Source organism: Calypte anna, chromosome 2 (assembly GCF_003957555.1).
Source record: "Calypte anna isolate BGI_N300 chromosome 2, bCalAnn1_v1.p, whole genome shotgun sequence".
Classification (NCBI taxonomy): domain Eukaryota; kingdom Metazoa; phylum Chordata; class Aves; order Apodiformes; family Trochilidae; genus Calypte; species Calypte anna.
In genome coordinates, this window is record NC_044245.1 from 39,710,492 (window position 1) to 39,854,670 (window position 144,179).

General features: G+C 40.8%; 1 protein-coding gene across 1 annotated transcript; it reads left to right on the forward strand.

Annotated features, from left to right (window-relative positions):
- Positions 1-41,445: 41,445 nt before the first annotated feature.
- Positions 41,446-87,393, forward strand: LRRC3B (leucine rich repeat containing 3B). Its single transcript, XM_030445474.1, has 2 exons — positions 41,446-41,509; positions 86,108-87,393. Exon 2 carries the CDS (start codon positions 86,271-86,273, stop codon positions 87,048-87,050), a length of 780 nt encoding a protein of 259 aa, XP_030301334.1. The 5' UTR covers positions 41,446-41,509; positions 86,108-86,270; the 3' UTR covers positions 87,051-87,393.
- The last annotated feature ends 56,786 nt before the right edge of the window (positions 87,394-144,179 follow it).

Here is a 144,179-nt window from a genome sequence, read left to right on the forward strand (position 1 = left end):
TGGGACAAATTGTGTGAAACCAGACAATCCAATAAACTCTTCTTGCAAAACTGGACAAACTGAATAAAGCAAATTTGCCATGACTAAGGGAGTAGCCAACGTTTATATTACTCCTTCAAGTGTGGTTTAATTTTCAACAGAGACTGTAGGTTTTTTGTTGATAAGCACAAAGGGGACTGAATGTGCTCTCTCTGCTGCAATGCAGCTATTACCTGTGTCAGAAGGACAGACTGCAAGGAATGGCTCTGTCCTGCCATCTTGCAAGTGCCTTTTATGACTTCATCCCATTCAGCACCATGGATTCACCATTGGTAGGCACATGTCATGGTCTGTAGAGCAGGATGAGAGAGTAAAAAATATTCACAAGAAGATCATGACTGCTCTCTCGTGCTGTAGCTATATCTTCTCATGCCATTTGCTGCCTGCTAGAGCTCTGATAACCCATTTGAGGGAGAAGCAGAGGAGTTTTGTGTGTTAGCAATGTGTCTGTGAAGCTGAAAAGTTGCACTGACAGTATGTTGGTAGGGCTGGATTATAAATGATGGGAGAACTGCAGCACAGCTTCCCAGGGCTCTGGGCAAGCTGCAGGGTCAAGTCTGTGTCCTCTTCAGTGGTCAGGGCCAGAGGCATTTGGCAACTGCCCCTGGTGTGAGCTGGTCCCTGCCAGTTGTCCTGCAAGGAGAGCTGAGGGCACCCTCCCTGCAGGGGAAACCTCAGCTAATGGTTTCCTGGAAGTAAGGGGTCAAACCATGACTAAAACATCAGTAGTACTGTGCAACTATTTAAGAAGACAGGAGTGACTTAGGAAATTAAATGTAGGACTTTAAGAACTGTTGCAATGACTGGTGTTGGAGTTTTACCTTTAAAAATATGTCATAGGCTCCAAGGCTTAAAAAAATCTGGCCTTAAACCTCAAATCACAAAATTGTTACGGTTGGAAGAGACCTCTAAGGTCACCACATCCAACTGTCAACATCTGCCCCCTAAATCCTCGAAGATCTTTAGACAGCCAGTTCTCAGTGGCATAAATTACTTTTGGAAATGTTATTTTACATGCCTAGGGCACAGAGATATTTTCTAAAAGGCCTTGTAAAAGGCAGCATTGCTGCTGTTGATAATAGAACTCTGAGGGTCTGAATTTCAACAAAATTATCTGGATGGGAAAAAAAAAAGTGTTTAAAAAAAAAAAAGGCCACAATGTTTTGCCTTATTTATATATCTATGACATTTAATTGAAAAATGAGTCTCAGCCCAAGCCTGCAGTATTTTTCTGATTACAAATATAATAGTTGTAGGATGCCTTTCCTGAATTACAGGCTTTGGTCTGCTTACTCTTGAGTAATTGGCTAGCTTACCTGGAAACATTTAATTTGAATTCTGGACCTCTTTCAGGCAGCTGTATGCTATTTCTTCTCTTAGTACCATTCACTAACAGCTAGCTTTGAACTGCAAATTAAAATTTTGCTCTCTGTAACCAAAGTTAACTTTAGAAGGGTTTTCCTCTTTTTGACAAATCTCCTCCCCTGAGAGATAAATTGTATTTTATGTTAAAAAGAGGAAACAAGAATCAATTTACAGTAGCTTGCTGACTGTCAAAGTGTGATGTGCTGTGAGAGCTGGCAGCCCTGCAGCTGCTTGGACTTCTTTTGCTAAAGCTGCTGCACAGAAGAAATGGGAGCATCTATCTGCTCATCAGGGCTCAGAAGAGCTGCTGCCTAACCTGAGGGTGCCACCCTGCTGTAGGCTTCTGCTCAGGAGTCCTGCATGATGCTGCTTCCCTGTGGTGTTGTTCACAGCAGCTTGGTCCTTCTGCCATCTCACGGTGCTTCAGTCTTGAGCAAATTCACCCAGGAAACTACAGGCCCGTCAGCCTGACCTCAGTGCCTGGCAGGGTCATGGAACAGATCATCCTCAGTGCAATCACACAGCACCTGCAGGATGGGCAAGGGATCAGACCCAGCCAGCACGGGGTTAGGAAGGGCAGGTCCTGTCTGACCAACCTGATCTCCTTTTATGCTCAGGTGACCCACCTGGTGGATGAGGGGAAGGCTGTGGATGGAGCCTACCTGGACTTCAGCAAGGCCTTTGACACCGTCTCCCACAGCATCCTGAAAAAGCTGTCAGCCCACAGCTTGGACAAGAGCACTCTGTGCTGCGTTAGGAACTGGCTGGAGGGCTGAGCCGAGAGAGTGGTGCTGAATGGGGCTGCATCCAGTTGGCAGCCGGTCACTAGTGGTGTCCCCCAGGGATCAGTGTTGGGCCCAGTTCTGTTTAATATCTTTATATATGATTTAGATGAGGGGATTGAGTCCATCATCAGCAAATTTGCAGACGACACTAAGCTGGGGGGAAGTGTCGATCAACTGGAAGGCAGGAGGGCTCTGCAGAGGGACCTGGACAGACTGGAGAGTTGGGCTGATTCCAATGGGATGAGGTTTAACACGGCCAAGTGCCAGGTCCTGCACTTTGGCCACAACAACCCCATGGGGACCTCCAGGCTGGGGACAGAGTGGCTGGAGAGCAGCCAGGCAGAAAGGGACCTGGGAGTCTGGACTGACAGAAAGCTGAACATGAGCCAGCAGTGTGCCCAGGTGGCCAAGAAGGCCAATGGCATCCTGGCCTGTATCAGGAACAGCGTGGCCAGCAGGTCTAAGGAAGTGATTCCGCCCCTGTACTCAGCCCTGGTGAGGCCACACCTCGAGTACTGTGCCCAGTTCTGGGCCCCCCAGTTCAGGAAGGATATTGAGGTCCTGGAGCAGGTCCAAAGGAGGGCAACCAGGCTGGTGAAGGGACTCAAGCACAGACCCTATGAGGTGAGGCTGAGAGAGCTGGGGCTGTTCAGCCTAAAGAAGAGGCGGCTCAGGAGAGACCTCATCACTCTCTACAACTACCTGAAAGGAGGTTGTAACCGGGTGGACGTTGGTCTCTTTTGCCAGATGACTTTCAACAAGACAAGAGGACATGGTCTTAAGTTGTGCCAGGGGAGGTTTAGGTTAGATATTAGAAAGAATTTCTTTACGGAGAGAGTGATCAGGCATTGGAATGGGCTGCCCAGGGAAGTAGTGGATTCTCCATCCCTGGAGATATTTAAAAAGAGACTGGATGTGGCACTCAGTGCCATGGTCTAGCAACCGCAACGGTGGTTCAAGGGTTGGACTCGATGATCTCTGAGGTCCCTTCCAACCCAGCCAATTCTATGATTCTATGATTCTATGAAATTGTTGTTTAGCAAATATTTTGCTTGTTGCCTATGCAGTCTAACACAAGACGTTGTTGAGAAACACTGCTGACATGCTAATTCCCCTTGCTAAGGTAGCTGGGAGAGCAGAAAGCCATACACTGATGGGTTTGCTGGTGTGGATGAAGCCTTGTTTCCCTACTAGATCAAGCTGACTTGTAAACTCTGGGAAGCTCATGAGGCATTATGGACACTGCTTGTACAGTCATTCTTTGATTCATGGTCTCTAAACCAGAAGTTCAGTTTGGTGTCCTAGAGTCTTGATCCCAGCTGCTGTATCTAGCATGAATTAATGCTATTTCACTGATATGACCTTTCATGCTGTTAGGTAGCGGAGCTGGCAGGAGTCATTCCAGTGTACTGACTTTCATCCTTTCTACCTATGTAGTACTAGAGTTCATGGAGAAAAAAAATAAGCACTAACATCTGGATTTTTTACTAGTACCAGATACTCAATATTACGTTTGATAGGCAAATATATGCGTCTCACTTCATTAAAAGAGTAATTTGCTCATCTCAGAGCTAACTTTCAAGGGTGGGTTATGGTATTTTTAGCTCCAGCCAGTATGCTTTCTCATTGCCATCTCATACTACAGCCTCATACATCTTAGCTGCAAGTGTCAGATGTGAAGGATTAATTCTGATTGATAATGGACTTGTTTAATGTAACTTCATCTTTGTAATTACTTTACCACCTGAAACAACCCAATGCCTTAAAAAATATGCCACATGCACAAGAGAGTAAACATTTTTTCAAATGGTAGAAACTTTGCTTTATCATATGTCAAAAGATTACATTGGCTCCCTGGATAAAGAGAATCAAAGAACCCCACTTACTTGCTATTTCCCCTCTAGCTAACTTAAATGCATGCTAGAATTTAATACTGCATGGTTCATTTTATTAATTGATGTTGCCATTTTGAGATTTCATTGATAATGATCCTGTTCGGGTCATGCTGGGATTTCACTCCATGCTATAATTGCACTGTTACACAGTTCTCCTAGACTCAGCCAGTGATAATTTCTCTTCTTTTGTCTTCATATAACACCTATAGGTATTGAAATACACTTGAGCTAGAAACCTCTTGAGTATATTTTTTACTTCATTTGTCTATGTCATATTTCAGGATAAAAACAAAATGGAGAACTTTTAAGAGACAATTATTGCCCAATACTTACTGATGAGTATTATCTGGGTTTAAAAAGCATATCAGACCTATTTACATATCTTCCTATCCCACCCTCCAAAAGACTCCATAAGTCCTTCAAAGGCTCCAGTGATGGAGACCCATCATACCTATTCCTATGCTCTATTATCCTTAGTGACAGAATAGTTTCTAATTTTGCCTCCGATTCTTCTTTGTTGCAATTTAGGCCATTACATCTTACCTAAACATTAACAAGTTGGTTCCTTACCCCTTACAATTTCCCATCCCCCTGCATGTGATAAGCACAAATTAGCTCAATCATAATTCACTGGTGATGTTTCTCAGACTCCTGATATTCTAATGTTTTCTTTCATACTCCCCAGCTTCTTTGCATCATTCATAAAGTCTTTTGCTCAAAGCTGGGCATCCTACTTCAGCTGGGTTTTACTAGTAGAGTGTCTTTCAGGGTTGATTCTTCTTTTTATAATCCAGAGTGATGTTTTCCCTTCCTGATAGCATTGACTCATACAAACATTACTATCCATTGTAATTATTAAATGTTCAACAACTTGCCACCCAGTGCAGTGTATACTTATCTGCCTTGCTGACTGTGCAATCTGGGTATAGTATTCACCCCTGCTGAGAACCATCTTGGGTTTTTTTCCAAGCTGCTCCAATTCATCAGGAACATTTTGTATTCAAACCCCATTCAACCTTCAAAAACCTGCCAAATATTTATTCGCCTTACTCAGGCTCACCTTAAAAACTTAAATACCTGTTTAAGAATATCTACATATTAAAAATTGAAGTGGATCTACAAGATTACATTATCAGAGTGCTGATAAGGTGGGTGCATGAAGTAGCATAGTTATATATCCTGCTTCCTTCTGTCTTGGGGGATTTTCTCAGTTTCATTCTCAGAACCATGCGTTGGGAAGGAGAGTCAGATAGCATTTTCTAAAGTCAATCTGCATACTGCCTTAGACTTGAAGGGAGGTTTTACAGCAGCTTCTGCCACCAGCAGAACTGTCCCAATATGCTGGGACACAGAGTGGACATCTCCGGACTGGTTGTGAGTCAGGGTCCACTTGGTAGCAGTGGGAAGAGGGACATGCAGGAGGTGTTGCTAACTTTCCCCAGAAGGCTCTTTCATTCTTCATACCTGAAGTCCTGGCACACTCATGCTTAAAAGAAACAAGAGTCACTCAGCCTGTCACAGGACAGGGATTATGAACTGCATCAGCAACGTTAACAGCAGCACTCCCTTTTCTTTGCCTCTTTGCCATCTTTCTCTCCCTTCTCCCTTGTTTCCTACATACTGATCTCTGTTTTCTTGGTTTTTGACTGGCTTGTTTTGTTCAATTTGTTTTTCTTTTCCTTTTATTTTTCAATAAGTCCTCTCCCAGCTAAACTCTGGCAAGGAAGTGGCTGAATACTGAGAAGCCACAAGCATTTCTGGGTAAGCTCTTAGGCTTGTCTCCCCTTCTCCCACCTGTTCAGCAGGATGTTTAGATTACTGTTCTTCATATCAGTTCTGTCATCTTACTATAGAATAATATGGGTCTACTGACTCAGTAGTTACTATGCTGTCATAAGTAAACCTCAGGTAGGGCTTTACCCATGATGTTCAGAAGCATTCTCTTAAAGATTCCACAGCTCCCTCCTTCCCTCTCTTGGCCCAGAAAAGAGAGTTGAATTTATAAGCCATTCACCCAAACATTTTTCTTTTTTGCATTTGTGGCAGAGAGGAGTCTGGGGACAGTGAATGCTCCCACAGCTACTGTGCAAGTAGTAGCTAATATTCATGCCTGCCAGGATGAGGATATATTTCAGGTTTGAAGATGCTTGATGGGTTGGTTTGTATATTCACATTTTTATATGCATATTTATTGCCTAGAAGCCCACATAGTCACTTTATTGAGGAATCTGGAGGAGAAATGTTAAAATGGCACACTCTCAGCAAGTCCCCATGGCAACCCTTACACGTGATGAATTCAGAGTTAGTGGATTAGACTTGTTTCTCTGATGAAACACCAGATGTGGCAGGCAGGACTTTGACCCAGCCAAGAGGCTCTTCTCTTTATCAATATTGGTCTTATTCGTTGTCCTAGTTAATGCTGTGCAGGTGTTTATTTGTAGAAGCTGTTCAAGGATTTTCAGCCTGAAGGTGTTCTAATTTGCACCCTGATGCAGCAGTTCCTAGGGATTTACAGTAGCAAAAGGCTGCCCTATCTCCAGTCTCTGACAAGTCTTTTGGTCTCGTTTGTCTCTCGTGGAGAGTCTGTGGCTATAAACCCTATGTATGGCTTCTTAATTGCCTGCTTTCTTAATTCCCTGAAGATTCTTTTGTACTGGTAGCTGCAACATAACAGAATGGCAGGGGAATGGTGGAAAGTGCTGCTTCCTACCCAGTAGCAACTGCACTTTTGGTAGCTGAATTTCATCCCTGAAATTCCTCATTAATATAGGACAACTCTCATCTCTCCCCAAAATCTTCTGCCAGCAGCTGGATCAGAACTGATGACCACTAACAACTGCTGAATAGGGAGGTTTCTTGCCAGCATTGTACAAAGTGAATGTGTTGTGTTAGATGCCCTGGCTTTGGAAAGAATAGCAAGAAAGTGTAGGGTTCCATAGGACATGACACTTGGCAACTGCATCCTCCATCTTCTCCTGCTCTCCTTACCATTGCAGCAGCTGTAGCCAGCAGTAGTACCTGTGGTGGAGCAGTTTGAAACATGAAAGACAATGTGGGTGTCTGGTGATGTTTTCTTGCAGGTCTTAAAGAAATTGTCTTTGTCCTAAGGAGATGAGCACAGGGCATAGTTCAAGAGGAGAGCAACACTGGACAGGTTCAAAATGGGGAAAGTGTACAAGGCTGGTTTCACTACTAGGCTGTTTGATCTGATTGGAACTGGCATTTCTGTCAAAGAAGTATCTGAAAGGACAGTTAACAGTACATGGAGTCCTCTCATCAGGTACTTAAAAAGCCTAGTGAAGAAATACATAAATAACAGCTGGACAAAGGAGTACTTTAACATACAAGAGATCTGGCCCAATTAAATCCTTTATATAAATCTAAAGAGAATACCTGGGAAAACAGCACAATAGCCTATCAGAATCAAAGGACAATTGCAACTGCTGGGAGATAAAATAAAAGAAGATGACAAAGTCTCAGAGTACAACGGATACCCTCTGACTCTTTTTCTAGATGTAAACTTAGAACTTTAAAACTCAGCCATTTTCTTCTTTCCTGGAGTTTCCTCTTCTATTCTGAGAGCTTATTGAGGTTGCTGTGAATGAGGTCTTTGGTTATACTTATGTACCTGCTTATAGGGAACAACTGTACCATACCCTGGGGTTTTGTGCTAATCAGTTAACTGGAGCACTTAAGTAGAGTTTAATGCCATTATAAGATGTCCTAGGAAATCACTGCTCCCCAGGCGTTCTGGCAGCAGTGGAACTGCAGGTCTGAGGAGTGTTCCCTGGGGCAGGTAGCAATCGCAAAGTTTTGGGAATTGCTCTCCAGAAAGGTTGTATAAGGAGAAAAACAACAGAAAAGGAAAACTGAATAGCAAGGTTCACCATCCGAGTAAATGGAAGCAGTGGTATTTAGCACAAAGGCCTTTGAGAAGCAAGGCTTAGGAATCTCTGAACATTATGACTGGTTCTGTTTTGCTTCTACTGCTTTCAAGGAAATAGCACCTCCCTGTGCAGTCCTTGTAAATAAAGAGGAGGGCACCAAAGAAAGCACTTGACCAGTATCAGCTGTTTCCCTTTGGCATGGAAACAAGAGACCTATATCCAAAATACTGTCTATGCCCTCAGGCAAAAGGATGACAAAAATACATTGGTAATTATATTCCTCACTTTGGATATTGCAGCTATCAGAGGGCATATAACTGCCTCTTTCTCCACCAAGACCTTTCTGAGATAAAGATAGAGATTATGTATCACCAACACTCATAGTAAATAGCCTTCTCATTGGACAGTTGGCATTTATGAAGCAAATGGAAAGGCTCAACAACAGCAACACTGCTTAAGAATAAAAAGCCATTGTACAAGCGTAAAAGGCTTATTGTTTTCTTAGCAGTTAGTTTTCCTGTAATTTTCCAGTTTAGCTTTTAAAAAAATAACCCTTAGCATTTCCTAGCTCTTTGTGGTGAGTAAGCACTGTACAAACATTATCTAATTCATAGTTATTAAGTAAGTAGCTATTAATATTTTTATTTCTGTGGCAGAATGGACAGAGTAGCAATTTCTTTCTTAATGTCATGGGTTGGGTCATTTGTTTAGCAATATTCAGGCATGGTGGGATAGGGATGGAGGGTTAAGGGCTAGTTTGTGCCATAGACTGAACAATCTGATCTTAGTCTTCCTGAGTAGTACCACAGAGAATATATATTTGTTCTCAGAAGAGGAAGAGCAGGAATTAATCAGACCTGGATACCACTTTCTACCTTGCTCTCAAAAATTTGCATTACCATCTGGACTACTGAGATAACACCCCAGTGATGATATAGAACAGCTAACAAATCCAGTCCCAGGAGGGAGCAGAGGAGGAATTACCCTGTTCCTGGCAAACAGGGCCTTTCAGAGGCTCTTGGTTGGTACTTTTTGGGTTCATTGTATTGGTCCTGAACCCTGCCTGATGCATAAGGCGGTCCCTAAGCAAACTGACTGAAGTCATAGAGCAAGTTCATACCAGTAGGGCTGTAATGGAGCAGATGTGTGGCATCAGAGGCCTCCTAGGTTAGATTCTTAGTGTTAACTCATTAAATGAGTATATTGTCACAGAAATATGTCTCTTTTATTGGTGGATGGTGTAACAAGACCAGACGCCTCCACAGGAAATATTCAGCGTCCTCAGGGAGTGAAGAAGGAGATGCCTGGTCAACCAAAGAGAAACTGCAAGACATCTAAATTAGGGCTTCACATCAAATACATCCATCCTTAAATCCATCCTTTCAGTACTGAGTCTGTACCAGAAAGCAGTCCTTGTCTGACAGAAGGAGAGGAGATAGCCTGCAGGGCTCACCTGGGAAGGAGGGACTTTCCTCATCACTCTCTTCATCACTCTCCTCATCCTGGGTGCTACCTTTTGCTACCTTTCTTTCTTTTTTTTTTTTTTTAATTTTTTGTTTTTAAGTTGTATTTCCCACCAGGCTGAAGGCTAGGCTGAAATTGGAGTTTCTTTCCACTGCTGTGCAGATGGTTTGCCACGATGGAAGGCAAGACTGAGTATTGAGGAAAGTCCCATAGCGGTGCAGGGCCAGGTGAGGAGCAGGCTAGAGAATATCAAGGAGAGTCTCATTATAATGGTAATTTTCTTGACCTACTTTATTCAATCATGGCACTCTGCAAGCTGATCCCTAGCAACAGCAGTGCTGTTCTGAGGCATCATAATGGAGACTTGATGTTTGGTTCTTTTCGGCTTCTGTTTCTCATCCTAAGCAAGATAATTTGCCAGCATCTTAATAAGGACATTGCCAAAGAGCCTGACATCCATGATCTCTTGCTCATTCACGAATTTTGTGCAGAAATGTGGAGGAGAGCAACTGGCTTACTTTATAATGTTACAGTAACAATGTTTGGAATGAAAAATCAAACAAAACTACATGGCCACATAACTAAACTACTGAGGAAAAAAAATGCTGTAGGCTACATATGGTGATGTGAGAGTTGCTCTCTGTTTCTGAGTTCATGGTCCTGTAGTTAGATACAGATAATGAGTCCAAGCTGAATGTTTCCCATAGACTTAGATTTTCTGTAATTCAGCAATTCACTGCTGGGGTGGTTTTAACAAGGTAAGCACACACAGGCACACGACAATGATTAGAGAGCCTTGGGGGAATAGGGGGGGGCCCAGGAGCATTTCATGTACTTAAGAGTCTGTTTTAGTAATGGCATTTGCCTAGAAAAAATTCCATAATTATCACTTGGATTTCTTTCATTCAGATGTTTGCTTTGTAGTTTCATATTATCTTTACAGGAACTCAGAGAGAAAACATACCTGTCACTGAACCTTTTACTTTTAGGCTTCTGCTGGCCATTGCATTATTCATGTAACCAGATGTAATGTCCAGATCATATTGGCTGTATGAAACAACTTAGTTGCTTCAGTCCAGCCTGTAATAGTCTGGAGTAATGTTGAGTTAGAGAACAGACACTCTCACCACCATCATGGTTTAAAAATACCTCAAGACCTTAGTAAGTCAAGGACAAAAAAACCCAGTCATCCTCATCTGATGTCTCCCAGTTCTCCATGGCCTTTCTTTCCTCCTCTGGCCAGAGACCCAGAGGAGGGTTTATACTGCTCATCCATACTTCAGTCTCTAATGGGTCCATTGGAAGCAGCATCTTGCTTGCATCTCAAGACCTGAAGGATGTTAGCTCTTCAGGGAACTGGTCCCAGACATTCCCACCTTTACTAAACTCAAAAAATGACTGTAATTTTTCCTCTGTTGCATTAATCTAACCCCAATTTTCATTTTAATACCATTCTGTATTTCAGTTCAGTTCTGTAAGAGTTAGCAGGTCCAGAGCCAGTCTCAGGTAAAGGAGACTTTCAATGACCCCCTTTTTTTCCTGAAGTATGGATTCAACTTATTACAGCTGTCCAGCATCCTGAAGTACCTATTGCTGCTGCTGGAACTAAACATATTGTGTGTGGAAAAGAAATGCCATTGGTATTAACTGCTATGCACTGCTGTGCTATAATGTACATCTCGTAGCACTCCAACAAACTGAATCCCAAAATATCCCTGTTTTGTGGTCCTCCATAGTATATCTCTGCCCATAATTTTGAATCTAAATGGTGAAGTGAGGCTTTGCAATAAAAGGTACAAATTTGATTGTTAAAACCTCCATTTCCAGAAATAGATAAAATATTTTACATGGTAGAGGTAGGGTTTTTTGAGTAGTCATTCATCATTCATTTTACGTGGATCCAAGTCAGATACCAGGGCCACTGGGCTTGATGCCTTCTGTGTTGTTTCAGACCTGGGGTCACTGAGGACGCAGCTGGGACACAGCATGGAAGCCTGTTGGCTCTTTCTGGGGAACTCTACTGCCTCCCTGGTTAGTATCCAGCTTGATCTGCTGATCCTCTGAGCAGAAGGAAGGGGAGGAACCATTGCCTGAGGACTGCAGGCAGAAGCAGCTGTGGATGTGAGAGGACACAGAGGTGAGGGTGGCAGCCAAGGTGGTGTCAGATGGGAAGAGCAGTGCTGTAGTCACCCCTGAGCTGAGTCTGGAGGCTCAAGGACTGTGTGACACACATGCCTGGTAGCAGCAATTCCAAGCTGAAGGCCAAACAACAGACTGAGGGGATTGCATAATTCTGTTGCTTCTATCTGTGTATATTGTGCTGACTTTGGGAGCTGTTTTAGAAACAGGTGGCATTTGATCCTTGCAGCGATGTAGCAAAGTAATTCATCAGAACTCTGGCTACAGGGAAATTAAGGAATGCAACATCACAAAGAGGAGTTGGGATTTCATCTGCTGCTGCCAGGGTATCAAATTCCTTTCTTGATGCAGCCCTGGGCCATCTCTTCCAGAACGCTGTGGGCGTAATTTTGGGAATCCACCAGATGGACAAAAGATTCTCAACCATCTGTCTGAGTGCCCTGCACCACCCTGGTCTCACCACTCAGCTACTGAGCCCCTTATGTTACAATACAGCCTTAGCAGGGCCTGAAGCCATCCCGCTGAGTACAAGTATTTGTAGAATAACACCCTGTTCAAAACATACTAAGAAGAATATGTATACTGAGTTAGTCCCTCTATATATAATACATATATATACATATACATATATATATGTAACTTCTTTTAGTTTCATATAGAAGCAATAATAATCTTGACCTGTTTAGTGTGGCAGGTCTCAGCTCCCAGTTGGTGAAAAGGATCTGGTCATGTGCTGCTATCACTTCTCTCTGGCTGCTTCAAATGCCCTGAAGATATACAAGGCCATCGATGGTTTTGCTTGTACATAAAGGATACTTTGGATGTCCTTCTAAGCTGGCTTTATTTATTTATTTATGCATCTTGTTAAATAAGAAGAGAGGAACTACACCCTTTTAATTTTTTAACAGAAAAACAGCTTCTTTGAATCTGTGTTGCACTTCCTGAATTTCTTCCAACCCTACCAGTGAAAATACTGTTATAAATCATGCAGCAGTGGGTGTGTTTTAGCTGGGCTGATATAGGTTGTGTTGCTCTATGCTAGAGCTGCTGCTACAGCATAAGCTGTGCTTCCCTAGTTGTGCATTCAGAGCAAGTGGTTTTTTGCATGTCCTGAGATCTCTTACCCTGCCTTTTCAGAAGTCCATGGCAGAACCGTGATTGATTTGAAGGTGCAGAGGATTGCAGGATAATGAGAAATTACCTGAGGTTTGTGCTGAGCTCAAGGATCTATGAGCAATAATGTACTCATCATTATTCATAAACTGTGAGATACTGCATGCTGTTTTTCAAGGTTTTAATTGCAGCTGGCATTACAGACCTATTGCTGGCGGCAGCCATCTCACTGAAATGTGGTGTTTCTGTGGTTACTTGCAGTACCGAAAACTCAAAGAAATAATTGTCAGATAGTTTCCAGCAGGCTAGAAAAAAGCTGTCTGATGTTAGAAGCAAATTTTATCTTTCACTTCTTGAGATGCACCTAAACTAGATTGTTAAATCTGAGCCTACCTTCTGTTAGGACTAACTTCTGTTTCTCTGGTGGCTGCCAATGAGTGGTGTCTTGACACTTGAGCTTGAGTCTAGGCAGGTCCATGTACAAAAATATATGCAAGTCCTAAGACAGTGTGCAGAAGATCTTTATCTCATGTTATCAGGCCTTGAGAACGGATGTTTTCCCAGCATGTTTCACTTCAGCCATTGCTATTTTTCCTTGCCATCTCCTTCATTCCACCCATCTCCTTGTGAACATCAGTTGTTCAACAGTTTACCCAGGGCTGTTTGTTGTCTTGAAAGCATATGCAAAACTAAAAGTTACCTAGGGTCACCTCATTTGAATGTAGATCTCCCTGGTGTTCTTTTGATGACCCTCAGGGGTAGCATAACCAAATGCAAAGTTAGGCATGATTTGTACTCCCTCCACTGCTGGCAGAAATGCTGCATGAACATCGTGATTCAAACTGGCTGGATCAAGCAAGTGTGAGAGGGAAATGCAGAATAGCAATTCCAAATGCAAGGCCCCGTTGGCAGAGGGATGCATTCCCTGGTGAATCTTTTGGGAAGCATGAGTATTTTCAGTAAATAAACAGGACATAGTCTTTAAGAGTAGACAGAGGAGGTAGGGAAGTGCTATCAGCTATAGTCAGATCCAATTAGTGGCTGTAAAAGTGACATTCACTCTGCATAATCTTAGGATCAGTGCAGAGAATATAGCTGGTGTATTCATCTGAAAAGCCACAGAGTTTAACCCACTTTCTCATTATCTTGCCCAGGGGAATAGGTCAGTCTGTTTACTGATATATTTTGCAGCACATTTTTCTACCACTGCTGAAATAAAGGTCATATTTCAGACAGTTAGGCTCATTAGTTATTTTCGTGAGGATATTCCCTGAAAACATGCTGATCACTGCCCAGCATGTTAGCCATAGATGACAGGCAGCTGATTTGTTGGCCACTATGGCATGGCACCTCCTCATACCATAGCTATGTAGTAACACCTGATGATAGAAAGAAGTTTTCCTCTTATTCAGAGGCTTATAACATAGAGATACAGCCAAATAATAAATCTCTTGTCCATTACCATATAAATGGTTAAGATGACCACCTTGTACAGAAGTTTTGAAGTTCTCATCCAGCTGATATTATACATGAGCTATCCTGGAAAAGGCAAGATATTACTGCAGGATTTTTGTGTTTAGCTGAATGAGACCTAAAAATATTGTCTGGGCTGTTTGGAAAAGTGTAGGTGGGATTTCCAGCATGTGGAAAAGGGGACTAGCTGAACTGAGTGGTGATGTGATATGAAGGCAATGGGAGAATGGAAAATTGCTATGTCATGACAATGGTACCAAAAATTATTTTAAGAGAGTGATCACTGCTAATTACCTTGAGCCCTTTGCTTGTGTCTGGTATCCCTTACCACTTTTCCAACGAGATCTTTCCTATTTTGGATTGTGTTCTGTAAGGAGAGATTTGTGTCTTCATGTTATTTGGAAAGCACTATGCCTGTGACTGGGCAGCCAGTAATGAGTGAATAATTTACATGTTTTGGGAGCCTGTAACAGTAGCTCTATGGAAAAGGGCAAGACTGGCTTGCACTGCTGTGTGTGTGTGAGCTGAGAGACTTCTGTACACAGCATGTGGCTCCGTGGATAATGTGGCCATTGGTGACTGTACAGATTGTGCAGTGAACTGTATGAAACCAGAACTGAAGTAGGAAACAAACAAGTATTTAGAACGAAGCAGATCTGAGAGAAATTCCTTCCCCTGCAGTCACTGGAGACTCTCCTCCCACCCTCAGAAACTGGTGTGCTGAGTTTCTCTGCCCCCACTTTTAGAACTTGCTGCAATAGCACATCCTCCTTATGCCAGGCCTCTGGGTATCCTGCTTTTCCCTACTGGGTCAGGACCAGCCGTGTTCCTCCATGACAAAGGTTACAAAAATGCTGTTTGTTCCTCCCTTTCATCATGTCTGGACAGTTGTCTCCCAGTCTCCTCTCAGGGGGTTCCTTTGTGCCCCATTTCCTCTTCCTCCCATTCAGGAGACCTTGACCCACCACTTTTGACCATTAAGATGAATATAAGATCTAATTGGCTGAGCCAAAAATCTCCTGACAATTTACCTAACAGAATGGGCTGTGCCTCCAATCTCCTGCTGCCAAAGTCATAATTTCTTTAAGTTCATCACCATAAGGCTGCTAGAGCTAAATGTATATACTGGGTCACTTTGTAACCATCACCTTTGAAAATTCAAAGGCTTGGGAAGGGAGCGCTTCCAATTCTGACTAAGCACCTGGGGCAGGCAGGAGATATCTTTGTTGTACTGATCTGTAAGATGAATTTTCCCTTAGGTAAAATCTTGCCTTCAAACTTAAAAGGTTTTCCTTTTGTTTTGTTTTGTTTTCATTTTTTCTTTTATTTTTGAATTTAAAAGTAATTTTTGCCAATTGGAGGAATAAAATGGCACACCCCCAAAATTGCATACTGCATTAGTTCAGCATTTATATTAAAAGTTTCCTTTTATACAGGTCTGGAAGGCTAGCAATGGAGTCCTGCAAGGGAAAGACTACATGTGTCATGGCTTGAGGGGCTTCAAATAAGGCTGACTGCCCACTACCAAACACTGGGAAGGACAAGCAAAGAGCAGTCCCTGTCATCAGAGGGATACAGAATGTCTGGTCTGTTGGCTTTTTTCAAATCTCCTGCTTCTTGAACTCCATTAGGCATGTTCGTGTATAATATCCTTTCCTTGGGATATATTTTTTGCTTCAAACATATTACCTAAAATTGTCCTAGTCCTGAAAGCCTTATCCTAGTTTAGTTACTGGAGTTTGAAGACATCTTCTGGTTTCAGGTGGGGACAAGTCCCCGGCTACAAAAGGCACAGTGATGATGACATATTTGCAATTATGATCTGATCACACATAAGTTTAGGTCTTTTCCCCTGGTTTGCTACACAAGTACTGTCTGCTGGGCATTTGCTGTTGAGATTTAGTATTAACGCTGTGGTTCTAGTATGCTTTTCCAGAGCTCAGCTTTGCTAGATTCTGAGCGAAAGGAAGTCAGATCACCTCTTTAGCCCTTTCACTTCTATTGCATCTTCTGTGGATGTCCCTCCTCGACCTTCACCAGAGATCTGAGATTAGAGACATCTGCAGATAAAAACAGTTGTCTTCCAGACAGCTTCGATATGCAGTCATATTTTAGTGTACTAATGCCAGTGCTTGCAGGAGTCTTACTGAAGTTTTAGAAGATCTTCCTGTTCCTTTTGATGTTCTTGATGCTTTATATCAACATACAACTAAAGCACAATCTTTAAATAGAAACCTGCCTGTAGTGTATTTTTTTTGTTTATTGCATGCCAGAAATAAAACTCTTCTGGTGATTCCCAAGAAGTAAACAGTTTGCAGGATGAGACAAAAATTAATTACTGTAAGTAATGCAGACACTGTACAAAGTGATTTTGCATAAAGAAGAAATCACTATCAGGTTAAGGCACTTAGCTCATCTGTAGTTACTGCAGTCAGAGAATTCAATTCAACAGAGACATTTCTCATGCAGCACAACCATACGCTTTCTGAAAGTATAAATCACAACAAATGAACTGGGAAAGGCACGACACTGACACACATGCAATTAAAGAACAAAAGAAATCTCTCCTGGTTTTATTGGTTTGATTAAAAACCTGAAAAGCTAAGATTTCTTTATCTCATTGCACAGGGACACTGCAAGGCTCATCTGTTGGGTGTTTATTCTCAGGGCTGTTTCACATGCATGGTCACTGCACACCAGCCTGTTAGGCACACTGGCATTTCTTGTAAATACTTATTAGGACCTATTGTTGTACTTGGTAAGATTGACACACAATGAATTCAACTGTGAGTGACCTGAAAGGTAAATACCTTGTGGGGCAACCTGGAAAACATCTGTTCCTACCAGGAGCCAACTTAGAGACTTGGAGGGGACCAGCACTGACTGCAGGGCTTGGAGAGGGATATTTCATCTTCTGGGGAAGTTTTGCAGTTTAAATTTTAAAGCTTTGCTTGGTTCAAGTGCCAGTGTTTAGTAGTTCAAAACACGGCTCAAGGCAGCAGTTTCATTTCTCTGGATTTCAGAAGAAGAAAAATGAAATAGTTCACATAGTTGTACTCGGCTTGTAATGAAAAAGGAGTTCGTGGGCTACAAATACATTTCAAATGCCAAGACAAATCAGATGTGTTCTTATAAACAGCCTAGTGAGGTAGGTAATCTATTCTCCTTTAGTTGTATATTACACCCTCCTGGACTCATCACTCACAATTTATGCTTAGGCAGTAGTTTAAGATGTAAACATCCAGAACTTACATAGAAGACATATACAGTCCAACATACCTAATTTTTTCCCCACACTTTATGTGTTCTTTTAACTATTAATATAAAATTATAACTTGCTCTTTCCTCTCTAGTAATCTAAGAGGTAGATTTTAAAGTAATTTCTGTCTGAAAGTCAACAATAAACACTGAAGACTCTTAGGCACCTAATGTTGCATGAAAGTGCCCAATGGGATTCCCAAAACACCAGCTCTGTTTGATGTCTCCTACTCATTACTTCTCAAAGGGCAAAAAAGTCTCAGATCATGCATGGACTTTTTTCAAACGGGTCTTGATGATTTTCTGCATCTTTGAGTGTCTAAATGCCTTTGCAAAGCTGGATTGAAGCTCTTAAATAAAATAAATAAATCTCAGAATTTAGAGAAAAAGTTAAGGAGAGTTTTGGCTAAGAAAGCATTTCAGTCTTCAGCCTTGGAATTAATCAGCTGCAAACCAGAAAAAAAGAATAGGTTCAGATAATCCTTTCAAAAATTAAAATCTAAACATACTCCATGAGTGCTTAGTCCCATCAACCCCAATACAGCAAGGCAAGGCTACACTATTCCTTTCCAGAATCTCAACTGGTTTGCCTTTAAATAAAGGGCAACAGATCAATGTCAGCCTAAGTCAACTGAGAATGTGGTGACAGAATTTGTTTAACTGGACCAGAGTTCCTGGAAAGATCTAAATATAAGCATACTTAAAACAGAAAGCTTTCTACTTTCTTTCTCATGCTTGAGTCTTAAGTTTAATGTAGAAATCTTGTACTGACATTCAATTTGCAAGAAAGCATTTTGGAAAACTTCTTAGGCTTTTCTCTTTTTGAAAACCAACACATCTCCAATGCAAAACAGAAATGTGATCTCAGTTGTCTAAATGAGATAAAAGATCAGAGTTCTTCCTGTTTATCTTGCATCCCTCATAGCATCTGCTTTTCTAGTTGTTATCAGAAAGAAAAGCAAAATAAAAATCAGTTCTAGAGGTAAATGAAAAAAGGAAAGGGAATACTTTAATATGTTAAGACAATAACAACCCCAAACCTGTTTGCCTTTCCAGTTACTGTATTTTCAACATTTACAGAGATTTCAACATATATAAAAGAAAGTGCCACAGGCACACACACATACATCTACAGCCTCTTGCTGATTTGACATAAATAAAGGTCAGATTTTTCTTTTGATTTATAAGTTATGGAACAACTCCCAGACAGGTAGCCTGTATATAATATTTCCATATCAATGACAGAGATACCAGAAATTAGCCATCTTGTTCTTCCTTTAAGAAGCCCACATACTATCTTCTTGTCTGTGACAACTCCTCCACTGTGTCTTTCAAGATTGCTAATAAATACCAGTATCCCATGAACAGAAATAAACAGAGAATAAATTAACAGATTTAATTATGTTTGTGGTGGTGATAACTTCTAGGCAAAACTAACCAATAGCCTCATGTTACCAAGCCTCAAAAGGCCACGGAGAAAAAATAATCATCATCTAAGATGGCAGGACCCTATATGTGCTTGGTTTAGTTTGCATGATCATTGTGGGCCATATGTAGCTGCAATGCTGCACGAGTTATTTTTATATACATTCTTATTTTGTAGCAAAGTGACTTGTGAAACAACTGATTTAACTTTTTACTATTAATCTAGCTAAGGAGTAGTTTGATAGTATACTTAGTGTTTTGAGTGAGTACAACTGAAATGTCATGTAAACCAGCAACTAGCCGCCTGTGTTTATTAAATCACTTACAGACCAGCATTTCTTTCAGATGTACATCCATATATTTCTCCTCACAAATAGATGCTGTTGACAGTCAGCCAAGACCATATAGTCATACATGTCTATGGTCTGGCTTGTTGTATGAATGGCTCTCCTCAATGCACCAAGGAAATCAAATTACAGTCTGGAAAGAACAATAGACCCTTGATAAGGAAATCTGAAAGATAACCAGCTCAGTACATTGGATATGCTGAACTCAGGTAAAGGCAAAAGAATACACACTTCTGTTGAGAGATGTGCTTTCAATATCTCATTAATCACTGCAGGAAAAATTCTGATGCTTTGCTTGGCATTTTTCTTGCAGAAACTATACTCCTGTAGGAACTCACTGAAGTTCAGTAAAAAATTCAGCAAGTTAAATAAAAACCTTAACTATTTACTGGACCAAAGCCAGAGGCATTTAGAGTATATAAGATTAAATCAGAGCAGCCTGGAAACTGATTTGTGAAAAATTTGAGGAAGAAACTAAAAACAAAAGTTAATGAGCAGCTGTCTTATTAAGAGAGGTTGAAGGAGCTGGGACTGTTCAGGGGGCTGGGGGAGTCTCTATAGATACCTTAAAGGAGGCTGTAGTGAGGCGGGTGTTGGCCTTTTCCCCTTTGTGACCAGAGATAGGACAAGAGAAAGCAGGTACAAGTTGTAGCAGGGGCGGTTCAGACTAGATATTAGGAAAAATTTATTCACTAAAAAAGTGGTGAAGCATTGGAATAGGTTGCCCAGGGAAGTGGTGGAGTTGCTGTCCCCATGTGTGTTCAAAAAACAGGTAGACATGGTTTTCAGAAGGTGATTTAGTGGTTAAAGTGATGCAGGACTGATGGTCTGATGGTTGGACTTGGTGATCTTGAAGGTCCTTTCCAGCCTTGATGATTCTATGATTCTAACTGCTTGTCATGATGAGAATTTTGGCCATTGTGTCATCAATTTAATCTGAACTACGTAAGTATTTATAGCAATGATAAAATGTGCTGCTTGAATAGTTGTCTACTAGCGTCATGAAGGACAGTTTTCCATCCCATTGTGGGTCCACATCTTTTTTGCCTGGTTTTTTCTTCTCTCCTTCCAGTTCTCATGAGTCTATTCAATATTTAAACATAAAAATCTTGTTCGTTTCGGCTAGTATTAATGATCTGATTTTTATCTTGCTTACTAAAAAGAGCTTCCTGCATGAGCCACAACAGAGACAATCTTCTTTCTTCTTTGTGAAATGAATAACATTAGTTCTGATAATTTTCTGAATTAGCAGAGCTTTTCACAGCAGCATTATTTTTAAGTGCTGTTACCAGAATCACTCAGGAGTGCTTAGAGGTTTAAATTAGTGATGTTTAAATTAATTAAAGAGAACAGCCTGTGAATTTTCCCTTCTGAGTTAAGATTCAAGATCTTATTTGTGGGGTTTTTGTGTGTATATGTTTCCAGCAACAGCAAATTCGAAGAAAATCTGATTTAAGTGTTGTCTGCTGCATAGGAGATTACATTAACATTTCAATTAAAAATTACACTCTGACAGTTGCTCTTTTATCCTGAGGTCCCATATATCTTAGTCTTGGGTAACTCGACCAGCTGCAATCAGTACTGTTGCAGTAACCTCCATGGGCAGGATCCCAGGGCATGGAAAATTTGGACACTTGCCCTCTTTTCTGAGTAGTACCCTCACTGCATTGTGCCTCTGCGGAATAGAGCAGTGGGAGATGCACTTCGTGGAGCATATGCAGGAGGGATGGATCATTTGGAAGGACAGGAGCTAACTGAGCTTCCACTGACTTCAGCTGGATGGACTAAAAGCAAGAATAAAAAATACTTCCCCTGTTTTGAAATATTAATTTATTTCAGCTTATTTATCTCTCAACTTAATTAAGTTGCCCACTGTGTCAGGGTACAGTAGAGATCAGTGTTGTTGCAGCCTCTTGGTGAAGGACTTCTGCCTTGGTACTGGACAAAGGCTTAGAGTCCCCATTGCAATGTTGCTGGGTAACAAAGACATTGTTAAGAGGAAATTCTGGTTCCAACCAGAAGAGCTGCATATTCCTCACAGAGGCCAGGATTTGAGCCCTGTTACCTCTGCCTTTTCTTTCATTGCAGCTAAATGTAGCCCAGCCTTAGCTTGCAGCAGTCATGCTCTGCTTGCCTCAGGACATTTGCTGTCAGACTGGGCTAAATCTTGCCCTTTCCAGGTTGGGCCATGCTGGCCGTGCAGCAAAGCACATAGAGATTCTTCTTTGCAGATTGCTGGAAGTTGTGCTGAGCTATGTCAGCTGGATGTTGTAGAAGGCAAGACTTCAGCTCAGACACAGACTCCTCTGGATCAGAGCCAGGCTTGCCCAAACCCCTCCCTAGACACCACGGCAGACCATGAATGAACATGTTGGAAAAAACTGTTGAGATTAAAATGCATCTCAGATAAACTGTATTACAAAAGCAGTAACTCATCAAGACTTTGGAGTGAGCCCCATGCCATGCTCTTTCATAGTAGCATTTGTATTGTGGGACAGCACGACATCAAATGGATTTTCAGTCAGGAGCAGGTAAGGAAGAATATGATCACAGATGTAGGATGGATGGTGAGAGATAGAATAAAAAATTTTATGGAAATATTTCCAAATACGAGCCCAGGAAATTAGGTTCTGAAATTTGCAAAGTAGCCTTCTGAAAAGAATCATGCCTGTGATGTAGGTCAAGTCAGCTGGAACTCATGTTTATTTAAATGGCATGAGTGGCTACCCCTTTTCTCTCTTTTTAATTCTTCTTTATATATATATATATATATATATAAACCTTTGGGAGCAATGGGAGGGATTAAAGATTTTACTTCATGGAAACTGTTGGATTGACAAAGCCTATTCACTAAAACTAATTTACTGGCGCTCCCAAAGGCTTTCCTGAGTAAAACCAATTAAAAACTCTTCCTGAGTACAGGTGTTGGACCCTTGGGAGAGTGTAGATATATATATATGAATTGAACATTTTCTTCTATATGTATTGAACATTTTCCACTCATAAGAACCCATTCCTCTGAAGGCATTGTTTTTTGCTTGCTGACTGTGCCATAGTAAATGTTTATTAATGTAGGTGGTGCAAACAGCTAGAAAATAATACAGGAGTGTTGTAGAAGTTTGAATAGGATGATGAACTAGAAAAAAAGTGAACCTGTTTTATGCAGTCTCACTGCTCCTCTACAAGGCAATTAGATTTCTCGTCACAACTGTTTTAATGGTACAATTCTGACAGTTTTCGAGTTAATTTTTTGTGCTCTGTCTCTCAGATAAGAAAACCAGAGCAAAGAGGGTTTGCTTCATATAAAACCTTATCTGTAGAAGCAAGAAAAACCAATAAACAGCCCCAACAGTAACTGATGTACCTTACTCCTTTGAAAGCTTCTTCAGGGGTTTGGCACCTATGATGAATAAGAAAGGCAATTTTAACACTTATTTCCACCTTTAAATCCTCAGAGCATTCATTTTAGCAGCAGTCACTACAATGGGGTTGACACATCTGCAAACCTGAGAGGCATTGTCAGAATCCAGAGGAATGATCATGCAAGATGAAGTCAGAGCATTTGTTCCTTGACAGCTCAAGCGTGGTGGCAGCCACAGAGGGCTGGGGGAAAAAGAAAAAAAAAAGGGAGAAGGCACTGTAGTTCCTCCTCACTGATCTGATGCCTGCAAACAGATATAATTTCAAACATAAATATTATGAGAGACATGGTTTCCTGGGAGGTTGTTGCAGGAGTGAAGCACACCAATGCCTTCTCTAAAGGTCTGTGTTTCACAACCCCATTTTGATGACTGATCACTCTCTGCAAAGAATCTCACTCAGAGAACATATTTATATTACAAATGAGAGGCTTTTGGGGGGTTCAAACTGAAATTTATCTCTTTATTCCTATAGTTTAAAAAAAAAAAAAAAATGCCTGAACTGCCACTCAATTGTTATACACATCAAGCAGGATAAAACCCACTTAATTTTTTACAAGTTATTACTGTATATTACTTCATATCTGTGGGTTTTTTACTGTGTCTGAAAATATGACCAACATTTTACAAAACTGGTGCAGGCTTAGCATCAGCATATAAATTGTGACAGTTCTGAGAGGATAAGTATTGGGGCCTTTTCCCTGTCAGTTATCATTTTCATGACAGATGTAAGGAAAATGAAAAAGCACATGATAATTGGGGCAGCCCTCTAAAATTGAAACTTCAGAGTCATGTACAGTTAAGATAGAACATTGAATTTTAATTCATGGTTTTGAGTATATATTATGAATTATCTGTATTTCAGTATATATTATAAAATGTGTTTTTTAAACAATTTAACATATTTTAAAATTAAATGTTTTATTCTATAATTTACTGAACACACAGAATGATCCTGGTGGCCACCAATGTTAGGGATGAATATATCTTGCTTCTGTACAGCTCAGCCTAGAATACTATCACACTACTTGCCCTGTATCCATGTGAAAAAAACTGACAGTAATGTCATTATTGGAAAACAGTGAATCCTCCAAAACCCTGCCTTTTTTTTTTTTTTTCTTTTTTTTTTTTTTCTTTTTTTCTAGAAATGCAAGGTCAGTGAATTTAAATATTATAAATATGCAAGCTGTAACATGTTTACTCTTTTGTATGCACCTATTGTAATGGTATGCACAGAGAGGGATCCATCCTAAGCTGTTTTCTCAGCAGCATTTCCAGGAAGGCTTGTGTTATAGTATGCCATGATTAGTCCTTGGAAAAGAGAGCCCAGTATTCAGTGACAAAGATTTCAAGACCTTCTTCCTCCTCTGCTATAAACCTAAAATGGTTGTTCAGGACTGCTCTTTATCTGGTGATACTGGTATCCCAGTATCTGTCCTACTTACGGGGCTATACGTAAGTAATAATAGTATCTTGCAGAACCCCATTATCATGGAGAAACGAGTTAGCGAAGGTGCAAAGATGATCCCAGGCCATCTGCATCTGCCTAGCTCAGCCAGAACATGTCTTTGCCTGTGAACAGATATTAACAAATAGGACAGTGACCCAGCCAGAAATGGAGAATTGTGCCTCTGTCAGAAGCACGTGGCATAATGTTGCTGAAGATTGGTTGTTGCTGGAACACATGTTTCTTCTGTTGGTATGGATTTTGGGAATGAGTCTGTTCCAGCTCTGGGCTGAGGCCAATACATGAATTGTTGGTGGAAAGAAGACATCAATTGCCTGGGTACCAGGCACCTAGACACAAAGCTGCCTGTGTATCAGCTAAGGTCTCCAGAGCATGTGTCTCCTGCCAGGTGGCTGAGACCACTGAGGACAGAGACAGAGTCTACTAAAGAGCAGCTCATGTTTGTTCTTTTTGCCTTCTGAAGTACCTTCTCCTAATTATGCATGGTTATGATTTAGATTCAGTTTCAGAATACATCTCTATGTGTCCAGTTCCCAAAATAGGTCAAAGCACCTACTCCAATATCAGTAATAAAAATTCACAGGGTAAGCACAGAAGCAAGCTGCCCATCACACATTCTGCAGCTCACCCTGCCTTAACATTAAGGGGAAAGCTGCGTGCAGAGCAGGATGCCTTGAACATTAACAACACTCATGACTGTAAGTAAGTTCTAAACCTACCACAGAGGATTTCAACCAGTACCTCCCTTTATGAAGAGGGTGCACTGAATCACTGCTGGTCTCCCCAGGGACACTAGAACATAGAAGTGAAGGGTATTTCTCAAGCCCCAAGAGGTTTAAGGAATAATAGGTTAGAGCAGGCCCTGTTAGTCCTGTCAGAAAGCTGATCAGAAACCAACACTGGGTTTGGAGCATTGGTATAATGTATTTTTAATTGCTGCTCTATGCAAGGAAGGGGCTAAGCACTGCTTTGACTACACTGGCAAACTGTGGCCCTGGTGCTGGTGGATGGCACTAATGACTGATGATAAATATCTGTTCTAATTGCTATAAGATTAACAAAAAGAATCTTTTTGAATAACATTTCTATACCCCAGTCTGCTTCTTAATGCTTACTTCTATGATTGGAAGATGATTAGCGAGTATTCCCAGGCATTGTATTTAATATCCATTTACTCCCACACTACTATAACATAATTATAATAAAAATAGACTTATTGTTTTCTTTCTCCTTCTAGACTAATTAGGTAAAGCTCAGAATTTTGTAGGATACTGAGGACACTGAAGCAGACATTGAATAATAATGGCTAATCTCTGTTCAATGTGATATATCCCAGAACAGCCACAAATGATGGTCAAGCTCTGTTATCATCCTGGATAACATGGAATTACAGATAACTTTTATTTCACAGTTAGTCCTCATCTCTCATATGATCAAATCCTTTAGTGAAATGAGGCAACCAGGTGCCACTAATTGCCAGGGAGTGTCATGATCTTGTGTTAATCCCACCTGTGCCTGATTAGAATGGGCCCCAACTGCGCATGAGCAGGATCAGGGGGCCAATAAAAGGTGAGGCTCCAACTCATGGGCTCAGCTCACTCCTGAGCAAGCCAGCAGAGAGGCTACCTGACTCTGGGGCAATAGTACTGAGCCAGGCTAGTTGACCCTGAGGGCAGTAGGCTCAGAGCACTATTTGTGAGTTTCTGCTGGAACACCTGTTTGGACCTTGGACTGCCGTGCCGTAAGAGAGGTTTGTCTTGCAACATCTGGTGGACAATGTGGGCACAGACCTCGATATAGCCCCTGCTCAGACGAATCAGAAGAAAGGGAGCCAGTTCGGCGCAAACTAACATTAGCAGAAAACTCAAGGAGTCGGGTAAGAAGATTCACTACAAAACCCCCGTGAATTTCCAGGGATGCCTAACGTCTATTCCTTATTGCATTCTTACTTAAAGGGGAAGACTGTCTGGGCTATCCCAGCATATATTTTAGCAGGGTCAGAATAAACTGAGATTGACACAGGTAATTCCAGGTGTTTGTTCATGTGTGCTCATTGTACTGAAATGTAGGTTTTGAAAATACAGTATATAAAAAACAATAATTATCCTCCTACAAGCACTTCTGGGGATATTTTAGTTTACAACTATCAAGAAGCTGACCCAGAGCACAACACATTATGTGTCAAATATTGGGAGTCTCCATGCCGGAAGGAGAAGTAGTTAAAGTGCAATAACCCTTGTTAAACTGTGGTGCAGTGTCACACTCTCAGCAGCTTTTCTTGGTGTTTCATATCATGTAAGACGTTCTAGCACAAGGTAATACTTCCTACGTTGTACACTTGTCCCAGGCAAGTGTATCACAGAGCTAATGTTTCTCAAGAATTCCATTTGCTGTATAAGGGGTGTGTTTTTCTTATCCCACCATTTCCTGGTTTCTCATTTCCAAGAAATGGAAATAAAGTTTGATAGACTAAATTTTACTAAAATCTGTGCCTGAAAAAATCTCAAGGATGACACCACCCATCTTACAAGCAGTAAAGTAGTTAGACATGGCAATTCAAGTGGTGTTTTTTAAAGAAAGTGACACATGGTGATCCTGGGTTTTTTGCATTCCACGCTGCTTTTTGAAGTGTGTTAGATAACTCTAAAAATAGCTATGAGTGTAATTGCCCAGCATTTGTAAAGGAGACTGTGAATGCCAAAAAGATGTGAAGGTAGATACATTTTGAAAAAGTTGAGCTGGAGTAGTTTCTTTCCTTCATCCCACATGTCTGAGGGGATGCGAGAGCAGAGCGTGCATCCACGCATAGTGCAATACAGCCCTGCCAGCAATCTGCAGCAAGAGGGATTGTAAGGCACACAGCCAGCAGGAATGGTGGTGGTTCATAAAACATATGCCACCTCTTTCAATACAGATTTTTTTTGTCTAAAACTATTTTGTCTATAAATGCAGTGGTTTTGTTTAACACGCATGAAAACTACCAGCTGCAGATACTGCTGTAGACTCCCCCGGCTTTCCCCGAAGTCAGTGGAACGAAGAGAATTTTATAGCTCTCTATTTGTGCTGAAGAAGAGGAAGAAAATGTGCAGTCTTGCTATCTTCTTTTGCTCCAACATTATCCAGATTTTGACAAATCACCATCATGTTCCAGAAGAAAAACCTAAACACTTCCCTTTGTCTTAATGTAAGGGCACCAAGCTGGGCACATTGGGGCCTGGGCGTTAGTGAGAGCTGAGAGTTGTTTGCAGTGGCTGCACCTCACCCAGACAGAGCTCTTTTCAAGGAGCTAGCTTGGGTTCTGCTGATGGCATGGGAATCAGAAGAACTCCAGTGCAAAATCTACCAGAGAATATCATAGAATAATGGAATCGACTGGGTTGGAAGGGACTTCAGAGATCATCAAGTCCCAACCCTTGATCCACTACTGCTGCAGTTACCAGCCCATGGCACTGAGTGCCACATCCAGTCTCTTTTTAAATATCTTCAGGGACGGAGAATCCACTACTTCCTGGGGCAGCCCATTCCAATGTCTGATCACCCTCTCGGTAAAGAAATTCTTTCTAATATCCGACCTAAACCTCCCCCGGCACAACTTAAGACCGTGCCCTAGTGTCTTGCTGAGATTTGCCTGGGAAAAGAGACCAACCCCCACCTGGCTACACCCTCCTTTCAGGTAGTTGTAGAGAGTGATGAGGTCTCCTCGGAGCCTCCTCTTCTCCAGGCTGAACAGCCCCAGCTCCCTCAGCCTCTCCTCATAGGATCTGTGCTTAAGTCGTTAGCATTAGCATACTTTGTAGCAGCCACAAATAATGTACTTTGAAGGACTGCATGAATGAGCAATCCTAAACATGGGTTATGGGAGGGTTAACTTGTGCTCTTCACTGCTCTGCTTTTGTTGATACTGGAAAAAATTCTTCTGCAATAGCCCCAGGCTGTGACTGCTCATTTGCAACATGGATAAGTGGCCACCCAAGAGAGTGATTCCTCTGCAAGGTCTGTTTGGTCACTTGAAACCCAGACCACATAAGCAGTGTTGTGTTTAAGGGTTATATAACCTATCAGCAGCTTCCCAAATCATCATTTAATTCAAAGCCTCTCAATTAAAATTTTCAGTTGCAAGGCTTCCAGCATCCATCCACCTATCCTAATACACTCATTCTCTGTTCTGAAAATGTAGGGAATAACTGCTACCAAAAAAGAAAAAATAAAACAGAAGAGAAAATAGATTTCCAGTCAAATGTATGCACCATATGATGTTTCTTACATACATATTGCAGCAGTTTTCAAACTCCTCTTTCTTGAAATAATTTTGAACTTAATTAGTACTTTGGAAGATCTGTTCTTTGAAGATCTGTAATGACTAAGAAATGTTTAGTTTGTTACTGAATTACTTCTTAATCAATAACAATTACATTTACTTAGGTATGAAGCATGCCTTTCTTTGATGTATCTTGAAACACCTTACAAAGGAGCACAGTGTGAGATTCATCAGCATCCCCTGCCACGTCAGATGACTCACACTGTTGTTATTCAATCATCAACAGATATTTTAAACCAAATTCTATGGAATTTCAATTTTTTTACTTCACTATCTCTGAATACTATTTTTACCCACTAGTATGTCAGCCAATATTAATACATTTTTCACCTCATTTGTCAAGGTAATTACCACAAATTAGGAATTCTCTTCTTTTTTGTGTAGTTAGTTTTTAAAGGCAAAGATGACTTGTATGATGTGAATGTGGTTTGTAATATCTGAAAATGTCCACATGGATTTTCACTTGTCTTTGAGCCTGGCAAGAGTTGAGGCACTGAGTTTCATTGAACTCTCCAAATAAAACATTACCCTTGTACTGGCGTTGTTGTGTGCCAAGTAGTAGCCTGAAGCAGAGCTGCTTCGCTCTGTTAAACCCCTGAACTAATGGGTTCATAATGAAAGAAACAATTCAGAGCAAATAGTACAAAGCATAGAAGGTCCTAGGCATCTCTCATAAAAATGAGTATGCTGTATCATAACTGTTCTGTGGTAACAGGGGTTACATTTTCACTTTCCTTAGAAGCTGTGCACAATATTTGCTCACGCAGCCTCTCCATGAGGAGATTCCTCAGCACCTTTAGGAAGCGCAGCCCAACCACTTCTTGCACATGAATATAAAGGATGGGAAGAAAGTGGTGGGATGAAAATCACTACTTAACATTAGGATGAAGAAAACATTAAGATCTTACTGCAGTTCTGGCTTGAAGGCTCAAGTGGAAAAAAAAAATGCAGGCCTGTGCCAATCCCCTGCATCAGGGTGGATGCCATTGCAAAACGCAGCCCGCTTTGGATGCCCGACAGGGAAGGGTGAAACACTGCTTTAAAAAGTCTGCTTCTTTGTAGGTCAGGTATTGATACATGTCTTGCCTCAGTGATGAGAAATAAGAACTGCAAATTCAGTTACTTTTTTTTTTTTCCCCCCTTCTCCAGTATAGAGTTCCAGATGAATTAAAGGAATTCTTTCCAGACTGTTTTTTCTATACTGAATCATATTATTTCTAAGATCGTGATCTTATGAGCTCAACATACTAAAAGATGTTACCATGAAAATGTTTTTTGCTACTCAATTCCCTCAAATTCATTTTTACACACATTTCCAAGCTGTTTCTGTGTGAGCTGAAGAACGTTTGTCCTAAAGTGGAAAATAGGTACAGCTGAATCTCCCCTTACCTGCTTTCTTTGACTTTTGAAATTGATCTCTCCTTAGTTTTAGACAAATAATGTTATTTCACAAATGTCTCACTAGTATAAACTCTGACATAATTGATGCTTTTCTCTTGACACTGTAGCATCCATATATAAGAACTGTTGTTGCTGTGCTCATTTCTGTAAGCACAAAAAACACATCATCCCTGGGCAATAATTTTGCCAGATGAAGGCTGTGACTTCGCCCTCTGAGGGTTGTCTGTAAGCAGATAATACTGTTGAACTAGACAGAGGGATTTACAATGAACCTCTCTTTAATTATCATGCATAGCTCTAGGGAGGTTTTTAAAATGGTCCCTCTGAGTAATTTTAATATGTTTCTAAAAGATTTAAAATGATACAGATTCAGAGACAGAATAATATGGATAGCTATTTTTAAATGCTAGTGTAAAATCCCAGCTGCACAGATTTATCTGTATTCATATTTTATTAACCAGCCCATTTTAATGTCCTCACTTTTCCCTCTTCCTCATTTTCTTCCTCTAAGTCCCTGCCCAGCTGCTTCCCAGAGACTATTTTAAAATTAATTCAAATTATTTTGGGCACTTTTAATATGACCATCACCACAAGACTGTTCTCCTAGTTGTTAGCTGGCAGCAGTGTTACTTGTAGACCTTGTCTCATTGTTTCCCTTAAGCTGACCATAGTCAGGCCAAATCCTTAGTCTAATACTGTTTACTTATTTAAAATTTAAATTAATTTAAATTAATCTGCCACAGAATAATTGGCTCCCTTAAAATATAATAACAAAATAAAGATGCTCTCAGCTCAAGCTGCTGTTTCAGAAAGGGAGACAACTTAAACAAACCCTATGTCCAGGCTCATTCCCTGCAACCAGAAAAACCCTGAAACGATGAATTTCCTTAGGCTTATTGTGCATCTCGGGCAATTACTCCTTTCCAGTTAATGATCAGTTTTGACTAACAGTTTCAGACACTTCACTGAGCCTGAAAGAGTTCTTGGTAGACCACTGATTTTAAGTGGGGTCTAACGTTTATTCAAGTTAAACACTGTCTGGAGAGCAGCAAGGCAGAAAGGGACCTGGAGTTTGGATTGACAGGAAGCTGAACATGAGCCAGCAGTGTGCCCAGGTGGCCAAGAAGGCCAATGGCATCCTGGCCTGTATCAGGAACAGTGTGGCCAGCAGGTCCAAGGAAGTGATTCTGCCCCTGCACTCAGCGCTGGTGAGGCTACAGCTTGAGTCCTGTGTCCAGTTCTGGGCCCCTCAGTTCAGGAAGGAGACTGAGGTGCTGGAGCAGGTCCAGAGAAGAGCAAGGAGGCTGTGAGGGGATCCAGCACAAGTCCTGTGAGGAAGGGCTGAGGGAGCTGGGGGTGTTCAGTCTGGAGAAGAGGAGGCTCAGGGGAGACCTCATCACTCTCTGCAACTCCCTGAAAGGAGGTTGTAGCCAGGGGGGTGTTGGGCTCTTCTCCCAAGTAGCTCCCAGTAGGACAAGAGGGCATGGACTTAAGCTCTGCCAGGGGAGGTTTAGGTTGGATATTAGGAAAAAATTCTTTACAGAGAGGGTGATCAGACATTGGAATGGGCTGCGCAGGGAGGTGGTGGATTCTCCATCCCTGGAGGTTTTTGAGAAGAGATTGATGTGGCACTCAGTGCCATGATCTGGTAGTGGACCAAGGGTTGGACTTGATGATCTCAGAGGTTCTTTCCAACCCAGATGATTCTGTGATCTTAGATGACAACCTTTGATGCTTTCCAGCCCAAGAGTTCACAAGAATTGTAGTCAGAATTTGTACACTTAACCTATTAAACAAGAACAAAAAGTTCTGATTTTATTGGAAACCAGAAGAAATGAGGCAATTATGCTTCAGATATTTCTGCTTACTTGATCTTTTTTTTCCTTTTGTTCCAGGTTTGTTCTTGTGGATCACTATCTATCAAGAGTCAGCAACTTCAGCTTTGGCAATTTGCCTAAGATTAGTGTCTTGTAAGAAAAAATCCCTTAGTGGGCTTCTTTGTAGACAGTCATACTTTCCTAAAAAATAAGACAGGCAGTGTTCATGCTTCTCATCTTCCCAGGACCTCTGGTTCATTCATGGTGCTTCTCTATCCAGGTTGCACTGATAAACTTTACTTTGGTGGAGGGTTCACACTGGACTATCTTCTGTGAAAGAAGACTGATGAAGAATAATTATGACAACCACAGGCTATATTAAATCTCTGTGAGCTTGTCTTCACTTTAGTTTATGAAGACAGAAAAATGCATAAGAACTGCAAATTCAGTTATCTTTTTTTTTCCCCTTCCCCAGTATAGAGTTCCAGATGAATTAAAGGAATTCTTTCCAGACTGTTTTTTACAGTTTTAATCTTGGTCCTCCCTGATGTCCTACAAGAACAGTGATCCTGTTGCTTTCCCTGTAAGACATGGTATTACACCATAACATATTTGTCCATGACATATCTGTTTCATACACCATGATTGTCTTGCAAGGCAATTCAATTGAAAGAATTTTTTTTTCCCTACAGACTGGCTGCAAGAAGAAAAAAACAAAAAAAATTTATACCATGGTAATACAGCTTTTTTATACTAATTTCCATCTTGTGAGCAAGATTTACTTTGAAAGTAAATTGCACATACCTTCCCATTTTATCTATGATGAAGCTAATTAACTAAGCATGAGGGATTATTTGTTTTATTTTCCTGGTGTGGCCATAGGTACCCCTAGAAGTGTAACTCAGCAAAAGACTTAGGCACACAGTTAACTTTCAATCCTTTAAAACACCCAGATGAAGTCAAAGGCAGTACTCCTGGTGCATAATATTGAGCAGATGTGTAAATACCTGCAGGATAAGGATTTTAGGTTGCCAGCTTCTCTGAGGCACATCATGCTTCTCTTTCTATTAATATAAAATACCATGTAAGTTTATGCAAAAATATGCATGTTCAGTAAATATGCATAATGTCCCAATGAATTTTGCTAACAGTTTTTTACATAAAATAACAGATATAATTTAAAAAATCCACCCTAAAACTCAGCCAAATTGAATATTTTGAAACGCTCAAGTTAAGAGATCCTGAGTGACATGAGAGTTCTTCCAGAGCAATCAAGTTTTTGAAAGTCCTCATGATATTGTACATAAAGTAGAAAATATCTTCCATATCCTCTGAACAGTGTCTCATATGCCCAAGTCTCAGATGCCTGGAGTTATACCTGCTATATTATTGATAGTTGTTGCTCCATTACTTTTTAAAAATTTCTATATCTTCTGTTTCAGAAAGATAATAAATCCACCAAAGTTTCTCATTTTCTGCCCAGACCCCCTGCAAACTGCTTCTGGGACACTGCCAGCTGTTTCTTATATGTCTTACCATAAACAATGACTCTTTATGCAAACCCTTCATTCCCATTTAGCTATTAAAAATGATAGCAGGAATTACACAATAAGGTATTTGTTTGGAAAAACTCATTTGCAGTCTGTATATTCACTCAGTGAGACAAGCCCATTTATTAAATAAAACTGTAGCTTAAGAGAAACCTGTGATGAATCTAAACTGAGAAAAATACCTTGATGAGCTGAGGCTATTATGTGTCCTTTCCTCCTACTCTGCAGCACAGAAAGTATCCCCAGTTCTGTGCTGATAAGCATTATATATACAAGAGGATGACCATGAGCCAGCAATGTGCCCTTGTGGCCAAGAAGGCCAATGGCATCCTGGGGTGCATTAGAAAGGGTGTGGTTAGTAGGTCAAGAGAGGTTCTCCTCCCCCTCTATTCTGAATTGGTGAGGCCGCACCTGGAGTATTGTGTCCAGTTCTGGGCCCCTCAGTTCAAGAAGGACAGGGAAGTGCTTGAAAGAGTCCAGCGCAGAGCTACTAAGATGATTAAGGGAGTGGAACATCTCCCTTATGAGGAAAGGCTGAGGGAGCTGGGTCTCTTTAGTTTGGAGAAAAGGAGACTGAGGGGTGACCTCATCAATGTTTTCAAATATGTAAGGGGTGAGTGTCAAGGAGATGGAGTTAGGCTCTTCTCAGTGGTGACCAGTGATAGGACAAGGGGTAATGGATGTAAATTGGAGCATAGGAGGTTCAAGTTGAATATTCGAAAAAATTTTTTTACTGTAAGGGTGACAGAGCCCTGGAACAGGCTGCCCAGGGGGGTCGTGGAGTCTCCTTCACTGGAGACATTCAAAACCCGCTTGGACACGTTCCTGCACGATGTACTCTAGGTGGCCCTGCTCTGGCAGGGGGGGTTGGACTAGATGATCTTTCGAGGTCCCTTCTAACCCCTATGATTCTATGATTCTATGATTCTATGATTCTATGATTCTATATGAAGCTATGCCTCTCGTGGGCTGGCAGGTGCAAACATTTTGGGGATCTCTAATACCATGGGGTGGTTTATTAATTTTGTGTATGAATAATTTGCAGTGTCACCCTATTCATTACAGTTATTTTTAGTGGCTAATGCAACGTGCATAAGTATATTATTCAGAGGTAGTAAGTTTTGGAGATGTGCATTTATACTGGTATGATACAATAGCATCTGTTTTCTGGGTTTTTTTTTCACCAGTCTGAGTTGGTTTTCTTTCATTCCTTTCCATGAATCCCCGGGTAAGAGGTTAAAACCAAGTTATCACTATATTAGTCAACGTAGAGGAATAGCTAATTTATGTTTATTCAGCTGGGGTTCCGTGGATGGAGCCACTTGCACTTTGCAACCACACCAAAACACCACAGTCCCTTTATGAATGCTTTGCCAGAGAGGGTGTTAAATATGAGAGCTCTCACAGAGGTACAACATCTCACAGCTTAGGGCTGAAAACCTTCAGAATTCTGCTTTGGACAGGGCTTTTCCATGACCAAGCTGACTGTCTCTCCTGCAGTCCTGTCCTATCGGTGTAGGCAGGAAGGGACTAGGGATGGTAGAAACTCTGAGGCCAGGTTTCTTCTGCTGTAGGCATTTAGCTCTGAGAAGTTCTTCCCATTCATGCAGGACCAAGACCTGCAAGAAAATGTCAATAATCTGCTCTGCCTTATTTTTTAATTTTGGCAGGAGTTGTTTTGGTTTTGAATTCTCCAGTACTGGAGACTGTTTGGCTCTTGAGCCTCATAGTGTAACTAGGAATATTTTTCTTGGTAGCCCCAGAAAAGGAGGGGCTGTTATTATGTTATGTATAAGCTTTAAATTCCCTCACAATTTAGGAGAGATCATCAGATTGTGCAGTCTGATGTCCTATGTATCAGAGGCTATTAAACATTGTCCATGTACCTCAAGCATGAGACTACCACTTTCACTGGCCCATGGTATTTTAGTCCTTGAGCAACCAAACTGCTATGTGTCAAAAGCAGTACCTGAAATCCCTGCAATACCTGAGAACTGATTAAGTGTGACATGCCCAGACAATCACTGAAATAATCCATGCAAAAAACCCACCACCTTTGCCAATCTGGACTAGAAAAACCTCTACTGCTCCTAGACTTGGCTTCATTCAGACCCACGCACCAGATGTCTAAGGTAATTTTCTGCATTGGTTTACTTTCTTTCTGACTACAGCAGAATAAATATTACATGCTTCAAGGGAAGGCAAAAACTTCGAGTGCAGAATATATGAGGCCAAATATCCTTTGGGAGGACTGGAGAAGGGATTCTTCCTCACTGCTGCAGGCAGCCAACTGGAGCTCTCAAGTATAGGATTTGATTATTTTCATTACCTTAGTGCCAACCTACAAACGTCGGTGTAATTCAAGCCACCTTGTTTCAGCCACGGTGGAAGAAGTTCCACCTATGCATCATTCTAATGGATATAGGGCTAGAGGGATGACCAAAGGATCTAGCCTGACATGACCCTCCATCCCTCCCTCTTTGAGGCTGCTTTGTCTGTTAGAAGTTCTGCTGGAAGGTGAAGTCAAGCCTATATTTAAGGAAGACAAGACAATTTTCAGGACAAGATCTAGCAATGGTGAGTGCACCATCTCCCTTCAAAAGCTCTTACAGAGTTTAATTACCTTTACTGCTAGGAAATTGAATCTGATTTCAAGGCTGATTACATTTAACCTTAAACTTCCAGTCACTGGATTTAGTTGTGCTTTTGTCAGCAAGAGTGAAAAAGCTACCACTATCTGTTATCTTTTCCCTCTATCCTCTCTACCTTTTTTTTTTTTTGAGTAAGTGGAATAGGTTCACCCTTTTAAGCCTCCCATCTCAAGACTTGTTCTCAACTCAAAAAATATTTGAATTTTCTCCAGTATTTTCTCATCTTCTTTAAAATGCAGGCACTGGAACTGTGACTGATATTTTGGAAACACACAAAGAGCGTGTGCTGAGTCCTTTCCATGACACTGAACTGAGATCTTATGTTTGGGGTGATTATCTAGAGTAATTGCTTTTTATCATTCCCTGAGCTGCTGCTCTCTGAGAGAGTGGCCATTCCTACAATATTTTGGTTCCCAGAAGTATTGATTTGCATTTGTCTTTAATAGAAAGAATTTAGTGGGCTGCTTGTTGGACAGTGACCATTTAGCCAAATCAAACTGCTGCAGAAGTAATACATCTTCTCTATTTGTTTTGCTAAAATACATTGTGTCATATGCATGCCTTTAAAACAGAGATTTTTATCTCATGACCTGGACTGCTTAAAAAAAATATTAAATAGCAGTAGGTGAAGATTGATTCTGATTCTGCTATGAGAGCTCCCCAAATTGAATGAAATGTCCTCGTTAAAAGGCTAGGTTTTAAAATTTGTCGGTGAGACACTTCTTAATCCTCATAATGTGTGACCTGTTAATTCCATGTAATGCAAGACTTGTAATCAAAATGTCATGAGGTATTAAGTTAACTGCCTTGCAGAAATCCAAGTATGTCCTATCAATAGAGCTGCTTTTCTCATGCAGACCTGTAATCTTTTATATAAATCTTTTAAATAACAAGAAAAGTTCCACACACAGTTTCTGACAAGACCTAAATTCCACTAACCTGTTTTGACTAGCATAAATTCTCCAGGTTTTTTCCTAATATTTAAGTATCCCAGAAACACATGCTATTTTGTGTGCAGCCCAAAAGGCAGATTTCAAGTAATGGATGGCACATAGCAGAAAAATATACTTCCCTACTTACATTTTTCTCTAAATCAGAGCTAGGAGGAGTATGAGCTGAACTAGTTGAGTTTATTTACAACTGCTGTTCCTCTTTCAGATCTAATGAATTACCGACAGTCTAAGGATATTCCATTATTTAAAACAGAAACTCTCTTCTATAATCCACTGCAACTCTTTTTTCCATGTAGAAAAGGGACTGGACTATGTGCAAAACTAGAGAGACCTTTGAAAACGATAGAACCTGCCAAATACAGGAAAACAGAAGCTATTGGCACTTCTTGAAGTGAGTGTTCAAAGCCAAGGCCTCAAACCTTTGTGAGAGGAGCAGTGCTTAGAAATCAATGTGGTCTGCACATTGCTACCACAGGGTTTAAGAGAGATTAAGAGGCACAAAGGGTTGGTACTGGCCCTCTAAAAAGCTGGCTCTGCTCCATTACTTCTTGGGGAAGATTATCAGCTCCATTACTTCTTGGGGAAGATTATCACCCTCATTGCCTGTACATGCAGAAGCAGAACCTATGGGCTTAGAGGAGCATTCCGAATGTTGGCACCATCAAGCCTAGGGAGACAGAAGAAACAAGCATCTGATTTAGGAACACAGCTACAGAGTGAATACTGTAATTTGTGTTGCTTTTAGTGTTCTCAGGATGCAAAATTTCATGCTTTTTGCTGCTCCTGTGGCTAAATGTAGACTCCTGCTCCAGGCCCCGTGTGTTCCCTCCATTTGCAGATGGAGTAATCCCAAGGAGAATGTTCTGCTGACATCTCTTTGTGCTGTCCTCTACAGAAAAATCACATTCTTGCCCATGAGCAGCAGAAATATTCCCTCCCAACTCCTAAGCATATGCTGCTAGAGGTAAGAGCATTGCAAGTTTTAGTTCTTCAATGTTCCTACATCTAGAATATAAATTTCATATGATTGTTGGCTGTGAATGGATCCTCTGGTAAAAGGAATACCAGTGAATGGGTAAGAAGGTTAATCAGTTTATCTCAGCACAGAAAAAAGAGGATTCTTTGCTGATTTTTGTACATTTTCATTAATATCTTGGAATTTTAAAGGAATAGGTGGTACCAGATGATCCTTTAATTTAGCCACTGATTTATTTTGTTAGTCTTTATAAATTTTTAAGCATCTAATTCTGTAAAGTCTTATTTGCATGAATAACCCTTACTCACAAATAGTCTCGCTGAAATACATAGGGGGTTTTGTGTTGGAAAAAATAATTTGTGCAAAGGTTGGTGATAAATATTGGCCCTTAAATATTTATAAATACTTATCAAAATTATTTTATGAGGTAAACTTAAGAAACATCTGGTATCACCTACTAATTCATTCTCCCTAATTTTCATAACTATGCATGGAAGTCAGCAAGTATTAGCAGTTCATTTCGTATCTGAGGGCAGCCAAATGACCTTCTCCTTATCCTTTAAACTTATACCCATTCCTAACAGAAGACTAATCCCTTCATTTCTACTTATTATGTAAAATGGACATGCCGTGCCAATAAGCCAATGAGGAAATTTGCTTATGGGTTTGTTCAAGGAGCTAGGAAAACAGTATTAGTAGTAATAGTAGTAGTATTAATTATAATAATAATAAAAACAGCAATAATACTTTCTACTGCACAGTCAGCCAGCTGAGGGGGGTGGGGGGGAGGGTGTCAGTTGTATTTCAGTTCTTAAAAATCTGTGGCATCTTTAATAGCAAGTAGCTGTGCATCCCCTCACAGCAATTCACCCTAGAAAAAAAAATACTACTTCTCCTTTTCAAAGATATACTGAAAATCCATTAATTTCAACTGATATTATAGATGCTTAGCTGCTCTCAGGAGTGAGTCATTGAATACAAACCCGTAAAGCAGCTACTCATGTGCAGCTGGTTAAAAAAAACTTTTTATAAGCTGCAATTTCAATGATAAAAATTAGTATTTCTATATTTTGTGAGCTTTTTTCCTTAACACAAGTAATCACACCTAAATCAATAGGATGAATAACATTGCGGCTAATGCAGTAATTTGAGTTATGCAATCTAAGATCATTCTTCCCTTATATTGTTATGATATTTAACTATACAAATGGCTCATTCCACAAAGTACAATCAAAGGTCCAATTCTGAAGGGAAATTCATGGAAGATATCCATTTTTATTTAATCAAATAAACTTTTTTTTCTTACTGTTGAGCTGAATGAAGAGCAGATCTACTAATCTTTTTTCATTAAAAAATAATTATCATCATCAGCAAGTCACTCTAAGGAAGCTTGCAATGCTTGTTATAAATATTAGTATTGTGGGTATGAGCAACCAAGTGCATCCATCCTGGCTGCTATACCCAGTTGTCAGATGCCTAAACACTGAAATGTAAAGAGAAGGTGAATTTGAAGAAACGGCTCCTGCATATTAGATTTTGAGTTCTCAACAGTGGTCAATATTTTTCTACCACCTTAAAATGAATCCGAGTCAGTTTCAGTTAAAGGAATAAAACTCACAAAGCCTGAAAGTCATTTTCCATTGCAAATAACACATGGCTGGCAGTCATGGCTTCTTATGCTCACTGCCTTTGTGACACAATCCAAGGCATTGTAAACAGGAATGCCTGCTCATGTACTATGTTTTTTATTTTTTAACTGTCTTCAAAGCTGGGTTGAGTCAGTAAGTGTGAGGAATGTGTAAGGAACTGACGAAAGTGATTTTTATCAAGTTTCTTCATATTTGTTATTTCTTTTTATACTCGTAAGAATGTAAAATGATATGCATACATAAAAGTGTCTATGAACCAATTTGCAAATATTCTTAGGAGGAAAAAAGCAGGTTTGGTATGATACAAAGGCACAAAGGCCTGGATCTACAGTGTCTTGCTAATATGATTCAGACAGATTACTTAGGGAAGTATGTATTTGCTTGGGTTGATACTCCCAGGACTGAGGTTTATGGATGGAAAATGGCATTTAGCAATGTATTACTTGGTGTTTTCCTTCTTTCCCCCCAATAAACACCCCCAACCTGTGGTCATAGCATAGCAGTGGTCCTTCTGACCCAGTAGTTTCTTTCTAACAAGAGGCTGCGTGGAGATAAAACAGTTTTGTATAGACAGAGCCAAAATAATCCTGAGGAAATCCAAGCCAATTAATTTTCTGTTCCATGTAGCATTTTAGGTGTCTTCCACCTTAAAGCAAACCAGCTACCAAGCAAAGATGATGCATCTTTCTGTCTCCTCTTCAGTTTTTCTCAACTGCAGACAGGCCATAAAATCCTTTGCTGCATGAGGTAAATAGAAACTATACTTTGCAAACCCAAAGTAGCCAACTGCACAACAGAGGATGCATAATTGAGTGGGAGAAGCAACCAACTGGTCATGTCCCTTCAAACCTATATTTTGACAATCCAATACACTGCTGCAGCACAGCATATTTCACAGCAGAACCTCCCACAAAAGAAAGTCACCCTGGCAAGAGTCATGGCAAATCCGAAGCAGTGTCTGCATAACCACTTCTATGCAAGACCAGTTCAAAGGGTTGCTAAGTCTGGCTGCAGAGTTAAGTTCACCTTTGTAGCTAAAGCTGTGCTGTATCAAGTTTTCCAAACCAAGTATTATCCTCTGGCAAGAAGTGTTTCTTATTCAGATTGGCAAAACAATTAACTTTTTTTTTAACAGAAAGGCCGGAGAGGAACTTTTTACGAGGGCGTGTAATGATAGGATGAGGGGGAATGATTTAAAGCTGAAAGAGGGTAGATTTCAATTAGGTTATCTCTACAGTGAGGTTGTCCAGAGAACCTGTGGATGCCCCATCCCTGGAAGTATTCAAGTACAGGTTGGACGGGGCCTGGAGCCAGCTGCTCTAGAGGGAGGTGTCCCTGCCCATGGCAGGGGGGTTGGAACTAGATGGTCTTTAAGGTCCCTTACAACCCAAACCCTTTTGTGATTCTATGATGTTTTCCTGGGGAACCTGGAAGGCACTGGGGAGAGACGAAGCTCCCACTGACCGTCCGCCGTGGGACGGCGGCGCTCGGACAGTCAAGGCTCCCTCTCGTCCGCCGGCGCGGGGTCTGCGCACACCGCGGGAGAGGGGCAGATAGCGATCCGCTCCCCGAGCACCAGCCTCCGCCGGGGCGGCCCCCTACTCTGCCTCTGGAGCTAGGCGGTGAACGCCAAAATCAGACCCAGGGGGAGGACTGCGGACGGACAGCAACACCTCTCCCGGAGGGGAACCTCCCCGCCGTGCTGTGGGAGCCAGAGGGGAGTCTCCTCCTTCCCTCCCTCCCTCCCTCCCTCCCCCGGGCTCTCTCTTCCCTCCCTCCCTCCTTCCCTGCCTGCTTGTGTCTTCCTGCCTGCCTGCAGCCGCAGCACAGGGGCAGGAGGGAGCGGCGGCGCGGCAGCCAGAGCCCAGCGGAGGCAGGAAGGCGGGCGGGTCGGCGGGCGGCGGCTGCGCCCGGGCCCCGGGGCCACCCCGGCGGCGCCGCCGGGAGGCTCCGCCCGTCGCTCCCATGGCGCGGCGGCTCCGCGCCAGGTGAGGCTGCGCTGCCTGTTGCGCCGCTGGGGCGCGGGCCGTGCCCAGTCGAACCGCGCTGATCTCCGCCACTGCCGCCGCCTCGGGCGACACGCTGCGAAGTTTTGCGGAGAGGCGCCGCTCCGCGATGTGAGTTGCGGGGACCCACGGCTTCGCTGAGGGGGTGGGGGGGAAACTCGACGGGGAAGGAAGGAGGGAGGCGAGCAGCGCTGCTGCTGCTGCCCAGGGGCTACCGCCGTGCTGTGCTTTCTTGCTTAGCGCTGATCAGTGAGGGCCAGCGGAGATGCTCCCTCTCCCGTCCTCCGACTCCCCTCGAGTGCACTGGGGTGACGGGGTTGGAGCTCCGCCGAGACAGTGGGGCTGTGGCGAGGGAATCAAGGGCGGGGGCTGCGAGAAGGAGGCTGTGACCGCCTCACTTGCTCGCAGGCGAGGGATTTGAGACCCGCGCCCCTTGATCCTGTAGCGGAGCAGCATCAGAAAAAGGGAATGGGGAAAAAGAAAACAAAACAAAAAAACGCACACTGATCTATCTCTGTTGCCGAAGCCGCTTCGCTCCCCGGTCATGTGCGGCGCGGGCGGGCCGAGGTCCCGCTGGTCACCATGCAGGCGGCGGCCGGAACGCGGAGCGGGATGCGGGGATAGCAGGAAAGGTGGAGGCGGGGAGCGGTGGGCAGACGCCGTTTGAGTGTGTGAGTGAGTGAGTGTGTGTGTGTGGCCGTGGGTTTTTTCCACTTTGAGATATACCCAGGACCAGTTGCTACGAGAGCAGGCGGCGGTGGCTCTGGTGGGAAGGAGAGGGCAGCTCCCTCTGGACGCCAGCAACAAATGGCAGCAGCGGTGTTTGCTGCTCCCAGGTGAGCTGCACCGCCCCGTCCTCACTCCGTCCTCGCCCGGTGAGAAGCCGTGCGGGACCGAAACGGGGCTCCCCAGGTGGGAGGTGCAGCCCCCTCCTTCTGGGAGCAAGCTGGGCGGGCGCAGCCTGAGCGCCCCCCGGCCCGGCGGGGGTGTCCGGGGTGGCTCCAAGCCCCGAGCAGGGCACAGCCGCGACCTCACAGCCCCCACAGAAATGTCGTGATCGCTTGCAGCTACTCGTGTGTGTGTGTGTGTATGTGGTATGCCTGGAAACTGCAGGGTCTTCTTTCGCCTTTCTGGCGATCTACGCGTCCAGAATATCCCCTTCTCCAAACATTTGGGAAATGTCTGGGATGTGCCAGCGGGATTTTTTTCTTTCCTTCTTGGCTTCTGGCTTGAAAAATTTGAAGATTTTAGAGTATCTGTTGGAAAATCGCAAAGTGATTTTGGCAGAGGTTTATCCCCCAGTCTTTCTGAATGTCCCTAGACAGCAAACGGTGTGATTACAGAATAAAACCATCCAAATAACTTATGTAAAGCATGAATAACTAACTACCTAAAAAGTCAGAATGAGAGCCAGACAAACAACAGTTAGTGCTCCTTTCAGAGAAATGAGCCCAGAGGTATTTACATGAATATGAAAATGAAAAAGTAAGCTAGTGCTTTTGAGATTATTGCAATTATTTTAAAAAAATAATAGCAATGAAAGAATGTTACAGATTTGACAGGGAAAGGAAAATGAGTATTTTTGGAGCTGAAAACTGATGAGGAGAGACTTTCCTAAACGCTGAAAAATAACTGGCAACAATTTCTTCTAGTGGTAATCTGTCTAGTAATTTGTACATTTAAATTACAAGGTGTGCGTCACACCCCGCTGAAAGTGGTAGCTTGAAGGTTTTGATATAGAGCATAACAGTGTTCATATGGCTTACCCGTTGATATTGTTCTTAGTAATTTAATTAAAAAGGACAGGCACACAATGGGCATGTAGTTTGATTTAGAGGGAGAGAAAATAAGCTGTAGAATGAACTTATTTGCAAAACCTTTGCTGTGCTCAGAGCCTAATTTAATTTGAGTTTCCAAATAGAAATCTTGCTTGGAATTAATGATAGCAGTGCTATGGCTTAAGCTAATTCTGCAGCCCTTACATATGCAGGTTGTCGTGGGTTTCTATGGGATCACTCCTACAGGTAATATTCTGATGACTCAAGATAGTAGGGTTGGGCCCATTTTCAGGCAGTTCTAGCATAAGCACTATGTGGGGATGTGCCCGTCAGCATTAATGAGACCTTTGATTTTGGTAGGAGAAGAACCTGGGGTTAAGTCCAGATCTCTTACATTTTTTTCAGCTATTGCTGGTTTGGTCACTGACCCTGAGCTTGCCTTCCCAGAGGTCTGCTGAAAAAATTTGCACAGACTTACAGTCTAAGATAAGCTCCTCAGGGTGGTTGTAGCTTTCTATTGCCTTGGAGACCAGAGCCTCAGCAAATGAGAAGAAGGACTCTATCTGCAACTATCAAGAATCAATGTGTTTTTCCTCAGATGAGAGATTAATCAAAAAAAAAGGAATATCATTTAATAGTCATGTGTGTTTGTATTCTGGATCCAGCCCCAAGAGAGCTTTGCCAGAGATAAGCAGAACAGCAAGACTTTTAAGGATACGTTTGTGATTTGCCTCTTCTGCATGCTTTATGGGGTCCGTATTTTAAATCTTTTGGGAGGTAAGAATCTTTTCCAGCTCACACTGAAGCTGCGTTAGAATAACTTCAGAGCAAGCACATCACCCATCAGCTCAAGAAATTACCTCCCAGCAGCAGAACTAAAATTTATAAAATGCAGCCTTACTCAGAAGTGCAACCCTGGGTGTCTAAACCAAGAGAAAATATATTGCTTTATTACAAAATCACCTTTAGATGTTCAGTTAAATAATAAGACAATTCTTAATTTTGCTTTTAAGCGTATTTCCTGTCACTACACTGCGAGTCTTTATGAGAGTAACACATAGGGTATGTGGATCACTGACAAGGTATTTGTTGTTACCATTTCAGTTAATGAGAAGATGGGATAGGAAGGTAGTTTTTCTCAGCATAGGATCTATGATCACTTACATAGATCTAATTTCTTTATTGTCATCTGCATGCTTGGCTTTTGGATCAACCCTAATTTGAGAATGCAGATTAAATCAGTGTTCAGTGGCTAGCAAAATAATTTTTAGAGTTTTCCTTCATCCCATAAAACTTACTAGTAAATTTAGAGAAGCTCTTGTGGAGCTATGAAATATAGAAACTTGTAAAGATGCTAAACAGAACCTTTTTTTAAAAATTATGGTATTCTGAGCCAAGAATAAATTATTTGAGTTCAAGGAATAAGTAGCATTTACCTTGGCTTGTTTGGCCAACTCTTTTTAAATTTTATTTTATTTACCTCCAGAAAGTGTGGATTTGGGAGAACACCTCAGTGCTGGTATGAATCAAAGGTCAATATGCCTGCAGAATCTATAAGCAATAAGAAAATAGGAATTTCTCAGCACATTCAATAACTGTTTTTAAATGCATTACAGCCCGTAAATACATGCATGAACGACGTGTGCTTTCTGCTCTTAAATCCAACGTGCTACAGGGTGAAGTAGTATTGAATTTAGAGTGGTTCTCTTTCAGTGAATTTAAATCTCTGCTTCAAGTTTTAAACCAGCACTTCTCATAAAGTAGTTTCTGTGTTTCCATCATTCTGGAGCAGTTTGTTAGCCTGGCTGTACAGTGAACATCTGGGAGAAGAAGCAGTGTGATGAGGTACCAGTTTTACTCGCTACTTTATCTGAGCTCATGGCTTGGATAAACACTTTCCAGACCCACTGTGGTGGAAGATCTCATTATTTCCTGATTAAAGACCTATACTCCTGCTTCCTGAAGATTTCTGTGGGTAATTGGTGTCTGTGTCCACACTTGCCATTGATGACTTGAATTGCCTACCCCTATAGACTAAGCATTTGTAGCCAGCGCTGGCATGCTTTATGCTGAGACTTAGTTTGAACTTTGAAGAACAAACATAATGCTTACTGCTACTGCACAGGAACATAACCTTTATTCCTCTCCCCATGGATATTTAAGTGCTCTATTGTGTACCTTCAGCATGCAGATTTAAAAAAAAAAAAAAAAAAATTAACATCTTTTTGTACTGACTCCCAATGCTGGACATGGGAGGAGGCTTTCGCCGTAAGGATTGGCATGGCTCCCATGTCCTGCTTTCCGTCGGCAAGGAGAAGGGAATGGTAGCTGAATTAAAATGGATTTCTTTTTTTCTCTGTAAAGTGTGAAATTTTATAGGGATGGGAAAAAAAAAAAGAGAGAAGGAGAGACATGGGTGCAGATACAGGAGGTCAGATGCCCTCGAAACAGGTGAAAAGTAAGACAATGAGGAAGGAAGGCAGTGGCTGAACTGGGTCATTTGACTTCCCAAAGAATGAAGGAAGTTGATGGGATTGCATTAAATCCCTCCACTTCAGGCCACGGGCTTGTCATGGCACATTGGAAAAGATGTTTTGGTTTATTTCATTGTGACTAGAAGCCTTGTTGAAGGTTGGATTTGGCTTTTTCTGTCTCGGCTCCATAGATAGAAAGGAGATTAAAAAAACCCCTCCCTCTTGAGTAAATGGGGCTGGTAAAAGGCCTTTTCAGAGAGACATTGAACTGAATAGTTGGTATTTTACTTAAGCAGAGATGAAAATTAGCACTGCAGGTCTTCATGTACTTGATAAAAGTTTACCTCTTCTTTTCAGGGCCAGTTCAACTAGCCAGTGTGTGTTTTAAATTAATTTTGCCTTATGTTAACAACAGTTTCATAAAACTCCTAACTTACCCTTTGAGAAAAGAAAAAGGTGTATCTCTGCCTGCCAAAGCACTATAAATGTATGATAACAAGAAAAAATGAAATGTCATAGAAGTGTGTTGTAGCACATAAATGGGATGCTACTCTGGCATGGAAGCAGGAAAGCAAATGGTGATTATTAAATTATTTAAGGAACAATAAATGAGAAGTCTGGTTATAAAGTGACAGTAAAAGGAGAGTCAATAAGAAAGAAAGTTGGGAAAGGCGAACAATTCATGAAGAAAGGAGAAGGTGTACAGGAAGGAAATAAAGGGGCAGGGAATGGATTTGAAATTTCTGTGGAGTTTTCAATTGGAAAATATCTACATGAACCCATAGATTACAATGTGTACATAACAATGGGTATTTTACTCAAATTGTGGAAGTCTGACACAGCATGTTCTCCTGTGGAGTCACTTCCAATTCCTGCTTCATTCGTTGGATGCACAGCCTCAGTTAATAGGGTATATGGTTTTTAAAGGTGGTATGCCTTAAAGATAGGCTCTTTTAAGAGATATACTTTGTGGATGCTGTTAGTTTTAATGACTTTATTATTTTTCTTTTCTGTCAAAATTGCAGTGAAAGTTACCTCTTCCTCTAGAAAAATAATAGCATTGGTTTTAAAGGGAGTATTTTTTTGGAGTTTACCAAAACTGGGTTACATACATCTGCAACTACTAAATAAAGATACTGTGTATGTAAAGGTAGTGAGTATTACGCATTTCATTAGTGTGTTTGAATGACTGAGTATTCAATATGCTTTATCTGGGAGTTTGTGGAGCTTATGAGGGTTGTTTTCTTTATCTAGATGGCAAATACATATAACTTTGGCAGAATTTGCTTAATACAAAGTATTTTTGTCGTACTTAGAAAATATACTTTTTTATGTGCATGTGAGTAATTTGCAGCCAAATGGTGAAGCCTTTGGACATTCAAATTAATCTATAATATTTGCTATTGTAAAGGCACTATGATTAAAAAGAAACCAAAGCAGTGGGTGTGCATGCAGTTGCTTGCTAGGTCATACTGCATCTTGGTGATGAAACTTCAGCTTACCAACATTGACACAAAAATAAATTTAAGATGGCTATGTTTTAATTCTTGACTTTTTTAGCCATTCTTATTTTGTGTTGAATAATGAAACTTGGCACAATCTACTCAGGCTTCCATTTAAATTGTTTTACTTTTATTTTTTCATGAAACAGTGTTTTTGTATTGTTTTAAGTATACTCTTACATTAAAAGAAAAAAACAAGCAAACAAACCAAAAAACCCCCAAAACAACCAACCAACAACAACAACAACAAAAAAATGGTAATGCTTTTTCTTAGTCTTTATTTGGAATCTGTGATGTTCTGTTATATTCTACCTCATCTAGGTAAAACCAGTATTTGCTAAGAGCAAAAATCTTGACTCAGTACATGCAAATGTAGGAATTAGAGAGGGAAAATAATCAGAAGAATGAGTCTGGTCACAGTGGGAATCAGTAAATCCAGGGTTTAGTCTGGCCATGGTTTGGGGTTGTTTGTGTTTTTTTTCTAGATGTACTGTAAATGACCTTTAAAATGTATCTCAATTCCTCTGTATTATTAAACATAATTTATTGTTATTAGTGTTAAAAGAGACAAGGGCCCCTCGTTCTTTTCTCCTGAAATGAAGCTAATGGTATACAAATGCTATTGCAACCTTCAAGTAGTCTGGCAGTGTTTCTAAACAACCTTTTTGCCCTTATTTTGAACTTTGTTGACACCAAGTCATTGAGATGAGAATTGGTGGCTTTCAAACAGTTTATTTTTGACTGTTATACAGTATTACTGCTTGTGAATATGTGTCAGTCCCAAATCTGCACAAGCACTAAAGGGGAAGGCATGTATCAGAGGGGAACTGCTTGTAAGTACTCATTTTGGGATTTTGCTGGTCTCTGACTCTGCCAGGTCCTGTTCTGTAGATAGGGCTATTGACCTTTTCTCTGCTGCTGCAAGGATATCTCCCTTTCTTAAAGCTAAGATTGCTTCAAAGAAAGTGGTCCACATTACATGATAAAATGGGATACTAATAGGAAAGTATATTTTTCTAGGATCTTCAGACTTCGAATGAAACAACTCCCAAAACATCACCTCACAGTATTTCTCAGAACTTCGGTTGTCACTTCATGCACACTGCAAGTAACTGAGGCACACCAGTTTAAGCAGAACAAGAACATCTCAGCTTTGACTTAAAAGTAGCACGCGGATGACAGCATGCAGTAAATAGGCAATCCTTTCCCTGTAAGTATATATTGGGGCTGCAAAGATGAGATGTCATGTCCTTAAAGATGAGTTTTCTGATCCCATCCTGCTTCTAATTGTTACTGAAGGGTTAATAATTTCTCTTAAGAAAATGTGTTGATCTCTCTTTGTTTCCAGAATCTTTCCGTTTTTGCCCTTTGACAGGAGACCGTGTAGGTATTCTGCTCATCTTTTTCATCAATTACATGGTATGCTTATTGGCAGCTCTCATGCATAAATACTTATTTTGCTAGAGTAGCAGATGACAGGATTTAGACATGTAAGAAACCTAGATCTTTGGCTCAGAAAAAGTTCCTGATGGGTACAAATGGTATTTCAGTAACTTTTGATCCAGAAACTTTTCTTGCAAAGCGACATGACTGTTCTTGCCAGTCACGGCAGGTGCTCCATCTGTACAAATACTGCCTAATTTGAGCCAGTCAAGCTTAACATTGTTGTTGTTTTTTTTTCCTTCCCACTATCTGCCACATTTTCAACAAATTTTCTCAGTTCTTTAAACAAGTGTGAGGCAACAGCGTGGAACAGAACGAACAGAGGCCAAGCGATTCCTTAATTATAGCAGATTTTTTTTTTAACACATTGAACAACAGCAGTCAACTGTGCAGTGTCAGTAGCATTGAAATGTCCCTCAACTGGGAGCAAGAAAAATAGTATGTGCATGAATCTGTTAAAAATTGAACACATAGAACAACAGTGCTGTTGTGTTGTCTAATATCATCTCATCAGCCCTCCTCATTGTCATGCTGCATGAGCAACTAGGAGCGTGTCAGCTGCATGCTGTTCTTTTGATCTGGTGTGTGCAGCAATAATTGATGTACCCTCTTTCACTCAGTATTTGTTATGTGAGGATGATTCCCTCTCACAAGTTTGCCATAGGGATATTGCCATCACACCTTTGCAGCTGATCTCAGTTCACGAACGTGTATTTATTTTGTTAATACAAAAAAACTGTTGTGCCAAGTATCTTTCTTGATGTGAAAGCAAACTGCGGATCTGATCCACTTTAAATACATCTTGTGTTAATTTCGGGATGAATTTGTATAAAAATACCATTCAAATTTGGACTTTATTTATAGCTGTATCACTGCACCACAATCATATTTCTACAGTCTCTGCCTCTAAGAAGAACTTAGCATTCCTTCAGAGAAACTCTCCATGCAGTGTCAGCTCCATGCACTGTCATCTTAGTATTTCTTTCAATGTGACATGCATGCCTGGGCAAGCTATGCTTTGATGATAAGTAAATTGCTTTAAAAGGTTTATGGATTTGAGTTAGCTGGGGAATCATTAGAAAAACATGAGTTGAATGAGGACGCTGCACGTTGCACAGGTCCCTTACTTTCCTCTTTATTTCCTTTACTTAGTGGGTAAGATGGGGTTTCCTGTGGACTCCCCAAAAGGAGTTTGGCTGACTGGAGTTACTGTGGCTTGGTTGATTGTTGTTTCAATGAAGCAATTTTAACCAAATGGCCTAAATCTGCTAGTTTTAAATTCTGGCTCTAGAAGCTGTGGATTGCAGCTTTGAATGCTAAGTAATCACTTGGGCTTCTGCAAAGGGAGAATAAAATTGTCAGACCTGCAGAGAACTGCTTCACTTATTCAAAGCAATGGGGAATGAGGGGCTGATTCTGTGACCACAAGTTCTCCCATTCACTTGGCTTCTCAAAGTTCTCCGTTACCTATGCATCCATAACTTCCTCAGTTTTATTTGCCTTTAAAAAAGAGTATTATTATGACCTGTATTCTAAAAATATTTAAGTGAAGGGGCTAAAAAGGCTGTTGAATGTAATAAATAACTGTTTAGTAGCAAAAACAATATTTTTGTGAGTGAAGATGGAATGTTTGTATTCAGGAGCTAATGGAGCTCTGAAAGCGTTTGGTCTCAGCCCTTCTGATATTCCTTCATTTTGAAGCAGTCAGTTACAGGTAAAGGGCATTGACAAGCTAACTTTTTAGTGACTTAAATACCACAGCTGACAGAGAAGGATTTACTTTTTAAGAATCAGCTATCAGGGAAGTGCACTTCATTTACTGTTGCCATCTAATTTAAAAAAAGCATATTTGTGTTTAATTACTGATACCAAGCTTGCTGTGAGCAGCATTTGATGTGAGCAGACAGAGGCTCTCTGCGGAGGTGGAAAGTTCATGATAGTGAAAATTGGAGATTGGTGAGATGTGGCCTTCTTGCTAGCATGAACACTGTAGTCAGGTTGACTTGTTTTCATCCATATACTTGACTGTTCTTGGAATTACCCAGTGGCATCTTGTTCCTGGAACAAGCTCCTTTTCTGTCTGAGAAATTAACTGTTAACTGTGTCCCTTCTCCATTATAACTTACATGAGATGCTTTTGTTTGACAACTTAATAATTGTACCTAGGCTGCTTTTGAAAATATTTTGCACTTGGATTTTATTAGTCCTGAATATATTACTTTTTCAAAAGAATTTTCCTACCTCTTACTAAATAAAGAATGAACCTGGAAGAAGGAAATGAAAAGCAAGTGTGCACTGTGTCTTCACTTCCAAAATTAATTAAATATATAAAAAAAAGGTGTAACTATATTACCTTTTATTGTTTTCACACCAGAATGGGGGAAAAGAGCCCATCTATGTAAACCTTTTGAAACCTGCTTCCTGTTCCATAGCCTTTACTTTTTCATATTAAAGAGGAACACTGCATCCCTTGGATGCGATTAGGAGAATATTGCTATTCAATGACTGCAGAAACAAGCAAAGAAAACACTGGGCTGAAGTCCAGATGCCCTGTTGCCCTGCAGCAGTGGTGGTGCTGGCATCTCGATGTCAAGTGTCTTCTACAAGAAGGGAACAGGTGTTTGCAGGTCCCTCTGAGACTTGTCACCCTGAGGGGCAGGGTGCACCTATGACATGTCAGACCATGGCTTTGGGGAACACCTCTTTACTTCAGGGGCTCTATGAGACATTGTGAAGTTCACCTTGCATGCTCACCTGGTGTTGTAGTTACCCTTGCAGGTGGAATCCTTTGATTTTTCGTTAGGGGTTTTATTTGAAAGGGGAACTTGGTTTGCTTGCCTGTCCAGAAAACAAACCCACCAGTACCAAAACCCGAAATGGGTGAAACAATAATTCATCAGATGTGATGTTGTTGGTGTTCCTTGGTTTGAACTTATGTTTGTTGGGTTTGGGAGCAACATGAGATGGAGTGCTGTCTCTGAAGAGCTGTCAGGGGTTGAAAAATAAAATACCTGTAAAAAGAAGCTCATTTGGAGAGATGAAGCGCGGAAGGATCAGGATGTGCTGAAACATTTCCTGTAAGATTTGTACCTCTGATGAGAGCTAAAAAGATAAAACATCCTGGTAACTCTAAAACATATTCTTGCTAAGTCTACAATTACTTTCTTGGCAGCCCTGATGGAGGCATTTTCCTTGGCACAGAGAAAATGGGCGGGTTTGGGGATGCACAGGACAGGGGGATTTGTCGGAGCTGAGACATAGATACTGGTACAAAAGGGCAAGTCATGGAGCATCCAGGGAAGCATCTCTGAGAGAAGCTCTGTCTCTGGCCACCTGTGGAAGGGCTCACAGCTATCAGCAGTAATGGGCTTCCCTCAGAAGTCATCATCTTAAAGTCATCTTACAAAGAACTGTGCTCTTCTACAAAAGAGGACTTTCTTTATAGGATGGGTGTCTTATTCAGGGTGTGAGATGAATGGCAAGTTTTCAGTACTGCTTCTGGCAGACTGCATTATGCTTACTGTGCTCTAAAATATTGCCATTTGAGATTTTAAAATGAATGTTGTTGTGTGTGTTGAGGATGTTTTTAATTGCTGTGGTTTGCTTACAGTCTCTTCACGACTTCAGAAGGTATTCTCCAAGTCCTTACTGAGAAAAATCATTCAATTACTTTCCTAGTGAGTGCCATGGTTTAGGGGACGGTGAGTAGTTGAGATTTCAGTGTTTTCAGCAATGGGGAAGACCCATGTGACATTTTGCAATGTGGGTTTAAAATCTCTAACTTGCCAGCTGTTTACTTTTTTTTTTTTCCTTCCCCAGAACTTTTAAAACCCTTTTCTAATTTTTCTCTGAACCAAAGTGATGTTTAAAGAACGAAGTCCATTAAAGGTGTTGGCACAACAAAGAAAAAGAATTTGAAAGATGTGAGTCAGCTTGGGAGGTCCGAAATGGGAGGTAGATAGGGCTTTCCTTTCTCAGGGGAAGGTGGTCATTCTGAGTAAGAAGGTAAGGTGTTCTCAAGTGATAGGTAGGAAAATTCTTCTAAAGGCTTAAAAAAGTACAGCACCTCTGCATTTCTCAGTCAAGGGTGGAGAAATGGTTTATTACAGCATAGCAGTATAGCTAGTTAATAAACTTTGTGTAATTTTCCTTGCTATATTTGGATACTAATGAGAATGTTTACAGTCCTTGAATTCTTAACTGTTTTATTTCCATCTTACAGTTTCTCTTCCCTTTTCTTTGCTGCTGCTTTTTGAAGATTATGTTTTCAACTCCTTTAGAGGTTTCAGCTACAGAGGAGTCTTCCCATGCACCAACCGAATGCCTTGTGGGGGCTAGGGGCTGAGAGTTACATGGAGCAGGGGAGCAAAAACCTCTCAGTGCCAGTGTCAGCCAGAGCTGGTCCTCCCATGCCCCTGCCAGACCTGCCAGATGGGTCTGCTGGGGATGGAGCAGGGATTCTTAGGAGCAGAAGAAGCCATGGAAATGTGTGTGGGTTCAGATCTGAGATCAGGGTTGTACTGAGGTATGGCCATTTGTGAGTAGTTTGCTATTTGTTTTTGAAATACCAGTGTTGTAGGTTGTTGTTCTTTGGGTTTTTTTTTTGCCTGAGGTTCACTCACATGCAGTAAACCTGCTTAAATCTGAGCTTACTGTAGTTACTTTGATTAAGGTGGGTGTAAGCGATAGTAGATTTTGTCCATAATGCACATGCTGTCTCACTTTGTAATAGACTTAGCAAATCATAATGAAAACACCTTAAGAATGGATGCTGTTGATGCAGGTTTGAACACAGCATATGTCCATATGGGATGTGAGGTGTTTCTAACTGGTGATACAAAAATAATTGAAGTAAATATTTCTGGGACTTCCATTTTATCTATTGAATTGATTGAATCATATCAACCCTTGTCATCGGACAGGCTGCTAAAACAAGATTCTGCTCAAAATGATAGAAGTGTACAATGCATTTCATTCCTGCTGAGCTCTGTTGTGTAGCTAGGCTGAGGAGATTGGGATCTTGCTTCAGTTGTTCAAGGACAGTCCTTTGGAAAGGATTTGCAGAATTTGTATTTGTGCCCATAGATTCCCCGCTCCCCCCCTACAAGTATGGTAAGATTTCTGTTGCAACCCTGATGCTCTGTGTTGGGAAAAGTTGATTTCTGTCTTTATTTTTGGGCTTATTCCCTCTTTTTTCAGACCCCAGTGGCTGCGTCGTGCTTGTGGTGAATTCCCTCTGCTGCTGCCACAGACTGTACATCCCCTCCTCTGCAGCCTGTTCTGTAGGATTGCTTCTCTGCTCTGCCAGCATCTGACCCATTGCAGCTGGCAGGGAATAGAAGAAATCATATGTATATTGAGACCCAAACTCTGCTGCACTTGTGAAAACCTGTGGCATTTTACAGTTAGCTCGGAAAGATTGAAGAAATCTTTTTAAGATTTAAGGGATCTGCTCCGCTGAAAGTCGTTCTGTAAATGTTAGACAAGGCTGTTGTTTTTTCACTCGTACATTTGATTTTAAAGCTGTACCTGCCTGCAGCTGATGAGACTGTTTTGTAACGTTGAAATAGAGGGACAGGTTCAGAGTATGAGATGCTCTGTGCTGTCGGTGGAGTCTGATACTTAAACTGCCTCAGCCAGGTGCACTAACAGTGTCTGTGCTGTGGGACAGGCGTGCTCGTTGGGCTTCTGTTTTTTGGCAACATTCAAACCAGTGTTGACCATCCTCCTCCAAGGCCTGGTCTCTTTTGGGAAGGGACCAGTCCCATCTGCTAGCAGGGCTGGGCTGCAGAGGTGCCCATCGTGATGCCCTGTAGCACAGTGAGTCCCAAGCAGCAAAAGAGAGGCTGTTCTTCCCAGGCCAAGAAAACTGGGTTTGAGTTTGACACGTCTTTCGCACCATCCAGTATGGAGCAGTCACAAGGCTGAGAAATGTTAAGGGATTGTGCTCGCACCCCTTGGTCTCCAGAAGTGGGGTGAAGCTCTGGGATCTGGCCAGTGATGAGAGCTGACAGCCCTGCTGTTTGTGACTGTCAAAGCCAGCTTACGTAGGGATGTGTGTTGCTCTTAAGGGCAGGCCCATATGACCTTGTTTCATATTTAATGCAGAGCCATAAAAAATAATGTTCAGCCTATAGACAGGATACTGTGCTGACCCACTGCAGCCATGCTCATTTGAGTAGGTAGCATCTTTGACTCATACCCATCTCTGCAAGTGTGGAGGGTACTTCATATAGCCACCCCGCAAATACCTGAAGAACTTGAATAGCTGTATAATTCTTCTTTAAAAAGTTGCGGTGATAGACCTGAGCAGATGGAAGTTGCATTCAAAGAGCTCTGCCTTGAGCCATTTACTTTTCTTCCTGTTTTTTGTGTGTTGAGATCCTACTGAGATGAGAAATTATAAATGAGTAAGTGAAGCAGAAGATATGATGAGATGTATTACACACACCTCTGGTATGCCATTAGGCATTTTTACCTGCTTCTGTATTTTGAATTTTTCAGAAAGAAGACTTTTGTGTATTTTTTTTTCCAGAATGAATGGTTTGCAGTACATTAATTTTTGCCATTTCTGAATGTAGAAGACGAGTTGGAAATATCTACATTCCATGGGAATAATTTATATTCCCAATTTGCTGTTTTGAACAAGGATGTTAAAACTGTTAATTACTGTGAATTTTATGTTATTGACAACAGTTGTAGCCGCAAGCCACGTAGACTCCAGAGGATAATATTGTTCTGTGCAGTCTGAGGAAACTTCTGGAAGGAAGGAAGGAATGTGCCAAAACTCTAACTTCAGAGCACTGGTGTTACATCTAGATATTTTTTCGTGTTATTGGAGAGGAGTGGTGTTTTCTCTTCAGGGCCAAAGGATGAACAGCTTTATTTACATTTCTTTTGGTACATCCTGAACAGAAAAAAAGGATAGCTCAAAGGCTATGATGCTGTAGTACAGCATCTTCATATTTTTAATTCTCTGCTTCCTATATGCAAGGGATTTCCTACCAGGAATAGAGACATCTGCAATAACAACTCCTATTTATGTTAATCTTTTGCAATCAGTATGCAGTCTGAAATAATTACAATGGATGCACCCGCTGCTCCAAACACTCACAACTTGCATTTATTTCAGGCTTCTTTGCCTCAGAAGTCTGAGAACATAATCCCTCATCCTGCTCTGCTTCATCTGCTTTGCATGAATTTATCCAACAGTACCTTTTGTAAGCTTCATTAACAATAGTTGTGCCATAATAAATTACATAAATTGAGAATTTTTAAATTAAATACGTTAGCAAAAATTATAAGTCAAAGCATAATAAATTTAATTAGGTAACATTTTCCTGTAATAAATTTGCACATGATGTGTCTAATGAAGTAGGCTGGCATAAATTTTTTATCTTAAGTTTTTTAGCCTTCATAGCTTTACTAATTTAATCTGCAAAAAGATTTTTTTTTAAATAGATTTTTAAAAATCATGTGTCAAACATACCTTGTTATGCAGAGGATTATGCAAATTTAGCAGAAAAACAGTAGTTACTGGCAAAGACATGACTGTGATTATTTTGGGCCTTACAAAGACAAATCTTCCAGTCTTTCCTCCTGATTCTTTTAGAGCTGCTTGCCCAAGTCAGGGACATTTCTTCCATCTTGTCAGTAGGTCTCCAGCTCCATTTATTTCTTTGGCCTTGGGAAGAACTGGGAGAAATTTTTGGTTGAATTGGCCAATGATTATGGTATGAAGAGCACATTCAGAGCTGAGTCTTCCTGCTAGTGCTGTGTGCATTTAGCTGGGCTTCTTGCCCAGGCATATGGGAACAAAAAGGAAGATCCAGCCTTGTCCCACTTGCATGATGCCACGGAGCAAGTCCACAGGTGTCCTTAGGAGGCACCTATACCTGCCTTTGCTTTTCTCTTTTCTAAACTTGCATTCAGAAATACTAACGGGATTGCTAATCAGTCCCCTTTCTCATGGCCTCTTAGATGGCTCAGCCAGGATGCTTTCACTTGTGCAATGTTGCCATCTAAGCAGTTTGGTCCAAAAAGGGGAACTTTGGTTTTCCTTTGTTTCCGGGCTATCGACACCTTCATGACAGTAAATGGTACTCTAATTATGAGACCATGGAGGGATTGAACAAAAAGCAGTGGAAAAGGATGCAGAAAGGGAATCCTTAAAAATATTGTTATTTGTGTTTTTCCCAGACATCTCTGTGGAGTCACAGAGATGGGTGCAAAGGGAGTATGCTGGTAGATTACATTCACTGTTTTGCTTTGGTGATGCACAGAGTCAGAATAATGTTTTGTAATTGTCTTTCACAAGTGCAAATGGCTGTGTATTGAAGACTATGAAAAATAATTACCAGTGCTTACTGTCTTTGCAAAGCACCCTTTTCTTTTGATATTTTAATTGAGGACTGATTTAAGGAGGGAAGATTGATGTCAGCAACATCAGTTTACAGTTTGGGGTAAGTTTCTGGGTTTTGAGGTTTGCTCCTATTATTTGGTGCACTATCAAATTCTGAAACCAGGAAATAAGATTTCTGGATATTCTGTGAAAAAACATAGCAGCAGGTAATTTGATTTGTGTGTACATACAGTTGGGGTTGGGGGATGAGAAAAAGATATTTGATGAGGGAGGCAAAGGAAAGACGGTGGTGCTGGATTAAGTTTTGACAATACTGCCTCTGGTGGCATTGACAGTGTTGGGGCTCCATTCCCTTCTAGTCAGTTGTCTTAGGTCATTGCAGGGGTAGCTCAGTATTACAATGAAACAAAAAAATAGGGCTTGTTGCATCTTAATACTGGCTCTGCCAATAATTCTCATGCTTTCTTCAAGTTATATGTAATATTTAACCAAATGAGGTCTTTCGAGAAGATGAACTGCCAACTTCTCTGAGGTGTTGTGTAACCCCTAAAATTCACCAGAAAGGTCACAGGCATTGCACACACCACCTGTGTGAGGAGGTGGATTTCTTGCTATTCTCTGACTCACTGACTAAAGTTAATTGTCCAGCAGAAGGCACCATAAAGCATTTAAATATATCTAGATACGCTATCTCTCTCTGTCCCTACCTTGTTACACTGAAAGAGAAGGAGCTGTCATTCTAGAGAAGGCCATAAAGTTTATATGGCAAAAGCACATCTGTATTACAGAAAATGCCCCACTTTAATTTTTAGGGTTCTACCTGAAAAACTGCCCGACAGCACTGCTATACTTGTAGAGAATTACACAGAAATCATTGATGTAGTCCTTAACAAAATTCAAGGTAACTTGGAGCATGCATGGTAGCCTGGTGGTAAAGAGAGACACACAGGTCTAGAGGGCAAAATCAAGGTAAAAAGGAAGAGTTAATGGGGACACAAGAGTAGGTGGGAAAGCAATCAAGAAAAAGTAGGAATTAGAAGGAGCTTGCTAGTAGTCACTTGCTAGGATGAGAACATAGTACATTTAAGAAGAGCCTCAAACAGACCTTCCACAGAGGTTTGGGATTCTCTCATGTGAAGGACCTTGGAATGAGTGGGAAGAAACTTTCCCTCTTACAGTGATTCAAATTAGATGGCTGAGGCAGAGAAATTTGTTAATTTTATCTGGAAAAGAAGATATTAGAAATTAAGGTCTTGATGACAGGAGTGTGTCAAATTAATGCATTATGTATTTTTGGAATTATTAAATGTGTCATAAGCCAATTTTGTTCCAGGGGAAATGTGACATCTCCCTTTTGAGTGAGGTTTCCAAAGGGCTGAAAAACAAGGAAAATGCAAAGCAAAAAGAAAAGTTGTCAAATGGAGAAGAAAGACATTTGCTGTGCTATTTAAACTATGGAAGCTGGTGTGGTGTATCCTACCTCTGAATCCGATAGCTCTGTGTTTAGGCAGCTAGATGTGTTTTCCATTTTCAGTCCATTTCAGAGCAATAGATTTTACCTTGACCTGTAAAGCTGGTCATATCCTTTTACAGGGCAGTGACTTCCCAGAGAGCAGAAACATAAATCTACACAGTTAGCCATGAGGTACATGCTGTGCCTCTGTTTTTTAAGTAGTTAGAATGTGTGGAAGAGGATTTTTCCTCAGCTGCTGAAAGTATTTGAGCTGCAGTCTTAGGTTCTGAATTCTTGTTTCTTCTGCTTCCAGGATCTCAATAGTTTTGAATGGAAATGTAGAGTTAATATCTACAACCTGAAATGGTCTTTCTTTTCAGAAAAATACTTGTTTGGGCATTTCTGTTGGAGAAGAGGAGCTATCCCTTTCAAGACATTTGGTATAGGTATGGAAATGTTCAAAGAGCAGATGATTAATTGTTATTATTCACTGCTGCTGCTTTGCTTCTAGTACAGTGAACATATTTTTAGAGTAGAATAAAATCCAAGTCTCTCCAGGGGCTGTTGGTATTTTACTAATGCTAAATTAAAGCGTGCCATGTGCTGTGCACTCGGGGTGGTCAGTAGTGGCTTGACAGAATTTAATTGTGTGTGTGGCAGGGGTGCTTTGGGTCACTGCGTGGTAGGTGTGATAGAGCCTCAATCTGGTGTGCAAGCAATCTTTCACAGACCCTCGTGCTTCCATCAGCAGGAAGGAGACATCCCCAAGCTGCTTTCCATCCTGCCTGTAGGTGAGGCAGTCCAGCTCCTGGAGTGGGTATCCTGCACAGCCAGTTTTTGTTCCTTCTGCTTATCACCAGTCTATTTCCTTTTTTTTCTTCCCAAGCTGTAAGTACATAAAAGGAGAAATAAGTTAACCAAAAGCCATGAAACAGAGATGGAAATTGAGTTACTCTTGTGAAACCGTGTTTTTAGTCAGTGTTAAACTGTGACGGTGAAGAAACAGGTCCAGATTGGAGGAGAAAGGAAGTAGTCTTTACAGCCCTCAAAGTTATCTTCTTGTTAAGCTGTTGAAGCATAGGTTTGAGGGTAGCAATACAAAAGTTTAGTTGTATTCCCTGTTTGGGAAATGCTGGGAGTCCGTAAATGCCGTATCATCCTGTACTGTTTTGAGCACTCATCCACTTAATATATCTTTGCTATTATTTTTCTTTATGAGGTTCTTACCTGCAGGGTAGCCTGGTGGGGTAGTTTCCTGAAGAGCTGAGCTGAAGGCCCTTGTCCCACCTTCTCCTTCTTCCCGCTCTCTTTCCCCTCTCTCACTGAGGGCCAAGCTAGTTCAGGCAACTGTGCACTGGCTGTGGATAGGGTTCCCAGCAGAGAGGGAACCATCATCTCTAGTGTGCAGTAACTAAAGGGGTAATTCACAGGATGCAGTGCTCAGTGAGGTATAGGTGCAAGTGTAGGTTTGGGGGTGACATCCCCCTGGTGTGGACTGCACCAGCAGTGGTCCTCAGTGAAGGGCTTGCTGCTGCAGGGCAGGGAAGGAGCAGGAGCTGTGGTCACGGCTGGGCGCAGGTGCTGCAGCTGGTTGGGTGGTGGCAAGGCAGAAGAGACTGGAAGGAGAGTGAAACATCAAAAAAGACACCAGGCTAGTGTGATGTTAGGGAGTTACTATGTGGAATGGTGGCATTTTGTTAATTTATTTAGTAATTTGTGGTGGCAGTAGCTGAATATCGAACAGTTTAAATCTCATCAACTGGCATGTCATGCTTTGGTGAAGAGAGAGTGGGTGAGTGAAATAGCAGGGGTAAATTGTGAATAGGAGTGAAACCAATCTGTGCTGCTTTCTCTGAACCTGCCCACCACTTTTTTGGTGTAATATTAAGCAGCTGGGGCTGTGCTATGTCAGCTTATCATTACTAATCAGGCTGTAGATCTTCAGGGACATGTTTTGCTTTCAGTTGCTTTGGTAGAAATCTAAACTGATTACCTAGATTATTTGCATTTAGACTGGCAAAGATGCAAACAGAATTTGAGCCGTTTTTGTCAGTGTGGTTGGTGGGCAGTTCTCTCATTTTATGGGAGACTTTTATCTTTGTTTAGTCAAAGGAGGAACTGCTTGAATGCAAAATGAGAGACCCTTTGCACAATTGTCTTTTCTTACCTGCTATGAGAAAGACTGTATTCTCAGTAGGAGTAAAACTAATTGAGTTCACTATAAATTAATTTAAATTGCATCTACACTAGGTAATTTTAAAATTACATCTTCCTAATACATAATATTTATGCCAAAACTATAAAAGAATAGGACAAAAGAGTCGACCAAGTTAGTTACATTGGTGTATGTTGCTGTAATTTAATTCGTTCAGTTGTTTCCAGCATTTTCAGGGAGATTTTCCTACCTTGAAATCCATGGACTTTTTTGCCTAGGTGGCCAACTGGATTATTAGCTAGGTTAGGTAGGTACGTTTATGAGTTTCTGTCCTAGACTGCATTCTCCAGAGGTGTAATTTAGAAATTGGTGTTTCATTCAATAATGTGTTCACCTTGGTCTGAATCTGTGATTCTGCCTGTTGCTCAGCCTGCAGACTGATGACTCATTCCTTTGCTTCGCAGGTTAGCTGCATGTGATCATATCCCATTCTTAAATGAGTTTTGGGAGTAAGCTAACAAGAAATGTTTACAGCATTCAGTATAAATTGTGTAAATTGCAATTCTCCAGTGAAATATATTTTAGGAAAAAAAAAAAAAGAAGGTTACTGTAACAGAACTGGGTTTTTTTTACCCATTTATCTGACACTGTATTCAAAGAATGCAAGAAGGTGCTCTCTTCCCCTTCCTAGCATTTATGAGAAAAGTCAAGATGTGCAGAAACCAATTCCCATGAAGGAACAGGGTGAACTGAAACTACCAGAGACGTTCATCTCACATCCTGGAGAAATCCATGTAAAAAAAAGAAATTCTAATGGGAGTGTCCACTGTATTAACAAGAGTTTTTTGTAGAAGAGCAGTTTCCTGCATGCTGTGTCCCCACATGACTTAGCAGCATCACATAGGTGTGAGCGCCTGTCTTTGCGGAGCAAGATAGAAGATAAGATGGATATGATAAGATGGGTGGTGGAGGGAGACAGGATGACCAACTCTTTATTCTTGGAAGTGCAACCTCAGCATGGAAGACAGCATAAAGTATGTCCCTCATAGTATCCTTACATTGCATCATTACTGAGGATTAAGCCATTTTCCCTCTAAATCCTGCACTCGTCAGGAAGCTCTGCAGGAAAGGGTAGTGGGTGCCTCCAGATTTAAACATACACAGAAATCAGCACTTAAAATTAATAGAATTAACATGAGTTACTTCTTTACTACCCACCAGTTTCTTCTGTGACAAGGGTTTCAGATACTACACGTTGACTTTTCTCCTTGTGCCATGTGGTCCTAACACATGGTGGAGGAAGGACATTCAGACTTGAATTATTTCATTTCCCAGAATCTGTCAGTTTTCCAATGTCTATTTTTTTTTCTGGTATCTCTCCTGATATTTTTATTTAATCTTTAAAAAATACAACATTGATTGTAGATTGTTACCTTAAAATTGTTTGTTCCTGTTCACTACTAAAATATATATTAGTAAACTGCAACTGGAAGGTTCACCAAGATGTAAATTTGCCTTTTTTGGGGGGAGGGGTGTGATAGGCAATTTGCTTATATTAATCTTCCTGCTTTGCTAGCTCTGTGAAGATCACAAGGTTTAATTTCTCTAGGTAATTTTAACTTGTTCATTTCTCAAGTAAGGGAAAAATTGCATTAAAGACTTGTGGAATTTGAACACTACCCTTATGCTCAGGGTAAATAAAAAATCTCTTGCCTTTTCTGGAATTTTGAACTAACTTGGATTATTGTCATGTGCAGGGTGCAACAACCAGATGATACTAGGCAGTATTTATGTTGTTGTCTGCTTATAAGTGATGCCCTTATGGTAGTTAAAAGCAGCATAAAGCATTTACATAGGGCATGCTCCACCAGTCTTCCAAAAGCTATATTCATATCTCTTCCCTCCTATCCACCTAGGGGACCTTTCTTCACCTAGCAAACACTTCTTGTGGCTACTTGGAGGGTCTGCATGACCATAGTCCTCAAACACTTCCTTCTACCTTGCTGCCAGGCTATGGCTGCACAAGTTCAAAACTGGGTGGTGAGGGTCTGCTTAGACCTTTTCTAAGGTCAGGTTATTAGATTCCTTCAGAGCCCAAGGTAAAAAACAGCCATCTGTCCAGCAGCGTGGTCAAGTATCACTTATGAACACTTTCCTTTTCTGTTTTATTTAATAATCTGGCTGCTGCTGAGCTTTTGCAACTGTGAAGTCAGTTGGATTCTTGTGTACCAGATTCTGCAGAAAATTTTTTGGCCAGTGGTGACTGATATGAAGGAGGACCACGGACTAATTCTGTTTAACAGCTTGTGCAAAATACATGTAGGAGTGTAGGGAGGAAGCTGTCACTACTGAATTGCAGAAGAAGTAAACGTAAGAAGAATATTTAGAATGCAGGGAGGAAGGAGAAAATGGGTTGCACAGATTGAACACGAAGCATTGAGTCCCCATTCAAAAAAGGGAAGCTATCTATTTGCTGTTTGTGAAACGTAGATAGTTTTTCTGGAGTGTATTTTGTTGTAGTGTGCTACTGAGTAACAAGCCTTTAAGTTTTTGGTGCATATCATAGCTTAACCACATGCCATTACAGCTTGGTGACTACAGCTAGTGAACTTTAGTACCACCAGGGATGATTATCCTCATGGGAAATACACAGAAAGGTTGGTGGATTGTATTCTGCTTTGGAGAGAGCTAAAATTTTTGTTACAAGCAACTTGTAAAAAAGGAAAGAACATTTAATTGATAGCGTTATATGAGCATAAACTTATTGTGTCATTTTATATAAAGAAGACTGAAAAAGAGCTCAGTAGTTTACAAGCAATTACTAAAGCAAGGCTTTGAAAAAAAAAGATGGATTTCTTCCACCTGCTATGGAGTTACTTACTTAAATGACTGTGGTTCCATAAAGGAAAATATTTTTGCACTTCATTTCTTCTCTTTGCTATAATCTTGAGCCTTGCTTAATCTATGGAGAAAGGCATGAATATGCCATATTAATTAGTATTTTTATGAAGTATCTGTACACTTGTATTTCTTTCTCATGGACCTGTGAATTAAAGAAAGCTACTTGAAAAAATTGTTCCAGATAAGATTAAGAGATCAAACTAACACATTAATGGCTCCTTTACATAGGTACTTTACTTGTATTTTTTCCTTGTACATAGTTATATTCCCTGTTTTTGTAGCTTTCTGATACTAGGTCCTCTGGTGTTCTTTAGGTAATTAATTTTTCTGTATGCCATTTTTTTCTTGTCTCAAGTTAAATGACATGAAGATACCACAAGTTAAATAAACAGAGAAATAGGTTAACATGTGGAAACACAGAAAACTTGTCTAGGAAATAACTTTTTAGTTGGGTTTAATCCAAATGGTCGAATTAATAGGGCTAGCCAGAAAAGAATGGATGTTTTTGGAAACATCTCTTGGCAAAGAGTCAAAGATGAGAAAGTTTCATCAGGGGGAAATAATACAGTGACTTTTGAAGCAGTCTGACCTTACAACTGGAGAGAACTAAAGAAAAAAAATGAAAAAAATAAAAATTGCTTCCTTGCCATCAACCCTTTTCCACCATGAGAAGTGCTGTAAGCAGCAGGGAGTAAGCAGTGATTGCCAGTGCTCAGAGCCAGGAGCTGTGGGCAAGGATGTGGTGGGCTGCCTTTCTTAGGCTTGGTGCCAAAGGAGCTTCTCTTCAGGGTAAAAAAAGAAGTAGAAATTAAACTTGTTGCATAGAAATTTAAACCCAAATTGTTCGGGGCATTTAAAAGGAATTTTTCTGCTATGAGTGCTCTCAGTCCTTACATTTTAAAGGTATTCTTGTTACTGTGAACTTGAAAATTGAGATGGTGCTTTTTTTTTTCAAGGCACCAACTAAATGATCCTGTGATGTAGTAGTACCTTTGCTTACATGTGGAGCTTGTCTCCAGGGCTGACTCCCTCTGTGGCTTTGGAAAAAAGCTGGTCAGCAGCAGTGCTCCCTTTCTCACCTGCAGATTATTTGAACTGTAAATACGTGAAGCAGAGATGGTGTGCCTTGCTTCTTTAAAGACTTGGAGCACTTCAATGTTCCTTCAGAGTCTGGCCTCCTGAGACCCCTGGGATTGCTAGGTTAAGCAAATATCCTGGTAGAAACTTTGACTAATACCAGGAGATTAAAAGAGTTGTGGTGGTTCTGCTGGGAGATGGCAAGAGAAAGCCACAGAGAATCCCTGAGTGAATGTAACCACATGTTAAGCAGACCCAGAACTCTCAGTTTGGCAATTTGGCAAGCAAGATAAAAGCTTTTTTTTTTTCTATAAAGGCTACAAAACCTAACAGGAGGCTTCAGGGAAAACCTTGATGGCTTGTTTCTGAGGAGATTTTCTTTTCCCTTAGCATGTATCATATCCCTGTGGAGGGGTGTAAATTGTCCTCATATTTTCTAAGACAGGCTTGGAAATGAAGGATGTGAAAAATGTATTTCCTTTTACTACCCATTGGAGTGATTTCTTAAAATCCATAATGGAAGGTGAAAGCTTGGAAAGTTTGTTTTACCATGGCTTGATTCAGCTCCTCTTTAAATCATTGGGACAGTTCACCAGATGCTTACATAGGAACAAAGAGTAGTGGTTTTATTTTGTTCTGTTTTTAAACCTCCTGGCTACACGTTACAGGATTTTGTTCTGTAATTTGAGTGCAGAAAACAGAAAGAAAACTTGCCCTTGTTTTCTGGTCATCTTGAATGTCATTTTGATGCCCAGAAACATTTTAAAAAAGCTTAAAACTTATTTTTTTCCCCTCTTCTTTTTCACTGCAGTGTTCTTAAAACAGCTTGTATGAAAGTAGGCACCCAGCTTAGTGTTTGATATATTGAAATCAGTTGGTCACTTAATTGGCTGATTAGGAATTAAAAATTTATTTACCAAAACTTTGGCCATGTGTGACTTGCTGCCATTTAAAAATCTTTCAAGAGTTTCCAACTAAGTTTATGCATGTTTATTGCAACTATTATCATGCTGTCAATTCAGTAATTCCATTTGTCAACTACAGTTCAGTTACATAAAAGTATTTACAGCTTCGCTTCTTTGCTTTTAGGTGTTAATATGAGCTAAAAATTTGATTTAGAATATGATGTCACAGAACAATGAAATAATTGTGTATCTTGAATGTTTTTTGTTAATATGACCACTTCTTGGCAAGCACTGTTGTTGCTGAGGCCTCTGTCCCATCATCTAGGTTATTAATTAAGATGTTAAATAATATTGGCCCCAGTTCCAACCCCTGGGGTGCTCCACTAGTCACTGGCCTCCAGCTGGACTTTGTGCTGCTGTCCACAGCTTTTAGAACTGAGCTGTTCAGCCTGTTTACTGTCCACCTCATCACTTATTTATTTAGTCTGTACTTCATCAGTCTGTCAGTGAGGATGTTAGGGGAAACAGCATCAATATTTTTGCTAAAGTCAAAATAAATAACATCCACTTCTCTCTCATTTCAATGAGATGAGCCAGATGTCTCATTGCAAAAAGCTATCAGGTTGGTCAGATGTGATTTCTGCCTTCATAAATCCATGCTAACTACTCTCAATCACTTCATTTTACTCCATATGTTAGGGAAATTGTTCACAGATTTATTTGCTCATCACCTCCACAGGGTTGGAGGTTGACCTGGCAGTAGTTTCAGAGGCTTTCCTGCACTCCTCAAGAACATCCTCTGAACCCCATGACCTTTCCAAGATAGTTAAGGGCAACCTTCCCTAAACATCAGCCAGCTTTCCCAGCACCTTTGGGTGCCTCTCCTCGGGAGTCCAGTTTGTCCAGTTTGGTTAAATGCCACTTAGCTGGATCCTCCTCTGATGACAGAAGGTCAGCATTGCTCCAGACTTTCTCACTGTCTGCAGTGGCCTGAGATTTCTGAGAACTGAATATTTAAGAAGAAATATCTTTCAAGCTAATGCCTTTTTTTCAAGTAGAAGTCTGTCCCTCTAATTATCAGATATATGCTCAATGTGCTTTAAATGCAAACCAGTTATTTGCAGAATGTGTGAATCAAATAAATGTAAAGGCAGTTGATAGACCTCTATTTAAAGCTAAACTATTAATGTCTTTCCCTGATTAAACTGAAAAAGAGAAATTCTAGTGAAAAAAGGAATATGAGTCTACCAAAAATGTGGGAGTTTTTTCTGTGTGCCTCTTTTCTCTGTTGGCCTGGCTGAGTGCTGGCTCCACTGAAATGTGTAAGAGTGATTGCAAGCAGTGTAAGGATTTCAGAGATGGTTTTCAGGTGTCAGAAAAAGGTGGATCTGCCTGCAGTCACGTTCATGTTGCCATCAAGAGCTGTCATCTGTGTCTGAGCAAGGTTGTTTTAAGCTTGCATGGGTGTAAGCATCCCAGTCTACAAGCTTTTCTGTGCAGCTGTCAAACAGGGAAAAGGAAGAAAGAAAAGAAAAGAAAAAAGTGAAGATGCTGTTTCCAGCTCGGCAGGAACCTGACAGCTCCTGAGCACAACAGAAGCAGGGTGCTGGGAGATGCTGCCCCACAGGGCGAGGGTGAGGCAGGAGGCAGGAGTCTGGCACCTGTCTGCTTCTGAGCTCCAAGCCCAACAGCAGCTTGAGAATTCCACCGTTCATGAGGTTCCAAGCACAGATCATCCCTTTCCTGCTGAGCATTTGCCACCAATGGGGAGGGTAGGTTAGTCAGCCAAAGAGAAATTGGGCATCCTCATTGAGTGGTGTCAGAGATGAGGAGCCACTCATCTTTGGCAGCGTTTTATCTTCTTTTCCAGCATGGTTCCACCAGTTTTAAGTTAATAAAAACATCTAGAAAGCCTTTCAGTTTCTTAAGGTTCCTTAAACAGCCAGCAACTCTTCTGGGAGTTGCATTACTGTGAGAACTTGACCTCAGACATTACATGAATTTCTGCCAGGGTCATTCCTTATCCTGTACACAAGTGAGTGTGGCTCTGGGTGAAACTGTGGCACTGCCTCAGAACTACTGGAAGACTCTGTGGATGTTGCAGGAATTATTCCCAAGAGGAGCTGTGTAGTCTTTTGGGCTGCTTTCTGCTCTCAGTGTTACACAAAAAGGGGCTCTGATTTTCCTCAGCATATGCTGCTAATGCATCTTGTTAAATTAGGGTTGCCATGTATGTATCTTGTTCATGGTAGACCATTCATAACATAGCCCGTACTGGGTGTCTTGTCTCACAGACACATCATATAATCTTGCCACAACCACCTGAGCTTCTGTTTCAGGGCATTACTTAGATCCTGAGGTCGAGGACAGCAAAACAGCAGCATCCAGTGGGGCCACTTTGCCTGTTTGGAAGGGGCTCTGACCGTTTGTGCATTGATGAAGTTCCTTCTCTTTGATTTGAAGAGAGATGACTGAAAGATCCAGTTGAAAGACATGCTGAAGAAAAAAACAAATGCCATCTTTTTGGCAAGACAGAAAAATGCCAGTGTTATTTAAATTTTACATTTTGATTGAAATGTTTCATATTGTGTGTTGGACACAAATTGTTTTCTCTCTCAGAAGTTTTTAAAAAGTCATTTTATAACTATGACTTTCATTAAAATTCAGTAAAAAAACATGTATATTACAGTAACACTAAAAAAATCAATTAAAGTGTCAAAACCAGCTTTGATACAAACGCTATGAAATGTAGCAGAAATAAGAAATTACTTAGCTGATAGAATGCCACTGTAAAGGGAAAGATATTAAATTATTGGGGGTTTTTCTTTTTCTCTTCATGCACCATCAAGCTTCAAGTCATCCACATTTTAGTGAGTAAAAGTAGACTACAGAACTTTGCCTGGGGAATACTGTAATAACTTTAAATGAAATAATTGATAATGTGTTATAAACAGGCTATTTTTTCTCTCATATTACTGTTACCTTTGATTCTAAGGGAAGGATAGTATTTCTATTGTTATAGATAAATGATTGCTACATTAAAGCAGCTGTTAAAATCACTGACAGAACTAGCCACTCATTCTTAACAAAGTTATCGGTGCACCTGTAACAGTAACTCAATATGAAATTACATTTTTTTCTGGGTGTTATTTGGTGCAGTGTGTGTGGTGGTTGTGCTCACGGTTGTTTTCTGGTGAGTTTTTTTGTGTGTGTATGGTTGGACTCAGTGATCTTAGAGGTCATTTCCAACCATGCCTAAGTCTGGTGGGTTAATATTGTAGATGAAGTTGTAAGGCACCTCCAGGACTGATGGTTGACTTGCCTGCTTCTCCCTGTTTGCAGAGGTGTTCGAATCTTCCAAGGTACTTTCATAGAATTTTAGAGTGGCTCTTTGCAAGATGACTGTTTTGGGTTTTTTGGTGGAAAGAAAAAGGAGAACTTATATAACCTATTAAAAAGGAAAGCGGGTGAAGTGATGCCTCAAAATAGCTTTTCAGGACTTGTTGAGACTCATGTCCTGAGTCTCAGCATGGTTGCCAGCACAGTCTTGTCGCAGCACAGCTTGCCATAGCACTGTCATGCTGTGGTTGCTAGCACGTGCTCTGCATCCTCTGTGGTGGGTGTGAAAGTTAGGAAACTACCTTGATTTCTCTCTTCATACTCAGAGCAGGCATGAGGCTGAGTTCTGTGGCAGCCTGGTTGAGGAGGGCATGGTGTCCACAATGGTGGCAATATAGGGGGGATGATGATCCATGCCATGGCTCTAAGTGTCTCCCTTCATAGAATCTTGGAATGGTTTGGGTTGGAAAAAATCTAGAACCCTCTAGTTCCAGCTTGTCATGGCAGAGATTCTTTCCACTTGGTCAGGTTGCTCAAAGACCCATCAACCCAGCCTTGAACTCTTTCAGGGAGGAGGCATCCACAACTTCTTTGGGCAACCTGTTCCAGTGTTGCACTGTCAGAGTGGAGAATTTTTTTCCTCATATATATAATCTAAATATACTCTCTTTTGGTTTGAAATGGTTCCCCCTTGTGCTGTTGCTACCTACCTGCTCTTGTATAAAGTCACTTTCCAGCCTTCCTTTAGACTCCCTTCAGGTACTAGAAGGCTGCTGTAAGGTTAGTTTTGGGGAGATGCTTTCTGAGCACTGTGAGAGCCCCAGTGATGCAGTAACACATGGCTATTGCCACAGTAACACTGCCTGCTTTCAAATTGAACTCATTGATCATGGGCCAGCTTGAAAATCAGTTGACAGCACTGTGTTTACTAAAGTTTAATACTAAGCTTTTCCTCAGGCTGGCAAAGGTTGCAAGGTCTGAAGTGTAGGTTTGCATCTGGAGATGGGAAAATCTGCCATTTTCAGGAAGCATCATTTTGGGATGATGCCCTGGACCAGTGAATGGCACTGAAAGCCCCTGTGCTGTGGGAGTTTAGTCCATTTTACTGTGCATCTGTTAACTTCACTGCCCAGTAAGGGAGAGCAGGGAAGAACTGCCCTTCTTTGGCTGTCTGAAAGCAAGGTTAAGGCAGTAGTCATCACAGGTGGGAGCTAGAAGGGACTAGCATTGCTGCAGCACTGTGGCACTGTGTCTGTGGCAAGTAAGGGAAGGCAAATGAGCAATGTAATGTTTCCTGTGATGGGAGCATGGGGAAAGAGATTTGGAAATGCTGCTCTCAAGTGATATCCTTTGTTTTATTCTTTGCCAGTCTGCATAGTTTGTACACAGGGGCTCGATAATGTTGCGTAGCACGTTTGGGTTTCTTTAGGAGTCCTAGACTGTTGCCTTATATTCAGATGTGGGATTTGAAAGCATAAAAGAGGTAAAGGTGCCTTTGAAATCCACTGATTCTTAAAAAATGAGAAAAGAGAGGGGCAGTTAGAGGTGCATTTTTCATTACTCTCTCATGGTGAAGATGTGTAAATATGAGATGCGACTATACCACTTTATGGGTTATTGACCGTTCCCAGTGCATCTCTTTCTACCATATTATTCAAAGGGAAGCTGATGCTATTGGTGGTGGGCTGCTTCATGGTTTGTCATGTAGCTCCCAGAAAGGTGGTAAAATTTACAGAAACCTGCCTAATGCTTGGCAATTTCATGGGGCTCCAGATTGGAAGTAGTTCACCCACTGGCTCATGAGCCAATGTGGTCTCTCACGTGAAACTCCTACGTCTGGCTTCCTCTCTTCACGGTGAGAGCACAGGCATGACAGAAGTTTCTGGTTCTGTTTCTTCTTTGCTCTTCCTGCAATTTCACAGGCTTTCCCGACAACCTTGAGTGTTTACCTTGAATGTTCCTGTTGATATCACTGCTATTCTACCCTCTATCTTTTTGTCCTTGAGTTAGTAGTTCTGCCAGTGAGACAAAGAATTTTTTTTTGTAGCTGGGCCATCTCTATATTGAGTCCCTAAATCCTAATATTTGTTTCTGACAGAGTAAAAGAAGAGGAAATGAGCGACTTCAAATTCTTATGGTTCAATTTTTGGGGTTTTTCTTTTTGGGAGGGGGAATGGTCAAGGAAGTAAAAAAACAAAGGCAACAGGTAAAATAAGTATTAATTTCAAAAGAATTCAGTTTTTAAAGTTTTGTTTGCCATTGTATTTCATTGCTTCTCCATTTCTCGTTTTACCTTCTGTAGTGAAATGAGGCAACCAGGTGCCACTAATTGCCAGGGAGTGGCATGAGCTTGTGTTAAGCCCACCTGTGCCTAATTAGGGTGGGCCCCCACTGCACATGAGCAGGACCAGGGGGCCAATAAAAGATAAGGCCTGAGTCACAAACTCAGCTCATGCTGGAATTCACAACCTCGGCATGCTTGGCTTTAACTGCTTCTTTCAGCACTGCACTACCTTCATTGCTCCACTAGAGCTCATCGCCGTCAGGGTGAGGCTTTGAGGAGTCTCGAACCCATGGCCTACAGCATTGCTCGGGTTGTCTGTGTAACAGCGTGTTAGTCCGCTGCGCCACCCAAGCCTCATTAAGTATTAATTGAAATTAATACTTATTTTACCTCCTACAACCCAGACTGTTTTGGGGCAGTGTATGGTCCCAAGTAACATGTGCTGGCAGAGCCACCATCGTTGTTACACTCAATGTGCCTCACCAAGAGTAGCTTCTGCTTCAAGAACCTGGAGGAGAAGGAGGGTATGTGTGTGCAACACACTGGGGACACATTCTCTATGCTTGGGAGTGATTTTTATAAATCTCATTAGAAGCAAGTGGGTTAGTGACCAGACAAGCATCCCAGGTGACATGGCGGGGCTTGGCATACCAATGTAAACTTGAGGCCACTTGGGCTTTTGTAGCAAGTGAAAAATTCAGTTTTATAGCTCTTCTGGAATCAGACTGAAACGAGAGACTGGTAGTAAACAACTTCTGTGCTAATAGCAGGGTGCCTTAGCGCTCAGGTGGTTTGGAACAGAAGCAAGTGCCTTTAAGCATTGTTTTATGGTATTGTGCATTTCAGACTGAAAAATGGTCACAAGCTTTATTACTTTAATATTAACACTTTTTCATTACACTCTCTTTCTCTCTGCCCCCCTCCTGCAAACTGCTGCATTCATCCATTACAAAGGGATGCTTTCTTTTTTCCCCTTGCCTGCCGTTTTTCACTGTGTGAGGAGGGAGAAGCAGGTGGGTGGCAGGAGGGACAGTTGAGGACATAATGGCACCGTGTCTGCTGCCAAGCAAAGCCAAAGCCCAGGCTGCGGCCAGATAACCTGTTGAGGTAACTCGCGAATCCCTCGATGATGAAAGCATCCCTCCTGCCGTGCCTGCCACTTCCTAGTGACCTGTGAGGAGACTGCCCCTCTTGTGAGAGCTTCTCACATTAGGTTTTTCCATCCTCCCTCCTGCTTACCAATGCCAGAAGCTTTGCAGTGCGGGTGTTTGTATCCATCTCTTCCCAACTCTTGGCATCAGGTAGTTCCACTGCATTTTCCACTGAGAGCTACGTGCCAGGATGTTTTAAAATTGGGAAGCGAGTAGTAGAGATTCACAGGACCAAATTTGCCTTGCTTTCCCCTGCAATTTGAAAAAAAAAAATGGTGCAATTTTATGTTTGTTTGTTTCAAAATCCTATTCTTATGTTCTCTTTCCCATTCTAAATAAGTCAAGTTCATCTCGGTGCCAGTACCAACTGTAACCAGAGTTAAATTACCCCCTCCCTGTTAGCTCTGCTTGGTTTTCAGTTTTCAACAAGCCTCAGTAAAATAAATCATGTCCCACTTGTCTTTAAATTTCATTATCATGACCTAACTTAATTTGCTATAAATTATTTCTACCTGAGCTTCTTCAGCTGTGAACTTGCAGCCTCCATTTTTGTGCTCATTGGACCATTGCCCAGCTAATCAAGTTTTTTTTTTAATTCCCAAGTCCTGCTTTTTTTATCAGCTAGCTCTGCCAAAGTCAACCTGTCAAAGCATAACCTCCGTGGGGGCACTCATAGAGCTGATGTATTCTTGTCTTTAAAATAAGGGTTTTATTGAACTGGGTTTTGGTCTCTTTCTGTTGTGCTCTAGCATTGCTAATAAAGACCTTCTTTCCCTTAGAATAAATGTGACTTTAACTGTTTGTTCTCATCTTGGAGGCAGCCATTGCAACACTTTCTTTTGGCTCTTTGTTTTCTCCTTGGGAAGAATGACTGACTGACTGGAAAATCTCCATTCACTCAGTATCAAGCAGCTGTGACTTGTTTTTGGTTTTTAGCACAGCTTGATTTCATGTCTGATAAAGATCGGTGTTTATTTCCACTAAGAAGTGCCAATCCTTTTTTTTTTTTCCTTTAGAGCTGTTCCTGTTACTCAGTACTTGTTGATAAACAACTTTTATTTCAGCCCCCTGAACACTGGAAGCTTGCCTCTCACCAAGCTGCTGAGTTGCAACCGGGCTAAATATTTTTGCTGAGTATGGGTCAGAGAACCCTTAAAGGAATTCAGCCTCCTACATCAAGTTGTAATAACAAATTACTGTGATCATATGTCCTCAGAACAGAAACTTACATAGCAAGCTTTTTATGACTTCAGAAAAATACTGTGTGGTTTTTAAAAAAGAAGGTAAAAGGATTTTACCTGACTTCCTGGGAAGCCTTGGAGATGCTTTAGAGCAGTAATTTCAAAATGAAAACAAGCTGATTGGTGCTTAGGTGGAACACATGTAATTTGCAAAATCCTTTAATGTCAGCTAAGGGCCTGATGTAACTCACCAGCACATTAAGCTGTAGCCAGTTTCTTAACTCTTATTTGGAGATAAGTGATAACATGCAGCGGTTTATGATGAGCAGTCCAACATTATCTTTGATTATAGCCTCTCTTTTGAAAAAAAGATGCTTCTGCTTTGTGTCTTGGTCCTGTGGAACGGGTCTTTTAACTATTTAAAGAGTAGTTTAACTGTTATGGGGGGTGTTGGTGGAACTGAGTTTTCTGGGTACATTCAGACTCCATTAAAGGCATCCCGTTATCTCCCGGTACGGCACGGTACAAGAACAGCGGGTGCGAAAGATACTGCCTTGGGCACACAGCAGGTCTCCTCAGTTCTGACATGCTTCGGTCTGACCTAAATTATTGGGCTCAATATGAGGCTTACTGGTAAAACGACACGTCATGTGGTAGGCAGGGGGTCAGATTAGATGATCTAATGGCTCCATCTGGCTTGAAATTTTTAATTAGGGAAATGCTGCCAGCACGAGATGGCAATGAAGCTTTTCGCTGCTCCGTTTCGTTTGCTTGGGAAATCCTCAGCTGAAGCAGAGCAGCAGAGGTTGTACTTGGGCTGGTCTTTTCCTTGGCCTCTAACACCAGTAGCAACCAGCAAAGCTAAAAGTGAGTCTTGATGGGAACCTGTTATTCATGCTTTCATGGAAGTACAAAAGCCATATGCCTAACTATTCCAGACTGTCACAAATTAAGCTTTTGGAGCCGTAATGATATAAAATAGCTCCAATGTTAGTCTAAACATAGAAATAAAATCTATTATTAGCCTGGTACTATGGCATTTATTGAAAGGAAGAAGATAAATTTCTCTGGCAAACTGATAAAAAAGACATGACAGTTATTTGAAGCTGCTCACGGATTAAAATACCAGAAATGAGGATGCAGTTTTAGTGGTGGGAGGTTTGCTACAGTAGAAGCTTATGATACCTTTGCTTGACACCTTTGGTACAGAAATGGGAGTTATAGATGTGTGTGGCACTGTGTGTGTGCTCTTTGCTCTCTCAGCTATGCAAGTGGCAGCATGCAGGTTTAATAACCATTGACACAACAAAACCAGCATCACTCATCAACCAGTTTCTCCATCAAGCCCAAATGGCTTGTAGTTCATGCAGTGTCAGTTGATTCCAGAAGGCCTTTGAATGTCTTCTTAAAGTTGCTAAGTGCTTATTGATCTCATAATTATTCCATACTTGCTGTGTGTTTTGCTGATTTTTTTTTTATGTGTCAATACATCACATTTCATTTCTGTAAGAGAAGATTGTAGTTTTGTGGCATCGAGCATTCAGTTTTAAGTTTAGAGGTTTTAACTGACATGTTTCAAAATTTATTGGTTTCCTATATATACAGATGTCACACATTTTATTTTTCTTGTATTTTTTCAAACTCAAATAACTCTCCTGAATGCTTCTTCAGGGTCCTGATGTTATATAGATGTAGCATGTTTCAAAGGGCACGAGTTGAATTAATAACTGTTGAGGCACTCTTTTCTAAAAAGTGCTCGATTGGTAATTTTGCTTGTGGGCTGCTGCCTCTCCCCCTTCTCTCCCACCCCCCCTGCCTCTCAGATTTTTTCATACAGTCATTGCTCTGGAAGTATGTTCTTTTTCTTTGTGATCTGTGTGTGTGTGAATATTAATCAGATTTTTTCGTGTTAGTAGTAGCTTCTACTGCCCTGGCTTCATTCCTTTGAAAAGCCCATGTGCTGTGGATTATTGTGCTCTGCGTTTATATCACTGGGCAGCTATGCCTGGAGAGAAATAGGCTTTGGTTCCCTATGGTTTCACACACAGGATAATCTAGATCCCAATTAAAAGTACATGAAACTGGATGCTAACTTGCCACTGTGGCATGGCCTCTTCTCACATCTGTATTTCCTTTTGAGGAATCTTACCCACGAGATGGTCTTGTCTGTGGTGACCCTTGGCAGTTGTCCTCTGTGGACAAAGGCCAGCTGGAAGAAGCAGCTTGCACGCATGCTCTGCTTCATTCTCCTCCTCCCTTCCCTGTCTTACTTTGGAGTCTGGAATGCATCTTACTTCTTCTAGGACTCCCTAGTGCCCAGGTATCTGCTGCCAGCAGCTGTCTTGCCTCGCTGCTTTGTGCAGCTGTTGTCAACTTCACAAAACACCTAGCCTGTTCCTCGCCGAATGGTCCCTTCAGGTTTGCATGCTGATTTTTGCCTTGCTAACTTTATTATCAGCACAGCTTCCCCAGCCTCATTACAACTTCTCTCTTCCTGCTGTCTACAAAGTTGCAGGAGCATTTGGATGAACCTCAAATGAGCCTGAAGATAACAGTATGCAGAACCAAGCAAGTGCCCTAAAAAGTGGAAGGCCTCCAGATGGTCTGAATCTTGCTTATCTTTGCAAGGTGGTAGCTTAAAGGCCTATTAGTCTCTGATAACACAGTTTTAGTTACCAGGGATTAGACTTACACTTAGCAGAGTAAGATTTTCAGATGGTTGAGGACACCATCTGCAGTCACCAGATGCAGTTATCAAGATTGACTTGCAAGACTTGTCACTGATTATGCTGGTAATCATTGAGGTGATCAGTGTAATTATCTTGAGATCAAGAAGACATTTTTTCTGATATGATACTGTAGAATTAAGCTGAAGGAGCATCTGTCATTAGTTATGGGGTAGAGTCAGGGTATGGCTCCAACCAAACACTTATCTTTTCACTTTGGTCACATTATGTTATAATATGGGAGAAAAAAGACCATCAAATATTGTGAATTGACCTTCCATGTTGAAGACCTGCTGCATTGCCTAATTGTTAAAGGCTCCTAGACATTCAGTTCATAACCAGACTTTAGAATAGACTTTAGTCTGTGTCTTTTTACCCAAGGAAGACAAATTATTTCCACTTCAGGATGCTTTCAGTGAATTTTTTTTCTGGTATAGATGATATGGTTGATTGACTCAGCTGCTGCTTTTTAAAATGGCATATATATGCTTACAAAATGTTGTTTACATTTCCCAGCAGGGTAGGATGCTCAGGGAAGGGATGAGAGTCTTTTGAAGTCTTAAGTCATATGAAGAGGATGCAGGAGATAACTGGGAAAAGTAATCAGCACTGGACATCTAAAAAGCAATTGATTCAGTCTTTGTTAGGGCTTGAAAGAAAGAGGTCTAAGAACATCCCCGACAGCTGTTTCTTTAATTTCCATCAAGGATGTAAAGTTTCATTTCAGGAAATGCATTGCTACCAAAGACTTCCAAGAGCAGAGCATCATAGGAAGGATAGTAGATAATTGGTGATGTTTTTCTGTCATTGATCTGTTGCTATATCTGCTAAGCTTCGCACAATTATTTATCAGCTGAGAGTTATAAAATAATTCCTGACTTGACATGAAAAAGGAGAAAAGTTAAACACATCTTTTAACATGAACCTAACCCATCAGTCTTAAAGTGCTGATTCATTTGCCCACATAGTATAATTAAGTAGGCTGTTAATCTGTAATAAGGATTGATACATTACGTGATCTCACAATCAGAAAGTAATTATAGCTTAATGTTCACTCCGTGACTGCTAAGTGAGGGTATTCATAGCCTAGGATCTGTAAATTTTTACCTACAGTTTGCTTCTACAACTGGAAGTGGTTTGCTATGAGCAGCTGTTAGAAAGATGTCTATACTGGAAGATTTTTGGGAACAAAATGTCAGCTTGCATTCTGTGTCCTGTCTTAGGGGAGAATATTACAGTTTGAGCACATTTGGTGTTTCATTAGATAATGAGTCCATTATATAATTGGAGTTCAGGCTTACACTGATTAATCATGACATTTCAGTTATTCATTGAATCAGTGATCTTTTGCACCCCTTTTTTCCCACCTCATTTGCTTTTGGATTCTATTAATTTCTCTCCTTAGTGCTTTAGGATTTCATCTTGCCGTGTTTTAAGAATCTGAAAATCTTCCACTGCCAGGGACTTTCATATGGGAATTTAAATCACCTGGCACCTTGCAAGCAGCTCTTGGCATCTCTCTGGTTTGGTGCTTCATAGCATTCTAACTGCCTACCTCCAAAGGCATCTGTGCTGTGAAGCAGCCAGGCAGCCACACTGTGTTTGAGGGGTATCACGGAAGATGCCTGAAAGACACTGCTTGTCCCAAGACTCAAGACCAGGTTCTTGTTTCATCTGCTAAATTGAATTTCCTGACTGTGTCTTGGAGCCACAGGGAGAGTGGAGTTGCCCCACTCGTAGTGTACCTCTGCAGCTAGTGAGATTGCCCTTAGCTGTGGCGTGCTGCCATGCCTTCCCCACTGACAGTACACAGCATTGTTTTAAAGGATTGTGTTGTTTGTCTGGAGGAATTCACTTGGCACCCATTAAATCTGTTGTTCTGTAGTGCACAGACAGCATGGAGACCAGAAGCAGCTGCTGTGTCGTCCTCTGGGTCCTGCTGCTCCCGCTCAGCTCCAGCTCGCAGGTATCCTCACTTTCAGGTTTGATAACCCCTCGGTCAGTCACGTTGTCATGGTGTAGGTTTATCATATATCCATTGGGAAGTGAACAAAAATACCTTTTTTTGTGTTTGGGTTTTTTTGTTGTTGTTTTTCGTTGTGGTGGTGTGGTTGTGAGGTTTTTTTTCAACATATCTGTCATTTTGATACTATCTCTTTTGAGCCATCATCCAAAACCTGGAACAGATACAGAGTAAGATGTAGAAGAAGGAGGCTTAGCATTTTTATGTCAATCTTCTTGGTTTTTTATTTAAACACTTCTGGTCAAATTCAATCCACAGGTGCTGGAGTAACCAGGTAGGATTTAATGGGAGTTTTCCCTCAGTGTACACAGACTCTTGCCCTCCAGAGGTTCAGCTGCTCTTGAACATGGCATGCAGAAATCACAGGAAAATCCAACATGTAGCTTACTAGAAGGTCTGTAATAACAGGTAGTAGAAGATTGATTAAGGATAGGATGTGCAGAAATAATTTTTCCAATTGGTTATCTTCTCTGTTTTTATTCTTCATAAATATGCCATCTGCAGTTGTTTGGGAGTAGTGGTAGCAAATCTTTTTCTTTGGTTCAGGTTAAATTTTTCTGTTCTAAGATGTTTAGCAAAGTGGACTTTTTAGGTGGGCTAATGGTCTGTGAATTTTAGGCTTTAGTCTCCAGCTTACGTCTGTCTTGCCAATACTAATTACAAGGTAATATTTTGTAGAGAAAAATTAGTATGGCATTTTAGGACAATGACAAATAAAGGAGTACAAAGACATAAAATATAGCTCTTTCTGGATGTGGAGAGCATGGCAAGTCTGTGTGTGTGCTGTGACAGACTGGCATTACAGAAAGAGGAGTTCAAGGAAAATAATCTGTTAAAACCGGGAATGTTTTGTACTTCAGTGGGTAGTATACCAAACCTGATTTACAACAAAAGTGTTCGATATGGCAAAGCTAAGACCTATTTTAATAGAGAGCAGGAGACTAGATTTATCAATGATTTTATTTTTTATATACTAACATTGTCAATGTCTTAAGGAAAAAAAGGAAAATAGTTATAATAATGTCAGGTCTTTCAGAACTATAAAACATCTCAGTAATTTTCTGGAAGTCAGATAAATGGTCTTTTTTTTATAGTGTTCCCTTTTAATGGATTTTTGGTTATAAAATTTTAATATTTATTCAAAATGCAAGTTTGCTCTAAAGGATGTCTAAAAAAAGGAGTCCTGTAGGAGTTTTTATTTCCTGGGCTTTTCTAATTCTGTATCAAACTTCCAAGAAGGTTGTTAGTCTGAAGGCTTGGAGTTTACTTAGTCTGGGTTTGAGAAGTAGAGCTGGGTTTTCAGGGATCTCTTGAAGGCTTTTTGGGAGCTGAGAGTTTCCTTTGAAGGTGGTAGAGCTAACACACACAAATGCCAGCAGTTTATAGATTCATATGTGAGTCCTATGGGCTGTACATGAGGACAGGAGCCCTCAACATGTGCAGCACATCTCCTGCGTGGAGGGCCAGCAACTACCATAAGGGATGCCTTTGGTATCAAGGGAAAAAACAGTAATGTTTGTGGTGGACTCTGTGATCCCCAGGAGTGTGGAGCTCTTGCCATGATCTGGTGCCAAATGAGGGCTTCTCCAGATACTGCACCTAAAGTTAGTAGCATGATCATTTGAGTTTTCCAGCTGCAGATCATCAGCAGTGTGGTATGGCTGCGCAGGCGAATTGTGCACCAGATCTGCATGCTTGGGGAGGTGGGCTGTGCATAATTTTTTCCAATTTTTCCAGTGGCTGAAAAGTGACAGACCAGACAGATTGAATGCAATGATGATGCAGCCAACAGGCCACCCCCTGTGGTCAATCTGTTGGCTGCTTCCTTTTGCTTCTTCCTGCTCTTGCTTGCTTGTTTGAGCACATAAGGTACAGTAATAATAAATTCCTCTCTAGTCATGCCACCTTCAGTAACTGCAAATACAAATGTGCATGCATGTGCTAAGCATCTCTAGCTAGCTGTGACCCCTTTGACATTGCTGGAGTAATGGGTGCAATCTTTTTCATCAGGGGATCCAGCTTTGAGGAGAAGAAGGGACATTGTTCAAGTGTTTTACATTATTGATAGGGAAATATCAGTTGGTATCCCTAAATTTCCTTCACAGTGAGATGCGTGTGCCATGGAGCTCTCTTTGCACATGACAAGAGGATGGTGCAATTTCTCAAATGCCCCTGAATATAATTTATTAATTTATTATATGCCCCTATAATTTAGCTTATGGAATCTGCATGGATGATCATGTGTGAGATGGAAATATGTCTTAGCATAATAGTAACACAGTGAAAAACCCTTTGTAGCAAGACTTTCTGATCCTAAAAGCTACATTAAAATCTTTATATAGCTGACAGCTATGCTCTCCCTTTCCTGCTGTGCCCTGAGACTTGACTGGTGTAAAGGTCTGGGAAAGAAAAGCCCCAGGTACCAGGCTAGGTTGGGGACTGAGCTACTGGAGAGCAGCACAGGTGAAAGGGACCTCGCGGTGCTGGTGGATGGAAGGATGACCATGAGCCAGCAATGTACTCTTGTGGCCAAGAAGGCCAATGGCATCCTGGGGTGCATGAGAAGGGGGGGGTGGTTAGTAGGATGAGAGAGGTTTTCTTACCTCTGTACTCTGCCCTGGTGAGGCCACATCTGGAATATTGTGTCCAGTTCTGGGCCCCTCAGTTCCAGAAGGACAGGAAGCTACTTGAAAGAGCCCAGAGCAGAACCACCAAGATGAATAAGGGAGTGGAACACCTCCCTGATGAGGAAAGGTTGAGGGAGGTGGGTCTCTTCAGCTTGGAGAAGAGAAGAATGAGAGGTGACCTCATCAATGTTTATAAATATGTAAGGGGCAAGTGCCAGGAATCATAGAATCATGGAATTGGCTGGGTTGGAAGGGACCTCAGAGATCATCAAGTCCAACCCTTGATCAACTACCACTGCAGTTACCAGACCATGGCACTGAGTGCCACATCCAGTCTCTTTTTAAATATCCCCAGGCATGGAGAATCCACTACTTCCCTGGGCAGCCCATTCCAATGTCTGATCACCCTCTTTGTAAAGAAATTCTTTCTAATATACAACCTAAACCTCCCCCAGCACAACTTAAGACCATGCACTCTTGTCTTGCTGAGAGTTGCCTGGGAAAAGAGACCAACCCCCACCTGGCTACACCCTCCTTTCAGGGAGCTGTATAGAGTGATGAGATCTCCTCTGAGCCTCCTCTTCTCCAGGCTGAAAGGATGGAGTCAAACGTTTCTCAGAGCTGACTAATAATAGGACAAGGGGCAATGGTTATAAACTGGAGCATAGGTGGTTCCATATAAATATTAAGTAGGAAGAATTTTTTCACTGTTCAGTGTGACAGAGCACTGAACAGGCTGCCCAGGGAGGTTTTGGAGTCTCCTTCCCTGGAGACATTCAAAGCCCACCTGGATGCATTCCTGTGTGACCTGCTATAGGTGTCCCTACTCTGGCAGGGGGGTTGGACTAGATGATCTTTCAAGGTTCCTTCCAACCCCTAACTTTCTATGATTCTATGGCTGCAAAAATTTGCTTTGCTCCTGTGCCCTCACTGCTTCCCCCCAGATTCCAGTACTACTGCAGTTGCCCATAGCATCACTCCTGCTTTTTGGGGGCGCTGCTGCAGTCCCTCTTCGTCTGCTAGGCACCTCACATACTTCTGCCTTTTGGTTTTTTGCAGCTCATTTCGTGCTATGGCTTCATGGTCCCATGCAACCTCCAGACCTAGCCAGGGGCATAAGAACTTCTTGTGCAGCTGGGGCTGTGCTCTGCCCATTCACAGTGCTGCACTCTCTAGTTCTTGTTCTTAAGCTTCAAGGTGGCAAATGCAGCTGACTGACCCAGTTATCTCTCAAATAGCTGTGATCAGCCCATCGGCCTCTGTAAAGAGAAGAGGGCAAAGAGGGAACACATCGTGGGTAGGGACAGGAAGTCAACTGGAAGAAACACACTTTCTGATGGACCCTGTGATGGGTACCATGCTTCAGGTGCAGCTTGATGCCATAGCACTTTCAGTCTGTTATTGTCAGCACCCAATTACATCGCATCCCAAAGAAAGAGCATCTTCCAAAATACCTGCAGTATTTATACAATTCGTATTGCCAGAAGAGTGCATTCTGCACAGAGCCTGTGCTGATTGGCTTAGGAAACAAGGATGGACCATATCTGCCTCTATTTTTCTATTTTTGCTTGTTTGTGAATTATAGCAACAACAAAATTTTAAACTCCTCCCATTTCTTGTCACTTACAGAGTCCTTACAATCTGTGATCCAGGGAAGGCCAGTGTGGTGCTGACTGCAGAGAGCTGCTGCTAAGTCCAGGTAGCTGGAAGCTCTAATGCTCTTTGCATCACTCATTTCTTGTGGGGAGGAGTTATTAATCAAATACCTAGTTTAGTAGTATTGCATTCAGATGCTAAGATCCAGTCTCTGTGCCTTACTTGCTGGAAAGACAAACATCTGCAAGTGCCTGACACCTGAAGCTCAGTAGAAATCTCTCTGTGTATTAAAAGCAAATGTGCTCTCCTTTGGGATTTTAGAACTGCACATTTTCCTGTGCTGCTGGATGTTTGTACAGAGTGAATGGTCTTGGGGGAGCCTGAGAAGAGGAAAGCTTGAAACCCAGTTTAAATTGCAAGACTAAAGAATACAGTCATCCCTCTGACTTTTATTGCCCTGCAATATTTTACTTGTACATTCAGTTCTCTGTGTTTGTACTTGTATATTAGAAATGCACACAAAAAGCCTTTTCATACCATGTTCTTATCTATGCTTCTAGCATTGCTGTCATTGTCCTTCATTTCTTCTTTTTTTTCTTTATTTACAGATTTCCATTTAATTCTGTGTCTTCCATCCTTTTCTCTGTAGTCTATATGTCTTCTGTGTATCTGTCTGGTAGATAACTTGTCTTTATTCCTTGTTACCTTGTTTATCTGTTGCATTCCAAACAGAGAAAATCAGATAGACACTCAGAAAGCCAAAAATCTTATTTTTGGCATTACAAATATCCAGATCCTACTTCCCTTTCCTCTTTTGCAGCTACTAGGATGTCTGTTAGTCAAGAAAGTCCTTATTTTAAGTTTTTTTGTGAAACCCAAACTTCAGATATCCCTTGGATCAGGTATTCTGGTTATGGAAGTAAACAAAACTCTGAATAATGCTTATTTCTGTTGGTTTGCTTCCAGTTAATTTACTGAGAATTTGCTGAGCTTTGTTGTTGCTCTGCTAAGTTTTGTTGACTGGGTTGTTCATTATGGGTTTAAACTTGTATTTTCTCTTCGTAACAGCTTAAAATATTGGGAATTTCTCCCCCCCTCTTTACCCATTTACTTAGTTACTGCTTTTGAAGAGGCATTGCTTCATTAAACACTGTTTTGCTTAGTCTCTCATGATCCTACTTCTTCCATTCTAAACAGCATTAATACATTAAGAAAAAAGAGCTGTATTTGTTTTCAGTTGTGTGCAGACATTCCGTGTGGGTTTTGGTGCGTGGAGCATCTCTGACACGTGATCTCTGGTAGCATAACTGCTCTGTGGAGGACTCTGCAGGGTCCAGGGTATAATTCCAGGTTGGCAGGGTTGGGTTTTTTTTTAGTCTGTAATGAAGATATTGTGATATTTAATTGTCACATTCTGGTGAGAACAGGGTGATTTTTATGCTTCTGCAAAACTAAGCATCTGCTTAAGGTCCTTGCTCTTTCAACCTCCTCCGTTCCTGCAGTAGGACTCCGGTATTGTTGGTGGAAAGCCACTTCATACAAGTAGTCAGTGATGAGATGCTTATTATGTGATGATGATGATGATGAGCTGGACCATTCATCTACTCTTTTGGTGCTACACAGTAGTGAGATGCTTAAATATGAAAAGGAAGAGAAAATAGGTGTGGTTTGTTTTTTTTTAACTGTGACAGCCTCCAGGGCTGTAGGAGGGAGGAGCAGATTGCCAGCTTCCAGCTGCCAAGCTCCAGCTTGGACATCCAATCCAGCTGCACATCTTAGCAAGTACTTAACACTTCTGGCCAGGCTGGGAAAAAACTTCTGTAACTTGTCTCCTTCTGTAGCAGCTTGCTGTTTGATTTGAAGACCAAGCACTGCAACGATGGAAGAGCTGCTGGGAAGAAGGGTGCAGCCCACTGCAATGGACTTTCATGTAAACCCTGTTCCTTCCACAGAGCTCCTGCAGGACTCCCTGTTGGTTGTGGGGGTGCTGCCTCATCTCTGTTTCCTCAGAGAGAGCTTTTTTTGCTCTGCTTACATCCCTTTGAATGGTTCACACTTCCAGGGTTAACTTCATAATTTCTCATTGCTAACAATTTCCATTCTTTTTCAGAGTAGAACATCTCCCTGTTATGGAGTCCAAGTATAAAAACTTTCTGGTTAGGTTCCTGGGCCAGCTTTCTCTTGATCAATAGCTAAGCTGAAGACTATTGGTGGTACACTACTACTCTCTGTAGTGTGCTGAGCTTTTGCTGTTCCCAGGCCATAATAATGAAGGAATCACACATATTGTATGTTACCCAGATGTTTTGGGCTTTTTTGTTAGGGTTTTGTTTAGGGTTTTTTAGTTTGTTTTGTTTTGTTTATCTTCTTTCTGTGGTACTACTGACATGCTAAGCCTCAGCAGAAGGGTTAAATAAAACTTGAGCTTGGGGTTGAAATACACATCTGATCCGTATTACTGGGATGTGCCAGGAACTGCAGTTGGTATGTGAGTTCTGCAAGGCATAAAAAGTGGTCGCAATGCAATTTCTTCTGTTTCCTGCAGAATCACAAATACCCTCCCTACAGGGATTCTGTTGTTCAGTGGACTACACCATGGGTTCAGGGTTGGGGGTGTGGGATATGGTAGGGGGGGAAATTAATTTATATGTAAATGCAACCTGAAGGCTGCAAATGTGCAAAGACAGAGCACATGTACATGAAAATAAATGGACCTGTTGTGGTTAGAAAATTCACCATAATAGGGGAAAAGAATTAATGAGGTTGTCTTTGAAAGCTTACAGGTCAGCACTTAAGACTTCTGTATTCTGTGCTCCAATTAAAGGAGAAAATGGCAGAGCTACTGGATATTTAAAATTTTTAAGCCAACTTGAGAAAGAAGCAGAAACAATATTTTTCATGTGTTTGTTTGCAAATTACATGCAATAAGTAAGATTTTTGTTTGTTTGTTTGGCTTGTACATAGGTTTTTGTGAGTTTTATTTGGTTTGGGGGGGATGTGAGTTTTTGGAAATTGTTGCATTTCTTTCTTTTTTCCTCCATGTGGAATAAGAGGAAAATTTTCAAGTAAACTGCAAGTAGAAATTACTTCTGTCTCACAGTGGTGTCTCAGAAAATGCTCTGTGGTACAGGAAATCCAGCAGCAAAAAGCAGGAGAGGAGGAGGAGAAGACATACAGGGAGATGGATGTTTGTGGTGCCTTGCAGCAGCTTTTGTTTTACTTAGTTTTTGTTTCGTGATATAATAAGAATATTTCCTTGAAAAGAATATTTCCTGAAGTACTTTGATTTGGACTTTAAAGTAGCATAAATTATCTTGAGATAAGTTCACATTAACTCACTACTCACTTGTCATTATTGCTTGAGATACAACTCTTAGCTCCTATGAATGCATCTACTTTAGCATGGGAAAATGTAATTTACTTTTATAGCTGTTTGTAAAAACAAACCAGTGCCTCCTCTAATAAGTATTAAAGTCCAAACCTCTGCAATTAGTGTAATAAGTGTAGTCTATCCTCTTAAAAAAGTACTGGGGATTTATGTACTAAACTCAGATTAATGCTAATAGGAGTTACCTAAATAAATCCTCCAGTGTACTGGTAGGATAATGGATCATTTATTTAGTGTTGTCCTTCATGTCGACTTAATTTCATTTCTATCTTTTAAAATGAAAAAAAAAAAAAGGGGGACTGGATTTTATGGTATAAAAATCTTGTTTTCTTTCCTCTCTATAGGTGTGCTCCTAAGAAGAGTATTGACCATGAGGAAGCCAACATATTAGTCAGTTTTTACTAATCCCACTGAAGAAAATGAAGCCACCTTTCAGCTTTGCCGGCCCTTTTCCCACCACTGTTGGCTGAATGAGAAATGGTCGTGTGATTATGCTGACACCCCAGCATGCATTTGGTAGACCTGTGGTTGACTCGTTCCCTCTCCATGTGTCTGCTCTTACAAAGTTTTGTCCTCATGATACTGTGCTTTCATTCTGCCAGTATGTGCCCGAAAGGTTGCCTCTGCTCTCACTCGGGAGGTCTGAATGTCAGCTGTAGCAATGCCAACCTCAAGGAGATACCCAGAGATCTTCCTCCAGAAACAGTCTTACTCTATTTGGACTCCAATCAGATAACATCTATCCCCAACGAAATTTTTAAGGACTTGCACCAGCTGAGAGTCCTCAATCTCTCAAAAAACGGGATCGAGTTTATAGACGAACATGCCTTCAAAGGGGTGGCAGAAACCTTGCAGACTCTGGATTTGTCTGACAACCGGATTCAAAGCGTGCACAAAAATGCTTTCAACAACCTAAAGGCCAGAGCCAGAATCGCCAACAACCCCTGGCACTGTGACTGCACGCTGCAGCAGGTGCTGAGGAGCATGGCCTCCAACCACGAGACGGCCAACAACGTCATCTGCAAGACTTCTGTGCTTGATGAGCACGCTGGGAGACCATTCCTCAACGCTGCCAATGATGCTGACCTCTGCAACCTTCCTAAAAAGACTACTGACTACGCCATGCTGGTCACCATGTTTGGCTGGTTCACCATGGTGATCTCATACGTGGTTTATTACGTCCGGCAAAACCAGGAGGATGCAAGGAGGCACCTTGAGTACTTGAAATCCCTGCCAAGCAGGCAAAAGAAACCAGATGAAGCTGATGACATTAGCACTGTGGTATAGTATTCTGAATACAATGACTGCCTTCGTGACAGAAACCAGATTTGGATGACATTAAAACCAGAGGTTTACTTCTAACATTCATTGTAAACATTAAGACTTTTGTTGTGGTTTTTTGGTTTTTGGTTTTTTTTTTTCTGTTTAACTGAATTTCGCCACTGTTGAGCTTTCTGAGAGAAAAGAAACCTGCTGTCCAGGTGGTATACTTCAGTTGTTTCTCTGGTGGTATCCTAAAACAAGTGAATTAATATGTAAACGTTAGTTTAGACCCATTCCGCTATTTAATAACGAAATTTATTTTTTTAATTTAAAAACCAAATAAAAGCTTAAATTTGAACCATGTAAACCAGAGTAATTTATTGATCAGAAACGTATCCTGTAACAGGGCACACTTGGTTTGATCAGGTAGAACAGAGGAGCAATGGCAAAACAGGCTGTGAGAGGTCTGGGAGCAGAGGGTTCCCAAAAAGCACTTCTCTCCTTGGAGTGCCAGGTGAAGAGGAAGAGCTGGTGAATGGTGTAGTGAAATGAGGCAGCCAGGTGCCACTAATTGCCAGGTGGTGGTCCAGGAGCAACTGACCTCTTTTATTGGCCCCCTGGTCCTGCTCATGGGCAGTGGGGGCCCGCCCTAATTAGGCACAGGTGGGCTTGACACAAGCTCATGCCCACTACCTGGCAATTAGTGGCACCTGGTTGCCTCATTTCACTACAGAATGGTACCCCTCACTTTTGGGGCTGCTCACCGTGATGGGAGAGGGACACTGTGTCCCAACTCCTGGTGTGAGGGACCAAAGCTTGGCTAGGACTCAGAGGGTATTTCTTCAGTCCTGGGGAGAAGCCAAGGGAAGGAGCTGCATTGTAGGACATGGAAAGGAGGTAAGTGGGGCCATGGTGGGTTTTCATCTAATACCCACTTACTGCTTTCCATGAGCTTCAAGCAGGTGTCTCCCAGCACTGGGGAGTACAGCAAGAAAGGAGGAACAGAATTAGGATACTGTTCAAACTAGAGCACTGCTAGTGATGGAGGAAAAAAAAAAAAGGAAAAAAAAAAAGGAAAAAAAAAATTAGTTTTTTTAACTGTATATTTGTTTGTAACTAAAAGGGGCTTTATTTTTTTAGGGTGCAGTCTTTTTCAAAAAGCTGAATGAAATAAGTGAATATGTAGACTGGGCGTGATCTGTTGTGCGTTAGAAAATATTTTTGTATGGATTTATGGGTAAATGCGTAGGAAGGTATAAAGCCCATGAAGTTAAACTCAGCCTTGAATATGAAATGGCTATTTTAAAGCTCAGCTGTCAAAAAAATTGATGGTTTTCTTGTTTTATAGAGAAAGTGTTCAGAGGGATCAAATTCACAAGAGTGTATTCCTTTTGTCCTTTATTACCATAATGAAATTGTATTTTCTCTCTGGGTTCCTATAGATCCAGTGTAACCAGCATTGGAATATAGATTGCAGAAGGGTGGATTAAAAAAATATAAAATGCTGCTCTGCAAAAACAAACATTAAAGGACAGCCTTAAAAAAAATTCAAAAAGCTTCAGTAATGTCTCCCATGCCATTACTTGTTATTTCTGCTATACTTGCTTATTTTTTTCAGAACACTCTTAAAAGAATATTTAAAATTTATTCCAAAATAACTTTTTGTTTTTAAATATGCACAGTCACCTTTTTTTTTGTCTTTGTGGGCCAACTCCTGCTTGAGTAACTGCCCTTGTCACCAGCTTAGCTATTTGGATTATTCTAGCTCAATGAACAGGTTTTGGTATATTAAAAGAATGTTAATGTTTGCAGAGGTACAGTCAGTCCAGAAAATACCTTCTCTCTAATATTTCTTGCCTCCCCTGTAGTTTGTGTTTTATATCTTCCTTTTTTCAAGCTTTTTTCTAACTTGCTGAACTCTTCAGCATTTTGCCCAAGTGCCACCCCCAGCTCCCTGAGCTCTACTTGGCCTCCTGCAGGAGCTAAAAGCAGTGGGACTGAATACACAGGTGAATCAGAAGAGGGCAGAGGAAATGTTATATTTTACTTTGCGATTTAATAAACCTTACTGAATGGGATGTGTAGTGCCTCTGTGTAGGCTGAGCCAAGTTAATTTCTGGTACAATTTTTGTAATCTCACTAAAGTGTCCTTCGTGGTAAAATTTATCTTGTTTCTATTGCTGTGTTCCCCAAGCGGCATTTCAGATCCCAGCTGGAATGCTACTTTTGGAAAAAGCAGGGAGGACAGGCTCAAAGAAAGGACTAACTGTAAAGAATCCAGTGCTGCTTATTCACAAGTAAATGCAGGAATTTCTTCAAAAAATTTGGACAAAAATTTTTAAACAGCAGCATTTACAAAAACCTGGACAGTCATAAGACACTAAAAGACTTGCAGGTTTTTTTAATTTACTTTCAAGCAGCATTAATACAAACAAACAAAAAAAACCCACTGCACCACTGATCTCTGCCTCTAATTGGCTGAAAAAAACTACAAAATAATTTATCTTTAACTTTTCCATTTTTCTACTTTATTACTTGATCTGTTAGACTGGTTCTGGAGCTGGAGTGGTTTTGCCCTGATCCGACTCCACCTGTTCAAATTCTGACCAAAAATAATTGAAACCAAGTTAAACAGTACTCTGTAGAAAGGCTCTGGAGGGATGGCTTCATAGCAGTTCTTCAGGTGTACTGTTTTTCTTTAATTGGTTCCTTATCAAACATCTCTCCTTACAAAACTTTTCCTTTATTCTTTTAAGCCAGTACTAAAATCTCTGTTTAAAATCTAAGAATCAAGTCCATGCTCTGACAACCAAGAGATGTAAACTTATCAGGTGGAATTTAGCTGACAAGGAAAACAGATTAAATCACTGTTTGTCAGCTATGTGGACTTGACACTGCCAGTATTCCTGACTATTCAAATATTTGAGCTATACCTTATTGTTTCATTAAAAAGAAACAATAAGATAAAAATCTGTAGCATAGGATTTTTAGCACTTGTTTTTTATTGTGGTTACTGTACACCTTTCTGTCTGTAAAAAAGTCAACATAGTACCCTTTGAAGTCAGTGCTACAAACCTTGTAAAATTTGATTGCATAATACTTCAAGGGGTTTTGCTCAAAAATGAGTTAATTGCTCTATTTTTATCTATGATACCTTAGCATATAAATACAATGAAAGGAAATGTATTTTTCTGTATTCACAGGAGATGATATATGACAGAAAATACAGAGGGGAGTGCATAGTACAGTGATTCTTAATCCTTTTGTTCATTAAGATGCTTTAAGTAGGGCTTTAGCTCAATAGATTAAATGTGATTTATTGCACTACCTCTGTTTTTTTAAACAAACTTCTAGTTTTTGTTTCTAAAGTGTAAAGGAAAACAATTTTTTTTTTTCTTAAAACAAATGCTGACTTTTCTCTTCTAATTTTCCAGTGTCACTCTGCTCTGTTGGTAAGATCTGTGATGATGCATTTGCACTGTTTATTTAGACTCATCCTTTATACTTTTATTCTGTTCTTAGTATTATAGATAGGTAAATACGGGTATCTTCACTATTAATGCACATTATGATTTTAAGTCTTCAGCAGCAAGATTTTGCACTGCAATTGCTGTCCCTTTCAGGAGCCGAGTATGAACAGAAAATGTGTTGGTGCAGGTTCTCATCTTCCCAGGGAGAAAAAAGGGGAATTCTGGTTTACCAAAGAGATGTGATACAGAAAATCCATTGCGGTGTGTTTCATTTTGAAAGGGGCAAATTACAAGCATTAGGAATCAAGAAAAAAAAAAAGAAAGTAAAAGGAGCATCTGGAGGCTAAAATGCTTGAAGGTATCATGGGGTTTCACAGCATGTTTAGATGAGCAGTGCAGTCTCAGAGTGAGTCTAAATCAATTTTTAAAAAGAGCATCCATCCACTCCCGCACCTGGAAAAAAAGCCAGCATTGATAAACAAGACTAAATGAGCTTTCAGGAGTTGAAAACACAGGTTTTTAATTGTAAGAGTGAAAATAGAAGAGGGTATAAATTTTGGTTAGATGAAAAGGCATATTATGGCCAAAACAAATTGGAGCATTTTTTCTAAGCAAATCAGAAATAGGAATCCCACCTCAGCAAGGGCCAAGAGTACTCAGGTACACAGAGAGCCCTGTGGATAGATAGGGCAAATGTTCTGGAAGACACTAAGCTATCATGTGAGAAGGGGAAAGCCTATCCTATGAACGAGTTACTGGTTAAAAAATAAGAAACAAAAGTAAAAAGAAATCATTTGTTTTCTTGAAGGAGGGTGGTTGCTGAATTGTCTGAGGTATTCTAGAGATCTCAGAATGGGATCAATGCTCTGCAACATACCTCAGGCTGATCTGTAAAACGGAGTGAATAATGAACTGGTAATGTTTGTGGATGATAAACAGTTATTGAGGGACAGTCCAACTTACAGCTAAGTGTGAAGAAATACAGAAGGTTCTCACATTTCTAAGATAACAGATGACAATAAAATGAAGGTTGGATTTGGTGTGAATAACTGCAAAGTACTGCAGGTGGCATGTCCTTAGCTATGAATACAGGAATAATATCTAAATTGCCTATAATCAAGTGTAAAAGATGTCTTGAAGGCACAGTGGGAAGCTCTTCAGTGACAAACACCAGAAAGTATTAGGAGGGAAATAGATGGCCAGACTGTGGTGGAGTGGCATAATAATCAATGAAATAAAATCTGTGATGAACCCACATCTGGAGCATTGCATTCAGTCCAGGTTCTCCTCATCTCCAAAAAACGTAGATCTGTAGTCTCCAAACTACAGAAGGTATAGAGAAAGTAAGTAAGATAATCAAGGATATGAAGGTTTTTCCCATAGGAGAAGACATCAAACATCCCACAGCATGGGGCTGAGATACCAGAAGATACAAGAACTGGAGTAGCACACAAGAGGTGCCTTGAGAAGGGCTGATCTCTGTTTCTTGAAAAAAAAAAAAAAAAAAAAAAAAAAAAGAACAGTTCTGATTAAAGAATGCCAGGCATCAGGTTTTGAGTGGATGTTTTTTATCGTTTTTGTTAGAGAGCATGCATTTGAGTGACAAAGTACAGGCTACTGTAGAGAAGAAAATATATTCAAAGGTAGAGCTCCACAAATTCAGGGAACTCAAGGTTGCCAGAGGTTACTTAGTATTACTAATTCAGTGTAGATACAATTCTTAAGAAAAGCCTCTGGTCACCCCAGGAAGCAGAGATGGTTTCTCTAGGAAAGGCTCACACATTGTGCTTTTCTCTTGTGTTAACTAAAGGAGTGTCAGCTTTTCACTGGGGAAGTGTGGAAAAGTTACTCAGAGGATTTCCTTGACACATTTGAGGTGCTTTGATACTACTTTTAACAGCTCACCTGGTGGTCCATCTAAAAAGCATCAGGATTTGCCTGTAGAGTCTGCTATAAAACAAGGCTAAAGCTTTGGTTTTCGCCAAAGAAATCCCTCCACCACAATCTGTTTCTTCAAGTGAAAGCTGGTGTGGTGACTCAGTGAAAGTATGAGTATTTCACAATGCCACATATGACAGGGAGGTGCTCCTGCATTGTTAGTATTGCTTTGCCCAAGACAGATAATTTGAGGAATGAAACCAACCAACAAACATTAAATACAGAGCATACACACTATGCCATGACAATATATGCTGTAGGTGTTTTCTCTGTGTCAATACACACGATTCTATATGTGTGGGGGTCATTCCTTCATCTCTTAAAAAACTGAGGTTAGTCATGTGCATGCGTGTGTCAGATGTGTGTACACTCACTTGCACACAGGTAAAACAGGACCTCCTTTGGATGCTTTAATTTATCCTATTTTATCATGAAAAGTTGTTTTGTGGCTTTGAAGCCATGATTCATGCTGCTTCCAAGCCAAGTACACCTCCATCCTCAGCCTTTCACAATGGTCCCCTGGTCCCAGCACCAGCTGCACACGACAGATTATAGTGGTGACACTGGCACAGCTCATCCTCCTTCTGAGATCCTTAGTCAAATCCATCTGTTACCATATAAAAGCTTTTACAGACCTTCGTGATGAACCTTTTGATTTCCTTCTGGCTCTCAAAAAGCAACATTATTTTCTAGAAAGAAAAATGGTTAGATGGATGATATAATGCCTTTCCACTTAGAAGGAACTGTCCTGTCTGTGGCATGAGCAAAATGTGGCTAGTGTCCCTGGATCTGTTTTCCTCTTCTCTGCTTGTTAATGAGTAGGTTCTTGGCATGACAGTGTGTTTGGCTGTGTTTTTCTCCTAGGAGATAGTTGTGCCCCTTGGAGGAGGTTTCTTGAGATGGTTGTGTGTCTGGATACAGCTGTTAAATCCAATAAAGCTCCAGAATGAAAAATGAGATGGTTTTAAGCTTTCCCTGCTACAGGGAAACTTGAGAAGCAGTCAAGTATTGGGGAGGTCAAACATCTGCATTGTTCTCAATGCTGCTGTGAGGTTTCAAAGGCACTTTGTGGGCATCCTGTTGGTTTGGTGGGGCAGTCTGCAAGCAGATTTCATAAACATGCAACAGTCTCCAAAACCTGTTAGTGGCAGATTAAACTGGGCATTGAGATGGGGGAGGGAGACACACAACAAAAAAAATTCCATATGTTGAAAAGTCTGTTTAGATATCTTTATCCTTCACAATTCTGCCTCTTCATCCAAGAGTTTGTGATCACTACATGTTTTTCACAGCTCCCTCCTAATTAGGAAAAATAGGTCTTTTAAAACACAACTGCCCTAAGAGTGGCAGTATTTGACCTGACAGTACTAGTATTTAAAAGGCAATTGAAATTTAAGGTGTTAGCTAACCCTCAATTGCACTGAGGTCTGTTTGCATGCCTGACTGCATAGCTGCATAAAAATAATTAGGAATATAATAAAAACTATACATTTTCCTTACGTAAGTGTGGCTGTGAGACCATGGTCTTTCAGATACACTCTGAAAGTTTTAATATAAAAAATAAAGGAAAGAACTGGAAAGGAAAAACAGACTCCAGAACTTTCAAATCATCTTCATAAATCAAAGCTGGACAAAAGGGAGTGAAAAAAAAAAAAAGAGTCCTAGCACAAGCTATTCTTGTTTCCTTTGAGGATTAGCTTTGTGCTCAACACTGCATTTCATGGCTTACCAATTTTTTATTTCTGTACCTAAGCCAGATTAACATTCACTTTCAGCAAAGTCTCTGACAAATGGAGTTCTTGGCAACAGAGAATACTGAGGCGTATCAAGTTAGCTGAAAAAAAAATTGTGAATGCAGCAAATAAGCTCTCTAGTAATATTTCTCTGTTAATTAAATTTAGGGGCAAAGGAGGGGAGCTGTTGTTGAATTAAGGTAATGCTAGAGAAATTTCAGATTCTTAAGTAGATACCGGGTTTCATATTCTTAATGAGGCTATAAAAGGGATAACCAGCAGAGCTTTTTGCTGTCCAGTTTCAGAAGCTACAGGTCTGGTTGCTATTACAGACCATGCAACCTCTTCTCATTCCTTTCCTCCAGTCAATGAAGACAAGTCCTTTGGGAAGGGATTACTTGGGGAATGCCACCCTGGGAGCAGTTTGCTCAGAGCACCATCTCAGGGCTGGCAGCCGTGTTGTTTTCTAAACAATGTGTGGAAGAAGGAAAACTGCTGTAGGATGACATCTGTGAACCCACTTGAAGTGACTGGGTTACCTACTGCCAGCAGACACACACACCACAGTTCAGGATCTCAGCTTGTCTATTAAAATCATCAGGAGCTGCTTTTTTGTTGGGCTTTTTTTGTTGTTGTTGGATTTTTTTTTCTTTTCTGACAGGGCACCCTTACATGTTGATGAAGCCAAATCATCTGTGTAAGCCAGTTTCTTGGCTACTTTTCTACTGGATGACACGTGCTATTTGGGGGACATCAAACTGCAGTTCTATAAACTGAAAAACACCAGCATAACTAATTTTCATTTTCAAGGAGGTGTCTAAGGACGTTGCAGGTGTACTCAAAATGCTAGAATTTCCCCTTTTCTCTTTAATCTTCTGTTGTTTAATAGTACCTTTGTGGCTGAGTAACCTTCATAGCTCTTCATATTGAATCTTCAGCAAGCCTTTTCCCTTACCAGAAATGATTTTGTTTTGCTGTGAATGGTAGACCTCACTGGAAAATATATGCATGGGTAGGCATAGATTTGGTTTTTTGTCATGGTTTCTACAAGATTCATGAACTGATTAATATACTAGGGTTTTTTAAGAACGAAAATTATATATAATCTCTATAGATAAGCTTTTTTTAAAAAATGGCTGGTCAATAAATCAACAAAGTGGAATTTACTGTATTTTATTCTGAAATAGAAAAAAGATTATCTGTTTGGAAGGACTGGGTAATGTATAAAGGTATTCTTTCAAAAGACAAGCTCTGCAGTATTTCGAACCATTTATTTTTCCTCAAAAACTGAAGCCCTGAAACTGTTGTTGGAAGCATCGTACGAGATGTAAATTGTAATGCTGAAAAGATTTAATTTTTAGATAATAAAGGAAAATCAATTTCTATCTTGGGTTCTCACAATGTGATGTACCAGAATTCCCGGCTGAACCTGAAATTTTGCTTTCTTTGTTAGCAGACTTTCTTCCCAAATCCATGACTGCACTCTGGGCTGTGTGTAAAACAGGAGTTTTGCTGTTGCCATGGTAATAAATGTGTTATTGATACAGGGTGAACCGAGTGACTGTTCTGGCAGTTGCTTTTGTATTTAAGGGGTTAACATGGGTTTAACATCTAAATGATGGCATCACACAGCTCTGTAGAGGTGCACCCTTGCTGGAATGCTAATGAGGAACAGTCCTTTCCTTATGCTGGTGTCAAACAGCAATTAGAATTGTTTTAATATTGTTTAATATTAAAAGACAGGTGTCTCTTTTGTATTTGGCGGTACATAGATCTCTCTGGAATCTGTAAGTGTGTGTGTCTGAGGGCAGGCTTCTTCTGTGTAAAAAAAAAAAAAAAAAAAAAAAATTTAACCCGAATGTTACTAGCTTCCTGAAATAGGACGCTTTTTAGCCAGCATCACCTATGAAGTTACTTCATAGTGAAATTGTTGGAGTCAGCAGGCTTCTGGAATATAACCATCATTATTGCTTAAATGCTTGTATTTAACCAGGCTGGTGAAGGGACTTGAGCACAGACCCTATGAGGAGAGGCTGAGGGAGCTGGGGCTGTTCAGCCTGGAGAAGAGGAGGCTCAGAGGAGACCTCATCACTCTCTACAACTCCCTGAAAGGAGGGTGTAGCCAGGTGGGGGTTGGTCTCTTTTCCCAGACGACTTTCAACAAGACAAGAGGGCATGGTCTTAAGTTGTGCCAGGGAAAGCTTAGGTTGGATATTAGAAGGAATTTCTTTACGGAGAGGGTGATCAGGCATTGGAATGGGCTGCCCAAGGAAGTAGTGGATTCTCCGTCCCTGGAGATATTTAAAAAGAGACTGGATGTGGCACTCAGTGCCATGGTCTAGCAACTGCAACAGTGGTTCAAGCGTTGGACTTGATGATCTCTGAGGTCCCTTCCAACCCAGCCAATTCTATTCCAGTGTTTTTCCACAATTCCTGCTGTTCTGCCCCGTTATGTCTTCTGTGAGCACCAGTGTGGAGGGAACCAAAAAGTTGTTGTGAAAGGAACAAGCTCTAATTTTTCAGGCTCTCCTGAGGGGGGTGGAGGAAAGGTCTTTCATGGAAACTACCTCAATTAAAAACACTACAGTAGATAATTGTGGACCTGAGGAGACCCGGCACACATTTTTCATGCCTGGCCCCTGCTTTCCTCAGTAAATAGATATCGTACTTAGCACAGAGAACAAATGGTTTGGGCTGAGAAGAGTGAGTCATTCCGAGCTGAGCTGCTTTTCCTGAAAACCCACAGAAATGCAATGATTAAATAGGCTTCACATTTGGAAAGTCCTCCAGGCAAGTCTTTAATCAGTGTCAAAATGCTTTTCCTTCTGATGGCAGTAGATTTGTTTTGACAAGGCATGGTGATGACTGTAGGTATGGCAGTCAGCTTGAGCTGCTCCAGGCATATGGGTGCTGACTGCTCGCGTTACGTGAGCGCAATATTAGGTGTCCGATGAGTGTGCTCATGCTGCTGTAGGTGTTGGGTTGAGAACCAGCTTTTCAGGACAGACTGAGAAGATTCCTGTGAAAGGCATTGCATGGTATGGCTGAAGATCTGGGGAATGAGCAGATGGCATTCCTCATTGCAGGCCTGATGAACCTCTTTCTGATTAAGTTGATTTGAAACACCAGATCTCACCCACCCTTTGGGGAAAACTACATCAGTTGATGACACGAGGACTTCATCTATTGAAGCCTCCTGTCTCTATGCATGAGTATGAGCACCTGCATGGGTGCAGCAACATTTGGCTCAGCTAGGTCTTGCTGGTAGGAAAACAGGAATTCATAGACCCTACATTGTGAGTTAGTGCATATACAGATGGGCTTGGGTGGCAACAAGATTCTGGGGAAGCTATCCACTGGCTTGTTGGAGACTGGGTGGGAGAGGGTCAGAAGGTGCTTACCATGGTTGGGTGCCATTCCAGTATAGGTATAAAAGCTTCATGCCTATTTTGCCTTCTGTTTTCTTACTGGCCTAAAACTGGAACCTTGTAAAAAATGAAGGCAGAGTAATTAAATCATTACTTATCACTGCCAGGATGCAGAAGCACTTAATTACTGCATGTTATATGTCACATCAGAGCCTGCTGAGTTGCTTTTGTCTGAGGCCAATACCTCAGGGCAAGGAATCAGCCAAGCTCTCAGTGCATCCCTGCACCTGACAGCTACACTCAGGGTGGTTCTCCATGTCTTTCAGTGGCAAATTATCCACCTGTCTCTCAGACATTGTGCATTTATATATATATATATATACACACTTCATTTCCTACTGGAGAAAAAAGGTTGGGCAGAGGAGCAAGGCTGGGCTGGGAATCTGAAATTCCCATCACTGCTGTGGTGGGTATCTGCTCCCTGTGCTCGCAGGAAGAAAGGAGTAGCTGGGGTGGGCAAAGGAGGACCCAGTTTGAAGAAAGGGCTTACAGTAATAACTGGAGAAGTCAATAAACTCCAGAAAATTGTTAAACTGGATATGGGAGAGGCCCTGAGGTCTCTGCAAATATGGAAAGAAGGGTTGGGAAAGACTGAGGTAAGATGACTACCTGGAGATGATGCTCTGCATGGTGATATCCATTCATTCATGCAGCTGCTGAGGAGGGAGAAGGGGATGCCATTCAGTCACCTATACCCTTGTAACTTACTTTCCATCTTGCATAACACAGTTGATGCTGTTTCCTGCCTGAAAGGCAATCTAGGGGCAAAGCTGAGCTGGGGCAGAGGGCTGTTAGGATGCTTATTCTTCTGATGAGGCAATCAGTCGCCCAGTCTGGCCAGAGGGTTTCTGCCTCACCACCTGCAGCCTGAGGGCTCTGTGGCATGGGGATTGAATTGGTAGGAGACATCCCACCACTGGCTCAGCTCCAGCTGGGAGGATGGTTCCCAATGGTCAGGGTAGAAAAGGTGCCAAACACTGTGGTGGCTGCTGGGTTAATCAGCCACTGCCACAATGCCACTCCACAGCCTGCCCAATGCTTGGCTCTTCCCCACCTGACCCTCACCAGCTCAAAAGAGGAAAGATTTTTTTTTTTTTCAGGCAGCAAATTATAAATAAGGTCCATGGTCTGCATGCTTCCACAGGAAGGTGTTTAAACCAGCTGTCTATGTCTTTCAAAATGCAGGGAAGATACAGTGAAGAAAGGAGGAGGCTATATAAATTAAGTTGTCCCTTGCATACTTCTCTTGAAAGTGTAGAAGGTCAGATCCTTACCTTCATTAGTTTAATATAATTCCACTAAAATTAAAGGAGATGTTCTTGTTTCATAGATTGGATTGGAAGGGACCTTAAAGCTCATCTAGTTCCACAATGAAGGTCCTCTTGCAAAAGTGTTTTTAACTGCCAGCATCCCCACAGAGCATAAGGGAAACAAATCCATGATAATTTGAGAATATTAAGACCATTGAATTTAAAGGTTCTTGTTCCTATTTCAATTTTGCCTGGGGCATCATACCAGAGAAAAAGATACTGATAGGAGGGTTTGGGTTTGCACAAGTTTATTTCAGCATTGGCTATGAGGGCTAAGTAGATCAAGAATAGCACTGAAATTATTAGAGCTTCAAGGCTTTGTAGATAACAAAGAGAATCTAATTTTAATTATCATCCTCAATGAATTTTGAAAAGGTCATGTTCTTTCATCAGTACATAGAAAGACAAAGCAGCATCTGTATGAACTCCTCTTCTACCTTAGAGGTAGCAGCACTCCTGGCTTTCAGCCTGGAAAGGCCAATATGATTTGTTTTCCTGTAGTATTAGAGAGTGCAATATTAAAAATGTTGTTGCTGCACTGCAAGGGCAGTAAAGCAGGGCTAGGGAAGAGCAGTCATAATCTTACTAGGACATACTAGGGCCAGGGAAAGACTTGTATTTCTGTGTTGTGTCCTTGTAAAAGCATGTTAGTATACCATAAAGCCATGGAGGCAGAAGTGAGAAGCCTCTGTGTGTGTGTTCAAAAGGCCTATTGTGATCGTGTTAGTTTTGCCATCCTCTGGAAAGCTGATAGTGGACCAATTAGTCCACCTGAATATGCATAATTGTTGCCCTGTATGTGAATACATAGCTGGCAGGGTGAGTGGTATCTTGTGAAAGCAAAATGACATGTACTGAACCATGTTTTCTGATATTTTTCTCCAAGTTCCTTGCTCTCCCATTAATTTCTAGAATGTTGCTGTAGATTAATCTTCCCTCAGCTTTCTTTCACATGATATTTAGTTGTTTGCCAGTGAATAGGGTCAGATTAGCAAGTTTCTAAAAGTGAACTTGTGATATGCTTTACCTTTCAGCCTCAACACAAAAATGTTCTTCAGTTGCGTGAAGACACACCTCCCTCCCCATCTTGGAGGTACCCTTCTCACCAAACAAGATCTTAAAAATCTAAATTCCTTCTAAAATATCAGTCCCTTAACTTAAAAACTGTGTTTTTGAACCAGAGGTTAACTCAAGTGGTTGTAATGCTAGTATTATATCCCTTGCTTCTACGAATAATTTACAGAGAAACAGTTTGCAAGCAGGCATTGTGCATTTAAAAATGCTCTGCAGACATATCTAACTTGTTTTAGATACAGTTTAGATACATCTGTTTCTACCTTATCATTAAGGAAATAGGAATTTCTTGTGAGCTGTTACCATTATAATTCCTTGAAATAGAGTCAAGCACTGTAAATGTAAGCCCTTGTTGCTTGATGCCAGCCTCTTCTTGGGACCTTATCATTCTTAGACGTGAGTAGTATGGATGGGAGACTGTCTGCTAGGGTTCTTGATATCAATAAAAGCTGAGAAACTCCAGGTGAAATACAGGAATGTTACTCAACTTTTAGACAAATATACCTTGCTAAAGGTCACCTGGGAAGAAAAGAAAGGAAAGAGTAAAAGAAAATGAAGGTTTTATGTTTATTCTCTTAATCTGCTTTTCCCAGCAGCTGTAATTTAGACACCACATAGACAAGTAAGACAAGGGCCATACAAAATATATATATGATCTCTCATTTCAGCTGCAGTGGAAGGAATATTTTGTGTACAGTTTTTATAGCTTTATTTTCTTTTAATTCCCCAAAGTTTCAAACTTATTTGTGTTCCAGTTCCAAGTATCTGTAGTGAGACCAGATTGATAAAACCTCAAGCAAAAATCTGATTGAGACTTTATAAATCTGGCCTTAATGAGGATATTTAGAGCTATATTATTCATATTATTTTGTAAGATGAGGGGATTAAAAACCTTTCCTAAAGAGCAAGGCTCTTCTAGCATCTTCTTGATGAAAATCCCAAGTTTAGAATTACCTGTTTAGGAAGAAGGCGAGAGACAGAAATTAAAGGATCTTTCTTTAAAATAATAAAAGCAATTAATTTTGAAAATGTAGGGCAGCCTGGGGTAATGAAGCCAAGCCCAGGACCCTGTCCTTTGGATCAATACAGAAAAATGACAAACCCCAGTAGAGTCTAAGGGCTGGAGGGGTGCCCTGCAGATATATGCAAATCCAAGCTCTGCAAAATTAGTTTTCTTTCTCATTCATGCCAAACACATAGTGAGAGGAAGTGTGTTTGGAAATGGAGGTTTGCATATTTTGAGGGCATGGTTTTCTAAATACACAAATTATACCTTTTATCCATGTATCTGTGAGACCAAGACCTGAAGAACTCCTCTAAAACTCATGCAGCTTGCTAAAGTGCACATTTAAAGCAAGAACATTGTTCTTGTATCATGTTTTCTAGGACTGTCTCCAGGGGAAAACTTAATTTATTTCCATGACTTGGATGTGGATTAAGGGCTCAGAGTATCTGAATGCTTGGCCACTCATTACAACTAAAGGGCTTGGTGTCAGACATCATATCCTAATGGAGTATGTATTAACCAGCTGGCCAGCAAAGTCTAGCTTTAGAAATATGTGACATTCTGAAGTGCTTCCATTTTGCTCATTGAATTCAGCATGAAGATTTGTGCATCTGCAAGCTCTTTAGAAGCAGCTGACAACAGAGTGGCTTGTTTGCTCAGAGACAAATTTCTGTGGCTTGCTACATGGTGTGAGAGTCGGGAGTTCACCTTTCCCTCTTGTTTTGCAGCTGTCCCAAGGAAGACATTGGGGAAACAGATGGAAATCTTAAGAGACACTCTGTGACAGAATTTTAGGAATAATTTTAGAAATAAAACCTGTGTTTTATGTGATCCCCTAATATACCCAGCTGCTAAAACTGTTTTCTCTCACCCAACATGTGCCAGCGTTGGGAACATCTGCTAAGGTGTCCCAGTGCTGGTTACAGGTATGGTATTGAGCAAATCAAGTGCAAAACTTATATAAAGGGGAATGCAGGACACTCTTCCAGATCATTTCTATCTACCAGGAAAAAACACTGCAGTTCACGCAGGATTTCTGGTTGATTGGTTTTGAATTAAATAAAGATCTTTTGAATTAATAAAGAACTTAATTTTATCCAAGTCCTCAAGCACATTTGCATTTTCCTCAGCTAACGTGCCTCTTATAGAAGTGGAAAGGTGCTGTCTTTTCTTAGACTTGTGGATATAGCTGAGAAAAAGAAAAAGGGGGTGGGGGGGGGAAGGGCAACCCAATGGACAGGTTCTTGCAAACTGCAGAAACTGCAAAAAACTCTTGTTTGCTTGTTTGTTTTTCTCCCAGTTATGTCAGTTGGCCTACAAAAATGTATTCGCTCCTCCCACATAGCTTGCCAGAGGCCTTATGACAGCTAAAACAATGCTGTTGTTGTTGAAGGCAGTGTTTTCAACTTTGGAGAACAAAGAGTATTCATTATCCTCCTGGTATTGATGTCTGTAGGGAAGAACACTGGTTATAGATCAACTCCTTAAGAGCCTGTCTCAAAACATCCCCAACCCTACTGTCCACTTTAATAGAAAATCTTGTTCTACTCAATATTTATATTTTCAATATTTAAAACAGGGTTTTCTGTCAAAATTGGGAGCACACAAATATGTGATAAGTGGGATTTCAAACAACCAGTTCTAATGTTTTTCTCTAAATGGTCAGAAAGAGTTTTTCCTATTGCTAAGCAAAGAAGTTTACACAGGTTTACCAATCACATCTTGCACTGCAGCAATTCGTATTACTGCAGAGCCACCAACAGCCCAGTCTCCACCAGGAGAGAAATAAATGCAGAATGAGGCTTCCTTAGAATTTCTGTGCCATTGAACAATCCTGAGCACATTTCTCACTGTGGAAGGTTAATAGGAGAATTTCCAGAACAAGACTCTTGTGCACAGAAGGCAGCATACTCATGTATGTATGTATGTGTGTATGTCCAGGCTCACTCCAAAAAAAAGACTTGAACAAAGTACTACATAAATAGGATGTAATAAAATAAAGCTGGTGACACATTGTGTGACTAGTTGTGTGGTTTCTAAAATGTTTACATATAAATAAACAGTCAATGTATTTTTGCTGCTCATCAGACTTCTTATTAGCACTTCATCTTGTGGGCTTTGCAGTGACAGGTGATGACACATTTGTTGGAGAATATGCTAGTTCACAGATCAGATTAGCAACAGATCAATATTCTAGAGAAAAAGCAAAAAAATCTCTAGGACATTTCTGGGCAAAGCAAACCAAGGAGAAAATAATAAGAGAAAAAGAAAGTTTGGTATTATTATATTACCATACTGCACTCTGTTTCCCAATGTTGCAGCACAGAATTCAAGTTGGTGCCAAGTCTCTGCTTGGCTCTAAAAAGAGATTTCTAAGCATTTGAGAAGAGCTGGTTCAAAATTATGTGAAAAAAAATAAATACTTTTTCCTGGAGAAGTTGGTGTTTGCAAACAGTAGTGTTGGAATTTTCCTGCATTTCTCTTTTGTTCTTCATTCTGTTTGAAGAAAACTGTGCATGTTACTTCACTACTCTGTTGAAAAAAATCTTCAAGCCTTGAGGCATATATAGTGCCTCATTTTGCTTCATTTTAGCCTATGTAGCTGCAAACCAAGGCTATTGGTTTAGCTGGTTTAAAAATTGTTGGCTTCCATTAAACACCAATAACCATAATGCTCCTGTAACACTTTCTGGCTGTCCTAGTCCTCAAAGAAATAATGCACCCATGCAGGCTTCATTGATCTTTGGGAAGGCTGGAACTCTGGTTTGTGAATAAACATCTTTTCAAAGCTATTAAAACTTTTGATTAAACAGTGTGATTTTTTTTTTTTTTTGCTATCAATTTATTCCTTAGCCTTATTGAAACAGAAAATAGAGCACTCCCTACCATTTATCATTACTCCAGTGTATTAAAGTGCAGTATTCTGAAATGATTCAAACAAGGCTGCTCACATATGAATGTGCAAAATGGATTGCAGCAACCCGGCACTGCATCTGAGGAGCTGGCTCTGCTATTGGGCTTTGCCTTTAGGCAACTCCTGAAGAAAAATCACTTCTGGATGCAATTTTCCTGGTGTTGAGTGAAGTCTCAGCAGCAGTTAAATGGTCCTGCTTAAATGGGAGTCACAGTCTCAGTAGGCTCCAATCTGTGGAGTCCTGTGGAAGTTCACAAGTAAAAACAAGGGTGCATGACCCTGGCAATGGCAATGCTGAGCTTGGCTTCCTGAAGCACGGCAGCATCCTAAGGAAACAGTCCAGTCTCAGCTCTCCAGGGATGAAGTTGTTCCTTCAGTGGATAGGAACAGTTAAGCTCAGTTGCACAAAACATATGTTGCTTGCATAAGATACATATTGGGTGAAAACTCTGCTTTTAATTATAGATGGTTGCATAAAATGTCAGATTAAAGCACAGATTTAGCAGTATTCTTGGCCTGCATGATACCAGCCAGAAAGAATGTTTTTCCTCGTGTTTACTCCTCTTGGAGCAGAATTTGTCCAATTTTATGAAAGTTTTTTGATTCAAATTTTAAAAATCAACCTCACTTATTGTGTCTCTCAAGGTTTCTCAACAGCAAAATTGCTCAGGATCAGTTCCAGAACAAGCTGAGCGGGGCTGGTTTGAAACAGGGAGAAATGGAGATTTAGTATCTCACCTCAAAGCAAGAAAGCTAAAATTCAGTGTTATGTTGTCTGAGGCAATCTTAACCTTTGGTGTCCTTTTGCCAATAGACTGATGGGGAATTCCCATCCTTTAAAAACACCAGTTGCCTCTGATAAGTAAGATTCCTTCAGTAATTCTCCATAGCCTGAGATAATTATATCCCAGGCAAAACTGGCAAGGTTTGAAATGTGATCAGATGTATATCCAGCTGAGCATGTTCCACTTAACTATTTGTTCTGATTTAGCCATTGTCATTCCAAAAATACTGCTGTGGAGGAAAATATAAACATGATCCTGTCTTTTTTAGGCTTGTTGCCATCTGTATCATAGTTACCAAATGTTTCTTGCCTAACTTGTATTTAAAATTAACCCAGCCTATACATTGCCTGCCTTTACTGCAGGCATCATATAGTAATAACAGCTCTGTTCACAGAATGTGGTCTACTTAGACCTTTAGCTTTGAGTAGTGTTTTCTGACAAGGGTTATCTTTGCCACTTCTTCTATGAATATATAGGTTCTTATTCTGCTATGGTGATTCACTTCTCTACTAATTTTTTTGAAGTACATTGAGTTACACCAGCTGAGGTTATGGCCTCTACTGTGCTTTTCAGAATGTTTTCTTTCAGTCTCCTCTATTTTTAGGTCAATTACTGATACCCCATCACATTACAGGACTGAAGATAGCACCTGTCCTTTTATTTATATCCTCATATTTTCTGAGTTCCTGTTGTTGCTTTTTTTGACCTCTCTTCCACATGTAACTGCTTCTCATTATACTATTTCCTGATTTAAACTGGATTACACAATAAGGGTGTAGGTTCAATAATCCCTTTGAAAAAAGTAATTAAGCAGAAAATGATAGCACTAGACCTCTGGGTTAACCCCAGCCAAGGCAGAATCACCAAGCACATTAAGAGGACACTTTCCATTTTTAATGAGGTGATTAGTGGTAAGATCCTGTGTTTGAATGCTGGGAATGCAGTATTACTTTGGCAACCTTTGCTGAGAGCATGTTTAAAAGAGTATTTACTGCAAAGTCAGGTTCTGCCTGAATCCAAGGGGGATCCTTAGCACCAGGAGGGGAGAAAAAAGGCTGCCTTCTCTTCCTAATCTGCAGGTTCTGCATTTCTTGAAAAGGTTGACAGAAGTAATTTGATTGGGAAGGTGGCTGCCAGCTATCCATGACCAGATGCTGGGGCAGAAGGGAAGAGCCACGGATGTGGCTCTGGTGTCTGTCTGCTTGTGACAGAAGTGAGAAGGGAGCCAAAGCAGCAGCCATCTGACTCTCAAAAAATACTCACTTGAAGTTACCAAGTTTGTACTGTCAAGTGTAATGGCAAAGAGCCAAGGCTGTTCTGTGTGAAGTACCCAATTAATATCTGAATGAGTATTTGGAGGTTTTGGCATATGTTCAGGATTTTTTACCACCTGACCTTTTCTAATCTAGTTTATTATATATGGCTTTAATTGTGTAGTGTATTTTTTTTCATTAATCATTGTAGCTCATCCTTGAAAATAAGCATTATTGACACATCTGTGGCAGTGTAAAAATAGAATCACTCAAAATTATGGTTTGTTTAAAATATATTTCCAATATGATTTATAAGAGTAACTTCACATGCAGAAAGAAACATAGATTTCAATAAACACCTATTTGCAAAAGTCTGTTATTGTACTCAGATGGGCTGCAATATATATATATTCATATATATATACTTATATATATATATATGTACCCATATACCCATATATATATATAGCATATATATGCTATTCAAGCATTAGTTTTCCATATTAGCGTTCAGTCTGTATTTTACCACGATCTAAATAAGGCTACCAGTTGCTGCCTCACTTTACCAATTTTAGCATGTTAAAAACATTGTAGCTGATTGCCTATTTCTCAACAACTTTGTGCAATTACAATTGCGATTGTCAAGATGTGTGTCTCGGATTAAGTTTTGAGAGTAAGGTTGCAATGGGTTATGTGGCAAGGGTAAATGGTTTGCTTCAAGTTTCTGAAGAAAAAGCACTCTGAAGGAAAAGCACACTGCTCTCATTTTCCAGCCAGCCTGAACACCTGAAGAACATTTATGTTCCTGGTGTTTTCGGCTCCCATCTCTGGTGCTGCTGTTACTGCTGTTAATTACCCATTTGGGTTTCTTTTCACTTAGCGCTAATGCTTGGCCCTGGCAGACTGACTCACTGTAAATGAGGAAGAAATCTTTCTTTGTCCTCAGCAAATCAGAATAATTAATATTTTTTTTTTATCATTATGCTTCTTGGCTGACATTCTTTTAGCAAAAGAAAGAAAGGGGCATGTTTAATTAAAACAAGAAAGCCCTGAAGTTAAACAACATTTCAGTCACAGCAATAGTTGAATAACATGCTCTTTTTTTCCAGGGTAACACACCTGCCTTCTCAGCACTATTTACTCTACTGCTGATGTAGTGTAAGCCCATTTTTGCAGCAAGAGTCTGCCAAAAGCTAAATAATTTGCTAAGTAGCAGGAAGAAACTTTATCTTTGCACTTCAAAAATGCCTATAATAGTACAACTGAGGACTGAGGGCTGGGAAATGCCAGGCTGATTCTGCCACTGCTACAACACTGGAGAAAAACTGGAGGCCAAGAAGATGCCCAAAAGCAGGTGGTAAAGCAATGGCCTTGAGTTCTATGCAACCACCTTCCCCCTGCAGGTGTTTTCAATGCAGGAAAACTTGAAATTTAGCATTGAATGAGGTGGTGCTTCTGAAGAGACATTATCAGCACCTCATTATATGCTGCAGGGCACCTGCAGTAGTTGTATGGGTGTTAGGAGTGGTGGCAAACATCAGGTGGTTGCTGCAGGCAGAGTGAAAAAGGTGTGTGTGTGTGGAGGTTCTTGGTGCTGATAAGAGTATCTGTCTTCTTCCTTCCTACTTGGACTTTCTTTGATTTCTAACTGCTTGGCCTTCATGGATGAGATGCTCCAGGAAATTCTTGCCTTTATCAAAGATACAACAAGCACGGATTTAATCTGTACTGGCTCTTCATGCTTAGTCTCAAATTTATCTAAATATCTTCAAAAACCACAAGGAAAGGTCTCCTACCTCCCGAAATGTCTGCTTCAAGAGCAAAACCTAAAGTGAATACAGAAGGCATTAAAGCATTAAGCTAAGTGCTTCAAAAGTTTCAATTTACATTCAAGTATTTCTTCATTGAAAAAAAAAAATTTAAAAATATCACTCCCCAGCTTTTGCATATGAGTAGTATGTAAGATGTGTGTCCTGAAACAGCACGTTGCCAGGCCTGGCTTCATGTGAGGAAAAGCATTTTGGCTTTCCTTTATACAAGTCAAGAGCTCTAGATGTGTTGAAAAATCACCTTAGCACTCTTTTTCTGTGCCTAATATATGTGTGTTTATGGTTCCAGCACAGATAACTGCTGTAAAGCTCATCACCATCATCACAAAAATTACCAAACTGGAAGTTCAGGACCAACGTAAAAAAACTCTAGTGTACACTTCACTAGGGTGGAGCAATAAGGAACAGGAGGACATAGTGCAAGTGATCCCCTTTTAGAATGGAGCAAAGGTGCCAAGAGCTGTATTTCCATCTCACACCAATAGAAACACTCCTATTCCACAAGCAGGAGAGTGAAAAAGACTATTAGCTTCTTGTCCCATATCTCTGCTGACCCTAAACCAGAATTCTGAACCTACCAAGGAAAACCCTTTATGTATGTGAACAGCCCCAGATTTTATGTAAAATCCAAGCAAATGCAGAGGAAGAAAACCCAACAGGGATCCTCCTACCAAATGGAGTTATCTCCCAAATGTGAAGAAAGAAATGCTTTAAGAAACAAGTCCTCCCCTTCTAAAGTTGATGCCTAAGTAACAGATAGGCCATGCCTCTCTCATTCTAATGACAAGAAGACTACAGTGAATTACTTATTATACATGTCTGTGCTTTAGAAGTCTAAAACTGGGTGAGGTGAGCCTCCTTGGGCAATAGATGATAAATATATGATCATGAAGATCCCACTACACATGCTTTGGAATGTTTACACATGAACACCTGGGCTAGATGGATGCTTCTGTGCACTAAAATTAGGGGAAAGAACCATAATGAGTTCCTAAGAACTGGACCTGATTACATCATGTACATTTTGCTGCTCAGCTTCAATGCCTTAATTTTTCAGTTATCTGAGACAAACAACAATTTAAAGTCTTACAAACTTAGTGAAAAAATGATGCAGACATAAAGTTCTTTTACCTACAACCAGGGAAAATGGAAGTGTGTTTGTTTGAACATTTACTACTTTCCTATGAAGATAAAACCCACAATAAATTTGCTGGTATTCTATACACCAACATTTATTTTAAACTTCATTTGGAGTGAAGATGGGCTTTGTCAGACTCACCTCTCTGACAAGTTTATAATGATGTTTTCCTATGCACCCTAATCTAAATAAGTGGACAGAATTTCCCTACCTAACTCAAAAGCAAATTAATTTATCTTTTCATTGCAAATTCAGTGCTCTAGAGCATGCCATCCTGACCAAATTAAGGCCCTGGCTTGTAAATCTGACTTTACCATCTGTTTTTTGCATGGAGTTCAACCAAAAGCCTTAAGGAGTGAAACTGTGTTCATCAAAGGGTAGATTCTGGCTGCTAGTACAGAGTCTTGGCATATAGATTGGCATATCAGATGAAAGCACAGGATTCAAAGCTAATTTGGGATCCAGTCATATTAACTGGAAGTAACAGATGCGTACAAAGGTACATTTCTCTATGGTTAATGTGTGCTCTGATTTGATTCTTGCACTTACTGATCTTCATGAGGCTTCACAAGCAAGGTATGTGCAAGTACAGGATTTGTTTCTTTATGTTCTAAGCTACACTTCTATATGGCTGGTGGGGAAAAGAAAATAACTAAGGAACCAGTTTGGGCTGGTGAAGAGGAATGAAGAAAGTGATGGTGAGAAAACAAATGCTCATATATGAGCAAGGACACACAGTCTCCCCTGAATGTTCTTAAAGAGCAGACAGATAATCTCAGAGGCATTATCAATCATTTTTGACATGTCATTAAGAGTAGATGAAGTTCCAGTGGACTGAAGGACAGGATAGACAAGGTACAGCCAGTAGTTAAGTAGGTAATAAATTGGAGAGAAAGATGGGGATCTTTTAGGCAAACTTCAATACCCAAAGACTTAATAAAAAGGTTTATTCCCAGAAATTATTGCTACATCTTCCCAAATGTGCAAGTGTCAGGGCCTGTGGGAGAGAATGGGCTCAGGTCCAAGGAGAGGCAGAGAAATGGGCAGGAACATACCCAGCCAGTAGTTTCTGACTGAGGAGTATGACAACCTCTACTCTCCACCCCTGATTCCTCATCTGTCCCTGCCAAACACAGCGTTTATGTTTAGGATCTTTTTCTAGGAAAAAAAAAAAAAAATTAATCAGTAGAAGAGCCCAAGTAAAGGATCAGACATATGCATGCTCTGTGACCATTAATCTAATGTAAGTGATCCCATGGTCCTGCCATATTGAGGAGTGACTTTGAGTATTGGTACTCAAAACCAATACTGGATGTCATGTAGCAGATAGAGGCATGCATGAAAGGCCAGAGATGCAAGAATGGGCAGAGCATGTCCTGGCAGAAACAAAATAAACCATGCCCTAAATCTTGACTTTTCTTTCTAACAAATCCCAGGCTCAGTTACCCAAGTTGTTTCTGGAGTCCTTGAATGCCATTCTGATATTTCTTTCCACTGTGGGATATTTTGTTTTCGTTCATTGATTTAGGACAGCTCTTTTGGGGAACTCATTGTTAGACTAAACATGAATAAGCATTTTAAAAGAACAGTAGCAGAATCATTAATTTATTGAGGCAGATGCTTCATTAATATAAAGGCAATAACGCTATGCTGATATATGGAAGTAAAGATCTGTCCTATTGAATATCCAAAGAAGACTTGCCAGCCATATTAGCCATGCTTCATTGCCTTGTTTTCTGTATGTCTAAAGAAAGCCAAAGATAATTAATTCTTTCTTATACCACTCATTTCCACAAGTCTCACTATTATGCACAGACCATTAATCCATACTCCTGAGACCTCCAACTTTTAACATTTCATCTTTCGTAACATTTTCAAACAGATTTTTGTAGCTATTGTAGTGTTAAGTTTTACAGAACTAGAGTTTCTTAGAAATGTTGTGACATGCCATTAATTGGCACTTGCAAATTGATCATGTTACCTTTCTTCAGAAGCCTGCAGAAGACCAGATCTGCATTGATATCTGATATCATGCTCTTACGTGGGACTGTTTTAAAGCTTTATTTTATTATAAATGTATTGTTTTCACATTCCATCTAGGATGGGCATTAAATTAAATAGTGTAGCTGCTTTCAATTATACTCTAATGTTCTATATCAAGATATCTTTCATTTTTCATGGCATTGCTCAGTTGCCCTGCCCCCTTCTCTGCTGGCTTCTGCACTCAAAGCTTCTGAGCACTTGGGAATTACCCAGGGATGGAAATTAACAGATGTCATTTATTTGCCACTTATGCTTGGGTAATAAAATCAATGAATCATTTAGGTTGGAAAAGACCTTTAAGATTATCAAGTCAACGCTTTAACCCAGCACTGCCGAGTTCACCACTAACCCATGTCCCTAAGCAGCACATCTATATAAGTACCTCCAGGGATGGTGACTCAACCACTTCTTTGGGCAGCCTGTTGCAGAGCCTGACAACCTTTTTCGTAAATAATTTTTTCCTAGTATCCAATCTAAACCTCCACAGGTACAACTCGAGGCCATTTCCTCTTGCTCTGTTGCTTGTTACTTCTGAGAAAAGACTGACCCCCACCTTGCTACAGCCTTCTTTCAGGGAGTTGCAGAGAGCAATAGAATCTCCCCTGAGCTTTCCTTTCTCCATACTAAACAACCCAAATTCCCTCAGATGCTTCTCATAAGTCTCATGCTCTAGTCCACCCACCAGCTTAGTTAACTTTCTCTGGACACACTCCAGCACCTCAATGTCTTCTTGTAGTGAGGGGCCCAAAACTGAAGGCAGTATTTTGTGGGTGGCCTCACCAGAGCCAAGTACAGGGAGATGACCACTTTCTTAGTCCTGCTGGCTACCTTATTTCTGATATAAGACAAGATGCTGTTGGCCTTCTCTGCCACCCAGGTACACTGCTGGCTCATATTCAGATGGCTACCAACCATACCCCCAGGTCCTTTTCTGCCAGGCAGCTTTCAAGCCTCTCTTCCCCAAGCCTGTAGTGTTGCATGGGGTTGTGACCTAGGTGCAGGACTCAACATTTAGCCTTACTGAATCTTTTACAATTGGCCTCAGCCCATCAGTTCAACCTGTTCAAGATCCCTCTGTAGAGCCTTCTTACTCTTGAGCAGAGAGAGCTGCTCAATTCACTTGGGGAAAAAAATCATGTTCTTACAAACCAATTAAAAACTTTCCCCTTCCATAGGGTTTGCCTCAAGAAGTTAAAGGAATAGAATGCTGTTAGGGAAATGCCACAGATAAACCCTGTGCAGGCATAGTCCTCCCTTCTTCTGTATCTCTCAGCCTGGGACTGGAGATTGGTAGGGGGCATTTTCTAATGAGATGGAGGAAGGGCAGCAGGTGTTGGCTGCACCTGCAATGACACAAATGCTGCATGAAGAGGATGTCCCAACCCCATGAGGGCAGTATTAGCAGGAGTCATGAAGACCCATGTTAGGGAGGGAGATTTTTGTACCTCAGCAGCTCTGAGATTAACCTGGTGGACATTAAGGAATGTCCATGATGCCATTGCTAATGCCATGGATAGGCTGAGATTGCCACCAGTGTGGGCAGGGGAAAAACAGACTCTGGGAATGTCTGCTGGAGCTACAGGCTAACATCTCTTTATAAACAGCTTTCCCATCCTCCCTCTGGTGAAGATAAACTCTCAAAGTTCTCATTTGGTGATGGTTTTTTGTTAGCCTCCAACAAACCGAGTTGAAGGAAATAAAGAGCCATGTGTGAATGCACATTGGTTCATTGGGTTGCCATCCAGCATGTAGAGGTGAAAAAACACTGGCAAGGACAGTGGAGGTGAGCATAATGCTGCTTAGCCTTATGCTGCTTGTTCTTCATTGATTCCTAAAATGATTCCTTATGGTTTTAATAAAGTCACTGCAGCAGTGCCTGTAAATAGAGAAAAATCTGCTGTGGAAAAAACCCCAAAACTCTGGAGGGGTTTGAATTCTGCCTTTTTGCATATGGGTTCAAAATGATTTATTTTCAAAATGTCCAGATAATGAACTAATTTTTCACTGTCTAGTAAGGGACTAGGAAGGGAAAGTAAAGTAATATGCTTTCTAAGGCCTAGCTAGCATCTCGAAGTGAAACACAAACCATTCACCTTTTATAGAGGTCACAGACTAGAAAATGTGATTCCTTCTAAGTCAACCATTAATTTTTTCCTCCATTCTGTAGCATATGTGGCACACTTTCTGACACCAGAAATTCAGAGCTATTTTTCTAGCCTCAAGATCTAGAAGATCTTGAACCCCCCTGAAGGAGATAGGGTGTAGCTTATCCTCAGTCTCCATACACACACAAAAGGGAACAAAGTTGGTGTGGTTTTAAGGTATAACTCTCTGTTATGCATGTAAAGGGCAAAAAAATACTGGAAAAACTTTCATCTTTGTTTACAGGATTTTTAAAGAGAGAGAAGCCCGTTACTTTTTTAAGTGGCCACATGAGCAAACATGAGGAGGTTTCTTTCTTCTTTAGCATCTGGAAAATGGAATCTGATGTACAAAATACCTCCCATAAGTAATCAACTGGCTTGTTCATGCCTCCTCATCTCAAATTTGAAAGCTGCCTGGAAACCTGAAATACCCTGGGGATAAAATAATGGGCATTATGCTTATTTTCTAGCAAAGCCATCTTTGGTATTCTGCCAGCACTAGTCAGGCTTACTGGACCATACCTCATCAAAGCAGGGAAAGGTATGAGCAGAAGCCTTTGGCTACCTGAAAGTTCAGAGAGCGATGAGACAGAGTGACCTCTCTCAGGCTGTGAGATAAATAATAAATGGGAAAAAAAAAAAAAAAAAAAAAAAAAAAAAAAAAAGAGAGAGAGAGCTGACAGTAAAGTCCAGCTCCTAGTAGGAGCAGAGGGGATCATTTCACATATCAGCATCTTCTCCACTTCATTGCACGGAAAAATTTATTCACAGAGCACTTTACTAAGCAGGTTTTTTCGCCCCTTGCTACTTGACTCCCAGCTCTATGAAAGTGTAATGGATGATTCAGCATGGGAGTGGAGCTAAGAAACATTTTGTACACCTTGGCTGGGAGCCATATGACCCCAAGGAGTGTGGTTTTCCCCTGCATTCCCACAATGAAATTCCACTGGCTCTGAGCGAACAGCTGCCAGCAAGGGCTGCAATATTAGGAAGTGAAAGGATATTTGTGGCATCTCCTTTTTAGAAAGAAAAAAAGAGAGGTCTCTTCAGTGACAGTTTGAGAGGTGTTAAAGGGGTTTATTTGACTCATGCTTGATGAAACAGTTGGATTTTCAACTGAGGAGCTGGAGATGGAACCCTGTTGACCTGAGAGGAACCACAGGGTAGGGGTGGGTCTGTGGAAAAACAGGAATTTCTGGAGTCTTGAAGAGAGAGATGTGGGAGCAGATTAGTGAATCCTCTGGCCCTTACCCTCCAAGGGCCTCCAAGCCCATATCTCACTGGGAAGGAACACTCACTTACAGTCAGGCTAAAGTGATTTACTGGATTTGATCAGGACAGAAAACATTAATCTTCCAGATCAAGGCACAGATGACTTTGGTGTCTGAAGGGAAGTTGTCAAGAATGTCAGTTCTCTCCAAGCCCAAAGCTGGGCTGGGAACTGAGGACCGAACCTCAAATTTCAAAGGAAGGAGTGACTGAAAAGGGAAGAAAAATATATACAGAGCTATTGCTTTTAAAAGAGGGTAATAAGATGGGGCTGTCTCCCTTTACTATAGGCTGAACAAGATCTTTGAAGGTCCCTTCTAGTCATGGAGCTGAGAGAAGATGCATATTAGATTCAGAAGATAACTGAGACTGAGCAGCAAGGAGCTGTGGCAGGAACTGAAAAAGGAAAAAAGTCAGAGGCAACACTCAGAAACAATGGTCTCTTCACAAATCCTCCTTCATGTAAGAATTTCCTGTGAGTGGCAGTCAGGAAGATAAAATAGACGGGATAATATAGGGTATGATCACACTGAGAATCTCACAGCAATGATACAGTAAAACTTGGGGAAAACAAAGAATACACCGAGGGCAAGTGTCAGAAGAGGGAATGGCACAGAGCAGAGCTTTGGGACCATAAACTAAAAGGAAAAAGATCTTACCTTTGCACTGCAGATGTGAAAGCAGCATCTTGGCTTCAGCAAATGTCCTTGGGAATAAACTAAAAGGCAAAGGCCATGCACCTGAGTTGTATCAGCAATTTCCACCGTCCACAGCCATGCAGTTGTTATTATGCAGTCATGCTTGCATGACAAGTCCAGTCCAATATCCACTTCCACTGGAACAGATCTTGCACGTCACTGTTGATTAGCCTGTGTGGAGCCTCCATCACCTGCTGGTTGGGTTTCACTTTACAGAGTGGGGGTCAAAGGGGTCAGTTTCACATTTCTGTTAGACATACTGCACTTCTCATACATAGCTGTCCCTTTTTATTTGTTACCATTAACAGGATGCCTCTCTGGTGGGACTACTGCAGGTTATACCCTTGTTTCATTACATGAATAATGCATGCACTTGAGTTCTTTTCATCACTCATCCTGTGTGTCTAGTCTTAGAAGATGAAAAAAATTTTAAGCATGGCACTCACTCAGCATCTCCTTGTCTGTGTGGCATAGACAACGGAAAAAGGGTATTTACATCTCACTCTTCATTTGGTCCTAAGTAGAGGTGAAAGCTAGAATCACAGTGAAGGCAGAGATGTGCATTGGAAAGAGAAAAAATAGTGGCCTTAGGTCACTATAACTTCCATATTAAGAAGCTAAGGTCCTTTTTCATGTATAAATTCTCTGGTTTTGTTTGAAGTTTCTCAAAGGGCTGCTTCTGATGTCACCTACAGTGCCATTATTTACATGGCAACTCAGTTGTTAGCCCATTTCAAGCCCTGAACAACACAGCTGATCACCAAAGTTTGCAGATCAACATGATAAAAAATACATTAGTAGGGCATTCGTATGAATATTTTATAGCTGTTGTCATTTTAAAAGTTTTACTGGACACACTGAACTGTGTAAAACTGCAAGTCCCAGACCTTGCTTTGGTATCAATGAAATAATGAGATCCTTTCAAGACACTTGACTAGCTCTCAAAAATAGCGCTGTATCTCACAGGGAATGGATAGTCCCAGAGCTATGTGCAGATTTTCCAGTGATGCTGTTATCACATCCTGCACTGAGCTGCAACACAACCCAACCAATTGTTCCTCCTTCAGCCATCTGATAATGCCACTGATGACACTTTGGTTCTGGTAATGTGGCAGCCCTTCCTTATGGATGTGTTCCATAACCAGAAAGCACAGAAAAACTGTGTCACCACATTATTCATGTGCTTCTGGTGCTAAATTCAAACTGGCTACCTTGGTTTGCTCTCAGTTTGCATTCAATAGCCATGCTGGAGCAATCCTCATTTGTAATGAGCAGGGAAAAAAATTCAGAAGTCGCTTTCACTCACTTATAAGTGGTGTCAGAAGATTAGGAACAACAAAGGAAGTTCAGAGCCTGGACTGCCTCACTGCACCATTTGCTGTAAGTGCTCATCAGCCAGTGTGACCTGCATTTTGGAAGACAATGAAATCACATCTGCTCCTTTTCATGGTACACTCTGAGTGTGACTGTGCCCCATCAGGGTCTTTTCACAGCACTGGCAGATGGCAAATGGCAAAACAGCCCAAAAGCTGATTTAGCTGACTTAGCAAACTCTCAGTACAGCCAAAGGAAAAGAGAAGGCACTTTTAGGTAGCATACCTCTGCCTGATTTTAGGTGCCTGTTTCAGACAGCAGTGAATCACACTTTGGGCTCTATTCACTATTGCCCAAGGGCCTGCTCTGGTCACCAGAGAGCCCAGGTGACCCCCATTTAGGCAGATGACTCCCATTCCCATTCTATTCAGGCAGATGAAGTGCCACTCCAAAAGTGCACTTGAACTGTAGTACCGTCTTCTGCCTGGTCTCTTGTAACTATGGCCTCTTGAGAGTTTATTTTTGGGTACCTGGGAGCAGGATAAACTTGCTATTCCCAGTCTGAGGCAGCATCTCCTGGCTAGCACTGAGGTCTATCAGCTGTTGCTCTTGGAAATGAAGTTTACATCCTATTGCATCAATAAAGGCAAAGTCAAGCACAGTAAGGGTAGCTCTGCAAGTTCATTTCATTGATGTTTGCTATAACTGAGGATGTACAGACCTTTTCTGCCAGCTGGAGATGGCTGGTCAGTAATAAGGTCAGTAATAAGGAGAGAAAACCACAATGCCTTATACATCTTTCCCAAATTTTTTCTTCCTTCCAGCTTTCAAAAAACAGATTTCTGTTTGCATTATATTTTCCTGGTGGTTCTTCTCTGTGCTGAGGAGACCTTAAGAGTGGAAACATATAGCTCCTTATATTTCAGAAAAAGAAAACTCTGCTAACCATGCAGCCTGCAACTAAAAGGATGAGTATGACAAGTCTTGCTAAAGCATAGCCAGCCCCATATCTAAGGGTAACCCTATAGATAGTTAAACCAAAAATCATAATCACAAGCATAAAATTACCCTCACAAATCCATCCATTGGAAATCTCCAAGGGACCTCAGAAGTAATAGGAAGAATGATCTCAGAATGTCTCATCTGCTTAACCAACTTAATAATTTGCATAAAAACTTTTCTTTTACCACACCAGGTGACCTCCAGGTGACTAAAACGTATTGTTCAAAATATTTCTGGATGAAGATCCAGTATGGACTCACTGTCTATACTACAACACTTTCCGGCTTCCAACATTCAAGCTCACCAACCCCCTCTTCTTGTTGAACTCGTATCACTAGATTAAAAAGATTCACTGTGCTCTATCTACTCTTTTTCACTACTTCAGGTCCTACTGAGGCACTTCACAATAAATAAAGCCCTCTTAGGATAAAACATTTTCTCAGATTCTTCAGACTTCCAAACATCTCTGCACCTTTTTCATTTTCTAACATATTTTTCAAAATGACAGTGTTGTAACTTCATGCATTATTTCAGTTCCAGTGAAATTACTTCCTTGCTCCTTCTTGTTTATCTCATGTTTATGTAGGTAAGCATCACATTTGCTTGCACTGCTACAGCACTGAAGTAGGACTATACACTGTGACAGTCCCAAGACTCTTCTCAGCATTGCTGCTTCCCCAGCTCTGCAGGTACAACCTTACAGTTGATGCTTGTGGAAATCAGACATATTAATAAGCTTTATTTTTAGACTTCATACACTCAATCACCATTTCATATACTTGGCATGTCCTTATCATTATTTCTATTCCACTAGCATACATGATATTCACAGATCTGTTTTAAATCAAAGTGAATCATAGATGAATGTTGTATTTATTTCCAGATCACTGATGAAATTGGTTGGTCAGCACTGCTTCTAGTACAAACCACCATGGGATGCCACTAGAAACAGATTCATTCAGAGAAAATTTCATGTTAGCAACAGCTTTGCAATCTGCCATTTAACAAGTTCTAATTTCATCTTATCCAAGCTTTACTGACATTAATTGCTCATTTTTTAAAACCTTGCCTTGCAGTTGCTCATTTTTTAAGAACACAGATTATCCTATAGCAGCAAACAGAACACATTAAACCATCGAAATATTTTTTGACTACACAAGAGTGTTTATCAGCCAAATGTAATTCCCAATAAAATCAGACTGTTCTGACAAGATTGATTTTTTTTAATAGCATATTGACTGTCATGAAATGTTATTCACATCTTTTATCTCTATCTTTATTAAATAAATCTTGCTTCAGTTTTTTCCATTATTTTGCAAGAGATATGTGTCTGGCTAGTGAGGTGATTACCTGTAATAAACTATTTTTCCTTTCTACTGTTCCATCACTAGATGACTGAAGCAATTGTCTATATCTCTTTATGAAAATGACTCAGTTTTGATGCTTTATAAACATTGATCTTAAAGAGATAGTAACACCTTCCTTGCTTTGCAATGGACTGGAAAATACATAAGGAGGCACAGGGCTATCGTGCTTTTTTTTGACTGTGGAACTGAAAGATCTGTTTCTGTTCTGTTTATATGTCCTGTCACTTCTTATGAAGAAGGGTTTGCTTTTCACTTTGTGATATTTTGTTATTTCTTTCTTTAGCTTGTCATATGACTTTAAAAGTTCTGCTTGTCCAAAACCTGGCCAATATTTTTTCTGTACTTGCTTTACCTTGCTTTATGTGTTTTCTACAGTGCTTAAATTCTGATAGCTGTTGTTTTCCCCTCTTTAACAATGTTATATAGCACAGAGTACATTTAATTCTCTATTACATTAGAAGGATTAATGCAGGTAATCATTATAACTATATAAGTATAGCAAGACAGAGGGAGATGGAGATTAGCAGCTCTCTGTCACTGTCTGAGAGATAAGAGCATCTTGAACCACTCCTAGAACCCTAGTCTTTGGTTATGCTGGCCGACCCAAGCCATGTAGAGCACGAGACACCAGCTTACCCTTGAGGAACAATGCCCAGAGCAGGTGGTTTCAGGTTTAACATACTACAAGTAGGGAAATCTTCTAGGTTGAAGGTAAAGTTTCAGGTTCTCTACAGCTGTAGACACTTATAAATCTACTAAGAACATAAAGGGTAACTTTTCAAGGTTTCTCTCTTAAGAAAATTAAAATATTGTAAGGATCCTAGAGCCAGGAGGCCTGAGTATTTGCTAGGAATTAGTCTAGTGCTTGTGAGTTTTGGGTGATGATTGAGATGCAGTAAGCTGTGCAGAGCTGTCATGACATCTAGCATGACGGGATGGATGGTAATCAGGATCATAGATCAGCTGAGGTGGAAAGGGTCAAAAGCTCTCTAGTCTAAGCTTCTGATCAAAGAAAGGTCAGCTCTGAACTCAGACTAGGTTTCGGCAGGATTATCCAGTTGGGTCTTGAAAAACCCTCAGGATGGATATTGATGGCACAACCTTTCTGGGCAGCCTGCTCTGCTGCCTGACTGTCCTTTCAGTGCAAAAAGATTTTCCTTATTTCTAGTTGAAAAACCTACTCTCTGTCGTCCACCTGCCATGCTCCACTATGAACAGCCTGGCTCCATTTTTTGAATTACCTCTTTGTGGGCATTAGACATCTGCTCTTAAGTATCTCCAAAGCCATCATATCTTCTGTATTAAGAAACACTCACACCCAGACCCCACTCTCAACTTCCCCTCAGATGGCAAGTGCTCCTGCCCTAATCATCTTGGAAGCCTTCTGCTGAACTTGCTCTGGGTCATTGGTGCCCTTCTTGTGCTGCAGAGGTTACCATAGCTGGACACCCTAAGTGGGATCTAGAAAGTGCTGTGTAAATGCTTTCTTCAGCTTACTGCTCTTTTACAGCCACAACCCTTTTCCTTCACAGCTCCTTCATGTTCCTTAAGTGTGTGGATTGCACCCTGCCTCCATTTTCCTTGTCAATGCCATTTCAGAACAACAATTTATTGCCCTGCTTTTGAAACTCACACAGCTCTTCCTTGCAACCTGCCTGAATAATCAGCATCCAGAAATAATAGTGATGACTTGAACAGATCAGAACAGGTCTGGTTTTGCTCATGCTGACTGCTGTGGCAGACTATACAGCAGAAACTAAAGAATATCAAAAAGCTCTCCATCCCTTCCCAGAACAGAGAGTAACAACAATGGATCAGTTCCCCACAGCAGCAGCTGTGGGGTCATTTCTGTGCTGAGAAACTATGCTCTCTCTTCCCAGCCTACAGCAATTTTTATCAAGGAAAGCCTCTCATCACTGCCTTGTTATTTATTCTGCCTGCATTGCCCCTTGGAGCAGTGGCCGACACCAAAGGCAGGCTCAGCACAAGGCATTGCCAGAGAATGTTACAAGTGGAAACTGTCCCAGGAGCCACAGAAACAGATGCAAAAATGTACATTCTCTTCCCACTCGACTAAAAATCAGTGACTGTTAGTTACTCACAGACTTCACAGAGTATTTTGGTTAAAGAGTCTGGGGAATAGTTCTAGGGGCTGAGAATCATAGAATCATAGAGTCGGCTGGGTTGGAAGGGACCTCTGAGGTCACCAAGTACATGATTCCACATATGGAGTGTTGAACGTTTCATTTTATGGGCTTTACCTGCATCACAAACTACAAAAGCCAAATAGCCCTCTTCAAGACCAGGCTTGCCCATCAGTCAAGGAGCAAACCTCCTATCATGACCTTTAGTTGGTGAGCTCTGAAGCACATGTGCACAAGTAAGTGTGCCCAGTGTGCCATGAAAACAGGAACCGATGCAGCTACTGGGTACCCTCGCAAACACAGAGACAGAATGGGATGCATCATGTTCAACAACTAGAACAAGTTAAACATCTAATGGCATTTCAAAGCTCTGTCTGTTGTCCTTATAACTTCAATTTTTTACAACTTCTTTCTTCCACATGCTCTCTCACAGTCCTTTCTCAGGCCCTCACAAGCCTTCTCTGTCCTTCCCAGCTGGTAATCCTGGACATTACCTCCGTTTTGTCAAGGTTTCTCAGATTCTTCCTGGTAAGGTCCATCTTGGGCCTCTCCACCTATGTGCTCTGAAAGAAGAACCACAGAGCAAGCAAGGTTCATGTTCAGCAAGCCTCTGGTAAACCCTACAAAGGACGAGACTTTTGTGTTCTTTAGCAACATAATTTTGAACAGGGAAAAGCAAAGATTTCCCAAGGGAATCAGTCATCAATTCAGACACTTGACAGTGAGAGGCGAATCTTCACCATGTTGCGTTACAGGTGGGATAGGTGCAAAGCAATAAACACAGGAAAAATGAACCCTTGTGACCAGAATCTACAAAATAGTCTGATGTGCAACTAGAGGAACAAGCAAAAGCTTAAGGATCTTATTTCTCATGAGCATGTTTTTCCCATCTTGCAGCTGAACCTGTTGCAGCTGCTTTCACAGACATTTCATAAATTTGCAAAACCCTGAGGCCACCAGATTCAATCACCCAAAGTAATAACTCATTCAATTATTTTGCAAACCAACACCATACAGTCAGTGAGCTCAAATAATGAAATGAAAGACAGGAAAAAGAGAAGCTGAGGATACTGTGACTGGGGTGCACCATTTTAAAAGAAGGATAATGCACATATAATACCATGATTAAGGACAGGAGCCTCTTTTGCATGCTGGTTTGTTGAGATAAATCTAAATTTTCCTTCTCTGAAGAAGGAAAAACTGGGAAGAATCAATTGTTGAAAAGAGCATGTAAATCTGGTCAGCATACTGCTAGCCTAGGAATGTATTTCATTTCACTCAGAGAAACACAAATATTGACAGGTGTAGGAATAGACTGAAAGTTCATCAAGTCCTCTTCAGAACTGGGAAAATTAAGAGGATTTTAGACCTGATTCTACCTGCTTATACCATTAATGACATTTTTCAAGGAGATAAATGGTTGTGGACACAGGTGAAAAATCTGTTCAAAAGAAAAGGCCTTTTTATGTTAGGAGAGCTCACAGGTCTATTCCACAAAAATTCAATGTATGTGGAAGGTCATTCTAGCTCAGGAAGATATTGCTGCCATCACACTATCTCTCCTCAGATGCTACCAATTCCTGGATTACAGCACTGTGCAGTGGGGTTTCCAGCTGCTGGGAAAAAATGTCTTCTTCAAACATGGTTTGAATCTGTGAGACAGATGATAACCAAAGGGAGAATGTGACCCTCACCTTACAGTTTCTGGCTCAGAGAGGTTGAGTGGATGCTCTTGCCAAAGGTAATGATGGGAATGTGAAGCAGGACCAGGAGCTGACTTACCAAGCAGGTTTATTCTCCTTGAAACAATCAGTCCTTGAAAGGACATCTTGCTCTCTGGTGGATTTTTCTGAGCATGCTTTGCTTTTTAAAAGGTGGTGAAACATGATTATGTTTCATGATTATTTTCTGATTAGAAAATACGTTCATTATTGATGTTTGTCCAGGAAGTTTCTACTAGTATCAACCTCTTTTCACCTCTACAATGCCAGTTTCAATGATGCATCTGCATCGCATTGGGGAAGTCCTATTCAGGCATCGTTTGCAACGTGAACCATTTGTTTTACTCAAAACAGAGATAACAGGCAATGCAGTCTCAATATTGAAGGAATTCATTTTTCAGTCTTTGTGACCATTTGTTAAAATAATTTACCTTTGAATTTCAAGCTTTAAAAAAACAGTAAGACTAAACACTGGCCTGCAAAGACCACAGTGATTTAATTAAAAACATATAAAATGTCAAAGCTAGCTTAACTGTCATGTGGTAGGGAAATATTGCCAAGTTTCCACCCCTTTCTTGAGACTATATTGGTTTATATGAATTGCATGGGAATAAAACCAATACTTTTTAGTCACAAGGAATTATAAATCAAATTCATTTAAATGGCACTTTTGGCACAAGAAAAAACATGTACAATTTCCAGTGTAATACTTACTGAAACTGTTTTGTGGCCCATTCTAAAGACCTTATGTCAGAGGGACTGATAATTTTCTTTTCAGCCTCAGTAGTGTGTTTATATTTTCACATCTACAATAGTTATTCCATCTTAGCAGAGAAGGAGACAATTTTACCCTAATTAAAGCCTCATTATTCTATCTTAACAGCAGCACATAGTTCTCTTCCACCTCACTTGCTAAGTTTTTATACTGCCCAAGGCCAGACTGTAAATTGGCAGTAGGAGTACAATTAGTACTGGGGATTTCTTGGCTCTTAGGTCTACATTCAGCTGCTAAGACAGCTCTCTCTCTCTCTCTCTCTCTCTCTCTCTCTCTCCCCCACCAACTGTTTTTGGTCTATATCAAGTTTTGTAGGTCATAAATATGTGCAATGTCAGATCAGGTACCGCTTATCACAGCCTGCCCACTTATTCTACAGGAAAAAATATATGAAAAAGAAAATGAATGGATGTTCCTTGAAAAGGAATAAACCATCATATACTCACCAAGAGGAATTATATGATTCACTTACCCCTTGAGTGATCACAAGCTCTTCTCTTCTACTTTCTGGCAGTATATTCTGACAAATATAAAATAGCAAAAAACAAAGAGGTAGTTACTTTTTTTATAAAGGTACCATATATTGCTATTTAGAATCCAAGGAGCAGCTTGGAAGATAGAGTTGAAATGTTAAAGCAAACTGTTCCCTAGCACCTAACACCTTTCCAGTGATGTTAAAATGAGATCTTCATGAACATAAGCTTGTCCCTGATCAACCTGGTACCCAGTATAGCAGGGTAGCTGCATTTCTCTGTGTCGGTACCAGACAGTAGGTTAAGGGATGGGAGGAACAAATTGTGTCTTCTTTTGTTGTACTTGAACAGGCACAACCAGACATATATTCAGTGGTATTAACTCCCAAACTATTCTCTCCTTAGACTTCTTTGCAACATCTGTTTCCACATTTTGTAAGGAACTATTTCAGAACTCAGTGTCATATACTAAGTTTAGTTCTTCACTCAGTGTCTAACCTAAACCTTTCTCTTCATGTTAACCCCTGCCTCCTCCAATCCTAAAGCAAAATAAACCTTCCTCAGATATGGAAATGCTCTCTTTCACAATTAATATCCTTACATAGCAGTCAGTCTCTTTATTCTAAACTAGAGTTGTAGAACCACCCAGGTTGAAAGGGACCTCAAAAGATCATGTGGTCCAACATTTCAAGATAAAGAGAGCCTGGATGAGGTTGTTTAGCATACTGTCCAAACCCATTTTGAAAACCTTTGGTGATGGGGAGGTTATTCAGTGAATGACTGTTCTTACTGTAAAAGATTTCTTTTGTATGTTGGGATGAAACCTCTCACAGTGCAACTGTTGCCCCTTGTCTTGTCCATGTGTCTTCATGTGAAGAGAGAGAAACTGTTCTCTTTGTAGACATCCTTTAAGTACTGGGATACTGTGATGGTGATGAGGTCCCCTCTGATCCTCCTCTTTTTCAGGGAGAAAAAAGACCTAAATCCTAGAGTCTTTCCTCACAGGGTAGGTTCTCCAGCCTTTTGATCATCTTCACAGCTCTCCTCTGAATCCTCTCCATCCTGTCTGTTTCTTTCTTGAAGCAGAGAGACCAGAACTGGACACAATACTTCAGGAGCAGCCTGACAAGCACTCAGTAGATACACATCTCTGTCTCTCTGAGCAATGTCCCTGCAGATATAGCTCAGGATCTGATTTGCCTTTGTGGCTGCAGTGGCACAATGCTGACTCCTGTTCAGCTTATTGTCCATCAGGACCCCCATAGAACAATCTCCACTGCTGTGCCAGTTACCATTTCCTAGCATTTTGTTCCAGGTCCAGCTACCTGACCTCTATTAATGTGCAAATCTTCTTGTAGTGCCATCTTCAAATAATTTTAGGTGTTCTTCCTCAGCCTCAGTTTCAAATCCTGACACCAGGGAATTGCTCATTTTTCAACCCATTTCACATTAAATAAAACCATGTCAGCATCTCACTTCTTCTGCCATCTCAGGTAAAGCTGTGGTTTGTTTCACTGCTACATATTTTGTCTTGTTCAGTACTGAATTCCAGGGGAGGAAGTGATCTCATCATCTGCACTGCAATTTTGGAAGGCATAAAACCAAAAAACTCTTCCCTCAATGTGACACATTAACGCCAAATTACTCTGCTTTATCTCCACAGATCTCTTTGGTTCCCAAATGACCCATAACCTGTGAAACAGGAAGAAAAGGGCTGAAACCCTGGTACAGCAAGTCTTGTCAGAACCCTACAGATTGCAGTGTCCTGCCTGTGTAATCTGAAGCTGTCACTAGCACGTGGGTAAAGGAAGCTCAGTTTAGAAGCTCGCATGCAGAAATATTCAACTCATCAGACTTAACAGGTCTTCAGCCACCTTCCAGATGTGGTTCAAAGTGTTGGCTTGATACCTGATACCACATTAAAAATTTTTACTGAACCAAATATTATATTATGTAAAAAAAGGGATTTGTTTTGTTTTATTTTAATCAGATTATTTTTTGTTTGATTTGGTGGGGATTTGGGGATTTGGTGGGGATCCAATAAGGATTTCCATTTTCCATTCCCATAAAAGAAGCTTATGTTTATCTCATATGGATAGTAGCCTGATAATGTTTCAGACTGAACTACATGAATGGAAAGAGGCAGAAGGGAATAGGGAATAGAAATTTACTCTCTGAGTGAAGTTAAATCTGCATTTTTCCACTGTGCTACCTTAAGTATAACCATCATAAGGAGCTTAAATCATATTTTAGCTCATGGGTATTTCTGTACTGTTGTCAGAATAAAGGTAACCCTGATGTCATGAAATGTCAGTAACACTATGCCCGAAATAATGTAGATAAGCTAAAAGCAATGTAACCTTTTAAAAAAATAAGGCTGCTATTTAGCTACTGCACATATTAGCTATCCAGCACCCCAGGCTAGGAAAAGCGGATAATGTAAGTGTCTAACCTTTAGTGCAAATGTATCTGTATGTGAAGTAACCAAGCTTTAGGACCTGTGGCTTTCTGACTAAACTCGCCTTCTAGGGCAGAACAACCATGGGATGAGACATTTTCCAATGTCTCAGGGAGAAAATAAGAAGGGGATTTGGATATAGAATAAGAGACACAGATCAACCATCTAGTAGAAGATTGAGAGAGTTGTTCAGTCTCTGAGAGATGAGGATGAGAGACAAGCGAGGGGCTTATGCAAAATAAAACAAGGGAAAATGGTTTGTATCCATTTAAACCTGGTCAGGCATATGGATTAAAAGGTTTTAAACAGCCTGTGAGTCCACATTCCCCTTTCTAATGCCAAGACATCTGTAAGTATAAGATTGTAGGTTAAATAAATACAATTGCAAATGACAGCATTTAGCTCTCTAATTACCTGCTGGTGCCTGTAATTTATTGGTTCTGCAAATGTATCTCCAGGAAGGTGGGAACAATTCAATTACTCCTCAAATAAATGCAAACTTGGCAGGCACAGATCTGTAGCTACGGGTGCTGAAAGTGTTCTCAAGCATATTATATGAGGTGTTTCATACAGGTAATGCTCTGACTTGGGGCTTCTTTGTTGGATTCTCAGCTGGAATTACAATGTACAGCTCTGCTCCAGATTAACACACAGAATGTATGCTTATTTCAGATTTAAAAGCCACCTTTTAACCACAGAAGTATACAAGCTATTGAATGCACTTGAATATTTATGCACAGTGCTTTTTCTGAATCTGTGCAGAAAGCAACAGCCTATAATCAGTGCAGAGTGATGAGAGACCCATAAATTTTGATAAGTATTCTTTTTGTTTTCCAGGCAATCGCGTGACTTTGGGTTTTCTTTAGGAGAGCAGTGCATGATTTTAGTAAACAATATTAATGATGGACTCAGCCCTGCTTTTCACTAGCTAGAGATACTCCCCCTAAGACAAGGTAAGATAAGCAGAAAATACACATGGCTTTGCTCAAGTGAGGCTGCGATTGTCTACGACAAGTCAATCATCTCTACACTTTAATGTTTTTCTTCACAGGACTGAAAAGCTGCAAATATGAAAATAGGAAGTCTCTGCAGCCCACTGGGATGTAGGTGATGGCTGTTGTGCAGTTCATTTAGTGCCTGGAGCTGTTTTCCAGATCCTCTTGCTATCACAGTGAGTTTATAGGGGAAAGGAAGCTAATTCCTACAGTGGCATGTGGAGGTGTGGAGCAGCATTACACATGCTCAACTGCATTATACAGTACTTCCCTGCGGTGATAATCCTCACACTATGCATGTACATAAATAGGTATTTGTTTTTAGCACAGTCTCCTTCCCAGAAAAATACTTGGAATCTCCTTTCCAATAATTTTCTTACCAGCAATTCCTTTTCTTTTGATACAGTGATGAGTGTTCATAGAAATACAGAGCAAGCCAAACAGGAAAATCTCTCCATTAGGGATTAGAGATGCAGTGTCCAGCCTGGGAGGTCATCTACAGTGATACCAAAACATCCCTAAGCAGAAGTATAGCACCCCAGCAATGCATATAACATATGATAATCATAAACTGCAGATTACCACCTTTTGGTCTCTTTATCGACATTGGCAGCTCTCCCAAAAAAAGCCTGAAGCAACCCAACACACAGATTAGGAACCCACCATCTTCATTTCAGAAGTACTCAATTTGCAAGCCCTGTCCTGTTTGCCACTGTTGCAGAACACTCGATTTGAAAAACGAGGTAATTTTCTAAGACCTTTCATGTTCAGTGTTCATAGTGTTTGGGGAAACTGGAAAAAAATAATCACCACCAGTCTTAAAATAATTATCTCAGTTATTTACAAGTTTTAAGTAGCCCTCTCTCTTGTGCCTTTGTTATTGGCTGTTAGTGCTGCACCATTAACTGCTCATAACTTCAGTTACTTTTGGCAGATGACCAGCTGATGGTGGTTCAAGACTGTCCCTGTAATTCATGGACAGAAATACAGATTTCATTATCCATGCACAGACCCCTGTGGAGGACCTCAGCCATGTACCAGAGGTAGGCAAAGACTTTGCATCTATACTGCTGGAAGGTTGGGGTGCCTGTGGATGCTCCCTCATCCTCTGCCCATGCTTTCAAATCCTGTCGTTGTCACTAGGGATAGGACAGCATCACCAGAGCAGCCAGGATGGAGTGCCCAGCTCCAGCTTGTGGCAGGATGATGCTGATGGCACCTGAACACAGCCACCTTGTCCGAGTGCCTGAATCTCACTCGGTAGAGTGTGATTCCCAGCTTCAGTCCCAAAATGAGACATTACACACTGCCATTGTGCATTCTTACAACAGATAAACCCAAAGTGGGTTCATTTCTTTTAGCTCTTCCAAAATGCTCTGCAGTGTTGTCATCTGCTGTAAAAGTCTGCTGTGGTGTCTGAAATGAGCTCTGATCCCGTGTAATGCCAGGACTGGAGGGGACCATGAAGCTTCAGTAAAGTCAGTGGAAGCAGGATGTGTTTTTGCTTGAGAAAAGTCCAGCTAATTAAAAGACATAGACCCTATAGTTCAGTTAGGATGGCTGCTTACTCTTACCACGACCTTTTTGTCCCTTGACCTCAGTGGCGAGCACCTGCCACTGTCATTGGGAATTTGGTACTGTCATGGAAGTTAGAAAAACGCAGCAAAAAGACACCTTCTGAAGGAAATGGATGTAGGAGAGGAACAAAAGCATGTCCCTGCATAACCACATGCAGCATATGGCACCAGTTTTTTGCCTGCAACTCACTTCACCATGCCACTTGCTCCCTGACCCAGAATGGGTCTGACCATGAAGTGAGAGTCTTCAGCTACAACAAATGGCAAACTGGTGAATCTGACATCAGGAAACAGCAGTGAACAACAAGTGTTTTTGCTTGGGAGGCTTACAGTCATGCCAACCCAGCTGTTTTCTGCCCATCTCTGCTATTCACTCTCTCCATCTCATTAGCAGATGGTCAACATGGAAAGCAGTGCTCATGGCTCCATGTGACTGCTATGTTAATCTCACATATATCCTGCTGTGCCCCCTCTCCCGCTGCCACTCCTGCCCACGAGGAGGGAGATCTCCTGACCCTCCCTGGCTCCACGGAGACAAGGAGGGACTGGAAGTGCCCAGGGACCCAGGGCAGAGGTGTCCCACTCCCCACCCACCAGTGCTTGGATAAACTTGGCCATAACCTGAAACTTTAGGGACACCAGGAGATGGACAGACAGCTTTAGTTAGATGCAGATAAGCCAGAAGTCACATTAGACTGTGCATGAAATAAAACTGACCCTGAGGTGGAGGTGGCAGACCCAGCCTTACTGGGGCTCTTTAGTTGCATCCTAATGCCACAGCCTCTAGCTTCACAATCCCTCCTTTGATGGAACTCAGTGATCTTTTCAGGTGGTTTATTCCACAACCTGATCTGCTTTAGAATTGAGAAAGGTTTATACCTGACCTGAATCTCTACTTTACACTTTGCTGATGAGTCTTCATATTATCCTTCACAGTTTTGGGTAAGCAAAACTATTTTTCTCTCACTTATTTTCATATTTCATGTGTCTGCACAGAATTCTTATTTTCCTCCAGATTTTGGCTTTTACTGAAGCATTATGAGAGAGGGGAAGAGAGAGAATACCAAAACAGGGATAGAGAGCTCATAATAAGTAATGGGAGAAACTGCAATATGTGTATAGGTCTATGTCAAGGTAGATTTGTGTAGGAGGATGCTTATGCTTATATTCACAACAAAATACATGAACGTACATAAGCACAAATATTTTCCATCATAAAAAAGCTTCATTAATTTTTTGCTCTTTTAATGCTACACAAATATCCTTCCCCCTGAAAAAAAATTTCTGAAGAGTCTCCAAATGCAGCCAAGCTTCAAGCAGATATTCTATGAGCATCAAGCATATACTCTATGAGAGAGTAGTTAGGAAGCATTTTATTCCCTTAGATACCATTTACTGAGCTTTATGAGCTTTTTTTTCAGACCAGCTGGTCCTAAACCAGGATACTGGCACAGATGCCTCAGCAGCCTGATCCTGTATGGCAGGCTTTATTTCTCCCCTTTTAATGTAATTTATATTTCCTCAAGAATACAATTATCTGAATGCACAGTAAAGGGGTCACAGAGCACAGCCGTATGGGCTAGTGCATGAACAGAAGCCCCATAATCCCCATTGCCCATTTGTCATCATTTCTTTAGCTCATTTAGATGCTTCCACAGCTAGTAGTGTTGGAACTCTCTAGAAAGGCACCTGACCAGACAACAGCTACCCACTACTTCCCACAAGCATGAGAGAAGCAATCAGGGATTTGGCTACTGGTCATGTCCTGATCACAGAGGTAGGAGGGGAAAATGCAATCCTGGCTTTTATTCACCCTCTGCCTGCATCTCTGCACAGTACAGAAGACTTTCACCCAAACACTTTTTAATGGATGCTCTCAAACTCATACTTAGAACACAGTTCAAGTGTACACTGGATACTCACTGTGCTACTGTTTTGGGCATGTGCAGGCTACAGATTCTGTGTGGCCAGACAAGGCTTTGAATTGCAGATACCTAAAAGTCCTACCCCTCCCTCTGGGGCCATGAGACCCATGAGACCTCAATTTTCCTTCTCTCCCCCTTGCAGAGTTCACCACCAGGGACCCTTTCCCAGGCAAACCATATCTCTGTTCTTCCTTGAGCTTCTCAGCTTCTGCACTGAAAAAAGGTCACTGTCATGCCAATCCTTATGTGTGAAGAAAAGATCAGTGTTTTTCTTTCTGTGAAGCCTGAAATACATTTCAGATATTGAAAGCTGTTGCAAAACCAGCAACCCTCCCCATGATTTAATTTGCAAAGGCACAGACTTAATTGCTAGAAGGTAGTGCTAATGCTGGCTGTAATCAAGAAGGCTGTGCCTAAGAAGAATAGAATTGCCCTCCAACTAATTTTTACTCCCTGAATGCATGAGAGCAGAAAACCCCACAGAGAGGAGATAGAAATGCCCCCTGGTATGAGCAGGTCTCCCCCTCTGTGGGACAGATCCATGGCTGCTTTCCACCAGCTTTATTTTATTGTAAATTTAATGAAAAAATGAGCTGGTCCCTTCAGTCTCAATAAGCTTAATTTACGTGTAGCTCCACTGTTCTAATGCTTTGATGCTAACTAGTTTTCTTCAACCCTAAATGGCAAAATTATTACAGGGGAAACCTAGGGGAAAGTAAAGATTTCCAGCTGTCCAGAGGATCCCCATTCTGAGGGAATCATTTACCATGTTTGGAGCTGTGGCAGGGAGAGAGGTGAGACAGAGCATTTCCAATCATCAGCTTCTGAAAGGCAAACTGAGTGCAGCCTGCCAGTTAAAGTCTGATGGGGACTGAATTATGGAAAAAAGAAAGGAGGTCCATATCATTTGCACAGCATGCCATACATTTTCTGTCTCTCCTCTCCCTCTGCCTCAGCAGCCTTCTCTAGCAAAACACTGAAATGCAATCCTTCCTTCTGAGAGCACAGTGAATAATTTTTTCTAGACTAACTCAATCTCAGGAAAGCCACTGATCTTAATAGCAGCTTAGCTGGATGAGCAAAGCCCCAGTTAACTTTATGGCCCAATAATCTGAAGTCGACTGCTAAAATTTTCATCAAAAGATGATGGCAAAGACAGACAGACTTTTTATTGCACTGAATGCATGAGACCATTCCCCTAAAGTCATGCTTTTCAGTGACCAGGATGCACCTTTGGCTGGTCAGAACAACTTCCACATTGCTGCCCTTCAAGTTTGTACTTGGGCAAGATAAAGCTGCTGTCAGAGCATGGGTCAGTCAGCAGTGTGATGGGCAGGGCAGGCAGCTGCTGCTATCAGACACCTCTGCCCCTCTCCCATGGAAAGTGTCAAATGAGAAAACAAATCTGACTTTAAAAACTATTCACATTTGCCTTCTGTGGAGATACCTCTGCTTCCTGTCTCCTAGTGTATTTATTTGCTTTTTTCTGCCTTCTGTTTCCTCCCTACATTTAGAAGAAAGGTGAATTTTCACGCCTGAAATGACTCTGCACCAAATGCATTACCCGTTTTCTCCACTGACAAGTGTACCTACATAAATGCATTTAAGTACTGGTTCTCCATTATGTATTTATTGTAGTTATTAATTAACTTTTAAATTTATCTATATTAAATATGTCTTTAAAGAAAAAAATATGCTTTTCCTAAGGGTGATAGATTTGTCTATGATTTTATCATATTACTTGTACTTCTACTCCTGTTCTTTGTTCAATAATAAAGGTTGTCAGGACTGAAGGAAGAGTTTGGCTCCTTAAGGAATGGTTTCAGTAGTGCTTAGAGAGCTCCTGAGAAACAAACAAGTTTATATTTGATATGATTCCATATTAACAGAAGCTGAACTTATCTGAGGGAAGCCTTAAAAGGAAAGCCTGTTCTGTCCCAGGCCTGAGAGTAAACAGACAAGTGGTCCTTACGTAAGTAGTAATGAGTGTTTACGACACTGCTCAGATATCTGCATTGTTCCTAGCTGTACTTTTGCAATAATTGTGTTTATTTAATTTCCCTTCCCTACTGTAACCTCAATGCAGTCATAATGCATTTGATTATATGCTGTTATTCTCTTTTTTGGCTTATTAGAAACTGCTGGCAAAAAAATCCAGAGCATCACTGTCCTCTGGAAAAATCAGCTGTTTAATAATGCCAAATAATAAACACATTCTTGGTAGAGAATTTCTAAACTGAACAAAGGGATGCATCTCTGCAATACACTGAATTAGTGTACTGCCTGCAGTAAGCAACACAACCAACAGATGAAGAGAAAGGGCAGCAGTAGACAAGGCTGCTTTCTGAAGCTTACACAAAATACTTTTTTTCTACAAAGTATGCATCACAAATGTAGCAGAAATGGTGTGTATTAGTATAGAGGATGCACGAAAACTTATTTGGCATGACTTGGATGTCTGATTTTAACCTCTTACGAATAATACCATTAACTTGGACCTCATAGCTCATCTCTGATCTTCTGGTCAGAAGTTTCAACAGAAGACCTTCAGCCAGGTTTTTGAATCCTTCTCTTGGTTCTTACTTCAGTATCACATCAAACAAGCTGCAAATTTTCAACATGAAGGCCCTCAGAGATTTGCCTCAGCAAGGATTCTCTCTGTATGCATGTGTGTGTATGTCTATATATTACATCCATTTCCATCTCAGGACCAGTCTACTGTAGGAAGCTCCATTTTTCACTTGCTAGAGGTCCCTTCCACCCCAAACCATTCTATGATTCTACAAAATCCATGCAACAGATGAAACAGTTTCAGTTATCCCCAGCCCTAGTCTTGACCTGAGTTGCATTGTCTTGGGTATAATTAACACAACGTACAAATATTAAAAAGTCACCTCAAAGGAGGCAGAACTGTGTGAGACACAATTGTCCACAAGACAGACATGTGGAAGGTCAAAACACCCAGAAGATTTCTAATTAAAATATTTTTGGACTAGAGATCAGGCATACAGATATTCCAAAAAGAAGATCATACACATCCCAGGGTCTGAGCACACCAGTCACTTACATATAATGCTGGAATGAATACCAGTGTGTATCTATAAAACCTAGAAAATCTTTAACAAATGTACTGTGAAAACTTCATTCTGCAGCATTTGCAATACCTGATACCATTGTCACCACCACCCAGTATTTTCTTAGTAAGGCTGCCTCAGATATCTGCAGAAGCTGTATTTACCTATTCACTTAGATCTGGCTGCATGGCACAAGGCATCGTCTGCTCTGCAATAAGTTGCATTTGGTTCCAGTTTTCTTCCAGGTGAAGTTCAAGCTTGCTTTTGAGCTGCTATGCCAGATGGGACACCAGCTCTTGTTTACAGCCAGAGGAGCTGAAAATAGTAGAGAACTTTGCTTAATTTGGCTCTCACAAGAACGAGCATTAGAAAGGGGACAAAAGAACCTTTTATTCTTACAGACATGCAGGAGGCCCACATGCTCACCTTTGGAGGTGTGGCTGTCTGGACAGTGTTCCATTCTTCTTTCCATTCATTCTTCTGGTTTAGCAGTTGACTGTGGTGTTAGTCAAAGGTTGGACTGGATGATCTTGGAGGTCTCTTCCAACCTAAACATTCCGTGATTCTGTGATTATATGTGTGCACAGCCTTGGTCCTCACATGATCAAGGTTAGATAGAGACCAGATAACCCACTTGGCTGATCTTTGCCTAGTTGAGATCAGACCAGTTTATGATCCTTTAGCCTAGATGGAGTAAAATTCTACTCACTGACACTCTATGGAAAAATTGAACTTTGTCTCAATTAGATTGGTACTACTCATCTATGTTTTCCTGGAATCATAACCAAAGAAATTGTACGTGGAACTCTCTGAATATACAGCAATGTCTACAAAAACACAGTGCTGAAAAAAGAGTTCTGTCTCAGAAAATTTTGTGCAAATCTTGCCTATTCTATTTATTTCAGTAGCTGTCATCTGATCAAAAGTACAGCTTTACAAACTAAAATGTATAGAATTGAAGGAAGCCAGCATATGCTATTTTAGTGAACGTATTATCTGAAGTAGGCCTTCCATCTGTTTCAAACCTAATTATTACATCATCCTCATGTAGCTCAATTTACAATGAGTGAATTAAATGCTTGTGTGAGTGCTTCACACAATGTGAAACACAGCTGTGACATTTTTAGAGACAGAACAGGGCAAGATGTTCTAGACACACTGAATTTCATTTTCCTACTGTGTTTACAAAACTATTGCATCGTAGCAAATATTTTTCATGCTCCCTTCATAATACACAGTTGTATTTTGAAGAGCCATACAGCATCCACTCAGATTGCAATAAAATACTGAATATTTTTATCTGTCAAAGAAGACTGTGCATTTAGTGATCAAAACATCAGTCTGTATTAAAAGCATTCAGCTGGTTTTTCCTAACCTAGTTGTTGCCAAACAAAGAGAGATTAAGATTAATTGCAGTAATTAAGCAAAGGGACAGGCTACAGCATTAGTAGCAGCAAATTTATCACGTTCATTGTTCCCAGATACTTTATGCAACAGGAAAACAGAAAATTACATGAATTCTAGTCCACCTCATGCACATTTTCTGTAAGGATTTCCTCTATAACTCAGACACAAGGTATGTGCACGTATAGTTTGCCTCATACTATCTTTCTTTAAAAGTCCCTTTAGCTGGTAAAAGCAAGCCAGATTTAGAAAATATTTCTTGATTAGTTTATGACTCTCTAAAATGGTTTAATGGAAGCAGTTTTTCAAAGTACCAATTTTTTTATGTTGGGTTTCAGAGTTCCTCTGACAAGTTGTAATGAAAGGAGAGGTAGAATATAGATTAGGGTCTAGGAAAAGCTCCTGTTTCAACCAGAGTGTGGAATAACCTACACTTTTTTTTTTTTTTTCCCTGCTTTTCACTTGTCGTTGGGATTCTGGTTCTGTTTTTTTGTTTGCATGTTTGCTTTAAAAGACATGCACTCTGCCTGCAACCAGTATTGGTCACATTATGGGTTGAGGTTCCAATGTCACTCACAGCAGGACACTGCACCGTATTGCACTTTCAAGATTTTGCTGTACACTCATCCTGAAAGCCCAGATACTTGCTGGTGTTTCCTCAGAATGGAAAAAGAAGGGCTGCTGAATTTCCCCCAGAACAGACCCTGCCAGAGTAGAATGCTAGATTTTAAAATCACACCCATATTTAGGATATTCCAAGGCATATATGTTGTGTTTGACCAAGAGTGTATGGGCTAAGCATCACCCCTGGCTGTCTCCATACCTTCTGCTAGTGTCCTCAAGTACTTCTCATCCTTCTTGTCCCCACACTGCTGGTTACAAAAGCAGTCTCTACTAGACAAGACATGAGCAGAGATTATTTCAATGACAAAAAATAGAATCCCTATGTCCACTTCAGCCTGGCACAGGTACACCCTGTTTTGCCAGCAGTGGCAAACCTTAAGGCTTAGTCATTCATCATTAGAAGAGGAATACACAGGTTAAGAAATCGATATGCAGCTTTGCAGGCAGAAAGGCAGCAGAAAACAAACAGAGCTGCATTCTAGGAAGCAAAGCAAGTATGTATTTTACTCATTTCAGCTTTGACATGGAGAGCGAACCTGATGCTGGGAAGAAAACATTAAGCATAACTAGGGAGGGAAAATGTGTCCTTTGCAAATAATTTCCCATGAATAGCTGCCTGCTCTGACATCTTTTGATTGAGCTATTTCTAGAGCTATCCCTCTGCTTGTAAATACTGATGCTAATCTTGTTTCAGAAATGTTTCATCTTGGCAAGGCATTAATAAACATTGTACCAAAAAATGCCTGGAGTCCAGCCATGCAAAAGCCCTTGCTGCAATAGAGCAATCAACAGTGGAGGTAGGTGAAGACCAGGAAAGGGATCTTCAGACACCTTGGTGATTCTTTAGACAAATTTTGACTCAGCCAAGAGCTGCTTTGGATTTTTATAAATATTTGCACAAGAAAAATTTAGTTTGTGTTTGTGCTCGCAGAAAACAAATGCTACTTCACAGGCTGAAATTTGCTTGATAAGAAAATCAGATTTGTTGAAGAGAACAGGCCCCTTGTACTGGCAGTCATCCAGCAGGACAGCACAAGCAAAGCAAGGGGATACCTGGTCACACTCCTAAGCTATGAATCACAGGAATATCCACTACAGGCTTTTCACTAATCACTTTCAGAAAGGCAGCCAGCTGCATAGGCCAAAAGAGATTTTGATCACAGACTTTAAGTCTCCTTAAAGGAGACTGATTATCAGAAACCAAGGCCCTTAAGACCATCTCATTCTTTGGTTGCTTTTGAAAGCCATAGCCTATATCTCACAGCCTGATAAATAATGAGCAAATTCCAGTAGGTCATCACTCATTGCAATGAATTGTCATTATTAGTTGTGTTGCAGTTGATTGGCAGCCTCAGCTAAACAACTGGAGATAGGTTGCCTATTGTTGAGGGTTTTATATAAATGCAAAACAAAGGTTCAAAAAAGACAAATTCAGCTCTAAATAGTTTCCAGTCTTATGGTGCATTAAATGTTACTTATCTGAGGCTAAAGGATTTCTTGTCCTTTATACCAAATAAAGTGTAATAATAGCAACAAGTGTCAGGGGAGGGAAGCGACGAGTGGGTCTTTGGTAGAGCCTGTTGTTGATAAGAGTCTGATCCCCTGTCCAGCTGAAGAGCAAGGCTGCAGCTGCCAAACAAAGCACTTTTGTTTGATCTCATTGCTGCAGCCACGCAGGGAAAGGTGCCAAGTATGATTTTGAAGTAGTCTTTTAATAGCAGACAGCTAAAATGAGAGGCTGCTCTGAGTAGAAACACAATGCACAGGGGGGGGAGACAGCTTTGCCTGATGTGGGAAGGCTCCCTGTCTGTACAAGGTGATGCACATGGCATTACACAACTGAAGAAAACCTTGGAAGCTTTTTGGCTGAGAAGGCATCTGCACTGTATCCTAATCTTTTGCAGCATCCTGCAGCCCCTATTAACAAAACAAACAAAACAAGTTTTGAATTGAACAAAGCTATTAAAAATCCCAAACTGATTCTGGAATGGACTATGTTTGCCACAGTTTTTCCATAGTTTTTCCTTAGACTCCTACAACCAGCAGGATGTTTATGACAATATATCTAAAGGGAAATTATTAACAATGCAGACACCAGTATAATTTTTCTGCTTCATTCCAATAAAGATACACGTATTTTAGGATAAAAGTCAACAACTCATTACACAAGTCACCACCTAGTGGTACACAAGAACATGTACTGCTGGTCTGTAAGATTAGAAGATGTATAAACTTGTGGGTTTAGGGACTTAAAATAAAATCTTTAGTGCTGCTCAGAATGAACTTTTGAATATATATGGCACACATAAATATATGTATATGGCATCTATATGTTCCATATTTTACGTGTATGCATTAATGTGCTGGTACAGAGAGGAATTTTAAGCAAATTTGATGTTACTCTATGCAAAGTTAAGTTCAAATAAATTTTTACTTCATGTGTTTAAAAGGTTGGAGCACAGCAGTTTGTAGCCTACCTGTTCTTTAGCCTTTTTCTCCTCTGTGTATGTATTTACACGAATTGCTTCTCTTCATGTGCATCTCTAGCTTCTTATATGTATATATATATCTAGCTGTAACCGATGCTCCACAGCCTACCATTGATGGTGTCTGTATTTCTAACTAGAGAGACGAGCTACAGAGAGAAACTTGTGGTTAACTAGTGATAGTCTGTAGCTGCTGGAAGAAGTGACATCTCACCTATGCAGCTATCTGTTCAGAGGGAAAGCTATTAGGACTGCTAGAGAAGCCCATTCTTGTTCGTTTTATTCCAGGTCCTTACAGATCAAGCACTTTTTCACTGTTCTCAGTTGTGATAAAAACTGAGGACAAATACAGCATTATACTCTGTCCAGTCTGTATCTAAAAACGTTCTGAATTTATTTATCCCTGAAGAAAAGCTGTATGCAAGCCAGCATTTCCCTTCTCTCCCTCCCCCTGCAGTCTACCTTTCCTATTTGCATTTATATTTAGCATTTTACTTGGGGCCAAATCCTTGAGACCTTATTTGACTTTTATCCAATCTTTCTTCCTGCATTAGTCACCATGTGAGATTTGTCTGACAAAGAACCAAATTAAAACTTCATAGAAAGGATGTGTGCCACCACTTCCCGATGAAAAAAAAGAAGAAGAAGAAGAAAAAAAAAGCCAACAAACAATCAAAGAAAAAAACCATAGCAAACAAGATGTGACATAATATTACAAAAGTGCACTGATGGCAAACTGTGACATTTCAACTCCTGGGCTTCCAAAACACTAGAGAATACATGGAGTGGAAATGGAGGTGGAGAAACAAGATAGTCATGATGAGAGGGAGGCTGCTCTGCAAATAAACAGCTATGATTAGTACTTGGCCACACGCAGCATTTGTTGCTGAGACTCCCATGGAAAGAGCAGTATCATCTGTCACAAGGGCTAATACAAGGTGTTAACAAAGGCTGACTCACACTTTTCACCACAAGGTCACTAACAGCAAGAACGTGACCCCTTCATGCTACTCTTAACTAGCATCTACTTTTGGGTGAGATTTATTACTTTTTGGAGATCTCTAATGTCAAGGCACTAAGGGGGAAGCTCTTTCCATAGGTGAAAACTGCAGTGATTGAGCCAAACTTTATCAAAGGCAAGAGCACAAAGGGATGCAATGAAGCTACCTAATAAAACACCTGGCAAGCTTTGGGGGTGAATCTTTGGAAAACCTCGTCTGCAAAGCAGGGATTTTTAAACACTGTCAGAAACTTTCAGATCCCACTTCCTTTTAATGAATGTGGAAGAAAGGAAAGGAACAGCACCTTTCATGTGGACTCATATTAAATTCAGTTCCCTCAGTGGCCAAGTTACCACACATCAGCTTAGGCAAAGGACCTGCCCACACTGTCTATACTGTTTGAATGCATATAAAATATTTACCCTGATTTCCTCCATTTAGTTATTGCATTTTAGTTCACAATTATTTTAGGTCAACAGCAGACATAGAGCTGGTTACTGCAGTTCAGCTCAAAAGAACTAACTTCTTAGGCCTTACTTGCCTGCTTGAACCTTTAAAGTCTGCCTGTGTGGTGCTCTGTGGTGTCTGGGAAGGGGAATAAAGCTGCAAGAACAGTGTCTCAGACTCATGAATGTCCCTGCCTCAGATATCCTGAGAGCCCTGACACCAGTGGGAGGAATATAGATTCATACTTCCCCAGATTATGTATTACCCTTAAAAATTCAATTCTGCTCTATCCTGAATTAATATCCTGGCTTCCTCTATTATTTTATTTTTTTACAGGCAAATACAGTGGCTAAAAGCACCTTGTACCTGACCTCTTCTTTCCACATGTGCTCTTAAAAAATTGCTTTTTGCAGATGAGGTTTAAAAGGCAAGATGGAATGCTTAAACTTGGGGCTCTATAGCACAAGAACAAGAAATAGAAACACTTTATAAGAAAAGCACCAAGAAAGACTAAAAGAACAAAGTGGTTTTAGGAAATGTTGAGGCTCCACTGTGGTTACTGGAAGAACTCTGGAAATATGAGTACCAAGAAAATGCAGTCAGATCTGACTGTGGTGCAAATAAGCATTGCTAAGGTAAAGTCAGAGGCAACTGCTCTGATTTGCCCCAGCAGGGATGGAGGGTTGTGTAACAGCCCAGCGATGCACAGATTTTACTTCCTGTGGAGAATATTGTTTCAGTCCTTCCCACTATTTGTCAGCTACTGCTCCCTGGTGAGAACATGAAGATGCCTATTAACTTTAAATATAAATATGAACCCAATGTGTGGAAAAATGCTCAAATCTGGTCAGAATTTAATTCTAACAGACTACTGAGTTAGGCCGTCATTTACCTAGCTGACACAGCAACTGCAGCCACTGAGAAACAAAATTGCTCACCCTGTTCTTTTTGGGGTGTCCTTTCTTCATGCTTCTTGGTTTGGTGGCACCTCATGTAAATAGCTGAGTTGAAGGATGTTGTAGTAACTCGTATGATTTATCCCAAATAATTTACCTTGTGAATGTAGGGCTTTCTTCTCTGGTCAAGACTGTAGATAGCAATTTTTCATTATATCTGCAAAGAAATCTTACCCACTGACTCACTAATGGAGCTGCTACTAGGACAAGCCATATGCATTCCCTTATTTCTGTTCCTTGAAGGAATGGCATGTCCTGTGTCCCTATACCACAGGGAAAAAGGAATTCTTTTGCCTGTTAGAGGTTATTTTTGAGCATGGGGAACCGTATGGTATTAGACTAAGACCAATACTGAGAGGCAGTCTCAAACATGACCTAGTTTGAGGTGAGGGCCATAACATTTTAATTTCCCATGAGCACTTTTGCAACAATCCCAAGCAATTAGGAAAAGGATCAGCCCATGTTTCCATGGGTGGACATAGACAGGAGTGCCTGCTGAAGCATCCTACTGCACTGAGGTTGAGATTTCAGAAGATCCTGGATGAAGGGGCATGTACCTCACTGTAAAAAAGCTTTTCCAAAATTGGTCCCTGCAAGGACCTTTACCCTAGAAGGGTTGGGATGGAGCTAGACAGAGGATTGGACTAGGGAATTCTTGTTGGCAGACCCTTTGTGTTTCCTGCCAGCATAAACAAACACGCCAGCAAAAAACACTGGATAAGGTCCCACTACAATCCAGCTTGTGCTTTGGGCTGGGCGGTACTTGCAAAGAGAATCTGTAGTCCTTTGGCAGCTGAAGGGAAAGAGAAGCCAGTGTTTGGCTAATGCTCTCAGGTTCACTTCCCTGAGGTCCAGATTCATATGAAGACTGAAAGCTGCTCACCACAGTGTTTAAGAAATCAAAGGCTGGGCTCTGCTTGGTGTTCCCAGCACTGAGTTATGTGCTGGAGGACTTTCAGGTGTAGGCTTCTGGGCTGCAGATGCTGAAGGTGTTACAGCCCAGGACTGTTCGTTCACCTTGCATCTCCACCTGAGCCTCTGCTGCCCTCCTCTGCCTTAGCAGCATGGCACACACTCTTGCATCTCTGCAGCCCCAGTGCCAGCTTGGTATCCTGGGTTAAATTGCTGGGAGAAGGGGGATTTAAATTCAGCTGAAGGGATGGGTTCTTGTCCTACTGATGTGTCCCTACCTGTCAGCTCTGTTGAAGTGGCAATGCCCTCCAGCCAGGGGTATGTGGGGTGGAAGCAGCCCGCCAAAGTTTGTCAAACCCTGTAAGTGCTGTGGCAGAGAACTGGCAGTCCACATCTGGAGACAGTAAATGCTGAAAGGAAAGAAAAAAAAAAAAAAAAAAAAAAGGGAGAAATTTTCGTATTTTATCCTTCCCATGGGTTGATCATCAGTTAGCTGTGAAGGTGGGCTTCAGCCTCCAAGGTCTTGCTGAGGGCTCAGGCATTAGTACTGTGCTTTCTCATACTGTAGGGCATCAAGTGGAGAGGGAGGATTCCCTTTGCTTAACACCCAGGAATACTGGGGTACTTGCTCAGACACCAGTCTTTGAACTTATAAGCCAAGGGAAAAAAAGCCAAGGGAATTCAGAAGCAATAGGAGAGTTGCCTTCCTATGAAACAATATTTATGAATAATTTCCATGCTGTAGTGACAAAAATCTGCTCAATGGGACAAAGAAAAAAAATCAGGACAAAGAGCTTTAAAGGATACATGCACATAGGTTCCTAATGCATTTTTGCATATGGATGAAAAAACCTACTAGTTTTACTTTTATTTTCATCTAATAAAAAGAAGCCATTTAGACTTCTATAGAGATTTGCTTTCATTTTTGAGCTTTCTTCTGTTTTTCCAAGTCTTCTTGTTTCCAATTTAGAGGTAAAATGGAAAGCCCTTCACTCGATTTAGCATGAAATGAATTACAAGGAAGTGGGACCTCTAGGAATAAGAAGTCTTCAGTCTGTATGTTCAGGTAAGTGTAAAATGTACTGTAAGGCAGAGTGCTTCTCCAATTTCACCACAGATTTGTAATAATGAAAAAAATGGACTCTGAGGAGCCATGAGCTGTGTGATTTGAACAGCTACCTTAATACACAATAAAAAGGTGCAAAGGTTCAAGACAGTTCTCTCATAATAGCAAAGATAGAAAGTATCCAGAAACTGCATAAAAAGGCAGCAAAAAAAAAGAATGGATTATGTCGTTGATAAATGCAAATCCAGACTGATTTTTTCTTTTTTTTTTTTTTAAATAAAACTCTTAGTCACAAGCAAAACAGAGGAAGGGAGGCAGGAACAAATGAACAAAGGAAGAAGGGATCATATACATTGCAAGTTACGGTTGTTGGTGCTTTGCTAAAATACAGTGTGGGAATGAATGGGGACTGATATCAAGATGATTCTTTACAATACAGAGATACACAGAACATTCTGTTGGTGTTTGGTGGGAGGAAAAACTAATGCCTGAGTCATTCAGAAAGCACTAACAGTCTGTTTATAATACTCACATCTGTCACACCACACTCCACAGTAATCACACTCTCCTTGATGGAAAAGGAGAAGATCTGAACATCCCCAGGGGAAGAATGTACTCATATGAATCTACAGGAAACACTTAGAGAATAATCCACTCAGAACGTGCCTAATTCAAGCAGCAATAGAGCATAAAGTGCCAGTGAGCCACATCCATGTATGATGAAGCTAAAAAAAAAAAAAAAAAAAAAAAAAAGAAAAAGGAGGGACATACCCACCATTGAGCAGACTTATGATAAAAACGTTAACGAAAAAAAAGCTTGATAACAGAGAAAAATACCTAACTAAAAATACCTACCTAAATAATTCCTTCTGGGATACATACAGGTAACCAAGGCTGGGGCTTACAGATTTTCATGTTTGGTTTTGAGTGCAGTTCTGAACAAATGTAAAGCATAGGAGTGTTGGTACTACAAGGCTTCGTTTGGGGGTGGAAAGGTAAGAAACTCAATGTTTCACTTGGTTTGCACTTGAATGTATAGTTTAGGCTAGGGTTGCTCTAACATTGGGCATGTTTTGAACTCAATATTGGCAGTACAAGGCTTTGAACATTCTGCCTAGGCAGAGGTTTCCAGCTATTAAAGAATGACAGATGTTTAGCTTTTAAAGTATTTCACATAATTTCATGCAATTTTCATCTTATTTTATCATCTTAAAACAAATTTTTGCACAGACAGGTTAAAGGGTATAATTAGAGACAACAGAACAAAACACCTTAAAAAGAAGACCTACTTGCTGAATACCTGGAAATAAAAAGATGACTGCATGTGTCTAACTTCCATTTCAAAAAACCCTATCAGAAAATGCCTAAACACCGTTGAGCATAAAATAACTTTAAATACA

Coding starts and splice junctions, on each gene's coding strand:
- LRRC3B (XM_030445474.1), top strand. CDS start 86,271: ATGCATTTGGTAGACCTGTGGTTGACTCGTTCCCTCTCCATGTGTCTG.